The 144,179-nt window shown below is 37.7% G+C and overlaps 1 protein-coding gene across 3 annotated transcripts; it reads right to left on the reverse strand.

Annotated features, from left to right (window-relative positions):
* Positions 1 to 29,503: 29,503 nt before the first annotated feature.
* On the reverse strand, positions 29,504 to 77,993 carry SAMD13 (sterile alpha motif domain containing 13). 3 transcript variants are annotated; one of them, XM_074266389.1, is made up of 4 exons: positions 77,857 to 77,993; positions 70,630 to 70,714; positions 43,962 to 44,073; positions 29,504 to 29,699 (listed from the first exon to the last, which is right to left on the reverse strand). In XM_074266389.1, exons 1-4 carry the CDS (start codon positions 77,864 to 77,866, stop codon positions 29,556 to 29,558), a joined length of 351 nt encoding a protein of 116 aa, XP_074122490.1. In that variant the 5' UTR covers positions 77,867 to 77,993; the 3' UTR covers positions 29,504 to 29,555. The 3 variants fall into 3 exon arrangements, with proteins under 3 accessions (XP_074122490.1, XP_074122489.1, XP_074122488.1); XM_074266388.1 differs by lacking the exons at positions 43,962 to 44,073; positions 70,630 to 70,714; positions 77,857 to 77,993 and adding exons at positions 36,239 to 36,832; positions 36,917 to 37,377; XM_074266387.1 differs by lacking the exons at positions 43,962 to 44,073; positions 70,630 to 70,714; positions 77,857 to 77,993 and adding an exon at positions 36,239 to 37,718.
* Positions 77,994 to 144,179: the final 66,186 nt, after the last annotated feature.

Here is a 144,179-nt window from a genome sequence, read left to right on the forward strand (position 1 = left end):
AAATTAGGAAGAGTACTTTTAATTGATGCCATCGTGCCAGATATTCATAATTACCTCCAAACAATTTGGAACATAAAACTTTCAAAATATAGAGACTTAGGAGCAGAGATCAGGAGCCAGGATAGCCTAAAGATTAAAAATGATGCTTTTTGAGCAAAGACTTCTTTTAGTTCTTCAAATACCTGCAGTTGATTGGGTATAGAATAGCCTGGGGACTAATAGTAGTTGTATTAAAGATGCCTAAAGAGGATGAGATTATTTCTTGTTTTTATTCAATTCTTGAAAACTGTTATTTTATTCACTTGTGTAATAGTCAGTCAACAATCATTTACTAATTGTTGACTATGTGCCAGGCATTATGCTAAGTACTGGGGAAAGAAAGAAAGGCAAAACCTCAATTCCTGCTTTCAAGGAGCTCACTTTCTAATGAGTCAACCCACAGACAATTATATGTCCATAAGATATGAAAAATAATAGCAGGCTAATTGCTTGTTTTGGGACTGCTTTCTCTCTGAACCTTATAAAAATGAGAATCAGATCATTTTGTAAGAAAAATTAGTGTGGGTGTAATTGTGATACATCCAGCCATTCTGGAAAGCAATTTGAAACTATGCTCAAAAAGTTATCAAACTGTGCATACCCTTTGACCCAGCAGTGTTACTACTGGGCTTATATCCCAAAGAGATCTTAAAGAAGGGAAAGGGACCTGCATGTGCAAGAATGTTTGTGGCGGCCCTTTTCATAGTGGCCAGAAACTGGAAACTAAGTGGATGTCCATCAGTTGGAGAATGGCTGAATAAATTGTGGTATATGAATATTATGGAATATTATTGTTCTGTAAAAAATGACCAACAGGATGATTTCAGAAAGGCTGGAGAGACTTACATGAAGTAGTGCTGAGTGAAATGAGCAGGACCAGACGATCATTATATACTTCAACAACAATACTGTATGATGATCAATTCTCTCTTCAACAATGACATGAACCAAATCAGTTCCATTTGTTCAAGAATGAATAAAACCAACTACACCCAGCGAAAGAACTCTGGGAAATGAATGTGAACCACAAGATAGCATTTCCAATCCCTCTGTTTTTGTCTGCCTGCATTTCTGATTTTCTTCACAGATTAATTGTACATTATTTCAAAGTCTGATTCTTCTTGTTCAACAAAATAACTGTATGGATATGTATACATACGTTGTATTTAACATATACTTTAACATATTTAATATGTATTGGTCTACCTGCCATCTGAGGAAAAGGGTGGGGGGAAAGAAGGAAAAAAAATTGGAACAAAAGGTTTTGCAATTGTCACTGCTGAAAAATTACCCATGCATATATCTTGTAAATAAGAAGCTATAATAATAATAAAAAATTTTAAAGAATAATAATTAGTCTGATATAAGCTCACAATAACTGACATTTATATTACTTTGTTTATTTTTTTGTTTCTTGTATTATTCTAATTAAAATTAATAACAATTTTAAACATTCTTTACCGTTTTAATTTTGAGTTCCAAATAGTTTCCTCCCCTCTCCTTCTCTTTCCTTGAGTAGACAAGCAATTTGATATAGATTAAAAGTTAAAAAAAAGGTCTCAATCTGCATTCAGAATTGATCAGTTCTTTCTTTGAAATGGATAACATTTTTTTTTCATCATAAGTTGTTCAGTCCTCATTTGTAATGTACTCAAGACACAATATCTCATCTGACCCTCACAATAACCAATGAGGCTACTACAGGTTTTTCTCATTTTACTGATGAAGAAGCTAAGTCATGAAGAGAAATTAAATGAAATTCCCATGGTCATAGAACTTGGAAGTAATGGAGAAAGGATTTAAAATAAGGTCTTTCCTGATTTTTCTTAATGCTACCTTTCCCTTTGAGATCTTTTCCAATTACGTTGTATTGTTTGTACATAGTTTCCATATTGTGTCCCATCCTCCTCCTTAGATTGTGAGATTCTTGAAAATAAGGACAGTTTTTGCCTCTTTGGATGTCCAATGATTAGCACAGTGCCCGGCACATAGTCAATATTTACTAAATGTTTATTAATATGCTGATAGGTTTTTTAGTCCTAAAGTTTGCACTTTTTCTCACAAACCACATTGTATTCTAAAATCTTAGGGAAATCGGTGACATCTTTCAAAACAATATAGCTCAAAAACAGCCTCGCTCGTAGTATCCTCCTCACTCTTCCTGGCCAGAAATAACCCTTCCCTCCTGTGACAGTCCTGAGCACTTGTACACCATGCACACTGTCAATATTCTGTTTTATTGTGTATGTGTAAGCCACACTCATGTGTACCTATGGCTTATATCCCTTCCTGGATTGAAAGCTCCTGCAGGGTAAGGATTGTATTTTTGTCACCTCTGTGGACCTTTCCATGCCCAGCACAGTGTTTTGCCCCATGGAAGCGCTCCATAAACGTCTGCTGAATTGATTGTTCAATAAAAAGCTATCCAACTGCTAACCCCTTAATATCTCTGAGCCAACCAACTGCAGGCATTTGAACAATTAAAAGAAGAGGCCTTTTTTCAATTAGCAGCATTTTAAATCTTTAGGCTATCTTGGCACCCATCCATGCATAGTTTCTTTGTATGTGCCAAAAAAGAAAATTAACAATGGTGAAGAATTTACTCTCCTTTCTACCTCCCCCTCCTTTTTCAGGTCTATAGCTCTTGTTTCTTTAATAAACCAAACTTGACACCCAAAGGCAGATTCTAACTCACTTCATAGCCAAGAGAAAAATGGATCCAGACACCAGGTTACTCTCGGGCACCATGTATGGAAAATGTAATTGCCATCTACTTTCCATTATCTGAGCGCAAGAAAGGAGACATGATGTGGATAGTTTGAAACTTTGGTTAATCTACAAATCAGAGATTGTTAGGGCTGGAAGAGGTCATCATAGAAGTCATCTAGTCCAATTTCCTTATTTTTTTCTTTCTACTTCTATTTTCACAACATCTTATCCCTTCTCTCCACTCACCTTAGGTCAGATCCTCACTCTAACTTAGATTATTGCAAGCTTCCTAACTGGTCTCCTGGCTTCAAGGCTCTTCTCACTCTTGTCCATTTTTATATATTGCTATCAAAATGATTTTCTTTAGCTGACTATCTGCCCGTATAATTCCCCTACTCAATGAATTCCAGTGGCCTACCCCTATTGTGGGATAAAATATAAGCTACTCTACCTAGCTTTTAAACCCCTACATAACTGGGTCCCAAATTACCTTTCCAGCCTCATTGGATATTGCTCCCCTTTCCAATTTCTGCCATCCAGCCAAATTGGCTTTCACTCTGTTCATCCTTCTTAGTGCTCTATCTCCTTTGCATTGGCTAGACCCAGGCTAGACCTCCCTCCTTAATATCACTTCATAAGATCTCTTTCTTCCTTTGAGATGTACATGAGATGTTATTTTCTGCACAAAGTCCAACTTTTGGTGTACTTCTCCAACTACCTTGTGTTTAATTATTTTGTATATGTTTATATACTATATATATATATATATATATATATATATATGTTAGCTTTAGCCTTATATTATAAGCTGTATTGAGTATTCAGAGAATGTTTGTATCTCTATATGAATACTTGCCAAGCTATTTTCAGAGCTGTTCATCCACCTTTGGTGTATGACTCCAAGAAGCTGTAGCATGTACAGTGGCCAAAACCTGGTAAAACTATCTCAGGAGATAGGTTAAACCAAGTTAAGGATAACTGATAGACCTCAAACCTGTTGGTGAGTTAGGGGGATGTCCACCCCAAGCACATGAAGACTTTCCCTAGCAGAATCTGTACCCACAGACATGGAGGCAGCAGAAGGAAGCTCTGTGGATCACTTAGAGCTTGGTCAGACCTTAAAGACTCCAAGGTCATCCACTGCCCCCTGAGCCACTGCCAGTCATCCTGACTTTTGTCTTGCCACTGATTTTGATGACTCAAGAAGAGAGAATGAGGCTGACTTTGTGCAACTCTGCCTCATTTAATCCAATTCAGCAGAAATAGAGGTATCCACTGTCATGTCATTGGTCCTCTTCAAAAATGAGGGACAAGTAACAAGTTTATTTTTATACATACTTTCCTCCCTCATTAAACGATTGCTTCTTTCTTTGTACTTGAATCCCCCCAACCTATCACAGTGTATTTAAGACATAATAGGTTCTTAATAAATGGTTACTTGATCACAGAAACTCAGAGTTGGAAGGAACCTCAGAAACCATATGATCTAACTCATGAATCCTCCCCATAACATAATTGGTGAAGCATGTTGCCCAAGGCTACACAAATTGTGGTAGAATTTGGCTTATAACTGAGGAGCTCTTTTTCACCACTCTGGCTGTAATTGACTTTGAAATGCAATACACTCCCTTTTCCTTGAAGAGCTGTATTTTTATTTCTTCCTGGATTAAGCTCATATTAAAATAAACCTGCATTGTTTAGGCAGACAGTAGCTGGTGGCTGGGTAGTAGCTTTCAAGAATGTGGGGGGCAGGGTGGCTGGGGAAGCCAACCTGTCATTCACAATTCAATCTGTATAAATAACAAATGGCAAGTCGAAAGCTGACTATATTATTAAAACAGCCAGGCCTCAGCTCAATTGGCCTAATTTAGTGAATGAAATTGCATTCATCTTTTATTTTCATTTTTCTTTGTTGTTTTTTTTTTGACCTGTGCCCAACAAATTCACAAAGGGACGAGAGAGAAGGGACCGGTAGCCACACAAATCATTTTAGATGTCACTGAACCTTAATAAGAAATGCAGACAAGATACATTTGGAATGCAACAAGTTTCTTAACCAATTTTTCTGGGGGCTTTGGGACCAATAAAAACTCAGATGTATTTTGCTAAACACATTTTCTTGACTGATCATAACCTTTCATATTTCCCAGGAGCTTGAAAAGACAAGTTTTTAATTTATTTGCATGGGCATAGTTTGTAGAGTTGTCCAAATGTCTAAGAATAGAGCATTAGACATACGGCATTTACTTTGTCCCAGGAAGAAGGGAATTCAAACAATGAGTAATTCTCCCAGAGTTCACAAAGGGCCTCCGTTAAACACATTTCTTTTCCTGACAAACAGAAATATCAGTTGCTTGGTTTAGGCTTGACCATTGGTTAAGATTACATTTGCCCAAGTTGCTTTCTAAGCCTTCTACCATTTTCCTTTTAGGTAGCCTTCTTCCTTAACATTTTGGCTGCTCTAGAGAAATGAGTGGAATGGAAAGCACATTTAAAGAACAAATGAGGTCCCTCTGTGATCTAGGTTATCATTTGATAACCTTTTGTGCCTCAGTTTTTCACTAATTAATGTCATGAAGGAAAGATAGGATCTGCTGCCTTTCCACTTTTTCCTTCATTGTGATGATCTAAAATAAGTGAAGTAATTTGATCTCAGCATTAAAAAGAAAAAAAGGTCATCCACAGGCAGTGTTTATTATTATTATTATTATTATTATTATTATTATTATTATTATTATTATTATTATTTGGTTATACCTATGATTTCCCTGCTGCAAGAAAAAAAAACTTCTATCTAATTTGAAATTTGTAGTGGGAGAAAGTTATCTGGGGAGCACTGAGAGGATCAAATCAAGTCAAAAAGCATTTTTTAAGCCCTTATTATGTGCCAGGCATTGTGCTAAGCCTTGTGGGTACCAATACAATAAAAAAGAAAGAATCTGTTTTCAAGGAGCTTACATTCTAATGGGGGGAAGACAACATAAAAGGAAACTGAAAAGGGAGGTGGGAATGGTGATGAGATAGAGATAAGAATGAAACATGTCTGGTCTAGATCCTTTCTTAAAATAAGTTTCCATGAGGAACTCCAGGAGGAAGGGGGCCCCAAGGACAAAAGGAGAAGGTAGCTGAAGTATGGCACTGAAAGGATAATTAACTTGCTCAGCATCATCTAGATCTTCTTGATCTCCAGGCAGACTCTCTTCACTATATCATCCTAAAGGACAAGGCGGGGAATCATTATCAGAATTATCCATATTCATATTTGCTAATTTTATAAGAATTTGTTCCAGACTTATCAAATATCAACAAAATATGTAATTATTAAAAGAAAAAAATTTTAATGTGCATTTACAAAAACAAACTATTATTTACAATTTGCTAGATGGTTAAAAAAAAAAGATGTAATTGATTATGGTCAATTACTGAACCCCTTTGAGCAATCTTCTAAGATCTACCCAGTAATTTATGGCTGGATTGCCCCCATGTTCTAGTGGAGCAAGTCCCCATATCATTGATATAACAACAGCTCATGGGGATGTATTGGTATAAACTAGATTATAAATTGCTCAAGAGCATGGACAGTTTCTTTGTACTTATATACTTATTTTCTACTACTTAGCATCTATCTTGGCACATAGTAGATGCTTAATAACTGCTTGCTGCTTGAGTCATTCTCTTTCTCACAAATAACTAATATTTATTTTGTTTATTCTCCTACAATGTAAGCGTGCCTTATCTCCATTGACAAAATGTAAGCCCTCTGAGGACAAGGACTGCTTTATTTTTGCTTTTATGTCTCCAAAATCCAAGCACTTGTGTTTGGCACATAGTTGGTGCTCAAAAATACTTGATTAATAGATATTAACATAATTATAGCAAAAATGCCCCATTTTCTTTCATGTTTTCAGCTGACTGAACTCTTTCTCTTGAACATTTTTACTTCTAGATCTTGTCGCTATTATTATTGTCATTATTGCCAATATATATTGTCGTTCAAATTCCTATATCTTCTTGGTTAGTGTTGGTGAAATAAAGATCTTTGATAAACTTTATAGGAAATCTAAACTGATAAAGGAGTGCAGTGAGATAGGGGATCTAATCCACCACATCTTCATGCTGGATCAAATCCCAGAATCAGAAATTCTAAATTGGAAGGAACTTCAGTAGTCAACTAGTCCACTCATGCTTGCCATTGGTAACTTTACTGTAACCAATGTACACTGGATGTCGATTATCCTAGATTACTTCCATCATCCATTGAACTGAGATAGAAGAAACCTTAAACCTTTGCTTCCCAGTAGATTGTAAATTAATGTTTTTGAATTTTGAGAAGACCCTCACTGCAACAAGGCAATCCATTTAATCTTCTCTAATTTATTTCCTATTACATTTCCCACAAAAGATTACCAATCTTCTCTTCTCAAGCCTTCTACAACTTCTTCCCTCATGTCTTTCATTTTTATTTTACTGAGAAAATCAAGGCCATTCAGTGAGAATTCCTGCTGCTTTCCTCCTCTTTATCTCAAAACCCCTTAGCATTATCTACTATCCTCTCCTCATTTACTCCCATCATTTATAAAGAGACCACTTACTTGCCACGGCCAACCTCTTTACACATTCACTTGATTAATCCATCTCTCTCTTCTACAGCAGATTGCAACCTGAATCATATTCCCTCCCACTTCAATTTTTCACTCTCTCCCTATCTAATGGTCTCTTCCCCACTACATTTAAAACATAACTTTCATGAAAAAACAAACACAAAAAACTTTCTCTGGACTGTATTGTCATCTCCTCATGCACATTATACATCCCCTTTCTTTTTCAGACAAACTCCTATAATCTGTTACTACATCCTCTCTCATGTCATTTACTCCCCAGTTAGACTTCTTACCTTATCCATTCACGACTGCTCTTTTCAAAGTTGCTGGTGACTTCTTAATTGCCTAATCTGTTGGCTTCCCCTGACCCTAACACTGAGCTCTCCCTTCCCAGTCACTCCTTATCTTTTTTGCCTTCTCTGCTGAATTTGAAACTGATGGTCACTCTCTCATCCTGGATAGCCTCACTTCTCTGGGGGTTTTTGACACTATTTTCTCCTAGCTCTCCTCCTACTTGAAAAGCTGTTTCTTCCTAATCTTCCTTGCTGGACACAATCATTCTTATATACTGCCCAGTAACTATGGGTGCTCTCCAAGGTTCTGCCTTAGGGCCCTGCTGTTCTGTCTGCAGGCTCTCTTTTGGTGATCTCACTAGCTCCCATGGAAGTTTCATTGTCATCTTTATGCAGATGACTCCCAGATCTATCTATCCAGTTTCAGTCTCTCCCTTGAGTTTCAGTCCCACAACACCAGTTTCCTATTAGGCATTTCAAACTGGCTCTCAGAGACATCTCAAACCCAACACATCCAAAACAGAATTCATTACTATTCCCCCAAACCCATCACTCCCTTTTTTTGTAAATCAGAAGCACCACTATTTTTCCAATCTTCAAGGTTCATAAATTTATTATTGTTTTTGATTCCTCACTCTAACTCCATATATCCAAACAGTTAGACATCAGTTTTGCCATTTCTACCTTCATAGATCTCTTACATATATCCTTCTCCTCACCTTTCTTTCTACTCATAGAGCTACCACTTTAGTTGGACCCTCACCATCTCTTACTTAGATTATTGCATTGCTCTCCTAATTCATCTTCCTGCCTCATCTTTCTCTGACCCCATCTATCATACACACTGCTGCCAAAGCAATTTTACTTAATTATAAATTTAATCATGTCACTCTCTTTCTTCCTATTTCTCCCCCCCAAAAAAAAAAAAAATCCGGTAGATTCTATTTCTTCTAGTAGAAAGGTTCTTAACACTTTTTGTTTGTCTGTTTCATGACTCCCATTGGCAGTCTGATGAAACCTATGGACTTTTCAGAATAATTTTAAATAGATAAAATACATACGATTATAAATAAAGATAACTTGAAATATGATATATTGAAATGCAATTATCCAAATGTATTTCTTTAAAAAGCAAATTCACAGATTAAAAACCCCTTCTTTAAAATTAAGCATACATTTCATTATTTAGAATTAAAGACCTTGCCTCACTTTATCTTTCTAACTCCCCCTTCCATTCACATCAACCAAACTGTTCTTTTCTCTATTCCTTACACATTGCATCTCTCCAATCGTTATGCCTTTCCCTTGGCTGTTGGTCTGGTCATTCCTGAAATGCCCTTCCACCTCCCCCAGGATTTCTTCAAGATGTAGCTCCAAGCAGACCTTCTTCTTGAAATTTTTTCTTGATCCTGGCTAACAGTGCCCTCCTCTTTAAAACCACCTTGAATTTAACTACTTTGCATTTATCCAAACTTATATTCTTTATTTTTATTATTTATATTCTGTATACTTATATGTTCCTTTATACTTATATTTTATTATTTATATTCTGTTTTTATTTATTTATTTTATTATTTATATTCTGTATACTTATATGTTCCTTTAGATTGCAAGTTGGAATCATTTCATTCTTTGTCCTTGTATCCCCAGGTCTTGCAAAAGTGTCCTATGCAAAAGATACATAGGAGTCATTCAATAAGCATTTGTTGATTGATTGATTGAAGCAGTCATTCTTCCTGACTCTAATATAATGCAACTCTCCTAGTTAACGATTTCTATGCAGAAGATGCCTAAAAAGATTTAAATATTTTTAATAATAATTTTCCATTCAGACTCAGTGCGTCTAATGGAAGATTTGGCATACTATTGATAATTGATGACCAGACGGAGTTGGATTTAAAAAGAACATTTGGCCTTTGGGTGTCAGACTGCATACAGCCTCCCAGGATAAATGGGATTGGGTGCCTCATGCACTCTCCTAGAGGCAGACACTGCTAGTTGACTGCTGAGTTTCACAGGGTCTGCTGCACAATCTGTTTATAATTAGAACAGTTGCGGAAAAGCATTTTCAAATTACATATTTCCCAGCATATTAAGGGAGAATGCAAGCTTTCCCAAAAGGAAATGAAATGCAATTTGCTGAATGAATTTGCTACCATTAACTCTGAGGGAAGACATTTAACTTGAATGCTTCCACATGGATGATGGCAATAGAACTCAATAGCCTTAAGCTGGAGCTTCTTCAATGGATCTGTCTCATTTTCCAGAAAGCTTAAGACCTTTCACCCCAGTGACCAAGGATATACCCTGGGTGATACTTGGCCATATTTAGGTCCATACAGTTCTAATTCCTTAGTATCTTATAAGAGCCAAACTCAGAGAAATAGTTAGGAACTATTGAACCTGAGGGCAGCTCAACCATATCCCGTCTAATGGCACACAGTATGGCCTAAACCAACTTTTTAGGCCATTGAAAAAGGGATGGAGAAGAGTATAGAGCTGCCAGGGGGAGGAAAAAAAAGGCCATCTGGTAGCTTCCTAGTTCAACTAATTCTATTTGCTAACAGAGCTCTATTATTTCTCTGCTGCTAAAAGACTTCAAGTGTTTTCAGCAGCTCCTAAGTTTCATGCCCTGAAGCAAAGCCCTGGTCTCCCATCTCTCCATATGGCTCTAAGCAAAATTCGGCAGCCATGCTCAATGAAAAGCACATTACTAGAAAGTCAATTGATTAAGTAACAAGGACTGTGGGTTCCTTTACTTCCTTACCTCATCTCCTCTGGAAGCAGAAAAACATTTGAACAGTTCCCAAATTTCTCCTCTTGAATCAAATAAGTTTCTCTGTTTTGTTTTTAAGGACTTTTGCAACATGGCACCTTCCTTCCTAATCTTATTAAGTCAGTAAGCATTTATTAAGCACCTACCATGTGAAAGGCTCTGTACTAAGTAAGCACTAGGTCTATGAAGAAAGTCTACTAGGAGAGACAACTTATATGTAGGAGAAAATGGAGATAATCTCAGATGGAAACCACTAGCACTAAGGGGGATCTTCACCCTACCATACTCTGGTGTTTTCGTTGTTTTGATACAGCTAAGTGGTGAAGGGGATCTTTGCAGTGGGTAGTATTGCATTAAGAATCCTCCCTCAGAAAGAGACCTACATGTGCAAAAATGTTTGTGACAATCCTTTTTGTAGTGGCAAAAAAACTGAGTGGATGCCCATCAATTAGAGATTGGCTGAATAAATAAATAGAATATTATTGTTCTGTAAGAAGAGTTGAGTTCAAATTCATCCTCAGATACAAATTGTGAAATCCTGGGCAAGCCTCTTAATCTCTGTTTGCCCCATTTTCTCAACTGTGAAATGGGGATAATAACAGTATCTACCTTGCTTGATTGTTATGAAGAACAAGTGAGATAATAATTGTAAGGAACTTATCACAGTGGCTGACACTGTGCTATGTAGGAGCTATGTAAATAAGTATTCATTTCCCTTCCCCTTACTGGGTACAACTACAACTTCTTCTGGGGTTTGACAAGTTCTCAAGGACCCAGGAAACAGCATGATGCAAGGCAGAGAGTAGTTATCAAGTACACTTCAATTCAGTTCAGCTCAGTTCAGTTCATCAAGCATTGACTAAGCTGATATTCTGAGTGAGGTACTATGGCAGGTGCTCCAGATATCAAGTAGAAAGGAAACTTCCCCTGATTTTTGCTCTACCTCGGCAGTTCCTAAATTATTTTTCAACTTCTAATACCTCCAGGAAGGTTAAATTAATCCAGAAAGGGCTATTTAATCACCTAAAAAACTCCAGGGGAGGCACTAACTAGTGCCTCATGAGTGGGCACATTGCTCATTCCCAACATCCCTTCTTCCCTCTTAGCTCTATTCAGAAACAGAAATGATAAGTCTCCAACAGAGGTATCACTGAACCAAAGAAATCAGCTCTGTGAAAAGTGAACTTTGTAGAATTATAAAATACTGAAACATGTATTTGACAATCCAGCAACACTAACCACTTTGCTCTTACTTAGACAGGATACTCCACATAGTTTGACTTTGTGCTTTTTTACTGGCTAGGCCCCCCTGCCTGAAATGATCTCCCTCCTCACCTCTGCCTTCACTCCAATTAAGATTTAGCTTAAATTCTAAACCATGAAAAGGGAGTCCTTCCTTCTCTTACCCAAACTTCCAGTGTTAGCTCTTCCATCTGAGACTACCATTTGATAATTTGATGTGCATGCGTATAGACAGATAAATATACAGGCCCACAACATAAATATACACACATATGAATATATGCATATTTGTGTTGTATTTATGCATTCAAAAGTAGAGGTAATCTCAGATGTATATATACTTGTACTCACAAATGCATATATATACATCTATACTTGAACCCATGAGTTTAGTTATATAGATAGATATAAATATATTTTTCATATTAAATATTATATATGTAAACACACATCAAGTTAGATATAAGTTTAGTTAGTTAGTGCACGCATGTGTATATACAAGTTTTATTTTATATAAGATACATATAGATGCATATCTTTCATATGAAATATTATTTATATATAAACACATATCAAGTTAGATATATTCCCAACTGTATATGTACATGTGGATATATGTACAGATAGATATGTATTCAACTAGGTACATTCAGATTATATATTACATATTTAAGATATAAATACATGTATATGACTATTTCTCTCCAAAACCGTATCTATATACACATTTACATACTATATTCATGTAGATGGATAGATAGATGATAGATTTTTTTAATGTAAATAATTATTTCTATGTTGTCTCTTCCATTAGAATATGTACTCCTTGAGGTCAGGGAATCTTTCTTTGTATTCCTGGCCCTTAGTACAGTTCTTGGTACATACTTAAGTGCTTAACAAATGCTTGCTGATTTGATTTGAACTGAAGGGAAACTAAGCAATCCTTCTGGAGCCAGCACATCTTTGCAATGGGTAATAGTGCACTAAGAATCCTCCCTCAGAAAGGGATCCACATGTGCAAAAATGCTTGTGACAATCCTTTTTATAGTGGCAAGAAACTGGAAACTGAGTGGATGCCCATCAATTGGAGAATGGCTGAATAAATTGTGGTATATGAATGTTATGTAATATTATTGTTCTGTAAGAAATGATCAACAAGATGATTTCAGAAAGGCCTGGAGAGACTGACATGAACTGATGCTGAGTGAAGGGAGCAAAACCAGGAGATCAACAAGATCAAGAGGCAAGAAGAAGATTATACAATGATCAATTCTGATGGACGCGGTTCCTTTCAACAAAGAGGTGATTCAGACCAGTTCTAATGATTTTGTGATGAAGAGAGTCAACTACACCCAGAAACAGGACTGTGGGAACTGAGGGTGGATCACAACATAGCATATTCACTCTTTTTGTTGTTGTTCACTTGCATTTTCTTTTCTTGTTTTTTACTTTTTGATCTGATTTTTCTTGTGCAGCAAGTTAATTGTATAAATATGTATGTCTATAGTGAATTTAACATATATTTTACCATATTTAACATATGTTGGATTACATGCCATCTAGGGAAGAGGGTGGAGGAAGAGAGGGAAAATTGGAACACAAGGTTTTTCAAGGGTCAATGTTAAAAAATTATACTTGCATATGTTTTGAAAATTAAAAAAAAACTTCAATTTTTAAAAAGCTAGGAAAAAAAAAAGAATCCTCCCTCAGATACCAAGGAAAGGAAGACCCTGGATTGGGCCTTTTTTTCCCTAAAGCCTCAATTCCCTCATTCTAAAGTGGGAACTAGAAGATCTATAGCAACTATCTCTCAGGATTTGGGGACTATGAACATAAATCATATATTTCAGTAATTATTATCAATTAGCCAAACTCATTTTGTAGCAGAAAAAAACCAGAAATCTAACAAGAAATCTTGGGTTTGTTAAAGGTTTGCCAATCACAGTCAGTGATTAGAACAGCCAGGGCATCAAATCTGATTCCTAATTATCATTCTCTCCAACCACATTACTTAACTAATCATCATAGAGTCAGATAGAAATGGTCCTGGGTCAAGTCCATATTCTATTTGGATTCCTTTCTGTTGATTGGCAAATTATAGCTCAGGTGGGTAAAATATTTGATTCTTCTAAATGAAAGTGTTGGGATGTCAGTCTCGCCAAATGTCTTTCCTCTCATCCGCAACCTTTACCCACTCTCCAGTTCTGGAACCATGAACTGTGTTCAAATAAATTCTGCCATTGTTCTTGGATGGACTTTGTCAATCTATTTGCCAACCACCTCTCTCATTGTCCCTATAACTTTTTGGACCAAAGCATCTCTTCCTAGGCAACTCTCTCCTATATGTATAGTCTTCTCTATTAGAATATGAACTCTTTGAGAACAAGAACTATTTTTGCTTTTAAGTTTTTTTTTTATCTCTAGGGCTTAATACATAGTAAATACTTATTTTTTTTCATGAATTACTCAAATGATATAGTATATTTAATTTACAAACTTTCAAGTGCTACATAAAGTCCAGGTAGTGTTTTAAATAATAATATTTATCCATTCCTATTTTCACATGATTTTGATTTCTTACAAAAGGCCATATTTTGAGAGATTATTATTGCTGCTATCTTTGATTCTGTCCTGGGACAAGTCATCCTGCCATTATTTTTATATTTAATGTTCTCTGACCTATTGGGTTACAGTTGTTATTATTAGGAAGTCAAACACTCCATTTTATAGCTGAGTAAACTGAAGTAACTGCTCTGGTGTAAATCTTTTCCAATCTGGTTTCCAAAGTTACTAAGGATCTCTGAAATGTCAAAAATAAAGCTTTTTTTTTCATTCTCATCCTTCTTGAACTCTGCAGCTTGACACTGTTACTCCCTTACTCTTCTTCGATAGTATCTCCTCTCTGAGTTTTTGGAACATTGCCTTTTCTGATTCCTCCAATCTGTCTGATCATGCTTTCTCAGTCTCTTCTGCTGGTTCTTTATTGGGCCCACTCATCATGGATGACTCCAGAGCCCTTCCTGTGACTTCTTCCTCTTCATTATTTTATCTCTTATTTAGTGATCTCATCTGCTCCCATGGGTTCAGTTAACATCTCTATTCAGTTGATTTTCAACTCTATATATCCAGTCCTGGTCTCTCCACTGAACTATAATCACTCATAACCAACTATCTTTAAAATAAAATTTCCAAGAGTATTTTATTTTTCCAAATACATGTAAAGATAATTTTTAACATTCATTTTGTAAGACTTTGTGTTCCAAATTTTTCTCCTTCTCTCCCTTAGCTTCCTCTTCCCTGAGACAGTAAGCAATCTGATAGAGGTTAAATGTGTGCAATTCTTTTTTTATATATAGTTTTTATTTACCAGATATATGCATGGGTAATTTTACAGAATTGACAATTGCCAAACCTTTTATTCCAATTTTCCCCTTCTTTCCCCCCCCCCAGATGGCAGGTTGACCAATACATGTTAAATATGTTAAATAATTATAAATTAAGTACGATATATGTATATATGTCCATACAGTTGTTTTGCTGTACAAAAAGAATAGGACTTTGAGAAAATGTACAATTAGCCTGTGAAAGAAATAAAAAATGCAAGTGAACAAAAATAGAGGGATTGGGAATTCTATGTAGCAGTTCATAATCATCTCCCAGAGTTCTTTCGCTGGGTGTAGCTGGTTCAGTTCATTACTGCTCTACTGGAGCTGATTTGATTCATCTCATTGTTGGAGAGGGCCTCATCCATCAGAATTGATCATCATACAGTATTGTTGAAGTGTACAATGATCTACTGGTCCTGCTCATTTCACTCAGCATCAGTTCGTGTAAGTCTCTCTAGGCCTTTCTGAAATCATCCTGTTGGTCATTTGTTACCGAACAATAATATTCCATAACATTCATATACCATAATTTATTTAGCCATTCTCCAATTGATGGGCATCCATGTAGTTTCCAGTTTCTGGCCACTACCAAGAGGGCTGTGTGCAATTCTTTTAAGCATATTTCCTTATCTGCATGACCAACTGCCTTTGGACATTTCAAACTGGATGTCCTAGAGTTATCTCAAAGTCAACATACTTAAAATAGAATTCATTATTTTTACCTCCAAACTCTCCTTCCAGATTTCCCTGGACTGTTCAGAGAACTCCAGTTCTTTCAGACAACAATAATAATAATAACTACTAATAAGTACTCTGGACACTTTACAGTGATCCCATTTAATCTTCACAGTGCTTCACAACAACTAATTGGTGTTAGTAGTATCTTCATTTTACACATGGGGAAACTAAGGCAAGAAATTAAGTGACTTGTTCAGAATCACACAGTTATTAAGTGCATAAAACTGGATTTGAAGACAAGTTTTCCTGACTACTCACTGTACTATCTAGCTGCCATTTGTGTAATATCCACTATGTCCCAGGCACTGTTTTGAATGCTTTTTACACATATTTTCACTCATCCAACAACCCTGGAAGGTGGGTGTTGTTATAATCTCTCCCTTACTCCATTTTATTTAGTTGAGAAAACTGAGAGAGATATTGCTTGTTCTACTATCAGCTACCAACTTCATTTTTCTAAAAAGTTTGACCATGTCATCCCACTACTCAGAAAACTAAAGTCTCTCCTTATTATCACAAGGATCAACTATGAAGTCTTCCATTTACTCCCTTCACAGAGGCAGCTGCTGATACAGTGAATAGAGTGCTGGGCCTGGAGTCAAGAAACCTTGAGTATAAATTTAACCTGAGATCTGAGTTCATGATTCTGAACATGTCATTTTAGTCTTTGTTTCCTTTAGTTTCCTCAACTGTAAATATGTGGATCCTTATTATGCATTAGAGACCCCTGTTTCTTTTTGAGCTTGAGACTACATCTAGGATATTTTGAAGTCTGCATTTCTAATATAGGAATTTGTCAGCTGTCAGTCCATGAAAGATAATAAACTTATTTATTTATTTTAAACTTAAAATACAAAATAGGGGAAAAAGCAAATAAACTTTGCCATATGGATAAGAGATGATTTAAAATATAAAGCAATAAATTTCCATTTCAAAAATAAATATATATGTCATATATTATATATAAAACAAATATTACTAATTGTGTTCAGTTTCCATCTTTGCTTTCTTGTAGTTTTTTTTTTGTTTTGTTTTGTTCTCTGCTGTGCATTTTATTACTTTTTTTTCCCTCCTCCCTTTGCCAAAAAGGTTATATTTAAGTGTGAATATATATAAATAATACATATATGAACATATATGTGAGTATAATACATATACACACAAATCTATCCATACCTACATTTGCACATATAAATAGTTATCTATAATCATACACATATATGCATACATACATTCATATGCATTTATGTAAGACCATGCTTGTCCTCTGTTTCTCAGAAGGTGGATATCATCTTCTTTCATAAGTCCAAGTCTTTCCATATTTTTCTTTTCTTTTTTTCCCTGAGGCAATTGGGGTTAAGTGACTTGCCCAGGGTCACACAGCCAGGAAGCATTAAGTTTCTGAGGTCATATTTGAACTCAGGTTTTCCTGACTTCTAGGCTGGTGCTCTCCCCATTGCACCACCTAGCTGCCCATATTTTTCTAAATACACTAGTTCATTGTTTCAATATCACAAAAATATTTCACCTTTATACAGTCTAGTTATTTTAAATAATCTAAAATATTATTTAAGGCTTATGTCTCTTATTTTTTATCCTTTCTGACACCTCTGCTTTGATTCTACTTATTACCTTGCCCTCCTGTTACTTAACCAATTCTCCTCCAAGACTGCCTCCCTTATCCCCCCCATTCCTCCTTACACTCTTATTTTTATCTCAATTTGGCCCTTTCTAGCTTTCTAAATATATATGTTGTTCCATCTTTATCTCATTCCCATTAATCTATTCACTCTTCTATACCATGTTCCTCTTATCCCTTTCCCTCACTCTCATTTCTTTATAAATTTAAAAGACTTTTCTTCCCTTCTAAATGCATATATTCTCTCTTTAACCCAGATCTAATATAAGTAGGGTTACCTCTAAAACTTCCTCCTTTATTTTTACCCTCTTATTTCTTTCTGAATTTAGAAGACATATATACATATATGTGTACATATATATGTATGTATGCATGTATGTTTATGTGTGTGTATGTAGGTATTGTTCCCTCTTTAGCCTATTCCCAATGAGAATAGGGTTTTAGAACTATCAGTCTTCCTCCTCCATCTAATTCTTCTCTGTCAGTTCTTCTTGTTCCTCGTTTGTATAATTATTCTTTTTTACATTTTTTTTTAGCATCACATTATGCTCAGATCTGCCCCAATCTTTCTTTTGAACTACCAGTTACTAATGATAATGTTAGACATATGATTTACATTTCCATATATAAAAAGTAGACTATCTTTATTAAGCATTTTGTAATTAGTCTTTGATGTTCACTTTATATTTCTCTTGGATCTTATATGTCAAATTTACTATGATGTTCAGGTCATTTGCCACAAAATCCTGAAAGTCTGGTAATTCATTGAATATCCATTTTTTCCCCATTCAGGATTATGCTTAACTTTGCTGGGAATGATATTTTTATCTGCAACCTTAGTTCTTTTATTCTTCAGGATTAGTGTTCCAAGGTCTTTGATATTTTAGTGTAGCCACTGGTAGGTCTTGCGTGATTCTAATTGTGAGACTGCTATATTTGAATTGTTTTTTTTTTTCCCTTTGTTGCTCATATTTTCTCCTTGATCATACTCCAACCATTCAAGAAGCCACTGATCTGCCTAAAATAAAGATGGCCCATTATTTAATAATAATGTCCCCAGAATACTAGGTAGCTACTGCTTGGTGGATTTATTACACTAAAGGCAACACAGAACCACTGATGGTGTTTGGGAGATAGGTGGTTAAGAGGAAGTATAGAATAGCAGCCTCTCCTGCTCAGGGGTTTGTTTTAAATTGGCTTGTGAAATGGAAGAAGAAAACAAATCAAGAAATCATTCCTATATTAGAAGCATTTTAGTCAATATAAAACTGACTGACCTGTAAGACTTTGATGAATATGATCCTTATAGAAGAGTAAAAAAAATGTATAAATTATTTATTATTGTAATTAGATTTTCACAATCAGAGTTTTATCTAATGTGCTTTTTTATTAATGAGAAATTAAATTGTAGTTACAGGCAATGGTTGGTTGCATAGGGAACAAAATAATTTGTATATTCAGTTTAAACAGAAATAGAATATTTGTCTTAGAAAAAATATTTTCTCCTTGAGTTGCGGTTTTAGAGTTTGATCACTTTCAGGTAGTGACAGGTGGATTTTTTTTATCTATTTCTGCCTTCTCTTCTTGTTCTGACATTTCAGGACAATTATTTTTAAGTATATATGTTTTTTCTTTTTTGATCATAGCTTTCAGATAATCCAATTATTCTTATGTTTTTCTCTTGATCTTTTTTCTCCAGATTAGTTATTTATGTTTCACATTCTCTTCTATTTTTTCATTCTTTATATTTTGTTTTATCATTTCTTGTCCTTTGCCCCATTTTAATATTCAGAGTTATTTTTTCCTTAAGGTTCTGGATCTCCTTTTCTAGTTAGTTAAAAAGAATTTATAATTTTCTTCTATTTCTTGAATTGTTTGTTTTTATTTTTTTTAGTTTTCCTTGATCTCTCACTTGATTTTCAAAGTCTTTTTTAAAGTTCTTCTTTGAATTCTTTTTGAGCAGATAGCCATTTGATGTTACTCTTTGGGGTAGAAAAAGTTTTTTTGCTTTAGTATCCTCCTCTGAAGATGAACCCTGGTTTTCTCTATTCTTACAGTAACTTTCCATGATTGGGTTCTTTCCTCTTCGCTTGCTCATTTTTTTTTTGACTTGTGGCATCTTGTTATTGCCATCACCTTTAATCCTGGAGTAAGAGAGATGGAGCCTCTGGCCTCCGGTACTTTTTTAGTTCTCCTCTTTGGCTGGGAACTGAAACTAAGACCCCTGCCCGCCTGTAAGTGCCCACCACCAGCAGTGTCCCAGCCTCATTCCCGGCATTAACCTGGAAGGAGCTGATTCCTTCATGCCCAGTGCCCCATCTCAGCAGCACAGCCAAGCCTGGCGTCCCTTATCAGCAGAGGGTCCCCCAATCTTCTCCTGCTCAAATGTCTACTCACCACTTTGTCTTGGAGGTGAGCTGAGGCTACCTTCCAAGCCAGTGAGCCCCAGGACTTGCCACTTGCTGCTCCTAAGGGGGCTCTCCTAGAGGTTTTAATACTTCTCAACATTCTCCCTTCTGGGTTCTTTCTTCAGATGATCTCCACATGTCTCAGGAGTTCCACTATTCCGCCCCAATGCTTGTTTATTTTTATTGCTCTATATTTGCCCTAAGGTGCTTTTTTGTGTTGCTTATGGAGAAAATCTGGAGAGTTTGGAATTTTCCATCCTATTCTACCATCTTTCCAACAATCTTCCCAGATAGTAAACTTCTGATGCATAACTCTATATTCATGGTTTATTATGTATGAGGTAAGTAATAATTCCTTACAACCTATCATGATGCTTTAAATGATTTCTACCCTTTTATTCCATGATTTACATTGATCACTGAGTTCAGGCTTCTTAAAAACAGCCTTGTATAATTTCATATGTCAATAACTAAATCCTGATTTGCCCTTCGTTTCCATCAGTGAATTTGAACCCCTTAGGCTTTGTTTGAGGCTTCTTTGTTAGCATAAGGTAGACTGAGTTCATGCAGATATTTGCCATGAAGGACTTTTTAATTCTATTCTTGAATCTTAAATATTTCTCATTTTCCATTTGACAAATCCAAGGGCGTTATTAACTTTTACTATTAATTAATGAAGGGATAACGCCTATTTATGCCAAAAACATTTCTCTAGTTTTTTTTAAACCTTTTTCCAGCATATTCTAATGTTGTCTATAAATCCTCCTCCTCCTCCTTTGTGGTGACAGTGTTCATCTTCCTTTAGCTGCCTTGCTGTAATGGGCCTTATGTTTTCTTAATGCTACAAAGGCTTTTGTTAGGATACTTTCTGAATTTGTTGTAGTTTGTTTTATAGTCTTTGAACGTACATTAAATCTGGTATTGTGTAGGTGTTAATTGCTTCAAATGGGCTCTTCCCATTCAGCTTTGATTTCAAGATCCAAGTAAGTCTCAATATATTCAGCCACATCCTTCATTCTGTATGTCTTGCCTGGAGGATAGCAAGGCATTTGGAGATATTATCAGAAGGCATTGTTCAATGTGACATTCTGAGTCAAGTTTCAGGCTTTCAGTCTCCATCTTCTTTGACAGAGGTTAAGAATTTTACATTTATCAAATCCCAAATGACATATAGGTATTATTACTGAAGAAAGATTCCATGAAATGATGAAAATAATAATAGCAGAATCCCAGAATTTTTTTTTAGATAGAAATGACTCTACCAGCCATATAATCAGCCTATATGCAAACAGATTCCTCATTATAACATAATCAACAAATGGTTATTCAAATTCTGCTTGAAGAACTGGGACTTTTCTAATTGTTCTTGAAGAACTCCCAGGAAGGAGAAGCCCCAACATTCTGACATAATCCAACTTTTGGTCTTTTCTAATTGTTAGCAATTCCCCCCCCAAAATCCTCAAATAAATTTTTTCTTTGAAGATTATCAGCATTACTCCTGGTTCTACCTTCTTGGGCCAAGCAGAGCAAGTATAATCTCTCTTTTACATGACAGTTCTTCAAATATTTTCAAGGCAGCAATCTTATCCTTCTCCCACCCTCTCCCCCAAGTCTCTTACAAAGTAAACATTCATTGTTCCTTCAATTGATCCTGACATGATTTTTCTTACCATCCTGAATGACTTACTCTGGTTACTCTCAAATTTATCAAAACAAAGGTGGCTCCTAAAACTGGACACAATGCTCCAATTTAGGGTAATCTAAGCACCTCCATGTTATTATACCTGGAGATTATGTCTCTCTTAATGCAGCCCAAAAAGCACAGGAGCTTTTCAGCTGTTATAGAACTTTGTGTCATCTACGAATTAGATGACAATGTCATATATGCTTTTTATCCAAGATATATTGATAAAAATGTTAAATACCACAGGGTTGAATACAGACTCTTGGGTCCTCTACCAGAGATTGATTTTGAACTATTAATTCTTTCATTTCAGTTCTGCAGCCGTACCTAAATCTATTATACTATATTCAGATAGGAATTGAGTTGCGTATAGTTGCTATCTTGCTATTAATCTTCCATATTTAGAGTTTTAAAGGCTCTTATTGGTCAGTTGTTTCAGTCACGTCCAGTCCTTTGTGATGACATTTGGGTTTCCTTGGCAAAGATACTAGAGAAGTTGGCCATTTCCTTCTCTAGCTCATTTGACATATGTGGAAACTGAGACAAACAGGGCTAAGTGACTTGTCCAGAGTCACCTAGCTCATAAGCATCTGAGGCCAGAATTAAACTCAGGTCTGACTTCAGGTCCAGCATTCCAACTTCTATGCTACTTATCTGCCTCCTTGGACTCTTAAACTGGTATATACAATGTCTTCTTTGGGGTAATTAAATAAGAACAATGAGATTTAAGCTCATCTTCCATAGAGTCACCGAAATTAGATTTGGGACAATTCAAATCACAGTGTGACAGGGAGGACATGTACTTACCTCATTCTGCTCCCATATAGTTTAAATTATTCCAATCTATTAAATCTAGCATTTAAGTCCTTGCCACCTGAAAAGTACTGGGCTAAGCAAGCACTAGGGATACAAAGAAGAGGTAAAAACAGTCTTACATTCTGATGAGGAGACAACATTCACTTAGACACGAATGTACAGAAACCAAGGGCAATAGCTGCTAGGGGGGACAGGAAAGGCTTCCCTCCAAAAGTCTCTATTTTGAAAACTTTTCATTCAACAGAGTTTGGAGATTGTAAGTATTCTGTCTAATGATGTCACTTGTATCTTGGAGGTTTTAAGTTTTCCATTTTCGGATCTTTTACCCTTGATCCCCCTTGACTGCCCCACCTGGCCCATCTCTCAAGCAGCTATGTCTCAGTCCCTGGTCACTTTCTCATCCATCTGGAGTTTCCCCTCATCATTACACTTCCAGTTCTTTAACCATAATCAAATCAGCTCTCCCATGACTTCTGGAAGAGGTATTTCAATCAACTCCCTTGTAACTTAGCCCACCATGGCAATAACCTTCCAAACCAAAATCTTCCCCCCGGTCATTTCTCTTTTATGTGAACTCCTAAGCTCCTCCAAGGGAAGGACAGCCTTTGCTTTTGAATTTGTGAACCCAGTGCTTAGCACAACGCTTATGGAAATAAGGATCTAATAAAAGCTTTTTAATTCACTTCTTAATTTTTTGTACCTGGGCAGTTGGGATCAACAATGAGGGCTACCATGATGTTCTGATTCCAATACATTTTATTGATTGAATCACAATAAAAATAAGTGACCACATTTGATATTTCAATGATACAGGGAACTTCTCTGGCTGAAGAAATCCTTTATACAACTCTAAGTTAACCACTTGGAGTCTTAAAAGCTGTTTAGAGCACTTGATAGCCAAGTGACACTCCAGTGTCACTGAGCCATTATATGTCAGAGGAGACTTGAACAAAAATCTTCCTTGCTTTAAGTCATCATGCCCCACTTCTTAGCATTTACTGAACAATCCTATGCTCATAGGAGATGTTCGATGAATTCTTCTTGATCACAGAATAGATATAGAGCTGGAAGAGATCTTCATTTTCTTTTAGTCCAATGCCCTCATTTTACAGAGGAGGAAATGAAGAAAAACTTATAGAGGCGAATGCCTCCAAGACAACACATAGCAAGGATATTTCCAGTACATTGTGGGGGGAGGGTTTAATCTGTTAACCTACAAAGCCATTATATGAAGGATACAGACCTTCTGACGTCTACTTTTAGCCACTTAGTTACGATTTCCTAGGTAGCTAACTGACACAACCTGTAGTCATGTTTCCCAATTTCCCACTACTTTGTTGTATAATCTGCATTGATCAATGAGTCCTGGCTCTTTAAATCTGACCCATTTGTAATTTCTGGTGGAATGACCTGATTCTCAATTGCTGTCATAAACCTCTCCATTTCTATAAACAAATCTTCATGACTCAGACATTTGTTCTGCCATCGCTTCTTTATTGGTAAAGTTAGTTGAGGTCATGGGGATGTCACCCATGGAGTGCCTTATTGCTGTCCTTAGTATTGGTATTATTATTATTATTACCATCATGCAATTCATGATTGAAAATGCTAAATAGCTCTGGGCCAGGTATTGAGCTCCACAGATCCCCATTTGATACATCCACTCTTAACACTGATGATGAATCACCAACAACTATTCTTTGTGTCTGACCCTCCAAAGTCCTCAGGACTTTGGCAAATTAAATTTCTTCAAAGTTATTAAAGAAATCTAATCTAACCTGATGGAAATTGTTTTGTATCTCTGATGGCATACTCAGAAACTTAGTACAAAAACCCTAAAATAAAGGAACCTGGCTCAGTAAGAATGACCAAGGGGAATAGATGACAGAAACTTATATCAAACTGCACAGCAATTATTTAAATCCATTCTGCTCTATAGGCACCTTCAAGATCGATAATACATGTATATATAATGTCTATATAACTTTCATACAAGAAGAAGTCTGGTGCTAATATTTATATATGGCTTTCATATTTGCTAAATGCTTTAAACATGTAATCTCATTCGATTCTTATAACAACTTTGCCATAAATGCTATTATTCCCATTTTATAGATAAATTGAGGTAAAGTGACATACTCAAGGAGCACACAATCAGTTGGTGACTAAGGCAGAATTCAAACCCAGGCCAGGTGCTGTCTCCCAATATACTATCCCACTTAGGTCTTGGTGGAAAACAATTCACCAAGTTCTTACACAAGATCCCAAAGATTAAGTGGTTCTTCACAAGCCCTCTCCACAGAAGACATTTTGGCCAAAAGGTATGCCCTAATCTGCTCTCATCACTGCTACCTCTTCTTGTATAGGGCTTCATTTCTTCAAGGTGCAGAGTCAGACTCATAAATTTATTTAAAGTTCAAAGTGAACTGAAAAAAGAAATCAGACTTTGCTGATTTCTGCAGCTGTCTGGTAACAAGAGCCGCCCGAGACACATTTCAAACAACCGCCATCCTCCGTGGCCTGTTCTGATCACCGTGTTTTTCCCCTGGTAAAGTCACAGTGAAGACAGCTTTTAATTATTGTCCAATGCGGCATTTTGATGACTCCCTGGAGTATGCAGATCCTGCCTGTAGCAGGCCATTATTCATTGTCTTAGGGATCTACCTTCTGTCTCTGAGTTTTTTGCCTCTATTAGGAAAGAGACTGCTAGAAAGGCTTCACAAGAGACCAGAGAAGTAACATAACCTCCTTTTTATTTTCTTTTAAGTCAAGCAGTCCAAAATTACTTTTCTCATTTCATATCAGATGCTTATTAAAAGAATATTTCAGGATAGCTTTGGTTTTTGATCAGTTAGCTTACACAATAGAAGGCAAGCTCTTTGAGGGCAGGATCTATTATTTTTAAAATTTTTATCTGCATATCCCTAGTGCTTTTTATGCATTTGAGGGGTTAGGGGGAGAAATCAATTCCAGAGAATTTCACCCTGGAAGGAAATTCCTCACAACTCTCCCTATCAATGGAGATCAGCAACTCATCTACATTGTGCTCTTCTCATTTTGGACTTCTTAGCTTCCATCAGTTCCTATATAAAATCCTATTATTGGAAGCCTTTCCCAATTATTTCCTCATTTTAGTATTCCTGTTGGTTTTTCTCTACCTCATAGTTTGTTTATACATTGTTATTTGCATGCTGTTTCCCACAATAAATTATGAGCTCGAAGGGTAGGAATTAGCATTTTCCTTTGCTTTGTCATCCCAGCACTTAGCCCAGTGCCTGGGACAAAGTGGACATTTAAATGTTTACTAGTTGACTGACATTACCTTAGACAGAATTTCAACACCCATTTTCTTGACTTCAAGTCTGGTTCTCTATCCATTATGTCAATTTTCCTTTCTCCTTGAGCATAGTAAGCACTTAATCAATGCTTCTTGGCTTGCAATGGATTGATGTGGACTCACTAAACAAGGGTCCCAATGTCAATACTCAGGAGTTTTACAGAGAATGAATGTGAGTGTGGATACAAGGTAGTTACTAATGAATATTGTCTTTTGTGTTAAGGGAATACAGTGGCTGGAAAACAAAATAACTACCAAATGAATATGGCAACACACTAAAACAGAACTCAAGTGATTTCTTTCTTTGGATCTTTTAACAGTCCTGGTGAATCAGAGGAGGAATGAGGATTGTTTTCCTAACTGCTGATGGAAGATTATTTTGGAGAGTGTAAATTATCTCTTCAAGGTTGCATCTTCCATACCCTTTGATCCAGCAGTGCTATTACTGGGCTTATATCCCAAAGAAATACTAAAGAGGGGAAAGGGACCAGTGTGTGCCAAAATGTTTGTAGCAGCTCTTTTCATAGTGGCTAGAAACTGGAAGATGAATGGATGTCCATCAATTGGAGAATGGCTGGGTAAATTATGATATATTAATATTATGGAATATTATTGCTCTGTAAGAAATGACCAGCAGCATGAATTCAGAAAGGTTTGGAGAGACTTGCATGAACTGATGCTGAGTGAAATGAGCAGGACCAGGAGATCACTGTACACTTCAACAACAATACTGTATGAAGATGTATTCTGATGGAAGTGGAAATCTTCAACATAAAGAAGATCTCACTTCCAGCTGATCAATGATGGACAGAAACAACTACACCCAGAGAAGGAACACTGGGAATTGAATGTAAAATATTAGCACTACTGTCTGTCTACCCAGGTTACTTATACCTTCGGAATCCAATACTAAACGTGCAACAAGAAAATTGGATTTACACACATATATTTTATCTAGGTTATACTGTAACACATGTAAAATGTATGAGATTGCCTGTCATCTAGGGGAGGGAATAGAGGGAGGGAGGGGAAAATCTGGAAAAATGAATACAAGGGATAATGTTATGAAAAAATTACTCATGAATATATACTGTCAAAAATGTATAATTATAAAAATTTTTTAAAAGTTTGCATCTTCCATCTTGCAATACTTCCTCAATGAAACCACCTTTGGTCACTATGGTTCAATCTCTGCCCTTTTTGGAGTTTAAGAAAGATTAGATTTGATCTATTTGGCTAGGAAAGGGAGAGGAGCAATGGATAGAAGGTGCAAAGAAAAAAATTTAGTCAAGAAAAAAATCCTAGTTAGAGATGTTCTAAAGAACAGCACTAGCTGCTGGGGGCGAGTGGCTGATGGTTCTCTTCTCATTGGAGGTCTTCAGGCAGAAGTTAGATAGGTGTTTTGTCATGAGTTCTTTTTTAGGTCTAGGTTGGACTTGCTGGCTACTGAGATTCCTTCCAACTCTTGTTTGCATCACTTTATTGGAGCACTTTATCCCTTTGTTTAGTCTTATTTCTCCAACTCTATTGTGTGTTCCTTAAGGAAAGGACCTGAGCACTTCCAGCACCTATCCTTCTTGGCTTTCCTCACCCTAACACATGTCAAGAAATCTTTATTGAGAACAGGTTCAGACAGAGAGCGCTAGAAGGGAACTTTATAGTCTTTTTGCTTCAATCCCTTTCATTTTATTTTATATTATTTTGTTATTTATATATATATATATATACATATATATATATATATATATATATTTCACTTTATAGATGAGAAATCAAGGCCCAATGATAACATTGTATAAGAGATAGTAAAATTAGAATTTGAACTAACATCCTTTGACTCCAAGGATGTCTCTTGGACACTCTTGTCATCTTGGATACACTCTTTCCATTATACTGTTCTATATCTAAAGAATGATTTTAGGATTAGAACACAAATACATGTATTATCAACCTTCCTGTGTTTATTCCTAGTCTTCATCCCCCATGTTTTCCAGTCAAAATATCTTCATAGAATAACAACTTAATGAAATTAAAAGGTTTTAATGATGACCTTAGTCTTGGACAAAAGAGAGTGACCCCACATTTAGTACCATTGTATATTTATTTACCCTTGAAATTTCTGATTGTCCATCTGGATTAATTTAGCCAAATTTAGCCATTTATAACCCTTCTTAATTTGGTGGCTGCCTATCTTTTCAAATTAATTTCATCCCTTTCAGCCATATTGGTCTACTTGCTCTTCTTCTCCCAGTTACTATTCTATCTCCTACCTTTATGCTTTTGTACAATTTAGTCCTCGTATCTGGAATACTCTCACTTCTATCTAGAATCTTTAACTCATTTTAAAGTTCAGTTCAAATATCATCTTCCAAATAAGACCTTTAAGATTTTTCCAGGGGCAGCTAGATGGTACAGTGGATATAGCACCAGCAAATCTGGCCTCAGACCCTGGGGAAAATCACTTAACCCCAATTGCCTCAGGAAAAAAAAAAAGATTTTTCCAGTTTTTAACACCCCCCCTTGAAATTAAATTTTTCTGTGTTTGATTTATCAATGCCTACATTGTATCTCATCATAGAAAATAAACTCCTTGAAGGCAAGGACTCTCCCTCTTCTGTATCCATATCCCCAGCAATATAAAGCACTTAGCACAGAGTATATGAGCTTATTAAAATGCTTTAAGTTTAAGAAAATTTAATTAATTTCCATACCTCTGTATTTTACCTGGCATGATGTTCTCAGAACTGACCATTTCCAAGTATCTCCATAAGAGAGTCAATCATTTCTTATCCCAAATGAAGAAGTGATAAAAAGCAGAACGAACAAAAAGTCTTTGGAAATGAACCAAAACAACACTATTAGGACCAAGGGGACCAATTCAACGGGGTATTGGAAGAAGCAGATTGAATAAATGTCTCTTGGAACAGAGATGAGTTAAGTAGGCAAGCCCATTTATTTCAAACTCTTAAAAGCAAGTTTTCAAATCAGAAATTAAATAAGGAAAGCATCAGACAATTGAAAAAAAATTACACCACCATAAAAGAATATATATTAACAAAAATCTTGTGTAAGGAGCAAATCTTTTTTTACAACTATCTACAAAGTTCTTCAAAACACAAATTATTATAAATATAAACCATAAAGTGAAAACATTTTCTTCCAAATAATAGAACCTAGTTAAAAGCAACTCTACACAGAAAATGCCATTACATCCTCTTGAAAATAAGCTGGAAGTGGATGATTACCCCAAATACTTAACAATGCTTCACTTCTCAGCACTGTTTTTGGCTCTGAAGTGGGCTATGTGCATGTCGTCTGCTAGTTCCTTTAAAATACATGTAAACCTTAATAAGGTTAAGCAGAGGACCCTCTACAAATAAGGGTGTTGGCAATTCCATCCAAGTAACACAAAGCTACAAGGAGCAGGAACTGGGGGCACGGGTCTTCCTTTCATCTTTATTCTTCCTCCCCAACTTCCACCCGCCTTTTTCTTTTTCCATATCTCTCTAAGGCCTTAAGCAAAGATGCTTGTTTTCTTGTCTGGGTTTGTTTTGTTTTTTGAGATTTTGGGAGAAATAGCATATGAAGGTGTGAAGAAGTATACAAAGCAAGCCTTGTCATTCAAAGCACTGGAGCCTAATTCCCTCCATGATTCTATTGATAACCTCCCCCAAAGGAAAACCATGCATCCCCATAGCGCTCTTAGCTCCCGATAGCTAATCGGGGACAGTGAATTGCCTAAACTATCCAATAGGATAAAGTTGTCTTTTGGTTTAAATTCTCAACATATACATATATATGTATTCTATGTTTACAAAGTTTCATCACATGAAACTAAATTACTTAATCATTTATTATTTGAGGTTCAAGGCCCCCATTTTACTGTATTATGAGGAGTTGTTCTTTAAATGCCGTGTTTGCAGAGGTTTTACATGATATTCGTAGATTTTCAGAGCAGGACCCAATTTTAATGAAAGTCCTGTCAACACATCATTCCTTGTCATCAGCAGCAGGGATTTTCCATCAATTTCCTAAAACAGAAAACATAAAATAAAACTAATTTTTATCTCTAGAAGCTCTAGAGAGTCAGAGAAATTTTTCCCTTAAATTTCAAAAGACGAGATAAAACACTGAGAATTAGTAGCAAACCAAAATCCCAAATCATTTTATTTCACATGGGAAAAGTTCAAGAAAAATGTTTCCAAATGTCATCTTCCCCTTTAAAAAAAAACCCGGGCAAGATTTGATTAAACATGACCCACATCTAGTCACAACTATCAAAATCACAAATATTACATCTTAGTAACTGATGGTAAGGTCTATAGCTCATGACCTTAAGATGGGAAAATCGTAGCTCTCTAGATTGAAACTTGACAAAGAAAACTAAATTACTGGTTTCTTCAAATGATTTGAAGGAAACATAAAAAAGATTCATAAGATCGGGCACTTAGATATACAAACTATATGCTGGTTGATAATAGGTCCAATAAGGGACAGGCCCTGGAAGTCACATTCGTATCTGACTTCACTAATAATCTTGAAAAAGCTACCTTGATCTTAACTGGGTCTCAATTTCTCCCTTTTTTTTTTTTTTTTAAAGTATTCCAACTTCACAGTAGACATGAAGAGTTAAAGTATGTGTTGGAGTATCCAACCAATCAACTGAGATCAGAGATAATAGGATTTAAAGCTGGTAGGATCTTTGACACCATCTACTCTAAACCCTTTTTCAGATGGGCCTGATAGTCAGACAAGTGGAGTGATTTGTCCAAAGGTCAAACAACTGGGGACCAGTTGAACCTGAACTGGATGACTTGAACCTGAGTCCTTTGCCACTGAATCCAGAACGGTTTTCAAAGAGGAGGCTGTTGGGAAGATCACTCCACCAGCTTAAATTCGCGCTGCCATATTCCTTCTCTGTGGTTTTCTGAGATGCCCACAAAGAAAGTTATAAAGGGGGAGGGAGGAATCAATTCTCCACAACCAACAATTTAACTGTCCCTCAAGCATACTGTTACTTCCACTCTGTGATGAATTACATAAGTAAAAGTTAGATAACCATTTTTTAGAGGAGCTCTAAGGAAGAATCCAATTCGCCTGTGAGTTACAACAGCTAGCCCCTAAAATTCTAGGAGCATAAAACTGAGGAACATAATCTCCTTGAAGGTGAGGGAAATATTGGTTTTATTTTTGTTTTTGTACCTCTCTGCTGGCCTAACATGGGATATTAGACGTCTTTTCTTTAGTTTGGATCCAAAAGTGCAGATTCCCACTAATTCTCACCCCTAAAAGAGCAGTCAGTACTCTTATTCAAGTTTTAAAGCATTGTCTAGAATTCCCAAATAACAAATGATTTGGTCCAGTAGGTCAAAGGCAGGACCTGAATCCTGATCTTTCTGATTCCATATCTCATCTTTTATTTACTACAACATGCTGCCTCTTATATTTTGTACAAAGAGTCAATTCATAAGGCTTTGTCTGTGAGAGACAGCATATAATGCTTGTTTAACCATGGACAGGTTCTGTCTCTTCTCCCAATGCCCTCAGTCATGAACTCTAAGGAAATTTGAAATTACAGTAGAGGTACCCATTTAATCAATGAAAAAAGCTTCTAAACTAAGAAGCAAATCCTCATTTATTTAAAATTACAGTCAGAACCAAAATAAAATACAATTTTCAGTTTCTTCATTTGAAGAAAAGGACACTAACAATTATACTCCAGAGATTACAAGGGATGGGCAAATACTACTAATACTACTAATCTCTCATTAAATTGTTCTTATTGTCTAATTGAATGCAATCTCAAGGTTGCAAACCAACTCATCCAAGCAGCTTCCTGGATGCAGAAGGATATATGTATAATCCGTGATGCAATGTGGCCAGTGGTCTGAGTGGTAGCTCTGGAGGGGAAAAGATATGGATTTGGGTCTTGTCTTTCATGGATAATTAGCCATGTCACTATGGGCAAATCGTTGAATTTCTTAGCTTCCCAAGCAGCATTCTATAAATTACAGGTGAGTTTGTATCAGCTGAGAAAAATTTCAAACTGGAAGATTTCCTACATTAATAAAACAGAAAATCACAAGTCTTTGGGAGGGGGGAGAGGATTCAAAAAGGAAAACATTCCTGGCCCTCAATGGGCTTCTATTTAAAGGAAATTAAAAGCGGCCTTCTTTCTATCTCCATCTGTATCTTTTTGTCTCTGTCTCTGTCTCAGTCGTCTCTCTTACCTCTCCCCTCCCACAAACACACAAAGGCAGATTCTGAGAATAATGGCATTGGGTCTAATATCACCCACTCTTTTATCTCTTATCAACAACACTGTATGAATAGAGAGCAGTTAAGAGACCTGAATTGGAATTCCTAACTAATAAGTAAGGGCAAAATGCCCAATGGTCCCAGAGCGCATTTTCCTCTTTTCATCTCTAGAAACATTTTCACAAATAAAGCAAATTGCTTCCCGTGTCCCTCCACACCACGAGTGGGCTCATTTAAGACACGGAGATCAACGCCTACGGGGAAGTGACCTACAGCTGGACATGAGGCTGGAGGATAGCAGACCGCTCTGAAAGACAATTCTTTCCCCTGAGATGACACAGACAAGGGATCCATTTCCTAAACTTCTCATCTACTTGAGGGAACTGTTGCATGAATAAATATGATCAGATCCTAACGAAGTGATTCGAATCCCTCTTGGGAAGAGAACCAAGGAATTGAAGATGACATCATCATTGACTTGGCTACGGCCTATAATGCTCTAAATGTCCAAGTTCCATGTTCTTGGCAATAAAACCAAAGCAAAATCCCCATGAGTTCAGCCTCACGCCTTTGCTGGACTTCACTACTGAACAAAATTATGTGACTCGACCATCCATCATTCAATATCATCAAAAGGGCCAATTAAAAGGACAAAGAACAGAGACTTTTAAGTAGCAATGTTCTCCACCAGTCAGTTGACTCTTTTCTCCTCTTCTCCTTGGACTACTAACCTTGGGGTTTAAAGATCACACAGAATGGATAAATACTCTTATGGGCTCCCAATGTGTTTCTGTCACTCAGGAGGTAGATGCAGGTCTGAAGGCTTTGTGAACAACCACGAACTCCTCAAGATTTGCTTTCTGGGGACGGGTGACATATAATCATTTTTTGTAGTGCTGCCATCCACTTGCTCTTGTCTGGGAGATTTTAAACAAACAGATTGACCTCCAGGCTCACTAGCTTTGCTTTTAGTCACTTGCTGAGGGGGACGCTAGGCATTCTGTACAAGATTAAGACGGATGAATCTGCCTCTTCCCTGCTCTGCAAAATCAGGAGACCTCCACCAGGGCCCAGAAAGGGAAGTCTTTTCACCTCCATTGGCTTTAACTTCTTCCACAAGTCAGCACTTCTGTCAAAAGCAGAGAATGTCTCTGAAAGGCACTGGAATCTGGCTTCCACTTCAGACAAAATGGAAAATCATGTTTCATGCTCCGATTTTGTTTTCTCTGAGCTCAGCAGACATATTGCTGTTCACCTTGAACCAGGATTAGTAAAAAGAAAGGGCCAGATGGAATTCACAATTAAAAACAAACAAATAAATGTATGGGCTCAGGGAACAAGATGAAACTTCTGACTGACAACTTGGATTTGGAGGAGAGAGAGAGAAGTCAGCAGGTCTGCCTTGACACTTATGCCCTCTGCCCTCTCCCTCCCCAGGACACAGTCCACTGCAACACTGCTGACCTCTCCAGAAGTAACCTGGGCATTTTTCACAGTCAAGGCTCTGCAAACCTCTTGAGGTTAAAATACAAACTTTAAATTCAGGGCTCTGCAAACCTCCTGAGGTTAAAATACAAACTTTAAATTTAAGGTTAAGCAAACCACCTGAGGTCACAATACAAACTTTAAATTTCTGTGGTAAGACCACATGGGTTGTAAGGTTGCAGGTGGGGGAAGCCATTCCCTCTCAAAGTGGACAGTTTACAAAGCAGGACCTGGTATAACTGAGTCCAAACCAGAGATGCATCTGATACTAGAAGGCATTGTAGGGTTACAGAAACAACATTAGCTTAAATTCCACTTTGGATCAAATAATTTAATCCCTCTGAGCCTCAGCATTCTAATCTGTAAATTGGGAACAAGAATAGTCTAAGGGGAGGGTCAGATGAAATCACTATGAACCTAGTCCTTTTCAAGCCTTAAAATAATGACTAACACTCTCATTATCATCATGTGCCTACATGATGGAGTGGGATCCTGTAAAGGGGAATATTGAGTAAGAAGATCTTATTTCTTCCCTCTTGCCTTTTCTCCTCTGAAAAATGAAGGAGTGAGATGAGGGGAGGCTTAAAGTCCTGCCCTAATATTCTATAATTCCATGTACTTATGTGTTGCTTAAAGCATGTGGCAGAGAAAACTAAAAGCTTCACGCAATAGGGTCCCATTTTTATTTTTAATTTGAAGGTAAATCTTGCTGACTTAAGGAAGGCTTGATACTGCAGATCTCAAGAAAATATTGACCAAATGGGGGCTCCCACAAAGAAAAAGGCAGCATGAAGTTTACAAGTTATCATTGACCATTATAGCCAATGACATCCAGAAAGGTGAGAGGCCTTTTACACAGATATGTAAACACATATATGTGCACAAATATATTTACAGGCATACAACACATATATAATATACATATTATATATATATATATTATATGGATACAAAAATAATTATATTTTAGCAAAGAAAAAACAAAACATTGAAAAGAACTTCCTAATTATTCTTTCCTGCTATTTATATTCCTCTCTATTGGTCAACATGGTGGTAATAGCAGTACTACCATTACAGATCAATACACAGTTACAAATCTCTTTACATATATTACTTCATTTGAGAAAGGTATTATGCATATTATTACCCCATTTTACAGAGGAGGAACCTGAAATTGAGGAGTTAAGTAATTTCAATGCTGTGACAGACTTATCAAGTGACCAGAGGGGGGATACAAACTCAGTGCTTCCTGACTACAGGTCCCATGCTCAACCTCATCTCAAGCCCACCAAATGGCTTCTCGACAATGATGGCAGCAGCTCCTGTTGTATAACTTACCAGTCTCCAGAATTCTGTCTTGTGTATCAATCTCATTTGATCTTCCTGAGAGCACTGGGACATGGGCAGGAAAGCTCTCACTGTGCAGACGAAGAGATTGGGGTCCTTAGCCAAACGCACAATCTAATAATAACTGGTGGATTCAGGCCTGGGATAAAGCTTTTCTACCACCTAAGCCAGTGTTCTTCCCATTGAATACCATGTTGGTTCACATGCAAAGTACCCATACCGCAAATGCAAAAAATCGAAGACAGAGTCAAGTATTCCCTATAAAAATGTCAATTTTTAAAAATGGGAAAACATCATATTAGAGTCCTACTAAGTGTTTCTTTTAGAGAAACAACATGGAGAGGCAGAGAATATCCTAGATTTAGAGGCAGAAGGCCTGGCTTTGAATCTCCAGCTGCCCATCTGTGAGACCTTGACAGTAGTCAGGTAATCTCATCACCTGTAAAATGAAGCTCCTTCCCAAGCTCCCTCCTATGAACCAAATTGTAAAGAATATGGGAGCTTTAGACCTGGTTTTTATATTCATACACATATATATGTATTTATATAGATATCTATATTTATAGATATAGATACATATTATATATAATATATGTGATATAGATATAGATACATATTATATATAATATATGTGCTATGTTATATATTATAGATATAGATACATATTAGATATAAAATACAATATATAAATATTAGATTATAGATATAGATACATATTATATATAATATATATGATATATTACATATTATACATATAGATACATATTATATATAATAATAAATATTATATATTCTATATATAGATACATATTATATAATATATAAAATATATGTAATAAATAAATATGATATATTAAAGATATATAGATATCTATATTTATCTATCTGTATCTGTTATCATACATACTCACATATATATCATATCATACATATCTTATGTATGAATTAACAAGTTAGCAGGGACCTGAGAAACAAGTAACTGGTTATTTTCATGATACCTATCAATCATAGAACCATAGAATAAGATCGAGAAAAGGAACCTCCAAGACTGTGAAGGTCAAATTTTTCATTTTAAAGATCAAGAAACTGAGGGCTAATGGCATCGAATGACTTGTTTAGAGCTACTGGAGAGTAAGCAGAATAGCTGCGATTTGAACCTAGGCCCTCCGTAGCCTTTCCACTGTGAGTTGCTGCCTCCATTGCTAAAGCAGTTCTGAAACAGTATTTAAATGATGATACATTTGGTAACTTTGTCCTCCCAATGGTGTGGTTCTTGCAGAAAATGAAAATTGCTTAATAAAAAGCAACACTATGCAGCATAATATATATTAATCACATTTAACAAATGCTTAAGGCTCTAATAAGTGTGTTACTTAATTTTTTTCATTTTTATTATTTTTACAGAGGCCTAGGAGGCCCCTACTAGGCCTTCCATGGACCAGTTTGCCATGGGCCTGCAACAGGTGGTCTCGGGCCTTACCAGGTGTAGCCGGGGAGTCTAATGGATCATCCTCTCTTCTTCTACTTCGATCCTCTCTCTCCCGTTTTCAAAAATTTTCTTTGTAACGATTCTCCTGCCATTTACTATCTGACTGCAGGTGGTGACGAGTCTGAAGTTCCCCATGCTATTATTCACAAACGGGATGAAAGACCAAGCGGAGCCCGCATTTCTGCCTGAGTTCAGGGTGACAAAAGTGGAGAACCCCGTGCCCAGGATGGGGGCCACGTCAAAGAGGGAGGTGTGATACCTTCCCCTGGCCCGGGCTCGGCGCCGACCCCCGGCACTGCTCACTCGGTTGGGCGATAAGAAATCCCCTGAAAAATTTTCCCCTGAATAATCCTCCTCAAAAATGTCCTGAAAGACACTGTGTGGCCTCTGGAACATCAGATCTTCCTCGAAGCGACCCGACTCTCTGCTGGTATCGCCATTCTCCTCCCTCCTGATAAAGCTCCCTCGGGCGCTGTCATAGTCGTCACGTTTCCTGGCGTCGGACAAGACCTCGTAGGCCTCGGCCACCTGCTTGAATTTCTTCTCTGCGGCTTCCCGGTTCTCGGGGTTCTTGTCGGGATGAACCTGCAAAGCCAGCTGGTGGTAAGCCTTCTTAATGTCGGCCGACGAGGCATCCCGAGGCACCCCTAGAACTTTATAGTAATTCACCATGCTTTGTCGCCGGACTCAGGAACAACATGAAGTCATCTGCTCGACTGAACAGCCAGTTGCCTGAGGAGTCCCCACACCCCTGTGAAGGATGGTGGGCAGCTTGCTAGTCTAACCAACCACGAGACCCTCCCCCCTCCCCTTCCTACCACATCGTGTCCTGGGCAGAAATCTTCTGGGGGGAGAAACCCCACTTTGTAGAACTTTAGAATGCCCAGGCCCCTGCCCTCAGCACCTCATGGCCAGGAATGGAGGGAGGATTGTGAGCTCAGAATTCTCAGCCAACACCTCCCGGCCCTGAGCTCTGCCTTGAGATCCGATTGGTGGAGCTGGTGGGCTCATGGCACAGAGAGAAGGCCCGAGGCTTCCGAGGGCCTGAGACCGAGGCAGGGCCTGTCCAGCGTTCTATTCTCTTTGGTTCAGAAAGAAAGTGACTGCTGCACTCGATGACGCAATCGTCAGGAATAGCAGGTGCTGCCCCAGCCCTAGGCCCCAAGCCAGGTCAGCTCATTGTGAGGGCCGGACTTTCAGTGACCTAATGCAGACACCTGCCTGTGTTACCTAACACACGTTGCTAGCAGTTGGGAGAAGAGGGGCAGTTAGGTGACCAACAGCCAGCGGCCATAGCTCCATGGGGAAGGTGGGGCAAGGGCTATCCATGTTTCACTTAGAACCTTGGAACCTTGGGATATGGGTAGTTTTCAGGAGCAGGACAGAGGCTCACAGACCTACATGTTACTAACAGCCAGTGGTCACAGCTCCTTCCTGCCAGGGAAGGGCAAGGGCTATCTCGGTTTCACTTGGAACCTTGGAACCTTCAGATATGGGTAGTTTTCCGGAGCAGGACAGGAACCAGAGGCTCACAGACTTACATGTTGCCAACAGCCAGTGGTCACAGCTCCATGGGGAGGGGAGGGCAAGGGCCATCTTTGTTTCACTTAGAACCTTGGAACCTTGGAATATGGGTGGTTTTCAGGAGCAGGACAGGAACCAGAGGCTCAGAGACCTACATGTTACCAAAAGCCAGTGGTCACAGCTCCATGGGGAGGGGAGAGCAAGGGCCATCCTTGTTTCACTTAAAACCTTGGGTGGTTATCACAGGACAGGAACCAGAGGCTCACAGACGTAAAACTGGAAGAGACTTTATAGGGCATTTATTGGGCTTGTAGGCCTTACCTCTTTGTGAGGGCTAGAGTAAAGGCAAAAGGCAAAAACTGAGCTAAAGCTCACATTCTATCAGCACATCCTTATAAAACACAGGCTACTTATAGAGGGGAACTGGCTAATGGGAAGGCGATGGCCTGAGCTGAGCTACATTGTGCTCCTCGGCCCCAACTCTTATACTTATCTTTCTACGCCTACTAATGTCTCCCAAATGATAGATGGGTAATGAACATTTGATGGATCACTCTTGGATGAACTGGCTTCCTTTTTGTTTTGTTTTTCCAAAATGGTGACCTTTAAAAATCACCTTTGGACTCCCAAATATCATATGTACTTATCCATCATCAATTAAAACAGCTGGAAAATTATGCATAAGGGTTATCAGGCTTAATGTCTAACTGAATCCAGAAAAGTTATTTTAAAAAATGTGCCTTGAATCCAGAAGGTCAGTGAATCACAAATGTAGCCATCTGTATTTTTCTAAGCAGAACAGCAAACGTGAAAACAACAAATTATTAATCATTGTGACCATAGTAGCTAGCATTTATATTTTGCTTTGAGGTTTGCAAATTACATTATAGATATCTCATTGACCAAATGTGACAAATCTCAAATAAATTAGAAAAAGCCAGGAAACCTTACAAATGGATCTTACTAAAATACTTTTCTTCTATACAAGAATGCACACTAACCCCATTCTTCTTTCCAATTCAAAATACTATTTTTTTTAAATGCAGCTACCTCTGAAGAGTTAGAACTGGGTACCACCACGCCAGATTTGCTGCACCTAATGAGTAAGATCTAGTTCTCTTAGTGACTTTGACTATAACATAGGCCAAAGGGCTGGGGGCATGAAGGTAAGGTAGTAAGAAGAAGGGTAGCAGAAAAAGGAAAAGCGAACAGTGAACAAGTCACTCTTTTTAGCTTTTGTGCCAGCAAGGAAGAATGGTTTTGAGCTATATCTGACCCTTCGTGACCCTATTTGGGGTTTTCTAGGCAGAGATACAGGAGTGGTTTGCCATTTCTTTCTCCAGCTTATCTTATGGATTGTAGAGGGTCACAGTCAGTGGGGGAACTCTGGGCTGAAGGGAACCTACTGACAATATCTGGTTCAGTTCCCCGTCTCCTCTAAGGGCTCTCGGCTTTCCTGAGAAGTCAGGGGGTGGTGACAACCTGTGTGGAGATTGAAGCAGAGTGATACCAGGTGGCAAACTACGTACAATATCAAGTTGTTTATGTGGTCCCACGTGCACAGTGTTGTTTTTGTGACATTATATAAAGGGGAAAGTCCTTGAAATAAATGGACTCCATTTTTCCTCAAGGTGAGGTCCAGGTGTCACACCCAGAACCTGGCACAGCAGGGACACATCCTTGTTGACCACTACAAAGATCAACTGAAAGGAAGCTGGGACATTTGCCTGGAGAAGAGAATGGGGAGTGGGGTGGGGGCGAATGCACAGTATCACAGACCCCCTGAGCATGCTAGATTCAGGGCCATGTGATGGTGATAATTGTAATAAGAGCCAGCACGTCTACAGCACTTGCCATGGGCTGGGCACTTGAAGATAGTCATTTCATCTATTCCTCACAACAACCTTGGCAGGTGGGTACCCGTTTTACAGATGAGAAAACTGAGGCTGGCAGCAGTTTAGTGACTTGTTCAGGGTCACACCGCTGGTAAATGTCTGAGACCAAATTGGAAATCCAGATTTTTCTGATTCCAAGCCCAATATTTCACAATTACGTGATCATTTCTTGGCGCCTCAGTTTTCTCATTTCTGAAATGGGGACAACAATACCAGTAGAATTTATCTGTCCAATCCCCAGCCCAGCCCTGGGCCAGGGGAAGGATCAAATGAGAGAACAGGTGGAGAGTCCTTTACAAATTTTAAAACATTACATTCTTGTTGATATGTGAGGAGGATGGCTAAGCTTTATTCTGCTTAACCACAGAGGGCCGAAGTAGGGACGGTGGATGGAAGCCACAGTGGAATGGACTGCCTGAGGCTGGCTGGGTCCCCCCCTGTGGAGGTCTTTGAGCAGTGGCTAGGTGACCTGTTGGGGATGTTGCGGGAAGGAAAATACTCCAAGGCCCTTCCCAATGCTGAATTCTGTGGGTAACACATGTTGATCAATCAGCACAGAACCATCTGTGGAAAACAACTCCACGGGAATGCATTAATGACATGTCAGTGGTCAGAGGGAAACCACATTTTCCCCTCAAGGGGTCTTGTTTGCAGAAGGCTCTGAAATCATTTCCCAGGAATTCCCTGCTGCAGAAACTGTACCTCTGATGGACTCAGCTGTATAGAGAATAGGGAACTAACTGGAGGTCTGGATACCAGTCCCCACAGTCCAGGATTGCCCCTGGCCTCCAAGTGAACCATACTTAATGGCCTGATGTCCTCAGAGGGAAAAGGCAACAACGAAATCTGGTTTCCACCGCAACACCTTGGACAATAACAGGCTATCGGCCCAGAAGAGGAAGAAAGACAGGCTTTGAAAGTCAACAATGGTGGACCTGTCCAGTCAGGGACAATGGTCAGATGAACAAGGCGGTGAACTCCTGCCCAGAATCAAGAGTCCCCGGTGGCCTGAGTCAGTTCTAGGTCCTATATCATCAAGGCCCCCCTTCTAACAAAGTGGCAAGACAGAGCTCAAGGGAAGACCAAGAGATCTGCTTTGGGGGGCAGGGGTGCCTCAGCCGGCTATGCCCCTGAGATGAGGAGTCTCTTGGCATCGGAACTCTAATGGGAGGGCCATTGGAAATGCCCTGGAACCCCCCTATTAACTGAAAATAGAAGGTCCCATCTTAAGTTGAGGGGACAATCAGATTGCCCAAAATTCAAGTTCATGGTAGTTTGTTTGTCTTGTCCCCTCGAGGGAGATAACAAATGTCAGTCAGCCCCAATGACACTAGCCTGTTGTTTCTTAATCAGATGATGAGAATTTAGAAATTATAAGAAGGTTCTGAGTGTGACTGGAGGATTCCTTAAGGCAGACTCAGCCCGTCCCTCCCCTGCTTTTTTTTTTTTTTGGATGAGAATAGGGATCCATCTAGCTGTTGGACTACACTCATCCAACTCCAGTCCCTGGTATTCTATTTCTCAACTTCCAAGGTTAGCTGGATCAACCCAGCAACAAGAAGTTATCTTTCTCCCTTGCAACATTTCTGAATGAAAAAGTTTTAGCAAAGAACACTTCCAATTCATCTCCCAATTTCCCCATGCCAAACAAGTGAGGTCAGCCTTGGCAAGGTCTCTTTTCAAAAGACATCTCTGAGCTGAGCTGTTTTCACTTCTGAAGTGCTTGATGGGATTCTTGAAGGGCTGGATGTGTCGAAAAAATTGTTTACTCTCGTCTTTCAATCTGGGCTGTGGCCATCTCAATTCAGAAAGCAAAGTGGCTTCTGGACAACTGGAACTCCAAGCCTGTAGACATTTTTGCCAACTCATTTTGGCTAATCTTTTAAAATATCATTAAAATTTCTATTTTAGAAGGGAATTATTCAATTCTGTTAATGCAAATGGACACCATACCTCTAAAAACAAAGATGAGACAAACATATTCCTGCCCATCAGACACCTTTCCAGGTGTCTTTCTAAAGCAGATTTTTTGGAGTTACCAATTAAAACAAAGACAAAAAGACAAGGATCAGGTTTGAAGGAAGCCATGACAGCCAGCAAGCAAACTCTGAGCAGTTCTGAATTTTATTCACATTGTGACACTGGACAAGTCACTTCAAGTCATGAGACTGAAGTTCACCTTTGAAGTGAAAAAAGGGTCATTGGACCAGATAAGTACATAAGATTTCTTTCAGCTCTGAATATGCAATTCTCTGTGGGTAATGGAATGGGGTACCAAATGGAGTCCTTTGGAATCTTACCTGGAGTCTCAGTTTCCTCATCTGTAAAATTGGGGGATGATAATCTTTGCACTGACAGTGGAAATGGGAGTCCTTGCTCTTAGACCAAATAAGAATCCCTACCCCACTTACACATGTGATTCTTTGAAATGGAGCCAAACAACCAATAGCTGAAGATAACCAAAAGCTCAATGAGGAATGAAGTCTGGGAGAGGAGGATGAATGCCCAGAAGGATTCATTTTCTTTTATTAAATGTGGGGAGACCCTTCACCAAAATCCCCACCCTCCGCTTCCCTGTCAGGCATCTGTGACCCTGTATTCTCTAAGGTTGTGGTTGCTCTGGGGGCTCCTACAGCCCCCGCAGGGATGTGGTCTATGTGTGAGGTCCAACAGCTATCAGGAGGTATGTGCTGTAGGATCCTAATTTCAGAGATGAGGACACAGTCCCCCCAGAGATGAAGCGACTTGTTCCCATCACACACACAGCCAAGGCAGAGCCCCTTGCCTCCGGACCCAGCACTCTCTGTGCTGTGCTACTTAACTGCCAACAAACCATCCAGGCGGGAAAGGTTGGATTTGTTCTTAATTTACTCTTTTAAACACATCTGGGTTGAGGTTATGATCACTTCCCAATCAACAAGTCAACCCACAAGTCTTTATTAAGAGTCTTCTATTTTCTAGGAAAGATGTTGCTGGAGATATGAACACAAAGACTAAAACTTCCAACTTCCAGGGAACTTTTTTGTTTTTAAAAAGTGGTTATCAATAATAGGAAGGAGCTGGTTCTCAGAATGCACAAACATTTGTCTTATGTCTCGGGGCTTTTCTATCTTAAGTGACTAATATGCTTTCATATTGGCTAAGAAGAAAAGAAAAGATAATGATAAATGTTGGAGGGGACGTGGGAAAACTGGGACATTAATGTGTTATTGGTGGAGTTATGAGCCGATCCAACTATTCTGGAGAGCAATCTGGAACTGCGCCCAAAAGACAATAAACCTGTGCATACCCTTTGATCCAATAGTGACACAACTGGGTCTGTAACCTAAAGAAATAATAAAAGAGGGAAAAGGACCTCTCCAGGTGGAAAAATGTTTGTAGCAGCTCATTTGTGGTGGAAAAGAATGGGAAAATGGGTAGATGCCCATCAGTTGGGGATGGCCGAACAAGTTGTGGTATATGAAGGTAATGGAATAGTACTGTTCTGTAAGAAATGATAAACTAGGTGATTTTAGGTCTGGAAAGATTGATATGAACTGATGCTGAGTGAAACTAGCAGAACCAGGACTACATTGTACACAATAACACATAGAATGCATGAGGATCAACTATGATAGAGTTGGTTCTTCTCAGAAGTTCAGTGATCCAAAGCAATCCCAATAGACCTTGGACAGAAAATGTCATCTGCAACCAAAGAAAGAATTGAGACTAAATATAAATCAACACATGCTATGTTCATTTTCTTTTTAATGTTTTTTTGTTTTTCTCTCCCATGGTTTTTCCTTTTTGTTCTAATTTTTCTCTTTCAGCAGGATTCATAAAGAAATATGTATTAAAGATAAATGAATTGTTTTAAAAAGTGATTAGTGTGGCAGGCATATGCAAAGTGCCAGAGATGCATAGAAAAAGCAAAAATAGACGCCAAGTAAGTCTAATAGATCTCTCACTTGATATTTTTTCCTATCATCTTCATCCTTGATTTCCAGTCCCCAGGAAAAGTGCAGAGGACACAGCAAAGAATAATTGTTTACTTGCCCTTCCTTTTATCCACTTTCCCACTTTGTCAAATGGGGAGTAGTTTCTGCCCTAGCACAGAGTGTCAGTCAGTAATTCTTCATACAAATTTTAACCTAATTTTCAACCAACAAGTATCTATTTTCTCATGCGTGCTCCTCCCCCACTGCAAAAGAAAAACATTCAAAAATCGTGTTACAAATATTCCTAATCAAGCCAAACAAGGTCCCACAGTGGTTGAGTCCAAAAATTCAACTGCTATTTTCTCAAGTGAATTTTACCTGTTCTTGAAAAGCAATGGCTTGTTCTGCAAATCCGACTGTACGGAAATAATTGACAACATCTATTACAGCCCAGTCCACAGGGTCCAGTGATATCCCATTTTCTATGGCACTGCAAAATGCAAATTCAGAAAGATAGGTGGTCAGCACAGCTGGGCACAGGACATGTCCAAAGCACCACTTGGGCCCCGATTGGCAACTCCCTGAGTTCTGTAAAGCCTCCCTCATCGCTGAAAACCCACATGGCCATTTTTAGTACGTCCTTTTCTCTATGGGAGCTGTTTATTTTGGGGTATCTTCTTGGTTAACTAGCTACCTTTCTTTCTCTGCCCTCCCACCCTCCAATACCTAGTTAAGTAATTTAAGACTATCTTAATTTAGGTCTATTTTCTTATCCTTAAATGTTATTTCTGCTGGTCTTCCTCTGTTGTTTTGGAATGAAACTCATCTGAAACTGTAGAGATAGGGTCAAGATCAGCAGCACTGCACCCTTCCCCTCACCCCAGCCATCCAGGAGTGTCTCTCCATTATTGTATCAGAGGTGAAAAGATGCACACTTTTCCTACAAATCCCATGTAATCATCTATCAAGATGCCAGGGGCCTATCCAGTGTTCTCCCCATCCAGGATCTTTGGCCCACTAAACTATGACCAGGGCCTCCAGTATCTAGATATGAGAGCTAGGAGGGACTTCCAGTCCCACCTATAGAGAGAAAATGAAATCCCTTCTCCATTCCAGGAGAATTAATCCATGGCAGAAATTAAATATGGATCCACACTTAACACCATATGCCAAGATAAGATCAAAATGGGTCCATGATTTAGGCATAAAGAATGAGATTCATAAATAGATTAGAGGAACAGGGGATAGTCTACCTCTCAGACCTGTGGAGGAGGAAGGAATTTATGACCAGAGGAGAATTAGAGATCATTGTCGATCACAAAATAGAAGATTTTGATTACATCAAACTAAAAAGCTTCTGTACAAACAAAACTAATGCAAACAAGATTAGAAGTGAAGTAACAAATTGGGAAAATATTTTTACAGTTAAAGGTTCGGAGAAAGATCTCATTTCCAAAATATATAGAGAAATGACCCTAATTTATAAGAAATCAAACCATTCTCCAATTGATAAATGGTCAAAGGATATGAAAGACAATTTTCAGATGATGAAATTGAAACTATATCCACTCATATGAAAGAGTGTTCCAAATCACTACTGATCAAAGAAATGCAAATTAAGACAACTCTGAGATACCACTACACACCTGTCAGATTGGCTAAGATGACAGGAACAAATAATGATGAATGTTGGAGGGGATGTGGGAAAACTGGGACACTGATACATTGTTGGTGGAATTGTGAAAGAATCCAACCATTCTGGAGAGCAATTTGGAACGATGCCCAAAAAGTTGTCAAACTGCGCATACCCTTTGACCCAGCATTGCTGTTATTGGGATTATATCCCAAAGAAATACTGAGGAGGGGAAAGGGACCTGTATGTGCCAAAATGTTTGTGGCAGCCCTTTATATAGTGGTTAGAATATGGAAGATGAATGGATGTCCATCAATTGGAGAATGGTCGGGTAAATTATGGTATATGAAGGTTATGGAATATTATTGTTCTGTAAGAAATGACCAGAAGGAGGAATACAGAGAGGCTTGGAGAGACTTATATCAACTGATGCTGAGTGAAATGAATAGAACCAGAAGATCACTGTACACTTCAACAACAATAATGTATGAAGATGTATTCTGATGGAAGTGGAAATCTTCAACATAAAGAAGATCCAACTCACTTCCAGTTGATCAATGATGGACAGAAACAACTACACCCAGAGAAGAAACACTGGGAAGTGAATGTAAATTGTTAGCACTATGGTCTATCTACCCAGGTTACTTATACCTTCGGAATCTAATACTTAACGTGCAACAAGAAAATGGGATTTACACACATATATTGTATCTAGGTTATACTATAACACATGTAAAATGTATGGGATTTCCTGTCATCTAGGGGAGGAAGTAGAAGGAGGGAGGGGAAAATTTGGAAAAATGAATACAAGGGATAATGTTATAAAAAATTACTCATGCATATATACTGTCAAAAATTTTATAATTATAAAATTTAAAAAATAAATTATAAAAAAAAAAGAATTAATCCACCCTTCTTTGGTGCCTGGTGGGGAACAGAGCTGCTATGATTAGAGAGTAAAAATTCACAATCTACTAAATCTCTGGAACCAGTGTTTTCACCACAGCAGCAAGCTGCCTCCCCCTACACATCTAAAAATTTCTCTGTAGCCTCTTATCTTCTATTCCTTTATTTGAGGGGAAGAGTTCTTAATTAAGACTCAACCTGAGTTCTGTGCATTGTTTACCTTGAAAGAATGTAATCTCCCCAAGGGCAGAGATTTCATATTTTTTGTCTCTGAATCCCCAGTACCTATCACAGGACTGGCACATAGTAGACTCTTAAAAGTTTGTTGATTAATTCAGTCCCCTCTCCTCCTAGATCTTTCTCCATCATTAATCCACTTTCTCTCTTACATCTTTAATTTCTTCTCTACTCTCTCCTTCCCTTCTGCTTAGCTCCTCTATTTAAAAAAATATTTTTTCTCAAGCTTTCTAAACCCTCAAGCTATTGTCCCTCCTCTCTCTTACCTTTTAATGCCAAATTTCTAAAAAGAAAGTTCTGTAAGTTCTTTCTCATTCCTTACCACCCACTTGAACTCATCTATTCCTTGCAAGCTGGCTCTCTTACAGACCACTCTATTCAAACTATTTTCTCCAAGGTCAAAAAAAGGCCACCTTGTTGCCAAATCACATACTTAGAATTTCTAAAACTCTTTCCAAAAATCATCTCCTTTGAGTCTCACATCTCTGAAAGAGATGATGATAGTATCTACTATTATCATCTTCATTATTATCCCCAGATAAGGAAACTGAGGTAGACATTGTATAAGGAGACACATAGCTGTGTAAATGTCACATTTAAAAATTTAATTTAAAAAATTTAAATTAAAAAAAATTAAAAACTGGATTTGCACCCAGGTTTGCCTGAGTTTCAAATTTAATTTAAAAATAATTTAATTTTAAAATACTTTCTTTGAAATCTGTCAAGCTTCTTAAATCTTAAAACATGATACACTTAGGCAAACTAGAATGGCCAGAATCCTGCCTTCTCTATGCAAGCTTCAAATGGGGAGAAGGAAAAAATCCAACCCAGTGGGGATGTCCAAGAGATGAATAGAGAAATGAGTGCTCCACCATTCCTTTTAGCCCTTCTTATACCCTGGGAAAGCACAACTCCAAAGCTCAGGAGGGAGATTCAAGCAGCCTAATTTTTCCTGAAGCAAAACCTTGCGCATGGAAAGAGTCATGGAAGGTTTGATTAGATTCCTATGAGAAAGATTGTGGAAAGGACAAAGTTTCTGGCTTCTAAGTAAGAAAAAGAGGCTTGCCAGAACTAGAGTATAAAACTTAATTTAGGAACTAGGGTCACAGATTTAGAGCTGGGGACCTTAAAGGCCACTGAGTCTGATCTTTCTACAGATGAGGAAACTGAGGCACATAAAGGATCCCTGACTTAGTTACACTGCTAGTATCAAAGGGAGTGTTTAAACTTAGGCTTACTGACTACACATCCAAAATGTTTTTTTTTTAATTTACATATATAACCAACAGCAAATGGTATGTATGGTACAGTGGAAATGCTGATGGTCTAGAATTGGAAGTTTTAGGGGTTGTATCTCTGGCTTAATCAGCCACATGACTGAGATCAGGTTATTTATCCTGTCTGGGGCTCCTTTCTTCAAAAGAATACGGGCTTTGGACTATGTAACCAGAACAAAGGCAATAACAGAAAAGTTCCCTCTTGCTTTAAAATTTAAAAATTAAATAAATTAAAATATTACAAATCTGTGACTAGCTGACCTCTGAAGTCTCGTCTGGGTTTACAATTCTGTGATTGTTTGAAATTTTAATTCTGTGTTGCTTCTGTACGATGTCCAACCTAGTATGTATTCAGAGAAAGTAAATTATCTTTATGCTTGATTTTTCTAATCACTTAAATGACCAGTTGGCCTACTCTCTGGATAATTTCATGTTTTAGTTTTTTTCCTAGTTTTCCTTTCTTCCATTATTTTATCTGAACAAATAACAAAGAATTGACTTATCTATGTGTACATCTTAAAAAAGGTATTATCTTTCTGTCTCAATAATCCAGCCCAGTACAAAAAATCTTATTAAGAACCTACTAGAATTGTGTCATATGATTGTGATGGAGTACTATTGTACTTTAGGAAATGACCAGCGAAATGGCTTCAGAAAAAAACTGGCAATACTTATATGAACTGATGCAGAATGAAGTGAGAAGAACCAGGAGTTCATTGTGCATGGTCACAGTAATTTTGTGATGATGATCAATTGTGAAAGACTTGGCTATTCCAATCAATACAGTGATCCAAGGCACTTCCAAAAGACAATGAAAGAATGTTATCTGCCTCCAGAGAAAAAACCCAACAAACTCTGAATGGAAATGAAAGTATAATTATCTTCTTTTTTCTTGGGTTTATGTGTGTGTGATAATATGGAAATATGTTTGCATGATTCCTCATGTATAATTGCTATCATTGTGCTTGCCATCTCAGTGGGTAGGAAAGGGAATGGGATAGAGAGAATTTGGAGAATTTTTTTAATATTAAAAATAGAAAATAAATTTTTAGAAGGGGTTTTTTGCTTTATTCTATTTTTTGGTAAAGAACCTAGTAGTTATCAGGCCCCTAAATTCTGGGAATTCAGTCAAAAATGATAGTCCCTGCACTCAAGGAGCTTATTTGTCATTTGGGAATATAAAATATAAACAGATAATATAAACAAATAATTATCTTCATTGCTCTCTCTGAAATGGATTATGGAAGACATTCTTGATTCTTAATCTCCTGGGCTGTAAAGAGTAGAATGTTTTCTAAGTGTCCACAGCAGGCTGAGCACCAGGTAAATGGAGCTTATGTCAAATTGCCTGGCAGCAGGTTTCAGAAGACAAAATTTTACCTTGGCTATTTGTTGGTGAGTGGTAATGTATGTGTAATGCTCTCTGGAAGAGGGAAGGAGGAAGAAGGTGGCAGAGAGAAATGTAGGCAATGTGAAAAACAAGATATCAATAAATGTTTAATTTAGAGTGTCAATGACAAATATTTTCTTACATACAGTGATCAAAAGATTATAGACAGAAAGTTGAAAGAGACTTTAAATGTCATCTGGACTAATTTCTACCTTATGGATGAAGAAAGTGAATTTCAAAAAGGGAAAGATTTTCTACTTACATAAAGGGAATACTAAGATTTGAACCTAGGTTCTCTGGTAGCTTAATTTCTAGCATACTATAGTGTTTCAATGAAATGTGCCCAGAGGAGACAAGGTTTTATTATATATTTCTATATATTTATACATATATAAATAAATTTTCTCCCCTTCTTCCTCAATTTTGTCTTCCTTTAAGTGGAAATCTTCAACATAAAGAAGATCCAACTCACTTCCAGTTAATCAATGATGGACAGAAATAACTATACCCAGAGAAGGAACACTGGGAAGCGAATGTAAATTGTTAGCACTACTGTCTATCTACCTAGGTTACTTATACCTTTGGAAGCTAATAATTAATGTGCAACAAGAAAATGGTATTTACACACATATATTGTATCTAGGTTATATTGTAACACATGTAAAATGTATGGGATTGCCTGTCATCGGGGGGAGGGAGTGGAGGGAGGGAAGGGATAATTTGGAAAAATGAATAAAAAAAAATTGTCTTCCTTTTTTCACCAATAGAAAAAGAAAAAAGGAAAGCCCACTTAAATACACATAGTCAAACAAAACAAATTTCTGCTTCGGCCATGTTCAAAACAATCTGTGAGAGAGACCCAGGGTTTTAGAAACAATCCTAAAATATGCATTGGTCTCCCCAAGCTTAATCCTGATAGCCTGCCAACAATTAATGCCCAAATTAATCAGTATCAAGCCACATCAATAGGTGTTTATTAAATGCTTACAACATGTCAGGCCCAGTGCTAATCACTGGGGAATACAAAGCCGTTGCCCTCAAAGAGTTCACACTCTAATGGGGGAGACAATATGCAAAGGACTGTGTGTGTACAATATATACAGGATAAATAGGAGATAACCCCAGGTAGCAAACACAAGCATGTAGGGGGAAATAGAAAGGTTTCCTGAGGAAATTCCAAAATTTTAGCTGGGATTTGGAAGTGAAGAAAGCCAGGAGGCAGAGAAGTGAACAGAGATGATTTCAGAAAAAGAGGGACGGCCTGGGGAAAAGTTTGAGGGAGGCAGTTAGGTGATGGAGTCACCTGTTGTCTCACCTGTCACTGAATGTTACCACTGTGGGAGAGAATAAAGTGTAAGAATATTAGACAGGTAGAAAGGGGCCATGTTAAACTCACTGGAGCCACTGAAGTTGACTGAAAAGGGAAGTGACTTTGGGATGGAGGTGGAGGGGACTAACAAGGAAAAATAAGGGGAAGGGAGCTAGCCCAACCGTTGGTGTTTGCAGGCCAAGCTAGCTTCTGAGGTAGCTTGAACAATAGTCTTAAGCAATCAAATCTACAAAGGACTTTCCAGGAGAGGAAGAAAGAAAAAGCCGGGAAGTCAAGACCTGGTATTTGGAGAGAGTGGTCCAAGCTTAACTGCCCTGATACAGCTTGCACTTTGTCAATAAAATAACGCGACCTGAGTTTCTTCAAAAGCTGACATTTAGAGCCACACTCACGTCTTCAGGTTTACGCCTCTTTAAATACATCAGTGTCTCCAGGTACTTGGCAGGCCACATTCTGGATCTGGAAATTCACCCTTAACATTTTGCTGCTCTTGTACATGGCGCCCCAATGTCGGTCACTCGTCTTGCCCCAATAAAATGAGAGACACTTATGTGCAGATTTTTTGAAAAGTTAAAAAATGTCAAGAAGCACAAAGTATTTGATTGGGAATTAAATCAGGATGACTTTGTACATGTGCAAATTCATTTGATACTCAATTCAATTTGGCCAGCACTTATTAGCTTTATAATATATACATGTGAAGTACCTTTTAAGTGTTGGGAATATGACAAAGAAAAGAACTGGGATGGGAGGGAGAGCAGTAGCTTACAGCCTAAGAGGCAACAAGTGTGGACACAAAAAATTAAAATAAACATAAATTAGAATATTACAAATGGTAAGGGGAGCCAAGCATGTAAGGGTTTTCACCGTCTGGCTGTCTGGCTCCAAGTGGCCTGTCTAGGCCTGCTGGACGCCACATCCCAGACAAAACGGACAACCAGCTGTTCCTTAAGTTTGACATTCTATCTCCTTTAACCCAGTCCTGGAGGAAGGCATTGCTTATACCTAGACTAGAGTCTCCACCTCTCAGAATCCTTATTTTTCTTCAAGCTCAGCTCTTGTCCCCATCCTGCTCTCTCCGTCAGACATTGCTACCATATATCTGCTTGCACTTTTGTCCCTAATCTTGTATTTTACTTAGTTGTCAACAAATGCAAACCCCTTCAGGGTTTCTTTTCTTCTCTTTTTTAAATTCCTGGCATCTCTCACAAAGTTTTTGTATGCAGCAGGCACTTAATAAATGCTGTTACATTGAGAATGTTCAAACCAGCTGAGAGCCCAGAGAAAGCATCATTTAAGTCAAGAAAGGTGATAAGGAATGCGTGGCAACCTTGAAAGGATTTCAACCAGGACCATGGTTTTAGAACCAGAAGCAACCTCAGAGACTATTGAGTCTGAGGACCTCATTTTATATATGAGAAGTCTGAGGACCACAAAGTTCAGCTGACTTGTTCAAGATCACACAGGGATTAAGTAGTAAAGGTAGGTCTATGAGGTCAGGTCTTTGATTCCAGAGGCAAACTATAATAAGTCAGTGTGCAATTATTAAGCACCTACTGCTCAGACACCTGGGGGGCTGCCCAATCCCAGTGCTGCTTCTTCTCATCTTATGGTCTAGGCCAACTGTGTGCAGGCTTATATATATATGTCAAGGACTGTACTAAGTGAGAATACCAAAGGCAAAAGATAGTTCCTGCCTCCCAGAACTCACAGTATAATGAGGAGAAAAATATGTTTACCCAAGCCATAAGCTGGATAAATAGGAAATAATTAACTATAACACAAACCCACCCATTTGTGAGTCAATTCTCATAATGCTTCTCCATCCATAATTATGGAGAGAGAGAGAATTCACACAAATGACAACAAAGAATATTCTGCCACAAGTTTTCTCCAGCAGGGAAGAGCTAAGTTTATTTTTGAATTGTTTTACTTTAGAGAAGCAATCTCTCAGTCATACATTTGCTTCAGGAAAGTTATCTTTTGGGGCAAGAAGACAATCCATAATAATTCCTGCCTTGGCCCATACTAGTGCTGTGATCCTCAGCAAATCTCTCAATCTTATAGCTGACACACAGTTGGTGCTTAATAAATGCCCATTACTTGATTGAGTCTCAGCTTCTTCATCCATAAAATGAGTGGGTCAGATTCTATGACCTCTGAACGTCCCCTCACCTTGATGTCTATGGTCCATCTGTCTCTCTATAGACTGTTCTTCATCCTCCATTTTCAAAAAGGGCCATTCACATCACAGGGTGATATCCCCACTTGCTCTTGATAAATAAAGCAGAATTACACAAAGTTGTTTACCTCTCTCTCTTCCAAGGTCACTGAAACCCAGTGGCCAGATCATCAGGTCAGCCTGAGATGCCGTGGAGGACCTTGGTCCCTTCAGTGCCTGATCAAGCACTATGTGCTCCACAATACCTTCCTTCTAGCCATTTCTTCTCATCTGCCCAATTCTCTTCCCATTCTTGAGGCAGACATTCCCCTAACTCACCCTCTGGTTACCCTTAACCTGATTTCACTAATTGCATACCAGATAATGCTCAAAGAGAAAAAAGGTGGCTTTAAGAAATGAAAGCGTGGACAATAACAAAACCTCCTTTCCTAAATATCTCTTCTATAATATACTTGTCAAAGGGTCATCCAGTCTTTGCATAAAGACTTGAAGATATTTTAGCTGGTATAATTACAATTTTTTTAACAGCAAGGAGGGAGTTGGAGAGGTTAAGATCTGTGATTTAATTATTACAAAGAACTTAAAATACAGCAGTTTCTTCTACCAGTGAGGAGAAATAACTTTCTGCCATTTGATTTGACCAAGTTCATAGAACTAATATGTCAGAGTTGAGTATTGAATCAAGGTCCTCTTCACTCCAAAGTTAGTTCCCTATCCACAATGCTTCGCCCTTTGTGAGATAATTCCAAAAATACAAAAAATTTGTTTTTATGATCAGAAAAGTATCACTTTGATCTGTTTTCATCCTAATAATTTATCACAAGGTCATGTTGACCAGCTCTTTGCCCTGGAATCTCTAATAACTCTTCCTCAAGAGTTTAAAAATTAGGATTCTGGCTCAACAGTGTTGAGGTCTACCCTCCATGACATGCCTAAAAGGAAGCAGTTAGATGACCCTAGCCTTCATTTCCCTTCTTTCTGACCACCCTTTCCTCCCCCCCACTTTCTTCACTAAGGAGCAATTAACTGGCCTAAAATGTGGATATAAGAGGGAAAAAGGAGAATCAAGGACTCTCAATGTAGCTTTTAGACTCTATTTCATCAGTCTTGGGAAAATTAATGATTGTCCCTGACACGATGAAGAAGACTGAATCCCACCTGGGGAAGGCCCCATCCTTCAAACACTATCAGACTTCTGGATACTCTTTTCTATCATATTCTAATTGGCATTTTGTCTTTAAGTCTTCTATATCAGTCTGTTTTAGAGCAGAATTTCAAATAAACAGAAATATGCAATAGTCCTTTCTGTATCACCAAAACCAGCAGCAGTTTTTCAGATAACTGAGGACTTTGGGACCTTTCCATCTACCTTGCAGCTGTATTCTATTTTACATGTTGTCACCCTCAGTTAGAGTATGGAATTCCTTGAGAGCAATAACTGTCTTGATTATTCTATTTATATTCCAGCACTAAGCATAGTGTTTAACAAATATGAAGCATTTAATAAATGCTTATTCATTCATGCATCTGTTTATTTATTCATTGAAATCCCAGCATACATACCTCACTTCTGTGGCCACAAATCAACTGACATTTTTTTAAAAATGTAATTTTAACATAACACTATTAACTGCAGGAAAAGATACTGCTGTTTACTAGGGTGAAAAAGGTCTGTGACTAATGGGGGACAGAGACACATTGCACAACACTGGTGGAGAGCCAGTCTGGGGCTCACCTGCCAGCTGATGGATTTTCATGCAGGGCCCCAGTTGTCTGAATAGAAATCTCCCTTAAGTGGTCACTAGAGCAGACCACTTCATTTTAATGCAGGAAGCAAGACCACCAAGGCAGTTAGTTGGATATCCTGTCTTTGGAATTCCTTACTCTAATTAGGCTATTTTAGACTGGACAGGCAGCTTTCATTTTAAGTTTTTAAGATGAGAAAGATCATATATATATTATATATATGACACTAATTCTACCTACCAGGGCAAATGCCAAAACACTTTTACTTTTATGTAGATATAGATATAGATATACCCATATGTGTATATATAGATATATGTATGTGTGTATATAGATATAGAATGCTAATTCTACCTACCAGAGCAAATGCAAAACACTTTTACTTTTATATATATATATATATATATATATATATATATATATATACATATACATATATGCATGTGTATAAATATATATATATATATATGATGCTAATTCTACTACCAGAGCAAATGCCAAAATGCTTTTACTTTTATACACACACACACACACACACACACACTATATAGATATGTATGTGTGTATGTATGTATATATATATATATATATGTATATATATATATATATATATATATGATGCTAATTCTACCTACCAGAGCAAATGCCAAAATGCTTTATTTATATATATATATATATATATATATATATATATATATATATATATATATATATGGTATGAGAGAGACTAAATGTAACCACCAGACCTCCAACATGCTCCCTTATAGTTTATATAGCAACATGGGTACAAAATCCCCAAATGCTGACACTTTATGGGTGATTCTTTAAAAATTCCATCCCAATGTCCACCTACAGTCAGGTATATGCTCAGGGTAATAAAGAAGGATCCTTTAAAGCTATGGAGATCCTTCTGGCTAGAGAGCAGAAGTTTAGATGGAAAAATACATTAGATGAGGTTAGAATCTCAATTCTGACTCAGAGACATTTTCAGAAGTGAAGACATCTTTCATGAATGAGAATGAGAGGAGCATTTTGTTTGCAGGAGCTGTAGATGTTAGTGTCTTCTTTTGCACTTGCGTGTACAAATGTAAATGGTACAGGGACCCAAGCTGGTAGTCCCTGAGCCAGCCGTTGGGGGACTGCTTGAACTTGGAAGTTCTGAGATGGAGTAAGCTGGAGGAAGTATGAGCCCAGCTCAGGAAAACAGATTAGAATGAAACCTGCTTTCAGTAATGGCCTCCGTACTTCCAGCCTGGCTGAGTTAGGGAGACTCAGTCTCAAAAACAAAGCGTATACTCCATCTATCCATCAATGCATTTAAATGATAGTCCTGTTAGTAATGCTAGTTTCAAGGTCAAAGGATGATAGATTTGGCATTGAAAGGGACCTTTGAAGCTCCTGTATCCAGCCCCCTCCATTTTACAGATGAGGAAAATGAGAGGTCTCTGTAGAGGTGGGCCATGTCAGGCCTTCTCCAAGTCCAACACTACTGGTTCCCACCTGACAGGTATTGCACCTTACTTCACACCCCGTCTGCCCCAACCTCAGAAGAACAGAAGGCCGCCAGGAAAACCATCCACAAGCTCTTTAAGTCGGGCCTTTATATCTGAAGTGCAGTTCCAAGTCGCCATCTCTCCTGCAGGCTTTGAAAACTCTCCCCGCTCCTCATGGCACCGGCAGCTTCTTCACTGATTCACAGAAAAACCCTTTCAATCTCAAGTCCAACCCCATCAGTGACACAAGAGGAAATTGAGGGCCCAGAGGGAAATACACTGTCCAGGGTCCATTACCAAATGGGGACTCCACTCCAACTCTTTGGTCTCCATTGTGTTTCTCCATGACACCATGCTTTCTCCTCCACGACACCCGATAGGGAAAAATCTCAGTGCTCTGCTAAGCATGGACATTAATACTTACTCTTCCTTCTAGCCAGCAGTCCCTCTGACTGGTACACCCTTTGTTAGAGGCTATAGCTTTCTGGAAAATTTGTCCCCCAGTTGCCAAGTGAGGAGTCTTTCCATACTCTGCTCATCCCACCTCTGATAGGCCCATAAAACATGTCCTATATACCCAGTCTTTCCATCTTGTAATTTTCAGATTCCCAGTTATGGTTTTTGATACTCTCACTCCAAGGCACCTCCGTCATAATGAACTTTCAGAGGACTTCAGGGAAGTTAGTGCAGTATTGCCAAATACCCAAAAAGGTCTTTAGTTCAGTAAATCAGATCATGAAACTCTTTTCCCTCTTCACAACAACTGGTAGGAGACAACTAAGAATAAAATATTGTATGCATCGTGAGATAGTCACTGCATTGATGTCTGAGCTTAATTTTCATTATCACTGAGTGTTCAACCCAGAGGGAAGAGGAAGTTCCCCTCTAGCTCAGAAATGACAGGATATAGAGACAAAAGGCATCAATAAAACTTTTTTTTTTTTTAAATGAAGATCTTTAGGAAATCACTAAGCCATTGTGCACTTATGCGGAGGAATAACAATCATTTTTTTAATATAGTTAACATTTATAAAGCACTTTTTAAAAAGTTTACAATAAGGTTTACATAGATTATCTTTCATAGGTAAGACCTCCTGCTTGGAATCTAAGCTCCTTGAGGGCAAGAATTATCTTAGTTTTTATTATATCCCCAGCCCTTAGCTTTGCACACCGTAATTGCTTAATAAATGCTTTATTGGTGTCATTCATTCATTTCAGTCGGTCGTTTGATCATCACAAGTTGTTTCCATTGGACAGATGAGGACACGGAAGCTTAGGAGACTGTGGCCTACCCAGAATCGTTCCATAAGTGTCAGATTTGTACTTAGATCTTCCTGACTTTATTTGCTTGGCCATGCTGCCTCTGAAGGATGGGTTTCATGTGAAACCCCCATTTAGGGGCAAAGGATGAAGTAGATAAGAGAATCAGAGAATCTCAGATTTAGCAAGGAACTGGGAGACCATCTCATCCAAGGACCCATGGAGACCATCCTGAACAAGACTCAAAAACTTTTCATGAAGGGGTAGTCAGCTACCATTTTGGATGCCATGAATTACTACACATTTTTATTCAAATTGAGCCCAAATTTTCTCTTTAATACATACCCATTGCTCCTTCAATCCAAGACCACCTTACACTCTAAGATATACATTTGTTATTTATGCCAGACCCATCATTTCTAGGGAACTCCCAGTGAGGAAATATCCAATGGGGCCAAACAGAATAAATCTTCTCCCTCTTTCACATTATAGCCCATCAGATATTTGAAGACAGCTATTATGTCCCTCATAACAAGAAAATTAGAAACACTGTGCAATGGAATGATTTGTAAAGTACAGAATTAAATAACTTAGCTGATGTGAATGAAGACATAACATATGGAAGCCCCATTGGGAAAACATGGGACATCTTTTTAAAACCCTCTCTGAAATTGCATTGCACTGTTTGATCAACTCAAGAATCAAAATCAGTCTCAGTCTTAGTTATGGTGATTGCTCCACTCTGTCTTCCTAATGACCCCTTTGCCCTAGGACAAAGGATCTTGCTGGTCACCTGTCTTTCATCTGCCCACTGCTAATAAAATCCCCCCAATTAGTGGGAGGAATAGTGCTGCTAGAAAAGAAAATCCATCAAGGATTTTATTGATCAGGGCAAGAAAATCACTAAAATATGCTCTAAAACAAAATGATAAATATTAATACTATGGGAAAGCAGTCCAAAGACTACCTGGGAGTGCTTTGCAGACATTGGGGACTTCCCAAGAAAAAAGATAAAAGAAATTTCCCCCATTTTCTAATCACAGTGGGCTGGATTTGGTTTGGCTTTAGGGAGGCTCAGGTAATGCTCTGAAACCAATCTGACTTTTCTTTTATGTGGAAAGAGATGATTAAAATAATAAATAATATTTAAATACTTTGGGCTTATTAGTGTATAAAGGATAAATGGTATTGAAGTCTATATATACTGAAAGGAATGAACATGGTTCTTCTAGTATGGGAAGTTGCAGAGGGCTTGCAATGAACTTGTGGATTTTTATGGCATGGTAGAGAAGGTCCAGAGTATATAATTGGTATAGAAGTCTATATATACTGAAAGAGCTACTTACAATTTTTTCCTAATTGTTTTCATGTTTCAAATGTATTACCTTGCTTTCAGCTGATAATATTTTACTCTCTTAAACTTTGTACTTGTGCAATGACAATGAGATGGCCAGTATACTGTCTGATAAATCAAGATAACAAATATCATAATCAGTTAACATTTGAGTTACAAAGATGGGCAGAGGCAATTCGGTGGGAGAGGTAGCATTTGCACATCAGTAGAAAGTTTTCCAGCAAATATTCAGAACTGAAATCTGTACAGTTAAGACAACATATCGCCAAAGCTTCTGATGCAAATTTTCACTCACTTACAGGATGTGTATTTAACTAGCTATGTTTTTAAGAAACTGAATACTTTATAATTATGATCATGAAGCTTCACCCCAGAGAACTGAGAAAATAAACCATCTTCTTGCAAGGGTGGGAAACTGAGTGTAGGGAATAGTGCATATGCTGCAAGATAGGTGATGTTTTAGCTAGTTCTGATAAACTGCTTTTCTTTTTCTCTTCATAGGGAGCTAAAGACTAACATCTGGAAATATGAAAACAAGCAGAAAGTGATAGCCTCTGCCCTGAGTTTGCATTCTAGTGGGGGAATACAATATATAAAAAGATGGGAAAGAGGAAAAGGGATGAAGATCCCCAGTTCAGGAACATGGTTCTTCCAGTGTGGAAAATTGCAGAGGATTTCTGTGGCAGCGTAGAGAAGGTCCAGTGTGTCGGGAGGATAGCCTAAAGTGAATGAAGATGACTGGACTGGGTCCTGCTTAAAATGGAGATTCTGGAAGCACCCAGCTAATCATGAGACTAAGGAGGAGGAGGAGAAGGAAGAGGAGAAAAGCTCTACACAAAATATGCAATAGGCTCTGGGCTAACCACTTCCCATCTAACTGACCTTCACAACAACCTTGTAAGGTAGGTTAGTTATCCCCATTTAATGTGAAAACAGACCCTAACTTGGTTACTCGGTCACACAGCTCATGTCTTCAACTAAATTTGAATTTGGATCTCTTTGACTATGGGACCAACATTCTAACCATTGCACCATCCAGAGGTCTCTTAAGGTGGGGGGAGCAATGGGGCAAGGAGGGTTCCACCGTATGAAGTCCAGAGGGGTGTGAGCTTCCAGGGGGTTGGGGTTTCTAAGGCAGGAAAGTCCAAACTCCAGTGGTCGACCCAGGACATCACGTTTGCAGGTAGAAATGACTCCAGGATCAAAGGACAAAAGGGAGGTCCCTCAATGCCCTTATCTCCACAAGGCAACGTGAGCTGAAATGACTGGCCCTGCTCCCCACCCCACAATCACCAGGCTCCCCGGGGCTTTAACACATTGTTGAACAGCCACATTGCATTATAAAGACATTATGACAGATGAACACCTTCTAAGATGATGCGAAAGGCTCTGTTCGGAGATCTTCTGCATTCTGACTTGTAGCAAGATGCTGAAGGTAGAGGCGGGCTTCTCCAGGTCCCACATCCTGACCAAGGAGGGGGCAGATGGTTTCCCCACAGCTCCAGACTTTGGGGGACAGCAGGCTGACTACCATTGATTCCTCCATGAAATCTCTTAACAAGGTGGGAAAAACCAGCCTCCCCAGAGAGAAACGTCCAGTCTGGAGCCCAAGCCAGCAGCCAGAGGAGGCCTTGAGACCTCTCCAGGGGCATTCTGCGGGCGGTTTACTTTTTGCGGCAGCCAAACCTTTAGCCCTTGGCCGCAGTAGCTAGCTAGGGCATCCAGCCTGGAGTCAGGAGCCCTGGAGCCAGGACTGTCAGTCCTGAAGTATCAGACATGACTAAAACGGATGCTTAACATATGTGTGTGCACACATGCATGTATATACATACAAACCTGTGTGTATTTATGTAGATACATAAATGTAGTCTCCTCCAAGTTTGCTATTAAACTAGTGGTAAATCGCTACAGCCATTTTTTTCTGTACGGGAGGAGGAAAGAGAGAAGATATACACACACACATACATATATATATCTCAGAGGTGTATGTGTATATGTATATTTCAAAGGTATGTACAGCATACACATCATTCCATTTGAGCCTCATACCATCCAATATGTGAGTGTATATATGTAGATATATGTGGACATATAGATCTCGATATGTAGGTACAGAAAGAAATACTTACAGCTGTTAATCACTATGTGTTAAGATAAACAGAAAAAGTAGCCAGATCGTTTGGAAACATCTCATCAGAAGCACTAAGAAGTATTTTATAACATGAATTTTTAAAAGTCATTATTAAGAAGTTGTCTATTTTCTTATTACGCCCAGAGACATCTACACGTCCACAATCACCTAAACCTACGGGTTTCGTCTGAGAAGCACTCTCAGGATCCAAGTCCTCCTCCGGCACCCGTCGGCTGGGTAACTCTGGGCAGATCACGGGCTCTCCCATCACTCCGGGAAACTCTCCAAGGTCCTAAGCTGCAGACCAGGTGTGAATCCTCACTGAGAATTCAAAGTACCAACAGGGGAAAAACCAAACCCAAATGAAACCAAAAAAAGACACTTTTCGCAGGCAGTGGAAGCTTGAAGGGCTAGCTGCCCATTTGCAGACTGCAGTCTGGACTTGACGTGTTTTTCTTTATTTTGTTTGCCATTGTGGTGGTGAAATCATTCTCCATCCTCCCCAACCCCCACTCCCACATAGTCTGCTACAGATCTCACTCACGAGTTAGTACAATGCATACGCAACAGGCAATACAAATGGAAAACAAGCTGGATCTGGAACTGAAGAGGGTTCTCGGCAGCTAGCGCAGTGTAAATATATAAGTTATCCCAAAAGTCTTAGTGCAGTTTCAGGCTTTGATAGCGTAATACCGCACTAAAACTTTTGGGACACCCTATATAAAATCATTACCGACGGACAGCGAGTTGGTTCCAGAACTGAACGGGGCTCTCTGCAATTACTACAAGGTAAATATAGAGGTTGTCCCAAAAGCCTTGGTCCAGTTTCAGGCTTGAATATCTTAAAACTGCACTAAGACTTTTGGGACACCCTATATAACAGGCGTCTCCAGAACCGGACGGGAGGAAACAATTAGGCCGCGTCACATTTGGGAAACAGCACGGTGTTTTCGGATGGCTCGCTGCCCCCAAAGCTTATCTCTGTTACATCAATATTCTTCCCCGATGAGGCGATGTGGCTGCCAGGGATGGAATACGGTGAACTTGGAGAAAAACAAAATTACAAGTAATTTAAAAGGCAATGGAAAAACTCAGGGTGGGTGGCAGTGGGCTGGAGCCTAACAGAATGATGACTTACTCATGAGAAGCAGCGGAAAAAAAAATTATGAAGAACACGTATGAACCTGGAAGCAGGCAGGGTGGCCCATGGGAGGGCCCATGCAAGGACAGGCTGCGGGATAGTTCTGAATCCACAAGGGCAAGGCTCCCACTAACTGGGCAGATCTTCCAGGGGAGATTTAGGGGAAGGTGGAGCTCTAATTTATCCAGAATAAGAATGTGTGAAGGAGGCTGCAATTTGCACCTTTTGTCTCATCACCAAAAAAACATGCCAGTAACATTTCAAGAAAAGAGGGGAAAAGCTGCTGCTTTTGACACATGATGAAGCATAAGGAAATCAGAAAGCAGAGAGATAGTGTTGTAAGTCACGAACACTAAAGTGGGAAAGTCTATTTTCAAAGCCATTGGAGAACAATGCAATTGTGAACGTTCTATCTTCCAACAGCAGCTAAAGTGTGTGAATGTGTGTGGGGGAAGGATTTATAATGATAATAATAATAGCAATAAAAGGAGATAGTATTTCTATAGTGCTTTAAGGTTTGCAAAGCACTTTACAAATAGCTCATTTGATCCTTACCACAATTCTGGGAGGTAGGTGCTAGTATAATCTCCATTTTGCAGAAAAGTTAGCAGGGAGAGGGTTAAGTGACTTGCTCAGCTTCCCAAGGCTAGTACGTGTCTGGGGTTGGATTTCAACTTGGGTTTTTCCAAATCCCAGGGCTGGACCACAAGGGTGTGGTCTACTAATGTGATCCCAAGGAACATACTTTATTCTGACCCTTCATGAGGAGGAGTCACCTAAATTCTTCTTCTGTGTCCTTTTGGAGTGGAGCAGGGATTAGAAAAAGGAAAAGAACTCAACCATGTGAGATGAAAAAACTGAACAAAGTAAATACACGGTGACAAACTATTAGGTTTGGAATGGGAAGATCTGAAATCCAAATCCAGCTCTGTCACTTACTCTGTGACCCCAGAATTTTCTTTTAATATCTCTAAGTTTCCTCATCCGTAAATTGAAAGGGCTGGACTAGATAATCTCTACAGTGTCTTCTATATCCAAAACTATGAATGCCCATGATTTGTTTTGCTCACATAAACACACACACACACATACACACACACAGATGGACAAACACATAAAATGCCTGAAATCTAATAAAATCTTAAATAAGTATGGAAATTACTGTTTAGAATGTAATTCCCTTCTAACTCACCTGGCTATGCATATTATATATACATGTACACACACATGATTGGACCTGTGATTTCATTGGTCTAAGGAACTCCTGGTGAAGAAGTTCCCTCTACCCACCAACTGCAATTTAAGTCCTATTTATGTTCCAATATTGGAGAAAGATTATGTGACTGTACAAGGGTCAAGCAGTAGTGTCAATCAGTCATCCGATAACTATTAAGTACCGACTATGTGCTGGGATTCTAAGAAAGGCACGAGTTAGTCCCTGTCTTCAAGATGCTTACAATCTAATGGGCGAACACGACATGTAAAAACCTATCTGAGGAGAGTACCTGGCTTGAAGAGTGAAGCTGATTGGGGAATGGCGAGGTCCTTCTGGAGCTCCCCAAAGCCTGCCTCTCCAATCAGGAGACAGGGAAAAGTGTGAGACTGAGAGCTGATGGCATCTTGTAGGACAAGTTTTTGGAGACCATGATAAAGTCCAAGAAAGTAACAAAATATGTGTCAGCTGGGTCCGAATCTACACTTTTTACTTCCATTCCCTCTTTTATCACTTCTCAGTCTGGCTTGCAACTTCATCACTTACATGAAACTGCTCTGTCCCAAGTTACCACTAATCTCCTAAATAAACATGAAATTCTTTGGTGGATCTCCAACCTCCTTGACCTTGCCAGAGCATCTGAAACCACTGCTTTTTTCTCCTTTTGGATTCTGTCTCTTTGGGATTTCATGATCTTACTAACCCTCTCTATCTGACCATCTGCTAAGCACGGACTCTGGATGTGGTTGATCATTACACAGAACAGACTTCCCAGCTTTGAGCTGTGCTCACTTCACTCTGGGTTAGCTCACACTACCCAGGATTCTCTGAAATAATCTCCAATCTGAAATTTCTTACAGCCTGATGATATTCCATGTTCATAAGCCATTTCCCCACTGTCTGAAGAGCCAATCTAAGACATTCCCTCACCCCTTGCCCACTCTTTAGTTTTCTAGGATTAGAAAGTCTCTTTTGCTTATGTTTCATTCCGGTTTGTCTTTCCTTTTAGCCCTTCTCCATGACATCTCACCTACACTTCATTCCTGGTCATTTATTCAGTCAATGCATACATTTACTTATGCCTTTATTTATTTATTGTGCCTATTGAGGGTAGTCTCTGCCCTCAAGGAACTTACAGTTAATTGGGGGAGATAACTATCAACCCCTGTCTGTCTGCTTGTGTATGTTCTGTATTCCTTTGTCCAATTCAGAAAAAAGTGTAGTTTCTCATTAATGCCCGTTCTCCCCCAACACTGCCCTTTATAGCTGTATACTCTTCTTCTCACCCACTGCAATTATGAGAAACAGCAAGTTCCATTCTGGCTCCTTCTCTATTCCTCTTCAAACCAGCCATCCCCAAGCCCTCTGTTATTCTCATTCATCTCCCTTAGTATCTTAAGGTAGCAGTGAGCAAACATTTGGTGCTTTTCCCTCTATTAGAATTAGCATTACATCATCATCCAGTTCCTTCCAATTGTTCAAATACATTTACCTTCCAAGGTTTCTTTGGACTCCTACTCAGCTGCTTTTTTTCCCATCAGGAATGCATAAAACCCTCTATTCCATCACAAATCCTATTTTTCTCCTTATAAGATTACACTTGGCTTTGCAGGTTAAGTTATTCTTGGTTATATATCCATATATTTTGTCTTTTGGTATTCCCAGATCTCATTTATAACTGTCACTGCCAGAGCTTATATGATACTAACAGTAGTTCGTTGGTACTTCAACCATTTCCCCTCAGATGCTTACACTATTTTTCCTTTGACAAAAAGGCTTTGGATTTAGATAAAAGGCTTTTGTATTTTGGCTATGCTATTCCTTGGACTTTTCTTTGGGAGGGGAGTGGTTCCTTTCAGGAAGAGTCTTTCAAATCTTTACTTTGCCCCTTGGTTCTAGTTGATCTGAGCAATTGTAATTTATGATTTCTTGAAATAAAGCGTCCAGAATTTTTTTTAAAAATCAATGTTTTCAAGAAGTCAAGCAATTCTCATTGAATTTCTTCATTTTTTTTTTTTTTGGATCTGTCGTAAACCTTATCATTTTGCTGTGAATGCTGGGTGATCTGTCTCATTAAGAAAGACATCTTTTTCAGAAGTCTCCCCTTACTTCTAATATAGAGTAAATATTCTTTCTCTTATCTCTCTGCCTGGATCCTGACTATTCCTCATAAACTCCCTTCTCATCTCTATGTCTTAGTATCTTTGATCAACTCTGAAACTCAGCTCAAGAATCACTTTCTGTGTGAAAGCTTTTCTGTAAGTTAGTGCCTCCCACCTTCAAAAAAAATTCTGTATTTACTTTACACATAATTTGCATATGTTTATTGATGAACATGCTATCTCTCCAACAGAAAGTGGATAAAAAATGCCTCTTGTTTAGGTTTTAATCTGAATTTGTAAGGCTAACTTACTGAGGGTGACTTTCTGTAATAAGGACACAGGGGTGGATGGTAACCAAGTTGGACTCAGAATTGAACAAGAAGATAACAGACTCTCTTGATTTCAGGAAACTATAAAGCTTGAAACTTCCCATGGAAGGAAAGGCCTATTTTTTAAAGCACTATTCTATAGGTGGTGCTATGTAGTATTGAGATACAGGATACAACTATCTCTGAAGAGTTTTTAAAAAATGAATATTATAACAGAACAAAGAAGATGAATACTGTGAATAGTCAGCGGCAACATATAACCAAGGAAGGACTCTAAGGAAGAACAAGAGTAAAAGATAATTTTAAGAAATTAATTGCATGATAAGAAGAGAAGTCAGGTTTGTTATGTGGCAAAATGAGGCGATGAATGACCAGAGTGTTGAAGTAGTATCCTCACAAAGTCAAGATTAAACAAGGAAGGACTCGAGCTTTTTGGGTAGACCATCTGGGGCAAACTTATGGGAAGATATAAGGGAAAAGTCCCTGAGGGGAGTCAGACCTGGATGGCTGTATCCATGGATGGATGGATGTGCATCACTGGAATAAGCTTCTGAATCACGAAGTTCACAGATCCCACTAGAGTACCTACAAATCCCCAATGTCAGGCACATAGTAGGAACTAAATAAATACATGTTGACTAATTAATTCCTGTGAAACTGGCTCTCTCTACCACAAAAAATTCAGAACTATTAATTCAAGATACTTCCTCATGATTATCATACACACAGAAATGAAGCAACACACTTAAACTACTTGCTGGAGTTTATAGCCCAGGATGTTCAGTATAAAATTAATCATCCATATCATTTTAGGATGGGTTCAAGAGTTATTCCCATTCTTGCTAATTGGTACATCAAGATTATGTGGGCATACAGCCAATCACAGAAGAAGGCAATAAGTTGAGCAATCTGGGGTCTGCGTTAAGGGAGGTATGATGTCCCACCAAAGAGTTATGTCGATGGCCCTGCTGTTCCAAGGCCATTGGCAATCTGGAGTGCATCCACAGGAAGATGGCCAGGAGTGTGGGAGGGCTAGAAATCCTGCCATCTGAAAACTAGTTCAAGGAACTGGAGATGGTAACCAGAGCCAGAGATGGGGGTAGAAGGGCTGATAGCTATGCTCTTCAAGTATTTCAGGCATTACAGTATTTGAATCATTAGGCAGCTAGGTGACACAGTGGATAGAGCAATGGACTTGGAGACCTGAATTAAAATCCAGACTCACCCACCTACTAGCTGTATGGCCCTGGGCAAATCACTTAACCCTGCTTGCCTCAGTTTCCTTATCTGTAAAAAAAAAAGGTAGAAATGGCTAATCATTCTAGTATCTTTGCCAAGAAAACCCCAAATGGGGTCAGGGAGAATTAGATACAATTGAAACAACAACAACAAAAATTTGAAAGGTTATTATGTTAATAAAAATATTATTCTGCTGTGGTTTCAGCAAACTAAACAAGCTAGGATGGATAGAAGTTGAGGGAGGTAGATTACATTTTGAGGACAGGAAAAAACTTCCTAATTCCCAAGAGTTGGGACACTGGCATTTAGCATGCAAATACAATAATTCTTCCATGTAAAAGGCAGGAGTTAGGTCTTCATCTACAAGGGAAGTAGATGAAGAGAATCACAGACTCCTTGATCTTGAGGAAGAGGGAACCTTAGAGGTCATCTGATTCTTATTTTATAGCCTTGGTAGTCCTTTGGCAAGAATGAATGAACAAATGGATAGAAGGATGGATGGATAAATGGATGGATGGATAGATAGAAAGAGGAAATCAGTCTTCACTGTGGCAAAAGATCTAGTTGCCTTCCAGATGATCCCTTTTACTCACTGACATCAGATCCACTCTCTCACCTTAAAAAGTAGAAAGCTAATAACACATCCATTACCTTGTATGATTTTCTTTTTCATGGTAGAAATGGCCCCATCAGGAAAATATCTTGCAATGTTGATTTCATAGCCATGGGAAATGAATTCAGAATGGTGGAGTTCCTAACCATGGACAAGTGATTTCAATTCTCTGAATCTGTTTACACACTTGTAAAATAGGGATAACATGGCTTGTACCACTCACCTTGCACTATTTGGGGAAGGGAAACTATTTTACTAATCATAAATGGGCTTGTCAATGGCAATGTCATTTTGATAGATGAGCCAAGACAGGACAGAAAGTCTGAATGATCACGGTGCTGTTCTCTTCCTTCCAGACAGAGACAATTAAAAATCCAGAGGCTACCACCTCAGAAGGACCGGCCCAGGGCCAGGTTCACTCCGGGATGGGTCAGGGAAACACACTTCCCAATTCCATCCCCCATCTGGTCAGAGTTTTATAGCTACTAAATGGGCTACATCTTGAACATGCTGACTGAGGTTGCATATCTCCCTGTAATTACGGACAAGCTGTGAATTCTCAGCATCAGCCCAGCAAGAATGCACACTTTTTAAATTCACCCTGTGCATTTGGCATATGGATATCCGATTGACAGCTAACTCATTCTGGCAGTTAGCTATCCATAAAAGGCAGCATGGTGTAAGGGACAGAAAACCAGCAGGGAAGAACTGGATTCAGTCTCTGACTTTGACACCTAAGTCTGTGTGACCCTGACCACGTCACTGGACCCCTGAATGTTTTAGGTGAGTGGGGATAGAAAGGGATCTCTGGGGTCTGCCTACGACTTAGAAAATCACAAACTAACATGGGGATGGGGCTGCGATTTTATCTATCTTGTCAAACTTTCCCCAATGACATCTTACTCTGTTTTCTATGGAGTTTGCTCTCTGCTACAGACCACTTCCTAGAAGTATAAGTTGCTAGAACAGACCCAACTTGGACTTCACTCAGCTGAGAGTTCCCTATACCAGGGAAATTCCAGTCCCAGTCCTTTCACCCATCCCTGCCCCTAACTAAATGGGGCTAAAGAGAGACTATGGAACCAAGCTCAAAAAACTCCAAAAACAGGAGCTAGCGTGGAACAGCTCAGAAGACCTGAATTCAAATCTTGCATCCAATGAGAACTAGCTGTATGGCTTTGGATAAGTCTCTCTGGCCTCAGTTTCCTCGGGTGTAAATTTAGCAGACCAGATAGCTTCCCTCTAGATCTCTCTAAAATATTCTGACATTGATGATAATCCTGCTTTGCCTCTGCTCTGGCTAGTGTATCTGGCCACTGTTTTCAGTCCCAGGAAGATCATTGATAAGTCAGTGAAGAACCAGAATGGTGAATGGGAATGTCAGCCTGGGTGATCACTTGTCATTCTCTTTTGGGCATGTGTTGGACTAGACAATTTCTGAGCCCCATCGAGCCTTAATTTCATCTGAAGCAGAGGGGATTCAGTGACTTATTTTTGATTTGGGAAAACTGTGAATTACCAAGGATGTTTATATTGGACTATGTCCTATAGTTGTTTAGAGAAAAACTTTAGGGTCCCTACTTGATTAGAAAGATTCATTTTAGAGGAAAGCAACTAGTCCCTCGATAACTTCAGCTAGATTTTAATTTTTCCTTATCTCTTGAGATGGCAAAAATAACAGATGGGCCAAGATAATACTGCAGAGCCTTGGACAACAAGAGTACCTACAGCTAGGATAGATTAGTAAGACCCTTTAAAAGTTTAGGTCTGGCCCTTACAGGGGCCTATAACACTACTTTGGCCTCTTGGAGTAGGATCCCCTGGTTGCTCCCCAAGGACACAGACAAATTCTTCCTTTTGGATGACTGGTAAGCCTTCAATCACATTCAATCTTCAAATTACTTATCACCATGATCCAGAGAGAAAATCAAAATTTTATCTGTTGGTCCTCCTCCCTCTAAACTCTCTGTCTCTGCTCTCAGGAAACAAAAGGGAGGGTTGCACTCTCAGGAGTGTATATATTTCTTTATGTATGAGGGAGAGGGAGGAGTGCACTGATATATAAACTGAACAGGGTGCTAAAGGCAGCATTTATTAAGCTTATTTTTATGTTACTTCTCTGTGGAGTCAAATGTGCCTTCTGTGCAGACATCCATGGCACACACTATGTCTTCATTTAGAAGCCTCAGCTTCTATTGCATTTAATTACTTATCTCTGAAGCTTTAACTCAAGGGCAAGTTTTAAGAGAATCCACAGGGAAAAGAAATGAAATCAAGACCACCCTCCTAGAGCTTACTGGTGACAGTATAGCAGAAGCTGGACTGTATTTTCAGTTTAATTTCTAAATGAAGATATTCAGTCTCATTAACTGCAGCAATAAGCGCAAACTCCAAATCCCCCCATCTTGGGGGAGATTTGCTTTTTGAATATATTAGGCAACATAGTACATATAGATTTTTAAAATATATATATATATATATATATGTATATATACATACATATATACACATACATACACATACCTTATACAAGAAACACAAGAATTTATCACCAACAGATATTTACTATGTACCTACTAGGTAGCAGACACTGTGCTAGGTAAAGTGGAAAAACAAAACAAAACCCAACCAAGAAAAACAGTCCCTTTCCTCAAACAGCTTACATATGTTGTCAAGGATATGACATATACACATAAGAGAATACAAAACATAGACAAAGTAAAGACAAAGGGCCTGGTCCAAATCCCATCTCTGTCACTCACCTGTGTGGCCCTGGACAGACCACTTTTTTGTCCTCAGTGACCTGTTAAAGGAGGGGGCTGTATTAAGTGCTTCTGAGATTCCTGCCGGCTTTACAACTAGGATTCTGTGAATTTTGGAGGGGCCATTATCAGCTGGGGGGTCAGGAAAGAGCTCATGTGGGAAGTGATATTTTGAGCTAAGCCTTGAAGGAAATGAGGGATTCTAAGAGGAGAAGTAAGGAGGAAGGGCATTCTAGGCAGGGGGGAATGACTTGGGCAAAGGCATGGAGGCAGGAGATGAAATGACCTTATGAGGAACAGGAAACAGACCAGTTTGGTTGGAACATTAGAATGTCTGAAGGACGGTAATGTGGGGGGAAAAATTTCTGGAAAGGTAGGCTGGATTTTTCAAAGTGCTGAGTAAAACACTGTATACAGTATCTAATATCAGGTCTTCATTTTCTATAGGCAGGTGGTGAAATTTCAGACTGTTTTTCTCTCCTCCCACCTTTGAGAGTTACCAAGCAGTCTCATAAACACTACGGCTCCCTCCCTCCATCTACCCTGACCTCCAAAAGCCTTCACCTGTGTCATTCCTGGACAGCTTCACAACATATATTTACAACGTGCTTTCTGGACACTGTAGAAGGCACCAAATGGGAAACCCCACTGCTTCTTCACTGCTGGCACAGGTGGACCTCAAAATCTGGGAGTCACTCACTTACTTACTTTTGGACACCAACAGAGCCATTTTCCTTGTTTTCCACGTCAACTGAGTACATTGGAAAGCTTCGGTCTTCTCTTATTCCAGCAACTAATCAATAAAGTGGGGGATAGAGGGTGGGAGAGGAAAAGGGGAGAGAAAAAAAACAACAAGAACCTTATGTTAATACCTAGAAAGTGAGGAAACATTGCATATATCAATCTGTCATTTGTTGGGAGAAGAACTTCATCCAAGTTGAAGTGTTTATGGAAATCCCCATTTCCTTAAAAACTGAAGGGAGCTGATTAAACTCCAGCAGAAGGGTAAAAATGCTTATTGGTGCTTCTATATGGAACAACATTCATTGCTTTGGATCTTGGCAGGATCTCTAGCAAATGCATCATAGCCCAGATACAAATATGTGCCATGGGTTTCATGGGTACAGGCTCGTACTGTAAGTGCCAGGGCTACATCAATGAGTCAAACTAGAGAGAAACAACAGCAACTGAATCTCCCCCCAGCTCCATTCCTCTTCCCCTGACATTATGGTTTTTAATTCACCATAACTGCTTTGCACCATTCCCAAGGGGTTCCTCTCACCCCTTCTCCTAGCAGTGCAAAAAAGTCCCTTGAAGCTCCTCTCAGCAAATATCCCCTTTCTTCCTTATTCCTCATAAAAGCCTATGTGTGAGATAGCCATGCTGGGGAGTGAGCTGTGAGCCCACAAAAACTTCAGGGAGCCCTCAGCAAGGTTGTGGGAAAGGGGGCTTATCCATTCAATTGACCATAACAACTGCCTAAGGACACCCATCACTATTCAGTGGAGATAGATGAAAGGTGGTGGGGAGAATCAAAATCAGTGCCAGTAGCAATGGACCAATTAAAAATTAAAAAAAAAAAAATAGTAAAACTGCTAGAAACTGACCCAGAAAAAATTTTTTCTCTCTTCTGTAGTGGATCTATTTGCTTAAATATTAATTCCACTTTTGACTTGGTTATATTACCCCACTCTGGGAGGCAGTTTGTATGGTTGTAGGGGGAGGGGATCCCACCTCATTTGACAAGTACATCCTTTAAAGGAGATTCAGAAGGTCCATCGCTAGAACTCTCCCAGTCTCTGTGGAATATCAAATCCAGCTTTGAGCGGAGAGTCTTCTCTGTTCCATGCATGTAAATACACACATATTCACAACTTTCAATTAGTAAATGATTCATTTGATCATTCTGTTCATCTGTTGTATCTATTAATACAAATACACCTCAATGTAGAAAAGCCCCAAAGAAATCAGACCTCCTGGCCAACCCCAAAAGGACCATTTCATTTCATCTGGAAACTGAGGATACAGTCACCATTTTCTAAGCATCTTTAGGAAAGAAGGGATAGGGAGGTTAGGTAGGGGAGAAGGTGGGTGTTTTGTATTTTTTTTAATATCACTCAGCATTATGCTGCCATTCAACAGCCCCACTAGATTACCATTTCTTGGGGGGGGGGATTTTTTTTTCTTTTTAAGGCAAATCTAGAAGCATAAAAAAAAAAGCTTATCAATATCAGCCCAAGAAACCCCAGTGTTTCCTTTCATAAAGTGAGCTGGCAAAGGAATTCAGTAAGGAGGCACAATTTGACACAGTGAAATGAGAGCTGCCTGGCCCCAAGCCAACATGATGCTGGGACTCCCACACAGGAGCTCCAACTGCCTTCTGTCTCATAGCTGACTTTTTAAAGATACAGCATTCGTGTGCCTGCACACTTGGGCTCATTCCCCTCAGCAGCATCCCTGGGATGGAATAGGAGCCCTTCCGAGTCTGGCTAGAAAGACATTTCTTTTGCTTTTTTTCTTTTCTTTTCTTCTCTTTATCCTTTCTTTCTCTTTTCTTTCTTTCTCTTTGTCTCTCTCTCCCCCTTTCATCTCTTTCAGAAAATGAAAACACAACATATTGTAGAATTATTCTCCTTTCCTCACCCCTCTGTACCATGTCCTTATATCCCTTAAAACAACGTTTGGCTATTGTTCCCCTGGATTCCAAAATGAAGTATCCAGTTCTTTTGTGCCTGGCAGAAAGCAAGTGAGAGATCTAAGCTTTAGGGGAGCCCTGGGATTTACAAGCTCCTAGCAGTGAGGAATATCTCCTTGAACCCAGTTCTTAGACAAAGTTCCCAGAACTGGAGTTGTAATAATCTTTCTGTGGTAGGACCTGGTCAATTATATGACTCTTTATATGACGATGCAGGAAAGTAATGTTTTCACAGTAGAGAAAATCATAGTCAACTACTGTTTTTCTAGAAATGCCCAAACTTTATGCTTTCCTCCCTCCCTCCCCCCTTCTCCCCACCTCTGTCTCTCTATGTGTCTCTCTCTCTTTCCTTCCCTCTCTTTCCCTTCCTCCATCTATCTCCTTCCCTACCTCTCTCTTTTCTTCCCTCTCCTTTCTGTCTGTCTCTCTCTCTCACCCACCCTCCCTATTAAAAAAAAAAAAAGTTCTTTGACCTCCATCCTATAGAATAGAACTATCACAAACTCAAGCAAGGAAACATGAACTTGTTACAGAAATAGAAACTATTAGTTATGGCCATTTATTTATTTAATCCTTTTCTCACAAGACATCCAAGACATAACACACACCTCACACAGCTTAAGCACGGACAGTGCAATTATAAATGGCTAAGGCCAGGCTGAATTGCCACTGATAGATGTTCAGAAGGCAGAAATGTATTTATAGGTGGTGTACTGGATAAAGAGGTCGAATTACCCTATACCACTGAAGAGACCCGGGGGCAAAAATCCCATGCAAAGAAATGGTCTTTCTGTCTGCCAGTGCCCAAGAACACCAGGAGGCTACCCAAACTTGGCTTTCAATGCCTTGATAAAGCCGTCTTTCCCCTCACCTTTTGTAGACTGGTCCTCGGGAGGGGAAGTCGCTGGTTCTCAAAAGAAAAGTGCATCACATTTATAAAACCTTCATCCGGCCCCCTCATCACCTTCCCCAAATCCCACCATAAGTGAGCACCAAGAGGTCCCGTATGGAAATGAGTCCTTGACAAACCCCAGAACCCTTATTGTAACCTGCCTGAGATAGAAGTGTTCTTCCAAGAACTGTCTAGCCTCCAGTTTGGCCTGGATCAGAATCCCTCCAACCTTCTCCAACTAAGTCCAGCTGGAGTGGGCTCTAGGAATTTGACTAGGGCTTTAAATCCTGGCCGATGACAGATGGGGCTGATAGCTCCAACTCTCCCAGGCCAGTCTGATGCCCAGAAGGGGAAAAAAATACTTCTGGGCACCCAATGGCACCCCTACTCCATAAGGGAGAGGAACTGAGAAGAGATAAAGTTCCAGACATTAGCATCTGTATCCTCCTTCCCTCTCTCTCTCCCTCCCTCTGTCTCTCTCCCTTTCTCTGTCTCTTTTTCTTTCCTTTCCTCCTCCTCTCTCTCTCTTTCTCCCTGTCTCTGTCTCTCTTTTTCTTTCCTTTCCTCCTTCTCTGTCTCCCTCTTTTTCTCTCTCTTTCTCTGTCTCTGTATCTCTGTCTTTCTCTTCCAGAGAGAGACAGAGAGACACAGAGAGAGAGACAAGTGTTTTGTGATGACTGACCAAAGCAATGGCTACTGCAAACAGGGGTGGGGTGGGGTGGGGTGGTAGTTTTTCCTCTAGTCTTCCCTGTTTGGAATAAAAAGTGTGCCTTTGGGAAGTCTAATAAAAAATATGAATTTCAAAGGGTGTGGAGGAGAACCAAAAGAACTCATTACAAAAAACAAAATTATTATATACAGGTAATTACTGAAATAATGCAGATGGAGAAAATTTAAAAAAAAATTTCAGGTAAAATATAATAGCCAATTTTACTTCCAAATAACTGAGGTTAAAATATTCTTTCTAGTAAGAAATGACAAATTCTTAGAATGGAAGTTCTATGTTCTGTGAGTCCCAATATTGGACTTATTAGGCATTTTTTTAATGGGAAGGTTCTATGGAAAAGGGAAAATTATTTATTGAAAAACTAATGATGTGTACAAATAAAATATATCAACATTAATTTAAAAGAAAGAAAACACAGGTTTCAAATTATTTAACAGAAAGCAAATTCCATTGAAAAAGTGCCAAATGAAATTTAAATCAGGACAATTTGAGGTCTCCTGAATCAGCTGGTTTCTAACTTTGGTGATGAGCTGACACTTTAGGATACAAATAGCTTGTGGCTTCCCCACCATTTCTTCCATCATGATATTCAACTTAACTTCCCAACACTTAAAATGAAAAAAGAAAGATGTGTAAAAAATGTATGTGAGAGAGAGAGAGAAGGGTGCAGATAGATTCTGCACTCTCAGAGAGAACTCATTCACCACCTCAACACCAGATCATTCATGTGTTACTAAAGTCATTTCTGGGACTCATCAACTTCCAAGAAGCATTCCTCGGTGTAGAATTAGGTGGGAAAACTTTTTTTTTTTTTTTAACCTGAATAAAAAGTACAGAATGTTGGTTTGGGGTTCTCTTTTTTTTTTCCTTTTTCTTTTATTCCTTTCTTTCTTCCTCTCTATCCACCTCACCCCTTGTGTCCTCCCTGACTCCAACATTAAAAAAATTATTTCCTAGGCAGGGAAAGGACTATATCAAAAAAAAAAAAAAAAAAAAAAAAAAAAAAAAAACAGGGGAAAAAAACTTTTTTTTTTCTTTTCTTTTCTTTCTTTCTTTTTTTTTTTTTTTTTGCATTTAAGTGAAAAATAAAGAAGTTGATTTCCTTTCTTTTTTTTTTTTCATTCTTTTCTTCTCTTTCTTTATCTCTTTTTCTCTTTTTGTTTCTAACTTTTCCCAGGCAGGGAAAGGATTATATCAAAAAAGAATCAGGGAAAAGTGCTTTTTTTTTTTTTTTGGTACCTAAGTGAAAAGCATAAAATGTTGGTGAATTCTTTCTCCTTTTTTCTTTCTCTCTTCCTTTTCTTCTTTCCTTCTTTCCTCCCTTTTCTTTTCTTCTTTTCTTCCTTCCTTCCTTTTTCTTTTCTTCTTTCCTTCCTTTCATTCTCTTTTCTTTCCTTCCTTCTTTCTTTTTTCTTTCCTTCTTCCTTCCTTTCTTTTTATTTTCTTCTTTCCTTTCCTTTCTCTTTCCTTCTTTTTTTCTTTCCTTCTTTCTTCTTTTTCTCCTTTCCTTCTTCCTTCCTTCCTTCCTCCCTCTCCTCTTCTCTCTCTCTCTGTGTCTCTATTAAGACTTTTCCCAGGCAGGGAAAGGAATATATCAGAAAATTATCAAGGAAAAGTGTTGTTTTTTTTTTTTGTTTGTTTGTTTTTGTACCTAAGTGAAAAGTAGAGAATGTTGGTGATTTCTTTCTTTCTTTTTCTTTCTTTCTTTCTTTCTTTCTTCCTTCCTTCCTTCCTTCCTCCCTCTCCCACCTTTCTTCTTCTCTGTATCTCTTAAGGCTTTTCCCAGGCAGGGAAAGGACTATATAAGAAAAGAATAAGGGAAAAGTACTTTTTTTTTCCCACCTAAGTGAAAAGTACAGACTGTTGGTGATTTTTTTTAACTTTCTTTCTTTCCTTTTCTTTACTCTCTCTTTTCCTTTCTTTCTTTCAGCTTTCTTTCCTTCCTTCCTCTCTCACCTTTCTTCTTCTCTGTTTCTCTTAAGGCTTTTCCCAGGCAGGGAAAGTTCTATATATGAAACCATAAGGGAAAAGTACTTTTTTTTTCCCCACCTAAGTGAAAAGTACAGACTGTTGGTGATTTCTTTTTCCTTTCTTTCTTTCCTTTTCTTTTCTCTCTCTTTTCCTTTCTTTCTTTTTCTTTCTTTCTTTCCTTTTCTCTTTCTCTCTTTTCCTTTCTTTCTTTCCTTTTCTCTTTCTCTCTTTTCCTTTCTTTCTTTCTTTCTCTCTTTCTTTCCTTCTTTCTTTCCTTCCTCTCCCACCTTTCTTCTTCTCTGTTTCTCTTAAGGCTTTTCCCAGGCAGGGAAAGTTCTATATAAGAAAAGAATAAGGGAAAAGTACTTTTTTTTTTCCCCACCTAAGTGAAAAGTACAGACTGTTGGTGATTTCTTTTTCCTTTCTTTCTTTCCTTTTCTTTTCTCTCTCTTTTCCTTTCTTTTTCTTTCTTTCCTCTTTCTCTTTATTTCTTTTCTTTTCTCTCTCTCTCTTTCAGCTTTCTTTCCTTCCTTCCTCTCCCACCTTTCTTCTTCTCTGTTTCTCTTAAGGCTTTTCCCAGGCAGGGAAAGTTCTATATAAGAAAAGAATAAGGGAAAAGTACTTTTTTTTTTTCTCCACCTAAGTGAAAAGTACAGACTGTTGGTGATTTTTTCCCCTTTCTTTCTTTCCTTTTCTTTTCCTTTCTTTTTCTTTCTTTCGTCTTTCTCTTTATTTCTTTTCTTTTCTCTCTCTCTCTTTCAGCTTTCTTTCCTTCCTTCCTCTCCCACCTTTCTTCTTCTCTGTTTCTCTTAAGGCATTTCCCAGGCAGGGAAAGTTCTATATAAGAAAAGAATAAGGGAAAAGTACTTTTCCCCCACGTAAGGGACGAGCACAGGTCACTGGTGACTCATGCTCAGTCTCTCTCAAAGTCTTTTCTCAAGCAGGGGCAGCCTCCTTCCAGAACTCTCGCACGAGGCCCCCTGAAGCTCGTTCGGGGCCCACTCCCAGCCTGGAGACTTGGCCCCGTCGCCCCAAGGCTGCTCCGTGACCCTTGGGTGAGAACGACACACGTCCTGCCCGGGGGTCGCCGAAGTGGGGCTGGGGGCCCAGGGCTCTGAGGGGGCCCTCGGAGAAGCAGCGAGGGGGCGGGAGCGGGGCGGGCTAGGCAGGAAAAGGCTGAGAAGAGCCGAGCGGTCCCCGACTTTAGCCGCACGACAGCGCGCGGGGAAACTTGAGCTGGGAGACTCCGAGAAGACTCCCGCAAAACTTGGACTTTTCCGCGGGAGTCCCGCGCGAGGACAAGAATAGAGGAGGTGGGCCGGGCTGGAGGCGGTGGGCAGGGCGGCGAGGGCAGCAAGGACTGGTCAAACTAACTCTCCCACGCGTGCCCCCGTCTCCACCCTCCACACTCCTGATGTTCTCGGGCACAGCCCTCAGGTGCGGCGTCTCTCACGCAACTGTGCAAGTTTCCTGCCCCGGAGCCCACTCGGAGAAGTGCACAGCCGGAGGGTGGGATGGGCAGAGTGGCTTTGGTTTGTTTTGCTCTGCTTTGCAATGGGGGGCTGGGAGTGGGGAAGGGGCTGGGGGGGGCTGGGCCGGGCCAGCGCCCCCAGCCCCTCCTGGAAGCCCGAGGGTTCAGAGAGCACTTACCTCTCCTCATAGCCGGCGGAGTGAGTGATGCCCTCTCCGCACACTCACACACACATATACACACTCAGTTCAGCGGCAGCCAGGAGCAGCAGCAGCCACATGTCCAGCTCCAAATACAATTCCCTCTGGCCAATCAGCCGCGACCTGCGTGGGAGCGGGGCACGCTGGGAGTTGTAGTCCCGGGGGAGCCAGGAGCTTACTCCGGAGTCCGAGAGTGGGGGGAGGGGGAGAGGAGAGCATGGGGGAGGGGAAGCTGGGGAGGTGTGCTGCAGAGAGGGGCGTGGCTGAAGGAAGGACTTGCCAAAAAAGGGGAGGAGACCATTGAGTAATAGAAGCCCCACTACAAGTTGGGGGTGGACACCCCCCAGTGCAACACACAGACACACACACACACATACCACACACCACACACCACACACACACACACACACACATACCACACACACACACACCACACACCACACACACACACACACCACACATACACACACATACCACACACCACACACACACACACACCACACATACACACACATACCACACACCACACACACACATACCACACACACATACCACATAACACACACACACACACCACATACACACATATACCACACACACCCACACCACACACACACACACACATACCACACACACACCACACATACACACACATACCACACACACATACCACACACACCCCACACACCACACACACATACCACACACACACACACCACACACCACACACACACACCACACACACACATACCACACACCACACACACACACATACCACACACATACCACACACACACACCACACCACACACACACACACCACACACACACACACACCACACATACACACACATACCACACACCACACACCACACACACACACACACATACCACACACACACACACACACCACATACACACATATACCACACACACCCACACCACACACACACACACATACCACACACACCCACCACACACACATACCACACACACACATACCACACACACACACCACACACCACACACACACCACACACACATACCACACACCACACACACACATACCACACACCACACACACACACACCACACACACACACACCACACACACATACCACACACCACACACACACACATACCACACACCCCACACACCACACACACACACACACACCACACACACATACCACACACACACATACCACACACACACACCACACACACACACACCACACACACATACCACACACCACACACACACACATACCACACACCACACACACACACACATCACACACACACACACCACACACACACACACACACCACACACACACACACACACACCACACACCACACACCACACACACACTGGTGGGTTAGGGCCTTCATCCAAGTATCTCTTCCTCCTTGGCATCTCTACAGCCGATGCATTTTGCAAAGGTCTGAGCAGAGTTTGGATAGTAATCAGCAGAAGCGGTCCCAGTGAATCCAACTCTAATCCAGATAATATATAGTCACGCTGATTATTCCCCCCAGGTGCGCACCCAAGGCAGATGGCCTTTCTTTATTCATATTTTCTTTTACATCATTTTTATTTTCTTTCTACACTCTTTATTTTTAACACTTTTTGATTAATTCTGCTCATCCTTCACCTCACCGTGCTGGGTTTGGGAGGGAGGGGAGATGAGGGCCGGATGCTAATTCCGTTTACCGGTGATCTCGAGTTTCTTGGGTGCAGTGCGAGGGCACGGGGATTAAGGGATTGCGAGAGCTCCTCCCAGTTCTAACCCCTCTTCTACATCCCTTCAAACCTCAGAAACCTTTCCCTCCCCTCCCCCCTCCTTGTCAGCCTTCCTCAAAAATTATTTCGTATCTACTTTGTGTATGTTTCGCACTCCATCATTGTTTGCTCAGCAGAATTAGCGCCCGGTGTTTCCGGCACCTAGCTGGGTGCCGGTGATTTGGTGCTTAAGTCATATTTATTGTAGTTAGGTTTTCAATTATTCAGTCCCCTTCTCTTCCCTCTCCTTTTCCCCTTTCACTCCCCTCCCCCATTGCTTCAGCTGGTCGGATTCTGGATCAAGTTCCATTTCAAGCAAACTCCTGAGATTCTGCCGCTGCCACAATCCTGGTTCTTTCGGTCACTGAAACATCCCCCTTTTTCACCTCAAAGACCCCGATGAGAAAAGATGGAGGCCTTAGCAATTCTCTGAAGTTCAGTTTAATTCCACGAAATTGAAATTCGATAAAATAAATTTGAAATGAAATTCATTGAAAAATATCCGCCAAGACCCGAAAGGTTCTATGCTAAATGGCAAAGGATGGGCCAGAGTGCGAAAGTGAAAGATAGATCCTTATCATTTCCCTGCGTGTGTTCTAGGCTCCAACGTCTCCTTTCTGAGGTATTTCTAAGAGAGTTTGAGTCACCTGGAAGACGCTTAGAAATCAAGTGACTTGCCGCAGATGTTGTTCTCTAGGTTGTCCTGGAAGCTAGTGGGTTACCGACTCCCAAGATTGACTGGCCTTCCTACGGGTAAATCACCTTTCTCTGAGGAGGCAAGGTCAAAAACTTGAAAGATGCTTGCCCTCAAGGAACTTCCAGTCTATTCAAGAAAATTCTAGAAGGGAGAGAATATTAACGGGAAGGGGATGAGGGAGACAGAGGGCAGTATAAAATAACTGACATGGATTTAGTATTGCTTTAAGGTTTTTGAAGTACATTACCCAGGAGGACTGGATCTCACAAATGAATCCCTTTGATTGGAGCCTTGTGACAACCTGGTGATTCAGTGGTCCTCAAACTTTTTAAATAGGGGGCCACTCAGACTGTTGGAGTGATGGGCTATAGTAAAAAAAAAAACCTCACACTCTGTCTCCACCCCTCAGCCCATTTGCCATAACCTGGCAGGCCGCATCTGGCCCAATGACTGTAGTTTGAGGACTCCTGCCCTAGTTATTTCTATCCTAATTTTGCAGAGCAGGAAAATGAAGCTTAGGGAAGTAATTTGAATTCTGTTATGATCCCTATCAGTAACCTCAGACCCTTCCTGACTCCCCCAGCTTAGCAGGCGTTTTCTTTGTACAATGAGATTTGTCAGAGTTTAGTACTGGGGATGCTATGAACACACATAACCAGCATTTTTTTTTCTAAAAGCCCATTTGCCAACGTGAGTTATTACTATTCTCATGAAAAGAACGAGAGGAGGGATGTGGTGAGAAAAGGTGGAGGAGGGAATTTGCTGTTTCAAAAGTTTTTAAAATAATTCATTTTAAATTACTTTAAAAGCCAGGAAGACAAGGAAAGATGAGTGAGTTTATGACTCAGAGTGGTTAGCTGCTCAGTACTGAGGAAATCGTGACACTAGACTCAACTTTGACTGTAAAACACCTAAGAGATCTCTGAATATGTTTATTATTGTTGTCATTAGTACCATGGTTGTTGTTATTGTGGTTGATTTGTGCAGGTTCATTGCTGAAAGAAACTGGTGAGGGGGAGGAGAGAAGAAAATTGTAATAATAACAGTGCACATTTACAGAATTTCACACATTTCTGAAGCTGATCTTCATAGAAACCCCAAGGAGTAAGATTGAGTGGTGGAGGAGGTGAACTAGGTGGTTCCGGAAGTTCCAGCTCACTCTAGAGCTGACTCTATGCTCCAACCATGACTTACTTACCCAGGATCCCTTGTTTGTAACTGAGATAGATCTGAATCTGATTCTTCCTTTTCCCAAGTTCAGCCCTCCGTTTTTGTTCTATGCCACAGGCTCTCTGAAATTAGAAAACAAAGTCCACAAAATTAAAATGTCACCTGACATTGTTGGGATGTGTCTGTCTTGCATTTTCACTCTAAGTTTCAGTCTAAAAACAAAACCATAAAATATACCATGAGATATATAGGCCTTTTTGTTCTTTTTGGTGAATCCATGGGTGTAAGAATCTCTGCATTAGTGTCTGTCAGCAACAGCTTGCAAATTTATAGTCTTAGAAAATTGCCTGAGGCATTGACATGTTAAGTGGTTTGGATGAATGGATGGATGAATGAATGAACATTATTTAAGCTTCTACTATGGGTCAACTTCCAGGGACACAAACAGAAAAGGTGGGTTGGCCTTTGCTCATGAAGCTCACTCCTTAGAGTGAGACTAAGCTAAATTGGAGGAACCACCAATAAAAGTGAACTTTTGACTAATACCTGTCAGAAGAAGTATTTGAATCTAGAACTTCTTGATTCTCAAGCCATCCTACATCTACTATACCACGGTATCCCTTTACTGGCTGATGCATTAGTAATAGTTAATGCATTGGTTGTAATTAATAATAATAATTCATATTTAGGATGCATATTAAAGTTTATAAAGTGCTTTCCTGGAAACATCCCTGTGTTAAGTAGTCAAGGCAGGAATTATTATCATAATTTGAAAATGCAAAAACTAAAGCTAAGAAGGGTTAAGGGATGGATCCATGTTTATAAAAATATTGTGTCAATGTTGGAATTAAAATCCAAGTCTCCTTCCTCTAATTCATTCCATTCCTTCTTTTCATTCTAGCAATATCAATTGTTTACTGAAGTGTGTGTCTGTGTTTCAGTTGAAGAAAAAAAAAGGAGCACCACTGACTTCAATGGAAAGCATCAAATACCATTCTATTTTCCTCTTATTTCAGACAACTCCCATTCATATCTTTGGGCCTGAGCCAGAATGAATTGCTTACAGTCTCTCCCAATTGCCACAACCTCTCTCTACTTCTTCACCTTGATTACACTGTTCCCTTTGCTTCAGGTATCTCCCTCCTTCTGTTTCTTCATCTGTTGAATTCTTACCTTCCCAGTCCGAATGTTATCTCCTCTAGGAAGACTCCTGTGACAGCCCCTCCCCCTGGTTGGTCACGAACTTTCTCCCCTAAGACTCACAACTACTTTGCTTACACCTCTTTTATGGACATTCTTAAATGGATTTGAGCATGGGATGTTCCTTCCAAACAAGGAAAATCATAATCACCCATTTTGACTCTTCTATAAAGCTCTTTTTCATATTCTCTAATGATTTTTCATCAGGAGTCCACCCAGCATTGGGGGACAGAATATTCCTGACTTTCTCCTGACATCACTGGGGTATCAGTAGAGCCCAGGCTGTCCACTGATTGGCTTTTGTTCTCAGCATGTGACCAGCCCATCTTTTTCAATAACACATTTTTCCACTGACATCCTTTACTCTAGTTTCTCCATTTGTTATGTTCTGCAGCTCTAAAACACCCACCCTATGCCTCCCTATCCCTCTCTGAGTAATACTCACTTTTAGTTCTTCAGAAGTTGTAGGATTCTGCTAGACACCAGGGTGTAAAAATACCATTAGAACTGTCAGTGTCAAAAAGACAGAGCTTTTGTTTCTGGGAGTACTTAGGTGCCATTAAAGAATCTTTGTAATTTTTTAAAGGCAACTCAGCCCCCTATCATTCCCTTGTGTGAGTCTGAGCCATCCAATTCATCTATTTTCATGGTCTGTGAAAAACGTGTACATATGTATTTTTGTTCACACATATTTATATTTTACAGACATTTGTTTTGTCTGTGAAAGATGTATATATAAAATACACATATAACATATATGTATAATTTTTTTCCTTGGCAAAGACAGTAGAATGGTTTACCATTTTCTTCTCCAGATCATTTTACAGAAGAGAAAACTGAAGTAAACAGGGGTGTCTGAAACCAGCCCTGAACTCGTCTTCCTAACTCAAGATCTAGCACTCTACTATGCCATGTAGCTGCCCTCATATTTATGTATATAGATATGTATATTTTACAGATTTTTGTAATCATTTATGAAAGATATATATACATATATATTTATATAAATAGATATAGATATACACATTTACATTGAAGACATTTATATTTTCTGTGAAAGATATATATACATAAAAATATATACATATTGTTTGTATACACATATATTTTACACTCTGTGAAAGATACATATTCATGTGTGTATACTCTTGTGTATATATTTATTTATATTATACATATTTTTTTTATATATTCATGTATACATGTTCATGTATAACTCCTGTTTCCAATGTATTCCTCACAGAGATATACCTATGGGCTTGCATCTTCTAAAACTGATACATATGTATGTACTTTTATTGATGGAACAGAGCTATAGGTTATGTCAGCAATTATCTGGATGCTATTATCTGGATAACAAGCTTTTTTATCCACTTGGTTTTTCTGATGGGGATGTTTAAGCCAAACTTATTCTACTGGTTGCAAATAAGGCTCTGCAATGTTCTAGAGTTTGTCACAACCAACATCATTGTCTTATGTGTTAAAAACTATTTACAAGAATATAAGTCTCAAGAGGGCAGAAAAGATGCTTCATCTAAACTTTTTATCTCTTCCAGAGTCTGACAATGCTCTGAACAGTCATTAATAGCTTCTTCTTAATAGCTTTTCATTGAGTAATTGTCCCAAGAGAATTGCATGCAAAGGATTGTGGGAATTCAGAGTCAAGAGAACTAACCTTCAGCTAGAAGGATCAAGGGTTTTTACATTTCAAATGAAATTATATATGTGTTTTGGGAGTCTGGAGCATGTACAGAGAGCCCTTCGATTTGGAGAATATCCTCATGGAGCATTGATTCTAGGGAGCTGCTTCCAGCAAAATTGGGATGTAACTGGAGTATGCTCATTTCTCTCCTGCTGCATTTCTTTCTCTATCATGCCTCCTCAGATACCTTTGTCTTTCTCTCCTCTCCTCTCACTTTCAGTTTCTCTGTATGTACTCTTCCCATAAGAAAGTAAGCTCCTTGAGAGCAGGGACTATCTTAATTTTTTACTTGCATTTTCATTCTTAGGACTTAGCAAAATGCCTGGCCCATAGTAAATGTTTATTAGATGCTTATTGACTATAGATTGATCCATGCTCAATTACTGGTTTTACTATATAATAGAAAGAAAGCTTTTTCCCATTGATTGTGTAGCCAGAAATATTGACATCATCACCAAAAAGGCCTGGGTCATCTCTGACTACTTTTTTTTTTTGCTATATTTGCATTTGGAGGACTGAAGAGACCCCTTTCATATCACGAGTAGTAAGTAGGATATATAGTAAGAAGGACTCATGCTAAGGATTTAGCTAAGAGGACATTTAGCTCAGAGGTCTGGATCCTTAGCTTCTCTGTCCATTTTTTTTTCCTATTCTAAATATAGAGAATGGAGGCTTCAACCTTGGGAATCTAGCTTTGGACGTGAACTTGGTGGGATCCATGCTTTGTTGGAATTGGGCTACTATGTAGAATTGACTCTATGGAACTATGGTGCTGGAGAAAACTTCTGAGAATCCCTTGGATAGCAAGGAGATCAAATCAATCAAATGTTAAAGAAATTAATTCAGACTGTTCACTGGAAGTTCAAATACTGAAGCTGAAGCTTAAATACTTTGGCCACATAATTAAAAACCATGACTCGTTAGAAAAGACCTCGATGTTGGGAAAGATTGAAGACAAAAAGCAGAGAATGAAACAGTATAATGGAAACAATGAACATGATCTTGGGTAAATTTTGAGAGATAGTAGAGGATGGTACTCCATGAGGTTACAAAGATACCAACAAGCCTGAAAGATTGAATAACAACGACAACAATAAGGAGCCTAATCCACCTTGAGGTGGTGTAGGAGGAAATGTTTGTAGTTTGTTATTGCTATGTCTATGAAGTAAATATCCCTGTGTAAAAGATATTCAGTGTTAAGCATCTAAACGAAATTGGGATGCTAGCCAGTGGCCCCCTAAAAATAGGGAGAACATAGCCAGTGGGGTCATGGTGAAAGAGACACTCATAAACCCCTTTAAGTATCCTAGAACCTTGAGGAATAGATGTAGTTTACTTAGACCTGAGAGAAAGGGGCCAGGGTACTCTCATTGCATATGTTTACATTATACACATATATATGTACATACATATACAAAGAGTTGCAGGATTTAGAAAGAGAAGGGATGTCAGAGTTCATCTATTTGAAACTCATCTACTACTTTCATTCTACAGATGAATAAGTTGAAGCTTAGAGCAAATGAGGTGGTTTGTCCAAGTTCAGTTAGATAAGGAGAGTTTTATTTATATAGTTTTAAGGACTTTACAGATGTTGTTTCCCACATGGGTGGTAAATAGCAGAAGCAGATTTGCTTCTTGGCTCCAAATCCAGCATCTTTTGAGCTCAATTCAACCCAAAAAGCATTTATTAAAAGCCTCCATTGTTCTAGTCACTATGCAATGTGCTGAGGGTACACAGTGACCAAAAAACAAGCCTATCTTCAAGGAGCTGATATTTTACTTAAGTTTCTTTCTGATTTATCAGTTTCTTCTCTATAAAGCCCTATAAAGAGATCACCTATGGAAGAAATAGCATTCAAGCTGTACCTGGAAGTAGGGATAAGATAGCAGCAGAGTTTTGGGAAAGGCATGGAGATGAGAGAACAGAAGGTTGGACTACACAGGTAGCTTAGTGTGGCTAAAGTAGAAAATACTTGGGAAAGTAGGGTAGAGACAGATTATGGTGAAGTTTTGAAATGGGTGTATTAGTAAATGACTAATGGAGAACCACTTAAGTTTTCCCAGCAGGGACATTATGTAAGTAGAATAGCTTTGCATTGGTGTTTGAAAGAAGACATGACAGTGAGTAACATAAGATGGTGGAAAAGCCAAGAGAAATCTTGCTTTTTTTAGGATATGGGAGAACTTAGCATACTTTTTGGTTAGAGAAGATGGGAAGAAGAAGAAAGAATCCTGGAGAAAGCACCTGGGTATGGGATCAAGAATATAGACTAAGAGATGAGCTTTGAAAAGGGGAAGATGTATCTTCCCCACCAAATAGAGTGTAAGACCTTTGCAGGAGGCTCTATTGAGTTTTCTTTTTTGTATTTCTCTTCACCTAGTACAGTGATTAACATACAGTAGCTGCTGAATGAATATTTGTTAAATTGCTTTGAATTGACTTTTCTTGCCCAGGGTCACATAGCTAGTAATATCTGAGACCAAATCTAAACTCTAGGCCCAGAGTCTATATATTATATATAGACTATAATTAGTTATTTGCTTGGTACTTCTGTATTTGTATACCTATAACTGTAGCAATCAACCAATTCATCAATAAACATTTATTAATCAGCTACTATGTATTTGCTATACCCTGGAAATAGATATATAGACTAGTTCTTGTTCATAAAGAATTTAAAGTTATGAAAACTCAATAGGGAAATGCTTTTTATTTTCAAGTAGCTAGATTACCCTAAACTTTTAAAAATAGGTCATATCTTGCAAAATAGATAAAGAATTTGGACTACAAAACTCAATAAGACTCCTCTTTCTCAGCTATAATTTGCATAAATGAATAAAATCCCTTTTATCCTCTTTATTAAGTTAACATTTAACAAGTATCTATTAAACATTTACTATATGCTAAGGGATAGCTAGGTGGTACCACCTAGTGCACAGAGTACTGGACTTGGAGTCAAAAAGACTCATTTTCATGAATTCAAATCTGGCCTCAGATGCGTACTAGCCATGTGATCCTGGGCAAGTCACTTAATCCTGTTTGTCTCAGTTTCTTCAAATATAAAATGAAGTAAACAAGGAAATGGCTGTTTCAGTATCTTTGCCAAGAAAAATTGGTCATGGAGAGTTTGATATCAACTATAAACAACTGAACAACAATGTCCTTTCTAAATCTTCTCTCCTGGTTAAACATGCTTAGTACCTTTAGCCTACCTTCATATGGTATGAATTTATGGTCTTTCAACACTTTGATTGCTCCTTTCTGGGTGCTCTCCATGGTACTGATATCCTTCATAAACAGTGGTACCTAGGACTGAGCACAATGTTCTAAATGTGGCCTGACCATCATCAGATATAATACAGTGGCACTACTCCTCCCAACCCAAGACAGTACATACAGCTCCTTCAAGTAGGTATAAAATTACTTTAGCTTCCTTGATGGTCATCTCATGTGATTGTATAAAACTGAGATTGTAGACCACTAAAACCCATAGATCTTCTTCAGACTGATTGTCACACAGCCATAATCCATCAAGTATATATCCCTAAGTTGCTTTACCAGGAACTTCCTTTCAAGATGTCATTGCACCATTATTGGATTATTGGGGTCCAGCCATTCACACAATTCTGAATTTTGATAGTTGAATCGGGGTCTACTATATCCAGGAAGGTTTTAGTCATACTTCATTTTATTCCCCAGCTAGCCTTGCCAATTGCCTTGCAACTGTGTATGTATCCTTCCTAATTCTTATCCCCTATCATTGCTACTGGAAAGAGTATGTACTCCCCTATGGCTCCATTTACTAGCCAGAAATCACTCTGGTCAGTGACTATTTATATGGATTTTTCTCTAGTTATTTTTTTTTTATTAAACTGCAAAGTGATTATATTTCAATCTTAGAAAATTAAAAACAAAAATAAAATCAACAACATTTTACATTGGCCTTTTACAACATTCTGCCCAATCCCAATCTTACCCTAAATTCTAAAACTATGTTTAGTGTTATAGTAAATACCAGTTTCATACACAAGGTTTTACCTTGGTCTGTGGTCAAATACTCCCAGTGGGAATGCCAGAAATTGAAAACTGATTCCAAATAGAATAGACAAGGATTCAAAACTGGACAGGGACAATGGAAGAGGTACTTTTTCTTCTCACCCTAATTCTGACTTCTCTCATCTCCTACCCTTGCTCCAGAGTCTAGCCTCTTCCTTCACCAATATCTGAGAGTTAGATGCTCTCCCATTCTTTCTACCTGTCTTGAATAACAGCTCCTTAAGTACTCATTTTTCTTCTATGTTTCCAGTGCAAAGATCATTTCCCTGGGTCAAGAAAAAGAAGCAAACTAAAACTAGTTGTTTTAGCTTCTCTCCATTGTCATTTATCATTATTTGACCTACTCTAAGCAATAGTCTCCTAGTTCTTCTTTAAAACATGGATAACCTCAAAGACGTGTGATATCATAAATGTGGGAACTCCTGGAGATTAGAGGGAATTTCCCCTCTTTATGTCGATCTTGACCAGTCTATAATTGAGAATTGCTTGAGACTCAAAAAATTTAAATAATTGGCCTAGGATCACATGAAATCAAATCTTCTTGATTCCCAGTCAAGCACTCTAACTATTGTACAAATATATTCTCTCTCTTTCCCTAATATAACAAGATAATGTTGTTATCCTTCATTTTCTACTCAGATTGCTAAATTCATTCAGAACCTTAACTCTTTTCACCATTCTCAAGGGGCCATTCTATGTTTTTATTGCTTCTACATTACATTTTGGTCTGCATCACATTGATTTAGTCAGGGTTCCTGTTGAGAAAACTCCCTCCACCAATATAGATCAGCGTCTCTTTTGCTATTCTGCATTCACTTCTGTCTTTTGTGACTTGTCTGGGACAGATTAAACGACTTGGAGAATTTCTTAAATCCCCCATGAAAGATCATTTAGTCAGCTGAAACAAAAGCTAGACTAAAACTCAGTTCATCTTGATGCTAAGACTGGCCTGTGACCTGGATGCCTCACCATCTGTGAGATTATATAAACACACACACAAACATACACACACACACACACACACACACACACACACACACACACACTACACAGCTTTTAAAACCCTTTTTGTTCCTTCTGCATCAATATTGAACTCTGGATAATTTTCTCTTTCCCATCTCCTCTTTATTAAAATTACATCTTTTTATGTCCTCAGAATTTAATTAATGAGAGATTTCCTTCTCCTTTCTCCACTGAATTCCCAAGGATGTTATAGTAGTTCACCGATCTGTCAATATGTTGGTAAAATATTTAATAACTGGCCCTTGGGGATGGAGTGGGGGGATTGAATGCACTTTTAAATTGAATCTCAACTTTTATTTTTGGCTGATGCAATTGAGGTTACATGACTTGCCCAGGGTCACACAGCTAGGAAGTGTTAAGTGTCTGAGGCCAGATTTGAACTTAGGTCCTCCTGACTTCAGGGCTGGTGCTCTATGTACTGTACCACCTAACTACCCCAGTATCTCAACTTTTAATATTTAGTCCATTATCTCTTTAAATATAGACAATCAACAAAACAATAACTTTAGCCTTGATTTGGAGTTTTCCTCTATTTCCAAGATATAAATGTTCCCATTGAAAATTTAATTATGAATCTCCTGATTATTTCCCCCTGCTTTTGGGATCCAATCTGTCCTTTCTCTCCACCTTTGAAAATTGTTTGGTTAACATCTTAGGTGCCAGACTATTTCCAGCTTTTATCTACTCTATCACACATTCTAAGATAAAAAGAATCCTTTCCCCACAAGATTCCTCATATTAGCAACCAGTTCCTCCTCCTTGGTGAGAATCAGAGCCAAAGCTGAATTTCCCCTTGTTAGTTCTTCTACCTTTTGAAGTTTAAAATTGTCATTAAGGGAAGTTAAGAAATGGATTGCTGCTCTATTTTTGGCAGTAAGAGAGCTCCAGCGGATATCTAGCTAATTGAAGTCCCTCATCACTACTACATCCATCTCTTGTGCCAGGAGTGTGATCTGTTTCCCAAACTCCTCATCTATTTTCTCCTTTTTAGGTGCTTCTTAATAAACTCTAATGACAATGTTACCTCGCTCTCTTCTTTTGCTGGTGTTCATCCAAATGCTTTCTATGTTACATCTTTACTCAGATTCCTAGATTTCCTCACAAGTTAATCTTTTTAGTATAAAATGTGACTCCCTTTCTGGCTCTATTTTTACTATTTTTGAATACGATATGCTTAGCCAAAGACACATTCCAATCATTAGTTTCTTCCTGTAAACATAAAGAACAATTATGGGGTCAAAATTGCCTTTTAACTTGATCATCTTTCTAGTTGCCATATTGTGATCATTTATGTACAGACATTGAAGACTGTGGGTTTTAATACTCATTCCTTCCTTGGATTGTACCTCTTGTGAATTTCTGGATTTTTCTTTTGCTATTCTTCATTCTAGACATTCCTTTCTATGATATCTAGCTTGGCAGATAGTCAAAGCTATTTTCTTGCCTTCCCCATTCACCTTCTCTTTCAGTTTAAAGACTTTTTAATTAGGTTTGTAAGACTCAAGGCAATTGAGCATTTTGCACACCTTAAATGATTATATTATATAACAATAACATATTATCATCATCTTGATCTTATATTCTTTTGATGGTGTTTAAAGAAAAACAGTTCTATGACAAGTTATTCCTTTAATATTCTATGGGCCATAGTATAGATAAAAAATGCATTTTGTATTTGAATGAAAGTGATAATCATAATTAAATTATTATGAAAATAATTTGTGATAAAAATAAACTCATCCTCTGTAGGTTCGTTTAAATCATTGTCAGCACAATTCTAAGCAGAGATAAGATAGCGCTCATCCTCTTCCCTGTGATTTTGCCTTTGCTAGATCTTTACATTTTGCAGTTTTGAGTACAATTTATTGGTTGAGTTCTCCAGGATATTTTGAGATTGATATTTGTAATATGGGAGTTTTTTTATGTCACTCCATGAAAGATAGTAAATTTCTAGTGTATAATTCCAAACATAAGATTATGTCTTACCAAGTATTTAATAGGGACTAATTTCTGCTAGTTGCACAGTTTCTATCACTTCCTTGCATAATCTACACTGATTACGAAGTCCATGTTCCAGAAAAAAAGAACTCTTCTGTAATTTGTGTGAATGACCTGCTCTTGAATTGTCATCAGAAACTCTTACCCCCCCCAAAAAAAATCTGCATGACTCAGCCATTGTTTGTTGCTTCTTTGTCAGCATATTGTGGGCTGAGTTCATGTGGCTCTCACCTGTGGAGGACTTTCTGGTCTCATTCTTAGATCTTTGTTATTCCACAAGCTCTTTCAAGAATTAAACTACTATTTTTTTCTTTTGTGTAATTTTTCTTTCACAGCATGACTATTCTAAAAATATGTTTAACATAATTGTACATGCATAACATATTAGATTGTCTATTGTATTGGGGAGGGAAGAAGGAAGGAATAAAGGGAGAATAATTTGAAACTCAAAATCTTACAAAAATGAGTATCAAGTAGCAGCTGGGTGGTGCAGTGGATAGAGCATCAAATCTGAGTCAGGAGGACCCCAGTTCAAATTTGACCTCGGACACTTAACACTTCCTAGCTATGTGATCCTAGGCAAGTCACTTAATCCCAAATGCCTAAGTTAAAAAAAAAAAAAAAAAGAAAAAGACAAAAAGTCAAAACTACTTTTACATGTAAATGAAAAAAAAATAAAACACTATTAAGTGAAGAAAAAAAAGGTATTATATTGGACAAATCCAGTGGTAAGTACTTGTTAACAATCTTTAGTATGACTTGATGAAGTAATGACTTCTTGTTCCAAAAATGTTTTTGAAGGTTTTTGATCTGCTTATTATCTCCTCTAAGAATATCTATCAGCCTTGCTATTTTTTTGGCAAACAAGTATGATTCTTTATATAGCTACTTTAGAGAGTGATAGGTACTGTGTTCTATCAATGTTCCTTGTATTTTTGTTAGAATATTTTGCAAATCTGAAAAGAAATTGTATGGGAAGAAGAAAAAAGGGGAGGTAAAATGGGTTAAATTACATCACATGAAGAGGCAAAAAAGATCTATTACAATTGAGAGAAAGAAAGGAGCAGGATGAGCTTATCAGACTTGTCTCAAAGAGGGAGTGTCATACATATTTAGTTTGATATAGAAACTCATCTCACCCTATAGGGAAGTAGAAGGGGAAAGGGAGAAGGTAAGTGGAGGCTAATAAATAGAAAGGAGAACAGAAATAGAAGGGGAAAGAATAAGAAAGGGGGAAGGAGCTGAACAAGGGGAGGACAGATTAAGGGAGGTGATGGTCAGAAGCAAAATATTGGTGAGGAGGGAAAGGGGAAAAGGAAAGAGAAAGGTATAACTTGCGAAAAATAGGATGAAGGGAAATACAGAGTTAGTAATTGCAACTATGAATGTGAATGGGATGAACTCTTCCATAAAATGGAAGCAGAGAGCAGAATGGATTAAAAGCCAGAATCCTACAATATGTTGTTTACAAGAAACACATTAAAAACAGAGTGATACATAAAGTGCAAAGGTAAAAGGATTGAGCAGAATCTATTATGCTTCAGCTGAAGTTAAAAAACCAGGGGTGGTGATCCTAATCAAGCAAAAGCAAAAATAGATCTAATTGAAAGAGATAAAGAAGGAAACTACATCTTGTGAAAGGATACCATAAATAATGAAGTAATATCAGTACTGAATATATATGTTCCAAATGGTAGAGTATCCAAATTCCTAGAGGAAAGTTTCAAGTAGGATATTTTTCAAATCTATTATGTCTCATTTTACAGTTCTTTGAGTATATATAGAGATCAATGTTATATAGGTATTATTTTAAATGTATTTTCCCAGGTAGTTTTGATGTCAAAATTCTACTAAGCTTCAATATACTCAGCCATAGACTTCTTGATACCTTAAATACCATGTCTTGTCAGGCAGAGACCAAGGCATTTTTAGATGGTGCCTTTATTTATTGGTTTAAGGTGATCTCTAGATTCAAGTTTGAAGCCTACAGGCTATCTTTTTATTGGCATTTTTGAGAATATTATATATAGATCAACTCAAAATGACATTTGAATATTATTAGAGAAAGAGTCCCTGAAATTTGAAAGCCATTTAATATGGGTTTTGGTAGGGTGATAGAGTATGATATCATCCATGCAAATAAAGTGATTAATGATGCTCTTCTTACTCTTAATTATTGGTATCTTATTCTCTCTCTCTTTTTTTTTTTTGGATGGGCTTCACATAGAAATTATTCTCAGAAAAAATCAATATCATGCTTTTATTTTTTATATTTAATATTTTATGGGCCATTTCACAGAAGGACAAAAAAACCCTCCTTTTTGTAGTTGAATAAGTATTGGAATGTGAGCTCATTCGCTATAATTTCACTTAAAAACTCTACTAGCAAATGGAATTTCAGAGATGACATGTACCTCTTCTTGTTTTTATAATAGCATATGCTCCTTAGTGACTATTTCAGTTCCCATTCCCACTGACAAGTCCGATATCTCTAGGGATCTAGAAGTAGTCCCAAGATACTGGTGAAGTCTTTGTAATGTTATACAACTTACAATCCCCACCTTATATCTGCCATCTTGATTATCATTTAATAATAATTTAGTCAGTAATACTTAAATAGCTTTCAAAAAAGATGAAAATAGTTTTGACTTTTTCTCTTTTTTTCCCCCTAAGGCAATTGGAGTTAAGTGACTTGCCAAGGGTCACAAAGCTAGGAAGTGTTCATTTGAACTCAGGTCCTTCTGACTTCAGGTCTGGTGCTTTATCCACTGCCCCATCTAGATGCTCCTTGACATTTATTTTTGTAAGATTTTGAGTTTCAGATTATTCTCCCTCTGTCCCTTCCTTCTCCCCTCCCCAATACAACAAGCAATCTAATATGTTATACATGTACGTCATGTTAAACATATTTTTAGAGTAGTCGTGTTGTGAAAGAAAAATTAGAACAAGAGAAAAAATAATAGTTTAATTCTTGAAAGAGCAGTGGTACAATAAAAATTGTTGATAAAAGATATCCCATCAAATGCCTATGACATACTGTTCTACAGTACATAAGAGTCCAGAGAAAAGTAGGCTCAAGAGCTTAAAGAATAGAGAGGGCAAAGGGATGCTCATAGTTCCTGGAAGTCTCTTTGCCAGAATCCTACAGATATTCTCTTAAGTATGGAGTAGTTTTCTGATGGACTCTTTTCAGAACTGTGAATCAATGTACAATTTAACCTTCAATCTTTGCAGTTACTACTCTCAACTGTTTCAGGGACAATGTGAAGACACATAAGGGAAGTTGGGAAATTGTATGAATCTCCAAAGTTCTATAAGACCATACTCTAGCTCAGGGCTTCTTAAACTTTTTCCACTTGGGTTCCCTTTTCACCAAAGAAATTTTTATGTAACCTCGGGTATATAGATATATAAAATTGGTATACAAATCGAACATTTACTGATAACAAATCATAGTTTTGTGGCCCCTCCATTCAATTATGAGACCTCATTTGGGGTTGCTAACTACAGTTTAAGAAAGCTGGACTCTAGCTTATGTGGGCAATATAAGAGAGAAGAGACAAAAGCTGAAGAGCTCTCTTCCCTTCTCAAGCATTTCCTTCTCAAAGACAGTTTTTTCCTCCCTCTCTCCTTTTTGCTGGCACTCACCTGACTTTGCATCTCTTGGCCCAAAGAAGCTTGACTCCTAGAGAATAACCAAATTTCTCAGCCAATGCAAAACCGTTTCCTGTGCAATGTCAATTCCAGTTCATTCAATCAACCTGAGTTCTCACACAGGTAAGCTACCATCATTGAAGTGTTTTATCACTTACTTTATAGTGGAATGTGAACGAGTACTCTAGCTTTCAGTGCTTGTTGGTCCATTAAAGATGACTGGTTTCATTATGGCATTTGGGGATGATTGAGTCATTGCTGTAGTTCTGAGCCTAGAAAAAGGAGCAAAAGCACAGAGGGAAAAAGGAAACAAGAGCTGATTATAGGCAGGGAGCAGAGCTGAATATGTGTCTTATTCATACAAGCCCCCTGGGAAGCCCTCAGCCTTAGAGGGACAGCAACAGATCAGGGAAGGACTGCAGAGAAGAGAAAATTAGCCACTAGCCTCAGGAGGGTAAAGAACCACATAAGAAATGAAAACTACCACTGAGAAATGAACACTACTAGAAGCAGTGATGAAGTGGGGAGAACTCTTTAGCCAAATTTGGCCTATCCTTTCAGGAGAGTTGTCAGTCAGTCATTGTTCTAAATCCAAAGAATAAAAAGAAAGGATATAACAAAAATTACTTTGGCAATTTCACAAAGGATGCATGAGGAGTTAGAACAGTCTTGAGGGGCACCAAGCCAAAGGCCATTTCCATACAAAGACTGTTCCTGGCTCCAGCTTATTGAAAAAAGGAAACAAGTTCCAAGGGCCTCTATGATCCTCTAGGGTTATAGCACTTGCCTGTATTTGTGTTTTCCTAAGAAAAACAATACATTTGAGTTTGTTGGCTACTATAAGATTTACACAATCCATGTAACTTACAATAGAAATGGAAGATGAATTTCAGGTTTATTACTCTTTGTTATGACTGCTTCATTCTTTTTACTCTTTTGGGAAGTGTCTTGACTGTTTATGACCTTGGTTGAACATTTTATGGTTTTACATTTGTGTGTGTGTGTGTGTGTGTGTGTGTGTGTGTGTGTGTATGTGTGTACACTGAGGGACATCCTATAGTCCCTAGAGAGACATACCATAATCATTATATATTTTAACCTGGGTACTTGAACAGGAGTCCTTTAAAATTTTTTTTTCTAAAAAGACTCCGACATGAGCCAAATCCTGAGTTTCCAAGAAAAACTGTTGGAAGGGGATTTAGCCAAAAATTATATTTTGGGTAGCTGCTTAAGAAAATACCATCTGTGTAAACCCAGAACTGGGGTTCTAAGTCTGAGCTTGCCTCATCCTTTTGCTTTGCACTGGTCCTCTACTGCTCTTCCTTTGGATCCCAATACATGGATGTCATGTTTTGTTTTAAGTCTTAAGAAAATCTTGCCAATGAAAATTTCTTGATGGGTTTCACTGGAGCTGATTGGTGAGCCACCTTAAATCCCTTGGGACTTATCATCAGTCTACAGAATTACATTAACTGCAGAGTGGATCATAATTTTTTCCTATCTACTTACAGTAGAGTTTTTCAAGGACTCAGTAATCAGCATTCAACAGTATGTGTATTGATCTCAAAGACTTCTGGTGACATTCATTCCTCATGAGTTGGATGCTTACCACAGCACTGGAAAGGTATATTAGCATTAGATTTGGTGGTCCATTTCTACATCTTCATGTGGATATGTATGTGTATGAGAATGGATTAAATCAGACTTCCTGGAAGAGTTTAGCAAGTGGAAATAGAGAAGTAATCTTTAAAGACATTGTACTTGGACAGCTAGGGGGCAGCACAACTCATCTTCATGAATTCAAATCTGACTTCAGACAGTTACTATGTGACCCTGGGGCAGTTACTTCCCCCTGTTTGCCTCAGTTTCTTCATTTGTAAAATGACAAAGTAATGCAAACATTTGTTATGATATAAATTTTCCACTGAAGTTCCCCTCCCACACCTCATTAGGGCAAGTTTACCTCAGTTTCCTCACCTGAAAAATGAGAAGGTAATGCAAACCACTAAAACCATGAAATCCCCCAAATGGGGTCATGAAGAGATATAATTCCACAACGTAGTCCCTCCTTAAGTTTCTAGTTTTGGACTCCATGATTTAAGGGTATCCTAAACTAGAGAAACAACTTTGGGAAGATGGAAAAAAAAATGAGACCAAGAATCAGAAGCTTAGGGTGTAGTCCTACTGCTGTCAGTAACCAGTTTGGAGGACTTTGGGAAAATTATTTCTCCTTCTCTGCTTTCTTCTTTCTTTCCTCCTTTGCCACAAAGGCAGCTGGATACTACTATGGATGGGATGTGGGACTTAGAGTCAGGACATTTTGGCCTTGGGCAAAACATTTACTCTCCTTCTGTTTCCTCATTTGTAAAAAGAAGAGAAAAATAGCACCAAACTCCTCAGGCCATTGGGAGGACCCAATGGGATAAAATTGGAAAGGTTTTTTGCAAACTTTAAGGCACTATACAAATGCTATGCATGGGTGGGAGTTGGATTTCCTAATCTTTTAAATCGCTTCCAGCTTGAAATTCTAAGTGTTTATGATTCTTTAGCTTGGAGAAAGTCAAGTGGAGAAAAATATCCAAAATTAAAATATGGAGAATTCCACCTAGGAGGAAAAAAAATTATTGTTTCACCTGGAAGAAAGAATTGAGGGGAAATGAATTTAATCATCTGGGCTCAGATGCAAAGCACAGCAGATTAAACTAGAATGGAGGAAATTCAGGTAAGTCTGGAAGAATGGTTTTACTACTCACAAAGACAGTAAAAGTACTCACACATAAAGGGGAATCTTCTGGGGAAGCTCCTACTTCCTTTAGGGCAAGAATTATTACCTTTTTGCCTTCTTATCTCCAGTGCTCTAGTAGATTGACCAGCAGTCAAATAACTAACACTTTAAATTTGCAAAACATTTTGTCAACATTATCTCATAGTGGTCCCCCAACAATCCTAGAAGACTAAGTACTTCTGGTATTATTATCTTCTTTAGACAGATAAGAAAACTGAGTCTCTGAGAGTTTAAGTGACTTGTCCAAGCTCACAATTATAAGTGTCAGGGGTGAGCTCTGAATCCAGAACTTCTCAACGAATTATTCTAATTTGCCTAAAATAGTTTATTTATTACTCAACTAGGAGGGGAGACGTCTTGCCACTCCCAGGCAAGACAATCAAAGGTTTAATGAATGCATAGTCTATAGCCCAGAATTGCACTTTGGGCTGGAAGATTTTGTTCAATGATCTTCCAGCCTGAAACTAGCAGTCATTTATAAACTAGGAGCAAGATCAGGAATTCAGGAGACTGTTGAAAGAACCAAATAAACTCTTCCCATTTCTGTAAGCCATATAGAGACCGTGATGCATTGGTCACACTTTGGGAGTATTTCTCCCTCAACTCCAAGATTTATTTCCTATTTGTGGTCTTGCTTTTAAAATATGAAGAACTGTTTTCAGCCACTGAAAAGAAAAACACCAATTGCTCATTTCTCATGTCTTAAGAATTCTCTACTTCCTTTCCTTAGCCAGATGGCTTTTCTGGCTTAAGGAGCAAAGAAAGGGAAAGTTTTGCTGGGAACTGCATTTGCTATGCAGAGGGAGAAGAGTGGGTGAGAGGAAAGAGACTGTGAGAGAAATCTTGGCTTTTTCAAAAAGTGGGTTCAAAGTTAAACAGATTAGTCTGGGAACAGATATCAGCCATTTCTAGGTGTGAAACACTTTGAAATCTTCTTTAAGCCAGAGTTTCACTGTTGTTTTCAAGAGGAGCTTGAGGAAATACCAAGTAACTTTAGTTCCTAGTAATTTTAGTTCTGAGTAACCAAATAACCAGGTTCCCCAGATGGCTCCTTGGTGTCTCTATAATGCAAAATATTTGACATCTGGATATCAGCATTCTCACCGACTCAAGATAAAGAATTCAAGTCTCCTCCAGGCAGGAGAACTATCCTCTTTTCTTTGGACAAGTCTGGTAAAGGCTAATTAGATGGAGTTTCTGGTAAGAAGAAAAATAGCAGGACTAAGCATGGATTTTTTTTTTTCACCTTGAAATGAATTATATGACGGTAGAGAAAACCAAATATGGTGGGTCATGACAGGTTAAGTTACTGAAAAGTATGGCCAAGTTTTCTCATTTTATGTGGACTTCTAGGCGATTGAGGCTGACTGAAACTAAAAAGCAGAGGGAATGAATGGTTGTCAAGGGAAGAGATATCTCTCTTAAACAAATCAGTCTCATTTCCATTGAAGTGAGAATAGAAGAAAAGGAAAAGGAGAACTGAGAAAGTCCATTTTGGTTACCATATACCATTACTCCTTTACACCATGCAGGACCAAATTTAAGTTCTTGTTCTGGAATCTCCTTGACTTTACTGCATGGCTCACTCATGACCATTTCTAGAGTACTTCATACTCTTTCAAGAAAGCTTATCTCTTATCTTTATAATGTCAGCATCTTTAACAAACTTCTAATTTCTTTAGGATCTCTGTAGGGATTTTTGCAGTATAAAAGACCTGAAAGAGTGTACGCTCATTGATGATGGGGATATTTTTAGTTATAGGTTTGTGTCCTGAGCACCTGCTGGTAACTAATAGGAGCTTAATAAAATTTTGTTACCAGTCAGTGAATGGGTGGTTGCTGTCCTTCCAGAACCAAAATGGCATCACTTTGTTAGTCAAGTTAATTATGTTCTACTGCGGGTGATTAGTGGGATGATTAGCTAGCATGACAATGCTCTGCTACCAGTCAAACACAAATAATCCTTTGGGATGCACTCTTTAACTTTGCACATATCCAGTTTTTTCCTGAACTGATTCAATTCTGCTTTGATTATAGAGTACAGAACCTTCTCTGATGAGGGCACACCATGTTGGGCGGTCCTGTGCCAGTGTCTCCCAATTTGTGCAATCAGTTCTGAAGTTCTTAAGAGTGACTTTGAGAGTGTCCCTGTATCACTTTTTCTGATCATCTTGTGAGCACTTGCCCTGTGTACTTCCTCCATAATAAAGTCTTTTGGGCAAGTGTACATTTGATATTCAATTGATGTGGCCAGCCCAATGAAGTTGAGGTCTTTGCAGTAGACTTTGAATGCTTGACACTGTGTTAAGCTGTAAGGGGCAAAAGACAGTACCTTTCCTCAAGGATCCTACAATCTGACTGAAGCAACCTATTTCTTTATGTGCATAAAATTAAACTAAAGTGGAATATGTGATAGAGCAGCATTAGTTGGTGGGGACAGGGATGGTTCCTTTGAATTTGTTGATATGAGGAAAGGGAACTGCTTTTATAGGGAAGCTGAGGATGGCTTTTACATTTTAAAATAAACTTTTATTTACTTAAAAATGTAAAAAAAAACATTCTTATTAAGAAGACATGGGAGAAAAAATTGGCTGAGGGGGTTGGATCTGACTCTCAGGCCAGTTTGTCTAGCACTAGAGCACTATGTGATTTTCCCAATCTGGATATGAAGTGGGATTTAAACCCAACTTTCCTGGATTCAAGGGCAACCACAACCCCCCAAAGAGCTTCTCTAAAAGTTAGAGTTGATTAAAGAGACCAATGAGCAGAAACATCCCCCACACCTCAGCTATCTCAGTTTGAGGAGATTTAAGGACAAGAAATAGTCCCAGTCCTAAAGACTCTTTTACAAAATTAATTTAATTTTAAATAATTTTGTCGATATTTTTTGTTTATGTTACCTTTTTTTGGGAATAGATTTTTCCTCCCCACCTAACTCTTCCCTAGGCATTACTTGTAACAAAGAGCAAAAAAGCAAGAAAGGAAAAAGCCATTCTACAAGATTAATCAAAATACCAACAGAGTTTGAGACCCACAATCTACTCCACCTCCTCAAAGAGGGAAAGGAGGTACTTTTATTTTCTCAATTCTTTTTAGGAGTCAGGTTTTGTCATCCTAATTAAATATCATTCAGACTTGGGTTTTGAACTTTCTACTGGAGAGGGGAGAAGAGCAACATGTACTTACTTGTTCCTGAGTGCTATAGACTTCATCAAGTTACTCCAGTTTGAGTATATTGGAATTCTACCATCTGCTAGTTACAACCTCTGGATCCTAACATATTTTTCCCACAATAAAGTGGACTTCACTGGATTCCTAGTAAATTGCAGAGAGCAGGTGCTTGGTGTATAATTGTTGAACTGAACTGAACTGAATTATCCTGAATTGAATCAGATTCAATTGAATAAGATTCTTAATAAGAAAATAATAAGAGAGCATCCAGATGCCCTGGAGAAATCAAAGTCACCGGGTCCAGATGAACTATAAATGAGGATACTGAAACAATTCATGGATATAATTGTTGAGTCACTATCAATGATATCTAAAAGATGGTGGAAACAGAGGAAGTTCCTAGAGAGAGAAGGGAAAATTGTTATTTTCTGAAAGAGAATAAGCTACAAACCATAGACGATTGAGCCATCTTTGATTCCTGGAAAAATTCTAGAATGTATTGCTTAAGAGATGGTGATTATCTCTGCGGAAAAAAAAAAAATAACTCAATCAGTTAATCACTCTGCCCTACTTAATTAGCAAGATATTATAGTCTAGATATCTTTATCAAAAGAAAACACCTTTATTAATTAAATCATATCCATGAAATATGTGCTCTATCATGTGAGTCTGCTATAAAATAGCAAGCCAGTTTGGCATTCAAGAGCAGTTTGAACTGGGGAGAATTGTTTAAGGAGGGGAAATAAGAGTAAGAGTCTCAGCCTCCTCCGATACCACCTTGGGGAATTGAGAGGGTTGGATTTCTCATTAGCATCCTAACAGCATCCCCAGAATAGCAGCTACATTATATCTAAGATAAACTCAATGAGGACTCTAGGAAGAAGGAAAAAAAAATTCTAGAACCTGTGAGTTATGCCTCCTTGACCACATCTATTCTAAAAACTAGTTCCCACTTTCCTTGGGACTCTATATGTAGTGGTGAGAGAGCTCACAAAACTCCACTGGTTTCCTCATTTGCCTTTAATAGTAAACTAAACAGTCAACATTTATTAAGCACCTATGATGTGTCAGATGAACAACTAGGTAGCAGAAGGATTGAACTCAGGAAGACATGAATTCAAATGTGACCTCAAACACTTACAAGCAAGCCCCTTAACCCTCTTTGCCTCAGTATTTTCATCTATAAAACTAATTGGAGAAGGAAATGGCAAACCAACTTCACTATATTTACCAAGAAAACTCCACCAGAGATCGTGAAGAGTTGGACAGGTATGAAGTGACTAAAGAATCACATAAGTATCAGGTAATGTGCTGATGTCTAATGATTCAAAAAGAGGCAAAAGAGCTCAAGAGACCTAATCTAATAGTCATCCAGAGAACAAAATTGTCTTGGAGCAAAAGAATTTATTAAGAAGGTATGTGCTCATGTTAAGGTTGGGAAGGGGGACCCCAAAAGTTTGGGGTTCCAGACCAGGATCATGAAGTGTCTCAAAAGAATTTGCAGGTTTGAACCCATTTCCTAGTCAAGGGGCAAAATTTTATTGTAATTGTAACACCATTACAAGTGGGCTAAGTTTCAGAAGAAATTAGCAAAGTCCAAAGAGAGAGGAGACCTCTTTCTCCAGCTTTCTGTCATTGATATGATAATTCTATGGCCCAGAAGGGTGATCTCTAGAATTTGATTATCACTGACCAGATTATGACTGACTAGGTTATGTCAGCAATGAATTGAGGAGCGTTCTATTCAGAATCAGAATCGTGTTGTTCTTAGATTGGGAGTGTAGGAAGTCCCTGAAGCAGATTCCAAAGCTGGAAGATTGAGGATTACTGACATTATTAGAACAGAAGCCCACCCTAAAATCAGGGGACCTCAACTGCTATATTATCACTCAGGGTGAGTCGTACCTCTGCTGTGCCAAAAAAGCAGATTTTTTCTCTTCTCTAGGTGTCCTCATCAAGGGCACAGGGTGTCTTTGAGGAGCATGCTCACATGGATTTCCCGAGACTACAACTCTCTATAGAACAATTATGAGGGAATTGTTTTTATCTTTTTTTAATAGGGACAAACCAAAGAAAAAGCATATTTTTTTATTTAATCAAATGTGTAAATTGTTTACTATAAAATGTATAAGAAGAGTAAATTACACATGTAAATACAAAAGGATTGGTTTGTTTTTTGTGTTATTTTGTTTTCTACAGATGTGAAATGACCAATTTGTACACAGTGCATTACTATAAAATGTATAAGAAGAGTAAATTACACATGTAAATACAAAAGGATTGATTTGTTTTTTGTGTTATTTTGTTTTCTACAGATGTGAAATGACCAATTTGTACACAGTGCAATCAACTCAATTGACAACAGTCAATGTTGTCAATAAGATACTGTAAACAAAAACATAGACCAGCTCTGGACTGCCAAGACCAATTCTTTCCTGGCCCCATACCTTATTTCTTTCTCTGTTGCCCAGAGTCACACTCCTCAATTAAGTCTCCAGCCTTGATTTCCCTTTTTTGCTTTCTCCTGAATATGATGGTCTCTGATCAGGAGAATAATCCTATTTCAATTCTAATTCAAATCCAAATGAAGCAATGGATATTTGACTCTCAAGAGTTCTATTCTTTCCCCAAAAATGACTCTCTTCTCTGCTTGAAGGGATCATATTCTTTAAAACTGCCTTGATTAACTGACTCGCTACTCCAACTAGAATATATCTTATCTTCATAAAGGAGCACCAGGGATATGACTGAGCTTTAAAAGCCCCTGATAAGCTGCCTTTTAATTACATTTAGAAAAGTTTCTTCATACTTTGTAAAGGGACAACATTCCTTAAGATCTTGAAACCTTTTGCCTCTATTGGGTATTCTTTATTTGCTTTGATAAAGCAATTGGATTGGGGGAAATAAAATAAAATCAATTAATCAAAAGCAACCTGATTATCTCTCCCTCCTCTCTCCACAATATAATTAGATGGTTGAGTGGAAAGATTTAAAGATAAATCATTAATTGTTCAATACCCCACTGGAAATTGATCTCCAGTGAAGACCCCCAGGAATCTGTGATGATTCCTATACTGTTTAACTTTCTTATCAGTAACTTAGAGAAAGATTTAAATAATATCCTTGTCAGTTTCACAGATGGCACAATGCTGGTAGAGATAGCTAACACTGGGTCCTCAAATTCAGGATCCCAAAAGATTTTGACAGGGGAGAACATTGTGATGAATCTACTACGATGAAATCTAATAGGGAAAAAATGTAAAGTCTTATGCTTAGGTTCAAGAGATAGAATTCACAAATAGAAAATGGGAAGTCATGGTTAAAAAAGTAGTTTATTTGAAAAAAGATCTTGGGATATCTCTGGATAGTTTGATATGAAAGTTAAAAAAAATTGTATTGTATTAATAAAGGTATAGCTTCCAGGAATAAAGAGGGAAGACTTCTTTTGTACTTTTCCTTGCTAAGAACATATTTGGATTATTGTGAGCCTTCACTATGGGTGTCATGATTTAATAAAGAGATTGATAAACTGAGGGATATCTAGAAGAGAATAATCAGGAAGGTGAAGAGTCTTGAGCCCATGCCATAGGAAGAGCCACTGAGGAAATTAGGGACAAGAAGAAAAGATTTAAGGATATTTGTTATTTTTTAAGTATTTGAAATAATAAGGGGTACCTAAATGAAATTAGGTTTAATTGGGGTCTAGTGGCAGGTTTGGGGTACAGGGAGTCAAATAGAGCTCCCCTGCAACCCCTTTGGATTCGGCGCAAGGATACAGTTAAATGAGGTCTAGTAGCGGTGCAAGAGTCCCCTGTAAAGGAATTTACAGACCTGAAAACCTAGATTGATAAAAGAGGTATATTATGGGGTTTGGAAGTAAAGTTTAGTTAGTAAAATTGAGAGTAGAGATAAAGGGCACTGAAACCACAGTTCCAGTGGGCAGAAATCCTTTGACATGGCAGACGTAAAGATGGACTCCAGTTTGGCTCTTTTTATAATAAGGGACTTTGGACAATCTGAAGGGGCTGGTGGGTGGAGTCCCAGGTTGGCTTGGAGCTTGAGTTTCAGCCAGGGTTAGAATTTGAATAGAATTAGATAAGGATGAAACTGTTTGTGCTTGGGGTGGAGTCCCTTCCCTGAAGCAGAATCCAAGGAGGTTTTAAGAGTTTTGGGATTTCCTCATCAATCTGAGCTATCCAAAAGTGAAAGAAACTACCTTTGGATGTTGGGGGACACCATACAATAGAGTGTTTTAGGCTAAAGTTGGGTGGCCATATGTTGTATATATTATACAGATGGAGTTGGACTAGATTCCTGAGAAGTTGCTTTTCAACTTTGAATTTCTGTGATTCTTTGAAGAAAGGATATTCAGCCTCTTATATCCTCTACTACCATAAATTCCAGATAAAAGAAAGCAGAAAGAACCCCAAGCTTGTACTTGAAAGACCTGAATTTGAGTCAAAGTCAACTGATTAACTATATAACTTTGGGCAGTGAATTCCAGTTTCTTCAGCTGTAAAATGGGAATAACTATCCTTTCTCTTCCTACCTCCCAGTATTATAAAACTCCACAAAAATCATAGAATCACAGAACTGGAGCATCATGGAATCTGAGAGTTGTAAGAGATCTCAAAGGTCATCTGATACAACTCATGAACCAAAGAAATCTCTTTTAAGAAATTTTCCAAAGACAAGGACTCCTTTGATTTGTAAATATCTATAAGATATTTAACTATATAAAACATGTAGGAAATTAGACCTTTACATGTTATCCCTATTCATTTTTCAATTTAGGTAAATTGGTCATGTCCCATTTTTAGTTAAATTTGACATAATTATTTGCCTCCACTCACTCTGTAATAAATGTACAGTGACTTTCTTGGTGTCCATTCAATGTGACACTTCCTCAATGATATGTTTTTCCTTGGCTAAAATGCTTTCTCCCTTCATCTCCAGCTTCCTTGGATGTTCAGCTCAAATTCTGCCTTTTTCAAGAGGACTTCTCAGTCTCACATTCCATACTCCCCCTTCCCAACTACTAGTAATGGAGTGAACAAGATCCTAGATCCTCAGTAGGGAGTAAGGCCGTAGGGTGGAACAATTGACTCAAAAAGGTTTTTGTTGAATTTAAATAAAATGTAAGTGGGCCTTGGTTGTCTTGAGCCCCAGCTGATTTCCCAAGTTACTCCCTGAGGCAAGCAGGGAAAGGCAAGGGTGGGATTTTTTGGATGGAAGTGAACCCCTTTGTTATCCCTAAGTAGATTTTTGTTGCAACTGGGCCCTTGTGAATTCCTTGCATTAACAAAATTATCTTGACTTCACAATTACTGTAGATATCAACTCTGAAGTCATTTTTCTCCTGTCCCAGAACCTACTTTTACCCCACTCCTCTTTAGTTTAGTCTACTAGTCAATAGTATAACCCCCCACTAACTCCTGTGAGGAACTTAGCCAGCTTATTAAGTATCACAATGGTGAGTTCATTAGGAACTTTGCCCTGCCTTCTGGTGTCTTCCATCTAGTTAATGAGGAGTTCAACTAGGGAACTTAGCACTTGTCTTTTCCCGTATTAATCTCTAAACTTCCTTTTAAAATTTAGCCCACTATTAACAGTGTAATATAAAATTTTGTCTCTTGGTTTGGAGATGGTCTAAACCTACAAATTCTTCTGAGACACTTTGCTGCACCAGGCCAAAATCCCAATATGTTTTGGTGTTGAACCCCACATCCTGTAATTAGTACCTTAACTTTGAGATTATTTCCCATTTACCATGTTCCTACATTCCTTTTATTATATTTTATTTCTGCTATTATTTAATAATTATATTATATTATTATTTAATTATATGGTATATATTATAATATAGATTACATAATCTATATTATAATATATAAAATTATTTCATTATAAAGACTATTATTTAATATATTCATAACATATCTTCTTTGTATGTGGTTATTCACATTTTGTCTGCCCCCTTAGAATGTGAGCTCCTTGAGGCCAGGAATCTTGTTCTTGCTTTAATTTGTATTCCCATAATTGAGTACAATGATTTATGCATACTATGTAAATAAATGACTGTTGATTGATTACCTGATTAAATTAAATGTAAAATGAATAAAACAAATAAAAAAGACCAGCATCCTATCTCTTTTAGTCTGCAGTAACAATGACTCTAATGTTTATACACATATAAAATATGGCCATATCCCTAACACCTGGCACAAATTTCTTAAAAAACTGGAATTCAAACAAGACATGTTTCATATGCAGCTCATCCACATCCTCTGAGACTCATGATAATCAATGCAAATGCTAAATGTGTAAGAGTTTACAAGAAATTTTAGCCCATGTGTCCAGTTATCTGCTTAAACAAGTCCGGGGAATTATCCCCGGGACAGGAAGAAAATCCACACTCCTGTTCCAGAGCAGTGTCCTCAAATTAAAAGCAGCTCACCAGGCACTATGACTATAATGATTCCAGTGGTTCATGTGCCAGGTCAATAGGGAATTAGGATTAGGATGCTAGTAAATGTGGAGAAGAACTAGAAGAAGTGGAGGCTGATTAATGTTTAGCTTCTCTCCGAATCTCAGACCAAGATGTTAACTGATTTCAGGAACTTCCCAGCACACTCTGCCAAACAGAACTGGAAAGGAATGGAACAGACTTTATCAGGAGGTCTGAGGGCTGGTGTCGGTTCCTTATTTATTCATAAGTTTTCTCTCCAATGTTCATTCTCTGACACCTAACAGTCTCTGAGCTCTGGTGGAAGTCTTTCACACGTTCATTACAAGTGATGGGGTTTTCTTCCCTTGATTCTGGAGAAATGATTATCAATCAATTGTAACATATTTCTCTGGGGAAAGTGTGTCCCAAAAGACATTGTCAAGGCTGCAGGAAATAGCTGGGGACTATAGAAAGAACACTTGACTCCGGAGTTAAAAAACTTGACCTCCTCTGAGACTTATTTTTTATGTGACTTTAAGCAAATCACTCATCAAAGCAAGATATACATTTCACATCTGTATATTGAAGGTGGTTGGACAAAATGGCCTCTCAGATCCCTTTTATCATAATATACTTAATGTCTTGCTAAAGGAGATGAGAGACTCAGGTAATGAGGGATAAGAAGCAGACAACTTACTTGCACTAAGCTGGTATTCATGAACTACAGAGAAGACTCAATCAGTGAACTGTGTCTAGCTTTTATATCTATCAACGGACCTTTCCTTATTCTCTCAATTATTAGTTTTCTGCTTCTTTAAATTATTATATATATTTTAAAATTTCTTTTTTGGAATACATCTTTCCCTCTTTCAATCTCCATTTTCCTCCCTCCACCAAGGTCCTAGAGATCAGCATCTGTTTCATTTTATTTCCCCAACATCTAGGATTTTGCCTAGCATACAGCAGGTGTTTTAATAAGTGCTGAATTGGATTAAGGATTTATGGAAATCCCAGAGCAAAGAAGGTACAGAATCATACCAAAGAAATCAAAGATTTACTGAAGTCAGAAGGTGAAGAAGGAATATAAGTCTGTCTCTAACATAATCACACTTACCCCTACCCTTCAACGCCCTCCCAAATCCTCCTATCTCCCATCTACATTTGCTATATAGCTTCCAGTTTCTCTCTTTGGACCCTCTGTCTGTTTGCTAGGGCATATATAACCTAATTGTTGCCTGGGCATTCTCATCAGGAACTCTGCAGGTACCATTATGAAAATGCTGTCTCTCACACATTCTCACTTCCTGTCCCTCAATCAGTTCATGGCTGGGACAAATGGCCTTCAGACTATGGATTTGCTTTTGGGGGCAGTGATTGCTTTTATTCCCTCTCCCACTCTTCTCATTTTTTGCTTGTTTGTTTTGAATGGTGCAAGAAAGTAGGTTTTAACCTGCATCTCAGGTCTAGTTTTATTAGCCCCCACCTAGCCAACTCACCCCTCTTGTGAACTTCCTTAATTTTTTTTTAATTCATTTTTCCAAATTATCCCCCCCCTCCCTCCACTCCCTCCCCCTGATGACAGGCAATCACATACATTTTACATGTGTTACAATATAACCGAGATACAATACATGTGTGTAAATACCATTTTCTTGTTGCACAATAAGCATTAGAATCCGAAGGTACATGTAACCTGGGCAGACAGATATTAGTGCTAACAATTTACATTCACTTCCCAGGAACTTCCTTAATTTTTAAAAAAATTTATTAAAGTTTTTTATTTGCAAAGTATATACATGGGTAATTTTTCAGCATTGACCCTTGCAAAAGCTTCTGTTCCAAATTTTCCCCTCTCTCCCCACACTCCCTCCCCTAGATGGCAGGTAGTCCAATACATGTTAAATATGTTAAAATATATGTTAAATCCAGTATATATATATATATATATATACACACACATATTTATACTGTTATCTTGCCGCACAAGAAAAATTGGATCAAGAAGGAAAAAAAAAACAACCTGAGAAAGAAAATAAAATGCAAGCAAATAACAACAGAGAGAGTGAAAATGTTGTGTTCCACACTCAGTTCCCATAGTCCTCTCTTTGGCTCTCTTCATCACTGAACAAGTGGAATTGGTTTGAATCATCTCATTGTTGAAGAGAGCCACCATCAGAATTGATCATTGTATAATCATCTTGTTGCCATGTACAATGATCTCCTAGTTCTACTCATTTCACTCAGCATCACTTCATGTCAGTCTCTCCAAGCCTCTTTGAAATCATCCTGCTGGTTGTTTTTTTAAAGAACACTAATATTCCATAATATTCATATACCCATTCTCCAACTGATGGGCATCCACTCGGTTTCCAGGTGAACTTCCTTATTAATATAAAGAGTACCAATCTCTTTCTAGTCTACACAGTCTTAGAGTCATCTTTAAGATCAATTCCCCTCACTCCTCCGATCCACCTAGTTGCCAAATCTTATTGCTTCTCCCTCCACCACTTCTTTCCTATCTCTACTCACAAGCCCTCATCACCTCTGGCCTGGCCTACTGCACTGAGTTCCTGAGTGGTCTCCCTACCTCTGCTCATTCTAATCTTCCACAGAGTTTTTAAGGTGATTTCCCAAATTGCAGATCTGATCACATCACTCCCTCACTCATTAAACTCCAAGAGTATTATATATAATTTCATCTTTACTTTATCATTTCAAATTTTCTCTTTTGCATATGTTTTATTATTACCTAAATTATTTTGAAATGGGCAGTATGATACTGTGATCTGCCAGGAACATATGAGAGACTTCCTAGATTCTCCTGGGGGTCCTCTTATTGAGAAGTCCATATATTTTAGTTATTCCACACCTTTAGATATTTAAGAAGGAAAGATGGTTAGTTGATCCTTGATGTGTCTAGTCCAACTTCAAGATTTCATAGATAAGGAAACTGAGGCGTAGAGAGGTCACATAGTATATAATAACAAATATGTAAATATGCACTTTTTAGGGGTATGTACTCAATTTTTAAAAATTTGTTGGCATAACAGAGAACCTTTATCTGTGATTTTATTACTTCAAAGAATGGAAAGTTGTGTATATTTACATAAAATCCAATGTGCTACATTGATGATAGAAAAAAAAACCAGATTTTTTTTAAAAATGAAGACCCTTATTTAATTACATTTTCTTTCTCTCTATGAAATTCTAGATGAAGACCAAGCTTCTTACTTGGAAGTCAGCTGCCAGATTCAAATGCCACAGGATTATGAAAACAGAGTAGCAATGATGGCCCCACAGCCAAAGGCATCCCTGGGAATCATTACTTTTGGAGATGTTTGATGCTTATTAGCACCATTGCTTTCTACCTGTATAGGGGAAGCTAATCTTTATATGACTGTTCTCTACTTTCTGAAGAAGGTGTTGTGAGCACAGCAAGTGATGGATAAATTGAGATTATATATGCAGAAGGTATCCCATTTTCTATGATCAGTAGCAGAAGACATATATAGTAAAATTCATGGCAAGACACCAAAAGACATTCATGTTCCGTCACCTGGATGCAGCATATTCACCCAAAGGAGATTAAGTTGCTTTGCAAAACATTTGCTGACTCATAGGTTATAAAGAGAGACAGACAGAGACAAAGAGATGCATGATGGAGGGAGAGAGAGATGGGTGTGTGGATAGAAGAAGAGAGAAAGAAAGGGGGAGATAGAAAGAGAGAGAGAGAAAGAAAAAGAAAGAAAAAAGAAAGAAAAAAGAAAGAAAGAAAGAGAGAAGGAGAGAGAAGGAGAAGAGACAGAGAGAAAGAGAGGGGGAAAGGGAGACAAAGAGATGATAATAGAGGGAGAGAGAGATGATGTATGGATAGAAGAAGGAAGAAAGAAAGGGAGAGAGGGAGGGAGGGGAAGAGAGACACAGAGATTGAGAGAAGGAGGAAGAGAAAGAAGATGGGAGAGAGAGAGAAAAGAGGAAGGAAGGAAAAGGGAGAATAAGAGGATAGGAACTATAATACTGATATGAAGCAACATATAGGTGGAGAAAAATGACATGAAGCCTCACGGCTCTTCATAAAGTCTGCTCTCTTTTCAAATTATATGTGGAAAAGTGTGTTAGCCAAACAGAAAGAATATTGAATTTTAAGACAAGAAGTCTTGGTTCAGATCCTGGTTTCTGTGTGACTTTGACAATATATTGAACCTGTCTGGTGTTCATTTTCCTTACATGAAGTAATTAGATGAGATGTCCTCTAGGAAGGTTTATTTTCCTATCCAGAGATCACTTACTCTTTCTTCCACTTACATACTAAGAGCTGCAGTGAAGCAAAAGTATTTGGGTTTTCCCTCAACTATCAGCCCTGCAAGAGGATCTAGGTAGGAAGATTCTCATAAACTCCAAGTAAAACCATTGTGTGGTGCTGAAAGGGTCTTCATGGATCATTTTGTTCACTTCATTTTGCAAATAAGGTCATTGAAATCCTGCTAGCTGTCACTAAATGTGGAGTCAGGAAGATCTCAGTTTAAGTTCTGCCTCCATCACTGGCTATGTGACCCAAGGTGAGCCACTTGACTTCAGACTGCCTTAGTTTCCTCATCTCTAAAATGGGGATTATAATAGCCTCTATCTCCCAGGACTATTGTGAGGCTCAGATATAACATTTGTAAAGTGCTTGATAGACCCTAAAAATGCCACATTTTTGTTGTTACAGTTTGTTGTTCAAGGTAGTTCTGAAAGTAACCCCCGCCAGAGGCAGGGTTTGAATTGGGATTCTCTGACTCCAGAGACCTTTCTCCCTATTCTAACACACTGAGAGATTTTCTGAAGTTCCAAGCTCTCTGCTGTGTCTCTCATGGGTCGTATCATTCATTTCGACTACCCCTAAACTCAAGAATATTATTAGCAAGTACAATATTTTTGTTTGGATTTTTGTTTGAAAACCAGTCTACCTTTTCATTACCTACTTCCTTAAACATCTGTAGGACTTATGAATTATATCACTAAGTCCTTCTATTGAGGCAGCTTGCAATTGTCTTTGCTTAATAAGTCCTAAATGCTGCATCACATAATAGTGAAGTGATTACTTGTTCAGAATCCCAAGGTTAAGAAGCATCAGGAATTGGACTTAAAGAAACACTTAAGGACTTCATGCTTTTAAGGACTCAACTATCCTACCTTGGTTAAGGTAGGGTAGCATATAACAGACTTTTTAATCCAAAGAATTATGGGATTTTAGAGCTGAAAGTCATCTCAGAAGTTACCTAATCTTTGTAAGAAGAATGAATGAACACAAAAATCAAACAGTACTTGTTAAGTACTAACTCTGTTGTTGCTCAGTCTGACATTATTTGAGGTTTTCTTGGCAAAGATGTGGTGTGGTTTACTATTTAACCTCTCCAATTCATTTTACAAATGAGAAATTGTATTAAATGATTTGCTCTGGCTCACACAGCTAGCAAGTGTCTGAAATCAGATTTGAACTCAAGAAGTTCCTGTTGACTGACTCTGGGCCAGGTGCTCTATCCACTCTCTTCTAAACACTATAATAAGTACTGAAGGTACAATCAAGGCAAGCAATACAGTCTCTTCCCTCAAGGAGTTACTATTCTAAGGAGATTAGTAATAAAACAAAAAAAGTAGTGAGAAGGGGGTTATTAGTATGAAGCTAATTGTAGGATTTCCGGATGGTCAGGAAATAAAAGGGATGTCTGATTTAGGGCGAGATAAGATCAGAGGACAAGGTCTCAGAGGACCTAAGTTCTACAGGGAGACTGATGAGGAAGATGAATAGAGCATGGGCAACATAGTTAGGGAACAGCCAGGAAGTGAGATGAGGTCACCAAGACCCAGAGAGTATCAGAAACAATATAATATTTTGGAAAGCTGAAAGAAACCAAAGCAAACATTTTATAACTTTAATGAAATGCTGGCTGGCTGTGTGAGTGTAGCTAACATTTAAATATTTATTGGAGACTCAGATTGGAAAAGTCATTTGAGAAACCAATCAAGTTTGTTTGGTTCTCAAGTATCACCAGCTCAGCCTAAGGTGCCAGATGAGATTTATTTAAAGGGTATGAAATGTTCTTTTTCTTTTTCTTTTTTTTCTTATTAAAGCTTTTTATTTTTAAAACATGCATGGATAATTTTTTATGGTCACTTTTTTTGGGTTAAAGCTTTTTATTTTCAAAACATACGCATGGATAATTTTTAACATTCACCCTTGGAACCTTGGGTTACAAATTTTTCTCCCTCCCTTACGCCTAATCTCCTCCCCTAGATAGCAAGTAATCCAATATATGTTAAACATGTAGAATTCTCCTATACATATGAAATGTTTTTTCTTAAGAATATTATAGAGTGAATGCTGTGTGCAGTTTAGGGAACATTCTAGGAGGAACATTAACAAAAAGGTAGAACTTAAAGTGACCATGCTATGCTATGATCAGTTGAAGGACTCACATGTTTAGCCTAGAATAGTGTCCATCTTGGAATCCCTGGAGCTGCCATGTGGAGAAATGATTAACCTTGGGTTTTTTGGTCCCGGTTGGAGAGAACTAGATTTAGTGGATACAAATTGCAAAAAAGATTGATTTAAATGTAGCAGGGCTTGGGAGTGCTATTGTGAGAACCACATGAGATTATTATTGGTTAAACACTAAACACAGTACTTGGTACATGGTAGGTGCTTAATCAATGCTTGTTTCCTCCTCTCCTTCTTGACACAGTTTTAGTCAAGTGGCTAGCAGGGAAGGTGTTGAGTGAAACTAGGTTCCATGGAACCTAGAAACTAGAATGAAAGGCATAAATTATTGGTGTTGACCTTCCTTTGGTAAAGTCTCACCCATTTAACAATGCTCCACTTTCCTCCCTCTGCCTTTCTTTCCAATAGAAAAAAAGGACATTTAAATTGGATTTTCTGTTTCTATACAGTTGTTTATTTGCTTTTGTTAAATTACTATCAAAGCAGACTCACTTGTCATAAAAGATTAATCATAATTGCTTTTGGTTATGTGATTCATTACTGGTAAAGGGGGAGGTAGAAGGAAAAGAGACAGTGAATGTTACATGGAGATTGGATAGAAAGAAGGAAACTTCTCGGTTAAGAATATTAAGAAAAAAAAAGAATATTAAGGAGAAAAGAACTCTTGAGTCTTTCCCACTCTCAACTGAAAGCATAAACCATATGAAAGAGAATCTCAATGATTTTTGGATTTAGTAATTAACTTTAGAGAAAGTGTCCCGGCTGCACAGATTTGAGCTAGTAGACATTGTGGTCTCAAAGAGAAATGGGCATTGTTCAGCCATACTGCCTTTCCATGGTTTTCTCTCCATGAATGCTCAGTAGAGCAAAGGAAGTGACTAGGGAGTTGTTCTTTCTGAAGAAAAGAGAAGAAAAGGAATGAGTTGGGTAGAATCTGCCCATATTTTTAAAGCTGGCTGATGTCTTTTCCTTGATCAGGATTCCTAGGTAATCTCCACTGAACAATGAAGCATCCGAGCTAATAGAAGGGGTTCAGAAATCATTTAGTATAGCCCACTCATTTAATGGTCAGGGAACTGAGGTCCAGACAGGTCTTGCTGAAGTCACATATGTGGAAAATTGCAGAAATTAGGATTTGATCCCAGTCTCTGTGGAGGCTACTAAGTAATTTTCTTAGTATTACTTTCCCTGTCCTCTGGATCAATATAAGGAACACACTTTCTAAAAACTACAGCTCCTAATAATGAAATAGACTTCCCTGTCCCTTGGCATTTTTAGGGCAATCATTTATAAAAGGAGATAATAATATTTTCGATGATCAATTGAGACAGTATAAATTTTCTGTATAAACCTTAAAGCATATGGAGACACTAGCTATTATATTATATTATATATTAAAGAAGGGATTCTTACATTGAATGTTTGGAGGTGAGGAGTGAACAGGAGGGTGAGGGAAGGAGGTACTGCCCTTATCTGACTTCTTCCAAGTATAAGAGTCATTGATTCTAACTCCCTTTTCTCATCTAACTTTACACCATCTGCTGTAACTGTGAATGGCTGGGTGAGAATATGTACAGAAACTTGGCAGATCCCCTGAGTCTGTCTAAGGTCTGATGGAAATAATGGTTGCAACAATACAAAACAATCTTTCCTCCAGCAAAGCTAGATTTATTGGGACCACAGAAAAACAAGATTTATGAAAATATAAGAAGTTCATGTGACCCTTTCCCAGGGGCTCCAGTGTTTGGTGGATCCACGATCTCTTATGAGTCGTGGTAATCCTTATGTTGGGACAAATCACAAACCCTCCACACCTCCTCATCCTGAGAGATTCCTGGAGATATCTTTCCCAAAGTCATCCATAGACGTTCAACTCACTTTGGTGGGAGCCTTCCTTTGGCTGTTTTAGTTATTTTGTAGGTAATCATACAGTACCAGAGCTCTCTATGGCTCATCCCTTAATCCTGATAGGTCATTGGCCCACAACCACTTTTGATTGTACATATGCTTAATGTGCTTTTTGATACAGCTTTCTGTCATTAAAGCATTGTGGATAAGGTGCCATTACCCATCTAGACCTACCTTTAAAATTACCCTAGAGGTTAACTTCATTTCTTTCTTTCTCAGATACTGGAATAGTCAATGATTCACTGGCACATAATATCACTCAGAGAATATTGATGTTAAAAATACAGGCTTCTGTGGAATACACAGTCTCAGATATGATCCTAGTCAATCTCTTCCTACTATTCAATGCCAGATCAAGTTCACAGAAGAAATTAGATAACAAATTTGTAACGGAACTAGACAGTCTGGTTATATAACTTTTTCAGCTTCATTCATCAGGCGGTAAGTAGGAGTGGAAGAGATAATGAGAGTAATCCAAGACTGGAGTTTGGCAAAGTATGAGTAGCAATAGGAGAAAGAGATAAGGTGTTTGAAAGCAGAGAACAATGTGGAATTGAATTAGTTAAGTATCCAGTTGAGACTGGCAAGAGATTAAAGTAGAGGCAGCTCAGACATAATAGCTTAAGAAAATACTTAGGGGTAGTGAGTTTGGAGGCCATGATGAAGACAAAGAATAAATTTAGAAGGAGATGTTATTTTTCTTCTCATGACAGTGAAACACTTGTAGGTGATGGCAAGGTCTAGGTTGTGATCTTAACTTTTTGTGATTGAAATGTGAAAAAGTAGTTAAAGGATCTGAGAATATTGAAGAATTGAGAGATTAGTTAGGATATATGTTGAAGTGTCCTGTTATAAGTGCAGGAATTGGGAAGAAGAGCAAGATGGTGATCTAGGTCCTGAATTATTTTAAAAAGGAAAAAGAATGACTTCAAGATTAGTAGACAACAATTACTATAATTTTGATCGAATCAGACTGGAGTAGTCAATGATCCACTGGCATATAACAACATTTAGAGAATATTCATGTTAAAAATACAACCTTCTATGGAATACAGTCTCAGATCGAATGACTGATTTTGACAAAATAAATTTTAAAGAAATAGAGCTACAAATGGAGAGCCTACGAGTAGCAGGAGACACTGGTTCCTCCTTTAGGATCACTGAGATAAAACATATGAGAAAGGTGCATATAGTATTAGAGAGGATGGCTAAGTACAAAGTATTATGATTTAGATCTTTCATAGTGCCAATGAAGAAAAAAAAGAAAAAGCACAACAGAAAGAGGTCTAAAACTAGAGAAAGTATGTCATTTATGGAGTGGGGATTCTATAGAGCCTAATGGAAGGGGAAAGGGGAGTTAGATTGTCAGAAGAGTTAGGAATACAAGGTATAAGATTTAGGAGAATGGTGATGATGAGAGTTCAAGAGTAATAAGCCCTCTAGATAGGAAGGGAAATTTCTTATTTCAGCCGTGGGTATTATCTGAAGAATAACTTTTTTAACTCAAGAGTTTAGAGTTCTGACTTTCTAGAAAGAGAGTTGCTGAGCAGCATATTTCTTGGAGAAAAAATAGGGTCACTTACATAGCCCCTTGCAACTGGAGGAAGAAGAGACTAATAACTATAAGATGAAAAGAACTGAAAACCTATAATTTGCTCCCAAGAGATATAAAGGTACTATTACTGTGAGTTTTTTAGATAGTAACATTTCTGTGTGACACCTATGTGATTCAATGCAGGGAGTACAGGCTTAAAGTCAGGAAGTTTCATCTTCCTGAATACAAATCTGGCTTCAGACACTTACTTGTTGTCTGACCTGGATAAGTCACTTATCCCTGTCTACTTCAGTTTCCCCATTCATAAAATCATATGGAAAAGGAAATGACAAATCATAACAATATCTTTGTCAAGAAAACCCCAAATGGGAAAACTGGAAATTAGTATGGCAGAAATTAGATATGGATCCACACTTAACACCATATACCAAGATAAGATCAAAATGGGTCCATGATTTAGGCATAAAGAATGAGATTCATAAATAGATTAGAGGAACAGAGAATAGTCTACCTCTCAGACCTGTGGAGGAGGAAGGAATTTATGACCAGAGGAGAACTAGAGATCATTATTGATCACAAAATAGAAGATTTTGATTACATCAAACTAAAAAGCTTCTGTACAAACAAAACTAATGCAAATAAGATTAGAAGGGAAGTAACAAATTGGGAAAATATTTTTACAGTTAAAGGTTCTGATAAAGGTCTCATTTCCAAAATATATAGAGAACTGACCCTAATTTATAAGAAATCAAACCATTCTCCAATTGATAAATGGTCAAAGGATATGAACAGACAATTCTCAGATGATGAAATTGAAACTATTTCCACTCATATGAAAGTGTTCCAAATCACTACTGATCAGAGAAATGCAAATTAAGACAACTCTGAGATACCACTACCCACCTGTTAGATTGGCTAAGATGACAGGAACAAATAATGATGAATGTTGGAGGGGATATGGGAAAACTGGGACACTGATACATTGTTGGTAGAGCTGTTAAAGAATCTGGCCATTCTGGAGAGCAATTTGGAACTATGCCCAAAAAGTTGTCAAACTGTGCATACCCTTTGACCCAGCATTGCTGCTATTGGGCTTATATCGCAAAGATATACTAAAGAAGGGAAAGGGACCTGTGTGTGCCAAAATGTTTGTGGCAGCTCTTTTTGTTGTAGCAAGAAACTGGAAGTTGAATGGATGTCCATCAGTTGGAGAATGGTTGGGTAAATTGTGGTATATGAAGGTTATGGAATATTATTGCTCTGTAAGAAATGACCAGCAGGAGGAATACAGAGAGGCCTGGAGAGACTTAGATCAACTGATGCTGAATGAAAAGAACAGAACCAGAAGATCGCTGTACACTTCAATGCTGTATGAAGATGTATTCTGAAGGAAGTGGAAATCTTCAACATAAAGAAGATCCAACTCACTTCCAGTTGATCAATGATGGACAGAAACAACTACACCCAGAGAAGGAACACTGGGAAGTGAATGTAAACTGTTAGCACTAATATCTGTCTACCCAGGTTACTTATACCTTCGGAATCTAATACTTAATGTGCAACAAGAAAATGGTATTTACACACATATATTGTATCTAGGTTATATTGTAACACATGTAAAATGTGTGGGATTACCTGTCATGGGGGGAGAGAGTGGAGGGGGGGAATAATTTGGAAAAATGAATATAAGGGATAATATTATAAAAAAAAAGATTACTCATGCATATATACTGTGAAAAAAATTCTAAATAAATTAAAAAAAAAAAAAAAAGAAAACCCCAAATGGGGTCACAAATAATCAGACATAACTGAAATGACTGAACAACATTCTTAGAGAAAGAAGGTTGTCTGTCCAGGAGTTGGAATGTACATTTATCTTCTGGAGAGAGATATAAGCACAGCGTGGCATTATTAATTTGGGAAAGACTATGAAGAGTGCTAAGGATTCAGCAGAATGTGAAATTAATGGAAACAAATTCACTTTTTTTCTGAGGAGAACTGTTGGTTTCTATAACTATTTTATGTATTTGTTTGTTTTTATAATTATTTATGGACTTCCATGAGTTCTCCACATCTCTACATTTTTCAAATAAAAGTGATTTTCTATCAGACTGTGTATTTGTTATGTTGAGTACTTGTACAAAAGTAGAGTACCCTGTTACTTACCTTTGTGAGCTTTGACTTGAGAATATCCGGAGATTTCTTAAAAAGCATTCTGGGGTGCAGTGGGTGCCAAAAACAGTATGACCTTTTATTAATGAGCCATTTATTAATATCTTTCTTAAAATGACTTCCCCAGAACTGACCACAATCACTGACCTGCACAGAGACTATCACCTCCCTATTCCCCCTAATTCTGCTCACAAGTGCTAAGCAAAACAAGTATAAGCCTTCTTCCTTGTGACAGCCTTTCCAAATAGATAGCCAACCTGTCCATGCTAAAACTCTTCATTCCTTCAATAGATCTTTGCAAGACATGCACTTGAAATCTTTCACCATCTTGGTTTTCCCTCTTTGGTTGCTTTCAGTTAACCTATCCCTTGTCCCCCTCCCCCCCCCCCAAATGAAGACAACCTTTCAATTTTTGGTCTGACTGGGGAGGGTAAATTACTCCTTTCACATTCCTGACTTCAGACACTATACCTTTTGTAGTGCACCTAAAGATTGCATTAACTCTTTTTTCTTTTTTAAATTTCTTAGCAGTTATCTCACCCTGTTGATTCATATTGAACCGAACTCCATTAAAAGCTCCAGATCTTTTCCAGATGAACTGCTGACTAGCCACACCTTGATTCATCTTGTACTTGTTAAATTGATTTTTTTTTACGCAAGTGTTAGACTTATCCCTATTAAAATCCATCTTACTAGATGTAGTCCAATGTTCTAGCCTGTTAAGGTTTTTTGGGATCCTGATCCTGTCATCAGGTGTAATATCTATCTCAGAGAACTTTGCTTCATTGGCAAATTTAATGAGCACACCATCCCTCTATGCTTTTATTCAGGTGTTTGATAAAAATGTTACATAGCATGGGACCAAATATACATCTTTAGGGACTGCTATACTCCACTGGAGAGCTCCTTCAGCCTAATCTTACTTGTCCAAATTATCTTCAAAAAAGATTTTCAGGGAAGGACTTCCATTGTCCCTCCTACAGTGCCCTAATGAACAGTCTATAATTATTCCCTGTGGATGTGTACTTTTAGGGAATGAGAAATAAACTTGTAGGTTAGCTCTCCATCCCAAGTTGGTAGATGAAAGAAAGGAAGACGGATTTCAACCCTGCAAAGGTTTTTGAGATGGGAGAAGCTAAGCTTGGATCTAATGGAATATATGATTAATATTTATTTTACATGCTGACTAATACATAGATGCTGGCTAATTTATTATCATGTAATTCTTCTTGGTTTGGAGGTTAAACCAAAGCCAAAAATCCCAAAATGCTTAACTATTATTCAAAATATTTGTCCTTTGAGATCCACACCAACTCTGGCAAGGATTGAGAAAAACGTATTGCATTAGAAACCCAAATCAAATACACTGACCTATAATTAATCAGTATTTATTAAGTATCTACTATGTGCCAGCCATTGTTCTGCTCTCAAAGAGTTCATTGTCATACTTTCCTTCCTTTGGTTTTTATTTTTCACTTTTGAAAATCAATTCAATTGCTCTGCAATTATCTCATTGATACTCCCCAATCTTTCAAAGATTATTGATGATGTTTCAACAATCAGATCTGTCGGTTTGTTTAGGTCCTGAACATGAATTTCACCTGAGACTGGAGATGTGAACTCATCAAGAGCAGTTTGGTGGTCTCTCACTGTCTCCTAATCACCAAGGTATCATTCCAATTAATCATTTTTGTTCTTGCTTTTCAGGTCAATGATCAATCTCCTTGAAATGGAAAACAGAAGCAAAGTAAAACTCAGGAAGTTTTGTCTTCTCTCTCTTATTAACATTATCATTATATCATCTGTCTCAAATAACCATCTTATATCTTCATTGAGGTTCTCCTTTGTCCCAATGGTGTGCTGGATAAAGAACCACCCTACGAATCAAGAAGACAAAGATTCACTTCCTACCTCTGAGACATACTAGTTATGTGACCAGCTGATTCATTCAGCCTATCAGTGATTTAGGAGACAACCTGAAATTATAAATTACAAAGAAGATACTAATCTGAATTGAAAGAGAGAATTTCCTTACCTAAGAGTCCCTTATGCTGAAACTGTTTTTGAAATCTTTCCAGTGTGATAAGGATCTTGTCCTGCTAGAACTTGTTACTACCAAAACCTTGGAAATCCTTAAAACTATTTCCATTTAAGGACAAAATATTACAGTAGGGCTTTGAGGACAATATAATAAAAACACAAATAACACTCAGATTTCAAAAGTAATTAGAAATTTCCTTATTAGACCATAGATGCTACAAGTGACAAAAGTGATTAATTTTTCTTTATTTCTTTACCTTTTTCTTCATTATAGTCCCCACTGGGAGGGGAGTTACTCAGGGATAAAAATTGTTCAGAGCCAGTTGAGGCAAAGCCAGTACACACCATTAATTAGGGAAACTTTTCTGGGATTAAAAGGTGAGAGTGAGGAAAAGACAAGCAATTTATAGGATTGGCACCTCCCCAGCAGTCTATAAAAGTGTTTAAGCCTCCCTCATCCTCAAAAAAGCTTTCACTCTCTGACATCCCCTCAAGCTATTATCTCATATCTCTCCTTCCTTTCACTGCCAAGCTTCCTAGAAAGAGTTTTTATAATCAGTGCTAGAATCTACTTACTCACCAATCACTCAGGTAAACCTTTACAATCAGACTTCCTGCTACTGAAACTATTCTTTAAAAAGTCATTAGTGATCTCTTAATTATGAAATCTATGGGCATGTTGCCAGTAGTCTTCTTCCTTGGATTATGTGCTACTTTTGATACTGTGTTGACCATATCTCCTCTTGAATTCTCTATATTCCTTTGTCTTTCATGATACTCTCATCTCTTGGTTCCCTTTCCAGAAGCCCAGCCACTCCTTTTTGATAATCATCTTCTTCCCCACCCCTCCATCTTACTTAAACATGATTACATTTTCCCCAGGGCTTGGTCCCTCACTCTCAAAACTTTCTAAAAATATAAAAAAAAATTATAATAGGCTAATTATCAGTAGTGGTAATAGCTTCAATGGATTCAGTTCTCATGTCTTTGCAGATAAATTCAATATACGTATATTTAGCCCTAATCTTTTTTCTGAAATCTAGTTCCTAATTTCCAACTATCTAGTGGAGTTTGGCATCTAATGATCCCATAAACATTACAAACTCAAAATTCAAATCAGAATTCTTTATCTTTCCTCCCCCACCTTAAATCTGTTCATCCTCTAGACTTTTCCATTTTGACTTTATTTTATTTTTATAAAGTAAAATACTTTTATTTCTATATTTTTATCATCTTTTCACATCATAATCTTAGGATCATCCTTCACTGTTTCTTCTCCCTTACCACACTCCAAACTCCAATTCAATCATTTGTCATGTCATTTCCATTATACCTCTATAATATCTTTTGTACCTTTCTCTCCAACTACAAAGCCACCTCTTATAAAATATTATCTCTTCTTCACCAGGATTGTTGTTTACAGCTCCTAAAAGGTCTCTGCCCAGAGCCCCTCTCCTTTCCAACTATTTTTTACACAGTTGCTAAGATATGGATAAAACAAGCATTAAATAATGCCACAAAACAACAAATTTGATTTTATCTTAACAGAGAGAAAATGTCTAGTCCTTGATGTGGGAATCATTTTAGAACCAGGCACCTGTTTGTAGTCTGACCAGGAACGGGAAATAAAACATATCAAAATCCTTTCCTTAAAATTAGAAGAAAGAACACAAATTAGAAAGCATAATATATGTGAGGCAACCCCAAGCTGACAGTTAAACAAATCATGAAGGCTGAAAAAAAAGTAGAATGGATAAAAGAGCAGATATAAACACAGTCTAAAGTGACTATAAAGTTGCTAACTCTAGACACTAGAAAGAGGTTAATGTTTTTGTCAGAAATAGAAAATTAGGAAGGGGAGTAGATTTGCTTCATAAATTCCATAAATTGGGCACTAGCCTATGTTTCTATAGTGATGTTATTATTTTCCATTACTTACTTTATATTCCAGGCAAACTTGTCTATTTCTTTGTTCTTGTCTATGATATTCCATTTCTACTTTCAACATTTTTGCTCAGGCTATCCCAGAATATACTCCTTCTTCTTCTCTGCCTCTTTAAACCCTAGCTGTCTTTAAGACTTCTGAAGGGCTGAAGGGCTTCTCCTTGAGTCTTTCCTTATTTCCATAGTTGTAACTATATGCCCACTCACCCTCCCAAAACTACTTTATATTTACTTTTTTCTTTTCTTATCTAAGTACATGATGCTTTCCTCTAGCAAAATATAAGCACCTAAACAACAGAGATTGTTTTGTTTTTATCTTGTATCTCTAGTCCCCAGTCCAGTGCCTAGCATATAGCAGGTATTTATCAAATGTTGATTTTATGAATTAATTAATGAAAATCATCCCAAGAGAATTTAAGACTAAAATAGGAAGGATGAAAAATGGAACCAGTGAAAACTGGAAAAAGATTTGTGCAAATTTATACAACAAATTCTTTTCTCCCTCAATGACTACCAAGCTACCATACTGAGACTTTAACATTGCAGACCTTGATGTATTCCAAGAGAAATACAAATGGCACCAAAGAAAACAGAAACAGGAAGAAATGTTTAACTAAGCCTGGTATAAATAGAAGAGATCATATTGCGAATGGGTTGAGAAATCGCTCTCAAGGTATCTGAGGCAATTAGGTATAGCATGCAGAATTTGGAATAAGAAAGACCAAACATTCAAATCCAACCTCAAATATTTCTTAGTTATGTGACACTTGGCAGGTCACTAAAGTTCTGTCTGCCTCAATGGTCTCATCTATAAAATGGGTTTTACTAGCACATATCTCTCCCAGAAGTGTTGTGAGGATAAAAAAAAATACTATTCATAAAGTACATTGCAAATAAAGTGTTATATAAATATATTTATTATTATATGAAGGAAAAGAGGATACCAGAAGCCTGAAAAACCTAAGAACTTACTTGTTTTTAAATAAGAGTGACTGAGAAATCTGTAATTACTGACATAAACTTATTTTTACAATTTTATCACATTTTTCTGCAGATATATATACATCAATACTTTGTCTGATAAAGGTATTAAGAAGTGAGCAGGACAGCTTTCATACATGTTTGTTTTAGAGAAAAACATTTTTTTATAATCATAAGGTCAACTATGCTTGTGCACCTTCTCAAGCCTTAATACTCAATCATCACCCACATACTATTCCATATTGGGTTGTGCCATAAGACTATTCTTCCTTCTCAATTCTCTCTCTCTCTCTCTCTCTCTCTCTCTCTCTCTCTCTCTCTCTCTCTCTCTCTCTCTTTCTCTCTCTCTCTCTTTCTCTCTCTCCATATTTCCTCATTTCTGTTAAGGGTACCATTATTTAGGCATACAATCTTGGAATTATTCCCAATTTGCTACTTCCTTCACTCTACAAATCTAATCAGTTGCCAAATATTGCTGATTCTACTTTCACATCTCTTATACCTGTCCCTTTCTTTCCACTCACATGGCTGCTGCTCTTTTTTTAGATTATAGTTGTATTTTTATTTTCCCCTAGTTACATTTAAAAACAAATTTTACATTTGTTTTTAAAACTCTGAGTTTTAGATTTTCTCCCTTATCCTCATCCCCAGCCTCCATTAAAAAAGCACATGTAGATTTAAGCAAAATATTTCCATAAAAGTCATGTTGTGAAAGAAAACACAGCTCTCTTAAAACAAACTTCAAGGAAGATAGGGAGAAGGAGAGAGAGAGAGAGAGAGAGAGAGAGAGAGAGAGAGAGAGAGAGAGAGAGAGAGAGAGAGAGAGAGAGAGAGAGAGAGAGACTTGCCTAGGACTTTCCAGGATTTTCTGAAAACATCCTGCTCATCATTTCCCATAGAACAATAATATTCTATTGTAATTAAATATCACAATTTATTCAGCCATTCCCCAATTGATTGGGTATCCCCTCACTTTACATTTTTTTTTTTGCCCTGAGAAAAGAGCTGCTATCAATATTTTTTGTGCATATAGATCCCTTTCCTTTTTTTTTTTTTTTAATTATCTTTTGGGATTCATACCTAGTAGTGGTATTGTTAGGTCAAAGGGTATGGACGGTTTATGTAGTCCTTTGAGCATAGTTCATATTTTTTGATCATTTATCAATTGGGGTATAGCTCTTATTTTTTTAAAAATAAATTTGACGCAGTTCCCCAATGTTTGAGAAATAAAGTCTTATCAAAAATTGGCTCCACAATTCATCTTACTATTAGTTTTTCTATAAGTATTCCCATTTCTTCTATTCTCTTTTTCTTTTCACCCTGTCCCTCCTCAAAAGTATTTTTCTACAGATCATTCCTTCTCTCGATATGCCCTCTCTTCTATCACCTCCCCCCCTTCCTGTATTCCTTTCCCCTCCTACTTTCCTACACAGGTAGATAGATTTCTATACCTATATTGAGTATATGTGTCATTTCTTCTTTGAGCCAACTTTAATGAAAGTAAAGTTCTTTTACTTATCCTCTCCTCCTCTTCCCCTCCACTGTAAAAGTTTTTTCTTGCCTCTTTTATGGCAGGTAATTTACACCATTCCATTTCTCCTTTTCCCTTTCTCCCAGTTCATTCCTTTCTTACCTCTTAATTTTATTTTAAAAAAATATTATCTCTACACATACAACTCATATCTGTGCCCACTGTCTATATATATACTCCTTCAAACTGCCATAATAAGAAAGTTCTAATGAGTTACAAGTATCATCCTCCCATGCAGAACTATAAACAGACAAACCTTATGAAATCCTTTATGATATCACTTTCCAGATGACCTCATTATGCTTCTCCTTACTCTTGTATTTGAAAATCAAATTTTCTTTTCATCTCTGGTCCTCACTGAATTTCCATCTTTTCCCCTGAAGGCTTATGCTCAATTTTTCTAGGTAGGTGATTTTTGGCTGTAATCCTAGCCCCACTGATCTCTGGAATGTCATATTCCAAGCCCTCCAGTTCTTTAATATAAAAGCTGCTAAATCTTGTGTTATCCTGATTGTGGTTCCACTATGTTGGGTCCTGCTTTCTAGAGCCCCCAAGTTGGGGTGACAAAATGTACCATTGCTTTCTAGAGCCCCCACACCAGGGTGATTAAAATATCCTGCTTTCTAGAGCCCCCAAGTTGGGGTGACAAAATGTACCATGCTTTCTAGAGCCCCCATGCTGAGGTGATTAAAATATACCTTCCTAGTGAAGTGATGAGGGGAGGCTCCTAAGGATGGTGGAAAAATGGAGTCCATTTATTTCAAGGACTTTTCCCTTTTTATACCCTTATAGCTTTATGTAATAAAAACACTAGGCATGCACCCAGTATATATTGCAACCACATTTAAAGCCCATCTCAATTTGGGTCCAATCCACCTCTCCAGATTGATTTCACATTACTCCCCATTACTTATTCTACCTTGTACTTTCCATTTCCATTTTCTGTCTTAGGCAATCCCCCCAAATCTAGACTGTTTTCCTTTTAACTTCTAGTCTTAGTATCCTTAATAGAAGTCCTTGAAATTTAGAGATGTTTTATTTTTGTATTTGCATCACCAATATCTATCCATGCATGGCACACAGTAGAAGCTTAATAAATGCTTGGTGATTGATGATTCTTGATCCCAAAAGCCCATTGGATTAAATTAAGCAAAATCCAATCTAGATGGCTCTTTTCAAAAGGTGTCTTCCATGAATATATTAAGAAAATGCATTCCTTGAAATACATAACAACAGAAATAATTGTGTCAATTCCATATTTCCAATTATATTATCTGTTGCTTGTTTTTATATATTCTACAACATAGTTATACTGGTTTTTGCATACAGCTTTCCATCTGTATTCTTTGTGCTTTTATACATTTCCTTTCTGCGATGGCTAAAATAGACTTCCTCTTTATCACTGCCTATTAGAATTTCTACATCTTCAAAGCTAACCTTCGATGTCATTCTTTACGTGCCATCTTTTTTTTTACTAACCTGCCCAGTTTCTTGTTCTCCCCTAAAACTGGCTAATATTTATTTCTTATAAACTTTGTATACCTTCATACTAACAAATTGCATGTACTATCTTCACCTATAGAACACAAGATTCTTGAGGTTAAGGTTTTTTTTTTATTTTTTCTTTGTTGTTGTTGTTATTATTCTTTAGTTATTCTTTAGTACTTAGTTCAATGCCTGGCACGCAGTAGGGAAGAGGGAAGGGAAGGACCATTTATGTAGTGCCAACTTTGTGCAAAAGGCACATGTGTTAAATGTTTGCAAATATTATTTCATCCTTAATACATGCTTATTGATTGATAAAACTCTTTGAATATTAATTTGAGCAAGGCATGAGAGAAGCTGATATATGTTTACCAAAGGTGTTTGTCATTGTCATGGAAAATTAGAGAACTATAAATGGAAATGACATAATAGGTAATTTAATTTAAAACTCGCATACACAATACACACATAAGGAAATTGAGCTACAAAGAGGCTAAATGACTGGACAAGGTTACAGAAGTGGTAGGCCACAAAACAGTGTTTGAATTCACATCTTTTGACTCTAGAGCTAGAACTTTCCCCATTATTCCAAGTTGTATTTAGTCAAAATGTAGATGAAAAAGTTCTTGTTTGTGGATGGCATAAAACTAATTGTATGAAACCCCAAAATATTGCAGAACCCCCAAAATGAGATTTGTAATCATTCAAAAGTTTTGGCACTATCATAAATAAAGGAAAAACCAAAAGGTTGAAGAGTGCCTATTGTCCAGACTATAACATGAGATGACCAGCCATTGGAATTGGCCCAACAGTACCTGTAGCTTAGAGAGACACTAAGGATAGTCAGTAGTCTCAGAACTGAAGAGGAAGAACAGAGAAACTAGATTGACTTTGGGAGATGACACTGATTTTAGTGACCTTAATGTTCTCCAAAAAGAAAGCCCATCTTAACAAAAGTAATCTTCCAAAGATACATTTTTACAGTAGATCATAGAATATCAAAGAATCTAAAGCTTTAAAGTTTGGAGAATTAGGAGGCTACCAGAATTACCAACAAAGATTTATGCAACAGAAACAACACACAATCTATTAAGTCAAGTCTACAATTATTCACTAAGCATCTACTATGTGTCAGGCACTCTGCTAAATGCTGAGGGTAAAATGAAAGTACAATCCCCACCCCATCCCACCCCAAAACCCCACCAATTCCTGCTCTCATGGAGCTCATAGGGTATTGGACAATCATCAAGGGGATATATGATTATAAAAGAATGTGGCCATGTAGGGAGAGCAAGGGTTAACCGATAGATAAAACACACGTTCCATTGCTAGCTGTATAGTATCAAATGGTCAAGAGGAGAATTATGGGTAGAGCCTTCCTGCATAGGAGGTTATGCATAAGAGTCACATACGATGGGAACTGTGTTTATATTTTGATTTTTATTGTTGGAAACTGTACCCATATGAGTAACATCAGAGATCTATTATACTATGAGTTTTAGCCATTATCATGAAAGATTAAGAAGTGGCTGCAAAACATTTTTCCCCTCAGAAAACCTTAAAAAGCTTTATATATTTATTGATTCATTTATACTAAGACATTTTAAATGAAACTTTTTGGGAGGTTTTTCACAAATGCATAAATATTAAAATGTACAATTTTATATTTTATATATATATACTATTCTTTAATAACCCAATTTTAATAAATATCTATTATTTATTTTTTCAGTATCACATTTCCCAAACTGCCACATAAAAAAAATAATTCTCTTCCTTTTTAAATAAAAAAAAACTTGTTTACTAATCTTGGCTCTTTGACTTATTATTTGTGTGACTAAAGTCAAGGCACTGAACTTTTCAGAGTCTTACTTTCTTCACTTTTCAAATGAATTTAATAATACTTCCGCAGTTTCTTTGGCAGTATTATGTGAAAAGTATTTTTCAAAGATTTAAAATGGCATATAAATGTGGATTATCATTACTATTCTACTGGAATGTTAGTTTGATGAGAGTAGGAATTGCACCATACCTAAATTTCCCATTTTATCGAGCATTTAACAGTGTTTGAAGAATTCTGTAAATTGAAGAACACAGTAAGCATTTAATATTTATTGAATTTATAAAATAACATTACAAGTGAAAGAAAAAGCCAGATGAGAACCAATATGGAGGACAGAGAGGAAACATTTTCAGAGGCAAGTATTTGCTCTATTCTATTGCTATGAAAACTGATGATTCTTGACCATAAAAGCACATTGGATTAAATTAAGCAAAATGCAATCTAGATAGCTCTTTTCAAAAAGATGTCTTCTATAAATATATTAAGGAAATGCATTCCTTGAAGTATATAACAACAGAAATAATTGTGCCAATTCCATATTTCCAAATATATTATCTGTTGCTTACCTTTATATATCCTATAATGCAATTATACTGGTTTATCCATACAGCATTCCATCTTTATCTGTGGTGAAGGGCATCAGCTATTCAATTAATCAATCAACAAATATTAAATACTATCTGTGTTCTAAGCACCCTGGTAAGTGATGAGTAGGCAAAAAAAAATTTCCTGCCCTCAAGGCATTGATAATCCAGACAGAAGAGACAACATGCATTTGTGTGTATTGTGTGTGTGTGTGTGTGTATGTATACACACACACACACACACACACATATGAGGGAGAGCAAGAAACAGAGAGATAGAGAGAAAGAAAGAGAGACAGAGACAAGGACAGAGACAGAGAGAGACAAGGACAGAGACAGAGAATATATAAAGTATTTTGGAGGTAGGTTTTAGCATTTGGAGGTACCGAGAATAGCTCTCTATAGATCAGAATGATTTAGCCTTTTATGAGTCATGGATCTTTTTGCCAGTTTGGTGAAACCAATAAATTCTGTCTCAGAATAGTATTGTAGGTTTTTTTTTTTTAAATGTATAAACTGAAATACATAGGATTATAAAGGAAATAAATCATGTTGAAATATGATCAACAAAAAATATTTTTTTTAAGTTTACATACCCAGGTTAAAACTCCCTGAATTGTATATTTGTGACATTTCAGCTGAAATTGGAAAAAAAAACAAAAAAACAAAACTAAGCATTCTATCCAAGTGAGGTAATGAGGGACTTCATACCAGCCATGGGAGACAGCTAATGCAATGAAAGGAACATTGATGAGAGATGGAATGCCATGGATCAGGAAGAGTAAGAAGCTTCACTATACATAAAAAAAGTAAGAAGTAAGAAGGCAGAAAAAGTAGCTTTGTGCCAGGTTGTGAAGGCCTTTAAATATCAACTAGATTATTGTGAGGTGAGCTATGTATAAATGGTAAAATGATATGAGGAGACTGGATTTTCAGAGTAAAATGAATTCTTAACTTTAATATATTATATCTGGACTTTCAAAATATAGTTTTAAAGTGATAGTGTGGAATCTCAGAACAAGCAAATCTCAAAATTCTCTTAACAGACTATTTTTTTTTTACCAGAAAATGGAATCCCTCATACTTGAAAACATTAGTATCAAAAGCTTCCACAAATACTCAGATGAAGAATACACAGACACACAATTTCCAAATTGCCTTCCCGATAATTAGATGGAGGAAAGATACAAGGACACATCCAAGTGAGGGAAATTTCCCCTTTGGAAGTCCAAATAAAGCAGGATTTTCTTTTCCAACTCTCAGAGGGTCTCACCAATATTTTACTTTTGCTTCATTAACAATCCAAATCACCTAAAGGCTCAAACCCTGGTCAGCCTAATTAAATTTACTATTGTCTATGTACATCCTTATTCTGCCCCAAATATCATGACTAATGCTGCCCACCGAAGGATAACATGACATCAATGGAAGTAGCCAGTCTTAGAGTTAAAGACTTTTGTTCCAGTCCTTCCCCTGATACATGACTGGCTATTACCATGAGCAAAATTTCAGCATTACAAGCAATTCTCTGAGGAAGTAAATTGCAGAGCAGTTATCACTCTACATATTAAATGGAATTTCTTTAGGAAGGAAGAGTGATCTCTACCCTCTGTTCTCTACTCTCTGGACTAGCTTTTCCAAAAGCACTGGCCCTGGTGCTGACTTCTCTGATGGATCTGACAGATCTTTCCAGATCTCCTTTTTGCATCTCATTTTTTGCTCCATTCCATCCCATTCCATCCCATTCATGGTGGTTGCATGACTTGGGGTTATGAAGCAACATACTTAAGATTAAGAGGTAGCATCTTGAAAGCCTAATTTGCTCTCTATCATCACTCTTATTCCATCTCCCCTTCCTTTACTCTATTCCACTTTGTTTTCTGCTCTTCCTCTTTTCATTTTTCTTTTCTGCTTTTATCCTCTCATTCTCCAAGAAAGGAGGACCACTTGATCATGATGAGTAAATGAGAGTAAGCCTGAAGCAATTCAAACTACAGCAGTAGTGTGACAGCTAGATCTGGCATGCAGCCATGGCAGTAAAGTGCTAACAGTAACAGTCTCTTGAAACTCAACTTGACGTGATGTATGTGGGAGTGGGGGGATTATTCAGTTATCTTTTTGATTCATGTAGACTGTTAAATGCTGCAAGATTTTAAAATTTATTTTAAAGTCAGTTTCTTTTTAGAAAATTATTCTTTCAGTTTAACTCTTTTTTTATGGGGGAAAGGGGTAATTCTGGGGCTTCTTGAAATATTTATCCATGAGTTAATCTCATCTAATACATACTTCACTAGAACTTATACCCCTCCTTCTATTATTTAACATTCAGGTTTACTTGGGAACTTTTTTAACATTGGGTCTGGGACAGATTTAAAAATTTTCTGAAGAATGGTATCTATAAGACTTTTTACTCCAAGAAATAAGCATAGTGACTGTCCAAGTATCCTTTGCCATATCTAAAGAGGCACAAAAGTAAGGACTATTTACTTCCTCCTCTCAGTCTTGCTATTCCAGGGTACATGAAAAGGAAGCTTAAAATCACAAAGCTTTGGCATTAGAAAGGACCTTGGAAATTATGTAGTCCAGCTTTTTAATTAGGGAACAACTATGAGTGGGAATTTGTGTGTGTGTGTGTCTGTGTGTGTGTGTGTAGGGATTGCAATTAAAGTTTTTTGGGAAAATTTTGTCAGAAAAAGTATAATTTAAACAATTTTGGATGTAGGTTTCTTTCACCGATGATCATGTGAGAAGTAAACAATTTTTCTTTTATTTTGCATACCTCAGTATCGTTCTGAGTGAGTTAACCAGACTTAAGTACAGAAGAGGTCATAGTTTTAAAGGGTTTAGACTAGGGCTGTTTGTGGGTAGAGTTGTAGGAGAAAAATTTGTGCTTCACATTCCCTGATAGATTAATATATAAAGATTATTTATTCTTACTAGTGGGAGAAATGGAGATAATTTGCTCTAAAAACCTAAATTTGTATGGCTGCTAAGTCACTTGAAGGCTATTTTATAGAATTCTAGCATCTTAAAATTTGAAGGCACTTTGATTGTCTTCTAGTCTAATGTATTAAATTCAAGAATCATTCTGTATACCATTATTATCATTGTTCACAAACTACTTTGCTTGACAACTTCTAATGGCAGGGAGTTCATTCCATAGGATAGAGCTAGAAAGAGTCTTAAATTGGGATTATTGATTTTTAGCTGAAAGGGCCTTCAAGGCCATCAAGCCAATCAATCAACAAACATTTATTAAGCACTTATGAGGTACTAGACATTACACTAAGTGCTAGGGATGCAAAGAAAGACAAATGAGGATGTCTACTCTTTTTCAAGGAGTTTATAATCTAATAGTGAAGGAAAGGAATTAGCATTTATAGCAATTATTAAGTGCCATCACTGCCTGAAGTGCTTACAAATATTATCTCATTTGATCCTCATAATCCTGGGAAGAAATTGCTATTATCCTCATATTACACTTGAGGAAACTGATGTAACCTAGGGTTCCAAGAATCACATGGCTAGTAAATATCTGAGTGAGACAAAATGAAAGCAATTATGTACAAACAAGATGTCAATTGATCATCTATTTATGAATATATAATTATTTATACAATTACATGTGTATATGTTTGTATGTATATAAACATGGATATGTGTTATATATGTGTGTATATATGTATATATATATTATATATATGATCTATACATACATACATACATATGGTGTATAAGGGACAGGGTAAAAAAGTTGGTGAGAACAGAAGGGAGGGCAGATCTTCAGTTCTCCTCAAACTTTAAGCCATTTCCAGTCTCTTCAGTCTTCAAGTTCTTCAGATTTCTTCAAGTCACTCGTCTCCTTGGGTACTTCTGGTTTCCAGCTTCAGAACAGAAGATGGATCATTCCAAATCACGTTTCTATAGAAAAAACTCTCTGGAAAGAAATCTGCATAAGAGGAGCAGAAAGTCTCCATTATGTTCCTATACTCAGCTTACTACACTAGAGATTTCAGGGAACTTCTCCTTTGGTGAGATCTAGAATATACACATACATATGTATACACATATGTGTAATATGAACAGCTAGATCTGACATGCAGCCATGGCAGTAAAGAGCTAACAGTAACAGCCTCTTAAAAACTCAACTTGACATGGTGTATGTGGGAGTGGGGGGATTATTCTGTTATCTTTTTGATTCATGTAGACTTTTAAATGCTGCAAGATTTTAAAATTTATTTTAAAGTCAGTTTCTTTTTAGAAAATTATTCTTTCAGTTTAACTCTTTTTTATGGGAGAAAGGGGTAATTCTGGGGCAAGATAGTGAATAAAATTCACAGGGCAAGATAGTGAATAAAAATAGCAATCTAATGTTTGGCAAACCCAAAGATCCCAAATTTTGGGATAAGAATTCATTATTTGACAAAAACTGCTGAGAAAACTGGAAATTAGTATGGCAGAAACTAGGCATGGACCCACACTTAACATCACATACTAAGATAAGATCAAAATGGGTCCATGATTTAGGCATAAAGAACAAGATCATAAATAAATTAGAGGAACAGAGGATAGTCTACCTCTCAGACTTGTGGAGGAGGAAGGAATTTGTGACCAAAGGAGAACTAGAGATCATTATTCATCACAAAATAGAAAATTTTGATTACATCAAATTAAAAAGCTTTTGTACAAACAAACTAATGCAAATAAGGTTAGAAGGAAAGTAACAAATTGGTAAAACATTTTTACAGTTAAAGGTTCTGATAAAGGCCTCATCTCCAAAATATACAGAGAATTGACTCTAATTTATAAGAAATCAAGCCATTCTCCAATTGATAAATGGTCAAAGGATTTTCAGATGATGAAACTGAAACTATTTCCACTCATATGAAAGAATGTTCCAAATCACTATTGATCAGAGAAATGCAAATTAAGACAACTCTGAGATATCACTACACACTTGTCAGATTGGGTAAGATGACAGGAACAAATAATGATGAATGTTGGAGGGGATGTGGGAAAACTGGGACACTGATACATTGTTGGTGGAGTTGTGAAAGAATCCAACCATTCTGGAGAGCAATCTGGAACTATGCCCAAAACGTTATCAAACTGTGCATACTCTTTGATCCAGCAGTGCTACTACTGGGCTTATATCCTAAAGAAATACTGAAGAGGGGAAAGGGACCTGTATGTGCCAAAATGTTTGTGGCAGCCCTTTTTGTAGTGGCAAGAAACCAAAAAATGAATGGATTCCCATCAACTGGAGAATGTTTGGGTAAATTATGGTATATGAATGTTATGGAATATTATTGTTTTATAAGAAATGACCAACAGGAGGAATACAGAGAGGCCTGGAGAGACTTACATCAACTGTTGCTGAGTGAAATGAGCAGAACCAGAAGATCACTGTACACTTCAACAACAATGCTGTATGAGGATGTATTCTGATGGAAGTGGATATCTTCAACATAGAGAAGAGCTAATCCAATTCCAATTGATCAGTGATGGACAGAATCACTATACCTAGAAAAGGAACACTGGGAAATGAGTGTAAACTGTTAGCTCTTTTTGTTTTTCTCCCTAGGTTATTTTTACCTTCTGAATCCAATTCTTCCTTTGCAACAACAACAACTACAACAACAACAAAATTCGGTTCTGCACATATATATTGTATCTAGGTTATACTATAACATATTTAATATGTATGGGAAAGCCTGCCATCTAGGGGAGGGGGTGGAGGGAAGGAGGGGGAAATTCAGAACAGAAGGGATAGGTAATTTTTTACAACATTATAGTACAAGGGATAATGTTGTAAAAAATTACCTATGCATATGTACTTTCAAAAAATGTTATAATTATAGAATTAATTTTAAAAATTAAAAAAAAAAAAGTAACTTGCCCAAGGTCACACAGCTAGGAAGTATTAAGTGTCTGAAGCCAGATTTGAACTCAGGTCCTCCGGACTTCTATCCACTATCCTCTATCCACTGTGCCACATAAGTGCCCTAACTAATAATATTTAAAGATTTTTATTTATTTTAAATGTTTAAATATTATTTTATATTATTAAATTATTTATTATTAAAATATTAAATTATTTTAAATAATTTTTAAAAGATATGATCTTATCTCAGAATCCCTCTCTCAAAGGGGAGCAGAATGGTGAACTTCCACATCTTGTTTCCTCTCTTAATAGAAACTAAAGTCTCCTTTGGAGAAAGGTTGGAAAAGAAGAAACTAGTAAAGAATGAAAAATAAACACAGTTTAAAAATTATTACTATGGGATATTTGACAAAATGCTTTTGCTTTTCCCAACTTCTTGATGTTTAAAAAAAACTTAAAAAAGGTCTTTCTTTAACAAAAATGTTAGTAAAGTAGTGAAAAGTCTTGGTGCTGGTGTCAGGAGAAACTGCCATGATATTTGATTCTCATAGGCTCTTCCTGTGATGTACGGAGAACAACATCATGAATAAAATTTTCTTTTTGGTCGTCAAGATGCTTTAATTCTTGAGGCTCTCTTACTCTCAAGCAAAGCTTCAAATCATCATATAAAACTCAAAATTTTAGTTCCAAATCGTAATGTAAGGTCTTCATAAACTTTGTGTTGAATCAATGGAAACATTAAAAACTGGAAGCAATCTCAGACATTTAGCCCAACTCCTTCATTTTAAAGTTAAGATATATGAAGCTCAGAAAAGTAGAGACATTTCCTTAAGGACCCAAATTCCTTGGCAAGATTTGAACACAGATTATATAATTTTAGCGTTGTAAGTGACCTTTGGTTAGTTTTTCCATAGCTTTCTTTCCAAGGTGTGCCTTTTAATTTCACGGCAGCTGTTACCACCTGCACTATCTTTGAGCCCAACAACATGAAATTGGACATTCCTTCAATTTCTTCTATTTTTATTTGCCAGAAAATGATGAGGACTAGTTGCCATGATCTTAGCTTTAGGGGGTTTGTTTATTTTTTATGTTAAACTTAAAGCCGGCTTTTATAGTCTCATTTTTTACCCTCATGAAGAGACTTCTTAATTCTTTAGTTTTTGCCATTGGAATAGTATCATTTGCACATCCGAGATTGTTCTATTTCTTCCAACAACCTTAACTCTGGCTTTTGATTCATTGATCATCACATGATATACTCCGTATATAAGTTAAATAAATAAGGGTGACAATATACAGTTTTGATGTACTCTTTATCCAGTCTTAACCCAATCAGTTGTTTCATATTCAGTTTTCACTGTTGCTTCTTTATCTGCACTCAGGTTCCTCAGGAGAAAAGTAGGATGACCTGATTCTCCTATATCTTTGAGGACTTGTCACATTTTGTTGTGATCCACACAGTCAAATGCTTTAGTGTAATTAATGGAGCAGAAGTAGATTTCCATATCTACCCCTCCACAGAACTCCCTGGCTTTTTCCATAATGCAGCAGATATTGACAATTTGGTCTCTAGTTCCTCTGCCTTTTCAAAAACTGTTTTTCTGATAATTTTCAGTTCACATATTGCTGAAACCTAGCTTATAGAATCTTAACAATAACTTGCTGGCATATGAAATGAGCATAATTGGTAATTTGAACATTTTTTTTGACATTGCTCTTCTTTGGGATTGAGACACAAACTGATCTTTTCTAATCCAGTGATTTCCCATTACCCAGAAAATTTAAAATGTGGTCCTCTATTTAGCACTGAAAGTTCTCCATAACCTGATCCCTTGTTAGTTTTTTAGCCTTTTTATATCACACTGTCTCTTTTTCATACAAGACATTTCATCTCCTGACTCCAAACATTTTCACTTGCTGTCCTTAATACCTGGAATTATTTTTTCTTTTATCTAACTCCAAGATTCTCTGTTTTGCTTCTGCTCTTAACAAAAAATCTTACTTTCTGCAAGAAGCATTTCCTAGTCCTTATCCTAATGCCTAATTCTGAGACTACCCTCAGTTTATTCTGTGTGTATCATTTTTGTACCCAAGTCTCCTCTATTAGACTGTAAGCTCCTTAAGATCAAGGAGTGTCTTTGCCACTCTTTGTATCTCTAATTCTTAGCAGTGTGTGTCACATAGGAGGCACTTAATAAATGCTATTTGATTGATAATTTTGTATCATGTATTGTGCTAAGTTCTTTAAATGAACAAGATGGCCCCTACTTCCAAAAGGGTAATACATAAAGGGGAAACTGGAAGAAAGAGAGAAAAAGTACCTGATCAAGAGCAAAGTTACAGGCAATCATGAGGAAGAATGGGAGAGTCTAGGCATGATTAATATGAAATATGGTTAAGATCCATCCTAAAATGATATCAATCAGGAAAAGAAGGCCTTGAAATTAACCAATTTTCCTCTCTTATTTTTGTATTTGTTAAAATGATTTTAGAGCCAAGTTTGAGACATTCCATTTATCCCTGTTCAAATGTATCTAATTTTTACTCCAGTGTTTTAGCTATTGCTACTAGCTTTGTGTCATTGGAAAATCTGAAAAACATGACATTTATGCTTTTACCATGGCAAGTTTCAAAATGTTAAAAACAGACTGTAAAATCATGTACTTTTTAAAAGAATAGAAAAAAAAGAAAGAAAAGGAAAACAAAACAAATGAGAATAGAACAGAACAGAACATTGTTATGTGCCCTGCAGAACATCAGGAAAGATTCAAAATGTATGACAATATTACTTATTCTCAGCCTCAATTTTCTCATATAAATAACTATTGTAGTGCTTACCTCACAGAGGTGATGACATAACCGACCTCTTTGTAATAGGAAAATCATGAGCTATATAAATGTGCTTATTATCATTATCATATCATTTCCCTAAAGATATGTACATAGGTGTATAAATATACATGATGTGTGTAAAGGGGAGTCAATTTTGTGATTTAACAGGTTTAAAAGCTTTCTCCATAGATTTAGAATATTAAATAGTCTATAACTTAAAGTTTTACAAAATATCTTGGGGTAATGAGAGAAATTATTATTTCTCTCTTGTATTAGCTAATTATTGAATCAGAACCCAGGTTTTCACACTTTTTTTATTTCCTCATCCAAATATCAACGAGAAATCTGCTAGTTTTACACAGCAAAGATTTACCCAAGTCAAGATGTAATCAGATACTAAAAGAAATTCTAAGTTTGGTCTAATGGAAGGATTTGTGCTCCTTATGTTTACTCAGATGGGTTTGGGAAAATGATTTTTGTCAGACAAGCAATATAGAAATTTATGTCTCTTTGATCAAGGTTTGGATGGTCCAAGACATGTACTTAAAGACTTTCATTGTAATATAGCCCAGACTCTCATGATAATATTCATTTTTTTTCATTGTTAACCAATCAGAGTTGATTCCCACTTTTGGGAAATCTATTCTTCCAAGAGTATACAGACTAATGAGTCATTGACATTTGAGAGTGCCACTGATCTCTCATCTTATTAATAAACATGATGGACTTATTAACAAAATGATTAAATTAACCAGAAACTATGTCTTTTGAACTTTTTAAATGCCACAGCATCCAAAGTTTTAGCCTTTTACCCAAGATCATATAATCAAGAATATCAGAGACAGTATTTGAATCCAGAGCTTCATGACTCTAAGACTAGCTTCCTATCCCATAGACTTTTAAGTCTCTCATAAATAAAGCTAACTGGGGAATGTATGGATATATGTTTGCCTTAAAATGTTCATTTATAGATTTTTTTTCTGTGATATTCAGTAACGCAGTTACATACTAACAGTTATTCATATTTATGTAATATTTTAATGGTTACTAAATAATTTTCTCCCAATAATACTATGAGTTAGATAAAATAAGTATAATCATCTTCCTTTTGCAAGTGAAGACTCTGAGGTTTAGTTAGAGTAAATTATTTGCTTATGGGTCATAAAGCTAGTAAGTGCTGGAGCCAAGACCTGAACTTGAGTCTTCTGGCTTCAAGATTAGGGCTTTTCTCATTATACATAACACAAAAACGCATAAAGGTCTTATGAAAACCACATATGCTCATCTGCTATTTTATGTATGTGCTGTAATTAGATCAAATTCCATTGCTAAAAAAAGTGTTTCAGTGAGAGACATCTATTATTTTCTGGCATGAGGTAAATCACATAATGATAATCTACCTTATACTGAAAGTAAAATTTAAAAGGAAAGCTGTTCTATCTTTATATGCCTGAAAAAAAAAAAGGTACTTTTAATAGGCTTTCCATTCTCCATTTGAAATCTATATTGTGTTCTATTTTTGTCAAAAATAGCTTAGAATTTGAGTTAATATACCAAAAACTATGAACATATTTATTCAGTGAACACAAAGTCACATTTCACAATTGAATTAGGTGAACTATTGGATTTATTTGGGCATTTAAATTCAATATAATTCAACAAATATTCTGTACTTTCTATGTAAGATAACAACCAAGTGAATAAAGTAAAAATGATCACTTTTTATTTTTGTTGTGTAATATTTTTATAAAAATTTCCATAGGCTATTCCAACTTATTTTTCCAAAATCTATGTAGCTCTATATTTTTCTTCTTTTAAAAATAATTCTATCATAATTATCTAACTCTGAGAGGAGACTATTAAAGTCAATATTTAATTTAAGAACATAAACCCTATACCACTTGATTTCTCCAATCTTGCATTTCCAATGACCTATCTGATGTCTCAAAATGGATTCCTACACACATCTTAGATTTAACATATTCAAAACTGAACTCATATTTCCCCCCACATCATCCTTCTTCCTAGTTTCTTCAATACTATGGAGGATACTACTCCTTCCAGTTAATCAGGTTTATAACTTAAATGTCTTTATTGACTTCTCATTCTTTGCTTCTGCTTCATATCCAATTAGATACCGCTTTCTGTTAATTTGACCTTTACAATCTCTCTCACATATATCATCTTTTCCCCTCTGATACTTCTATCACCTTAGTTCAAGTCCTCTGCATCTTACATTTGGACTATTGCAATAACCTGTTGGTAGATCTGCCGGTCCCAGTCTCTCTTCACTTTAGTCAATCCTCCCCTGAGCTGAATCATCAATTGGATCATCTTAAAAGACAGTTCTGATCATGTCATTATATGTCCCTTCCTCACTGAATAAATCCCAGTGGCTTCTTATTACCCTTAGGTTTATATATAACAATTGGCTCTTAAAGTCCTTCATAACCTGTTACCTTCTTACTTCCAGCCTTACACCATATAGTCACACATACTTTGTGCTTCAGTGGCAATGGATTTCTGTATGCTCCTTTCACAAGATATTCCATTTCCTGACTTCCAGAATTTTCACTTTCTATACTCCATTCCTAAAAACATCTCTCTTCTCATCATCGTCTTATCTTACTTTCTACAAGAAGACTTCTCCAATCATCCTTAATGTGCCTTTCCTCTGAGATTAACCCCAATTTATTATATATCTATACATAGAGATTTTATATATATATATATATATATATATATATATATATATATATATATATATATATATATATATATATATATATATACATACACACACACAAACACATATATGTACCTATATGTGTGTGTGAAACATAGTTGTCTGCATATTGTCTCCTCCATTTGATTGCAAGTTCCTTAAAAACAGACTATCTTTTGACTTTCTTTGTATCCCAAATGCTTTACACAGTGTCTGGCACATAGTTGATGCTTAATAAATGTTTGCTGTCTGGCTTGACTAAAATAAAGTTGAGAAACACTGTAACACTCTTACCTTGATTTCCTCCCACTAATTTACTGTGCTCCATAGCAAATTCCCCTCGAGTTTTCTTTTTCTTCCTTTTCTTTTTCTTTTTCCTATCTCAGAGAACAGTCATATCTAATTCTCTCTGTTCTTCTGCATCAACCATTCTCTTAATTTCACAACATTAATTTTTAACATCCCTATAAAAATGTGGTTTTCATTTCATTCTTTGTTCCTTTTCCCTTCTCAGATACACTAGATAGGAATCCTTAGACTGAGGTCCATGAAATGGTCATGTTTTTTTTTTTAAAGATTGTAAGAAATTGTTTGATGACATAGTAAAATCAAAGATTCCCTGCCCTAATCACTCATGGGTTTTGCTCTTTTTTTCTCTGTGTTTTCCATATTGTTTGTTTTTCTGAGGTCATAAACTTAAGTCTTGCTTCTAACTTCTTAGCACATGGTTGTTCTTATTTTTAGCCAGCTCACATACTAATATAATTAAAAATCTCTGATTTGCCTCCCTTTCCCACTTGACACTTGAATTTGTTTTAACCCAGTAGAATCCCCAGATCTTCAATGTGTTATTCAGGGCTATTGTACTTAAAAAAATTCACAGTAACGCATGATGAGTCCAGCTCTTCATGCCTTCCCTTGTTAGCTAGTTCAGTAGTGTGGCGACCACATTAGAACCCTGGATACCTTAGTATCAGCGGAGTCAGGATAAGCAAAAGTCTTTATTCTTGGTCTTTAGCAGTAGAAGTGTAGAGAGTGGACTCGTAGGATCTCTGTGACCTCACCTCCTCCTCTCTCTCCCAGAAGTGACCTTGGTTAGTCTCCCTCCACCTCCTAGTCCCTCCCACAATTCTCTGTATACACCAAACGATTGGGCAAGCACAGGATAGTGGGAAGGGCCATTTTCCAAGCATATTCTTATAGAGTATTGTCCAATTGGTAATTAGCCTTAAGAGCTCAGTTGTCCAATGTTCAGTGCATTGACTCAAGAGTTTCAGCCCTTTACATAGTAGCCCATAAGCCAGATGGAGCAGTGAATGACAGCTTTTTTTAGTCAAATCTGAAGCTTTTCTAGTGGAATACACAGGGCAGTCCCTATATGCCTCTTTGAAGAGACCTTTCCTCTCCAGATAACCTGTCATGTAAAGCTCCCATCATTGCTCTGAGGAAAAAGTTCCTTATAAGTACTTGCCAGCTTAAGTCTAGGCCAATTTCTAGTCTACTATATGAACTGCCCCCCATTTCATCTCATCTTTTTTCATTCTCAGGACCCTCATTTGCAAAAATATTAATTCATGAAGGAAGCAGTGTGGTACAACGAAGGGCACTCTGTAACCTAAGTTGAGGAATGTTAGATCTATTTGGGGCTTCCCTCTTTATGATGTGTATTTCTTTTTATAATAGCTTTGGTTTGGACTTTTGTCTTCCCTCTATCTCTTACTTAACTACACACTTTTAGAGATCTTAAACACTCAGTTCCCTCTAGTGGGTAATCACTCCCCAAAAGGTGACCTCTATAGTCTAGCTTCTGTTGTCATCACTAAGTTGAAATTGCTCTTCTCAGAGTAATCAATGATTTCTTAATTGCCTATTCCCAGTCTTCATAACTTCTTGAAGTTATGAAGTATTTGCTTCTGTTGACAGCTCTCTTTTCCTAGAGAGTGTCTCTTTTCTATGGGTTTTCTTCTTCTCTCTTTGGTCCCTTATCTGTTGGTCCATTCTGTTCATCTCATACCCCAAGGCTATGCTTTATATCAGCTTCTCTCTCTCTCTCTCTCTCTCTCTCTCTCTCTCTCTCTCTCTCTCTCTCTCTCTCTCTCTCTCTCTCTCTCTCTCTCTCTCTCTCTCTCATTTGCTGATCTTATTAGCTATGCCTGCCTTGCTCCTTTTCAACCTGTTTCACTATTATATCTGGACAGAGGTTTCTCAGATCTGAGTCCCAGTAATATATCTCCAACTACTTATCACATATATTCCCTTTCCTTTCTCTTCTCTTCCCTTTCTTTCCCTTTCCTTTCTCTTCTCTTCTCTTTTCCTTTTTTCTCTTTCTTCCTTCCTTCCTTCCTTCCTTCCTTCCTTCCTTCCTTCCTTCCTTCCTTCCTTCCTTCCTTCCTTCCTTCCTTCCTTCCTTCCTTCCTTCCTTCCTTCCTTCCTTCCTTCCTTCCTTCCTTCCTTCCTTCCTTCCTTCCTTCCTTTCTTTCTTTCTTTCTTTCTTTCTTTCTTTCTTTCTTTCTTTCTTTCTTTCTTTCTTTCTTTCTTTCTTTCTTTCTTTCTTTCTTTCTTTCTTTCTTTCTTTCTTTCTTTCTTTTTCTTTCTTTCTTTCGTTTCCTTTTTCTTTCCTTTCCTTTTCTCTTCTTTTCTTTTTCTTT

The sequence above is a fragment of the Sminthopsis crassicaudata genome, chromosome 4 (genome assembly GCF_048593235.1).
Source record: "Sminthopsis crassicaudata isolate SCR6 chromosome 4, ASM4859323v1, whole genome shotgun sequence".
Taxonomy (NCBI): domain Eukaryota; kingdom Metazoa; phylum Chordata; class Mammalia; order Dasyuromorphia; family Dasyuridae; genus Sminthopsis; species Sminthopsis crassicaudata.

Coding starts and splice junctions, on each gene's coding strand:
- SAMD13 (XM_074266387.1), bottom strand. CDS start 36,919: ATGGTGAATTACTATAAAGTTCTAGGGGTGCCTCGGGATGCCTCGTCG.